This window comes from Bactrocera oleae, chromosome 5 (assembly GCF_042242935.1).
Source record: "Bactrocera oleae isolate idBacOlea1 chromosome 5, idBacOlea1, whole genome shotgun sequence".
In the NCBI taxonomy this organism is placed as follows: Eukaryota; Metazoa; Arthropoda; class Insecta; order Diptera; family Tephritidae; genus Bactrocera; species Bactrocera oleae.
Genome location: NC_091539.1, coordinates 42182094 through 42326272, shown reverse-complemented (window position 1 = coordinate 42326272; position 144179 = coordinate 42182094). Strand labels below are relative to the sequence as shown.

Below are 144179 nucleotides of genomic sequence, written 5' to 3'. Positions count from 1 at the left end.
GGCAGGTTGCCGGACAAAACTAAGTAGAATATCGTTTCTTTCTAGCTTCTGCTTTTGCTAATGCGCATAATCGAGTTGGAATTTCGGCAAAAATGTCGCTGTTGCTTTATGACAAGTAACTTTAACCCTGCGATGAGCAGGTAAAAAAATATACCGCTGAAATTTTATTTTGTAAGCAATTTGGCTTTTTTTGGAAGGAGTTTTGTTAACCAAAAAAAAATCACTTTTAAATGCTAAATAACTTGTCTCCAGAAAACCTAAAAAAAATTAACTAATTGCGACCCTTTATCCGTAATTCTGATGTTGGTTGTATCGCTTTAGCAGTTAATTAAGTATGGCGCATACTAAAAAGTCCGTAGTTACTTACACATAGACAACTAGATAATATAGCTGATCTGACTTTAAAAACTAAATTTGCAGTATGTTTTGGTAAAAAGTATTTTTAATAAGTAAATGTTTTATAATGACTAACACGTACCGATAAAGGTAGATTAGCCTTACATTTATTTCCATCAAAAGACGGAACCCTATTAAGGACAATGAGCAACACAACAGATTCAGAGAGCATTTTACGAAAATACTCAACTCTTTCAACACTGAAACGATCGACAAAGTTGCACCACAAATAGGTAAACTATGTCCACAAAACAGCATGAGCTCTGCAGCACCATCCCTGAAGGAAATCATATTAGCAATAAAAGTTGGGTAGAAGAAAAGATCCCCGGGACCTGGCTGTGGGGGTCGTTTTTTCAAAGAAGGGCGACATTTTTTAATATAAAACTATCGCGGAATTACGCTTCTCTTCATTATGTTCAAAGTACTGTCCAGTATTATTTTCAGCCGAATTAAATCAAAACTTGACTAAACTCTGAGAAAACAACAGGCTGGATTTCACCCAAATAGTTCGTACGTTGATCAGATTAACCTCCTATTTATCATAGCTGGATTAATAATCGAATAAAATTCGAGACAGGAAAATTATTTATTCAAGAGAGAATTGCGTCTAAAAGGGTTGGAATGTGAACCAAAATTTCGATTTCAAGACAAACTTTAACCACTTCCGAATAAGAGAGAAAGGACTCACTCACTATAAGCTATATACTTATATATCTGGCTCTTCTAGTGATGTCCGATATTTCCATATTTAAGTTTAATATTTAATAGCATAATTTCACTTGCAATACTCCTACGTACTTATATTGCACAAGGTCTACAGTGACTTCGAAAACCAATTTCCCAAAAAATATGCAATTAAACCGTGAACTTCTTTGTAGTTTACATTTTATGAAAATTATGATATTATTCTCAATCCGTAATATAATGACGAGTATTAAGCAAGAGGGTCTCGTGTTGTAAAGTGTATTTTTTTAATATTAAAGAAATCATAAGAGTACCGGGCTGTTTTTGAAAAATGCCTTATTAGGTGTATTGTATATGTAAATTAATCTTTAGGGATCTTAATGTTCGATATCAAATATATTGAGTTGGGACTTTTAAAGTGAGTTTATTGATTATCGCGGTATCCAAACCTGATTAATGGGGTCTGCTGTGAGAGATTACTTTTAAATAAGAAAATTTCGAAGCATTGGTCCATTGTGATTTGCGGACTATGTTTTAAATATACAAAGATTCCAGGATCTAGGTCAAGATCAAATACATTCTGCTAAGTTTACCAAATGGATTTTGGAGATCAGTTTATAGGTGAATGCGATTTCCAAACTTAATTTCAATAAAATTGCAATCTAGGTGCACAGAATTACATAAACTTCAATAACACTTTCAAAAATTTTGGAACCTTATATCAAGGTGGGAAACAATTTTAAAATAACTTTTGCTCATGCGCAAATCAAATACCTACTACCTTTAATATTCAACTGTTTCCTAAAGACATACATATACATATGTGTATGTGTATAAAACATTTAGAACTGATATCTATGTGCGTACATCTTACAATTTAGGAGTAAAAACGCACAAAAACCTGAAATGGAAGATAATTAAAAATTCAAGCGTAAAATTGGCTTAAGCGATTTTCAAAGAAATGCAACAAAAAGCACAAATTTTGAATTCAACAAAATTGGTAAATTTGTATGTATGGATATAGGTACATCATATACATAAGTACATGTGTGTATGTTTCTGTATTGGTACATACTTGTACGTATGTCTCGGATTGTTTTATGCTGCGGCACTTGTGAGAGGACACCGTTCAAAAATTATGTGCGAAACAACGAATTGCACATAAAATTTAAAATAAAACAAAACCAATAAAAAGCAAGACAATAAAATCGTTATGGAACAAGTTTTTCTACAGTTTGAATCATGTTACGTGCCATGAGTATGAGTAGTAGTGGCTCAGCCCGTGGTAGACTTAAGTAGGGTAGGCGTATTTTGGAGCTGCTCAGAGGCTCTGCATAACTTAACGTACTATATGTATGAATGTATATGTGTATGTGTGTATTGTGTAGCGTTTGTTGGGTACAGTAGCGGCTACGGCAACTTTTAGCATAAAAATGGACTTTACAAGCGCTTGTGGCTCCTTGGCGCTTTTTACACCATTTCAAACACAAGCGGTATTTGTTGTTATTGTTGTTGGACATTATCAGCAAACACTGAGATGCTACAGTGTTTTTGGACTGCTGTTTTGACGATTTTGTTGTTGTTCAAGTTGAATAATTTGTTGTTGTCATTGTTGTTGCAGACATTTTTTTTGTTGTTGTTGAAGAATTTGTTGCTGGCTTGTCGTCCGAAAAGGTTGTTTCCTTGCTGTGGTTATTGTTGTTGTTGTAGAAGAAGCTATTGTTGTTGTTGTTGTAGTCTTCTGAAAAGATTGCTTTCCTCTTCGTTTAACAATAAGTACAAAGCGACATACAAATGAAAGAAAAAAAATCAGCTCGGCAATGTTCACACAAAAACATAAAGTTTCTACGTTCGTATTCGAATATTCGCTTACTCACAGTCCAAAACAGCAATCATGCGCCGAGCAAGGGTATGGCCCAAGCAAACATTTAGAAACAAGCAAATAGTATGAGTAAAAGCAAAAAATTGTCCGAAAAAAAGTTGTTTTTTCTATTTTATTTTATACATTTTTTAGTTATGTAGACGAAGCAAAAATCATTTTAGGACCTTTTTTGTGCTGCCATCAAGTGGCGGTAGGTACTTCTGCGCTCGCGTATGCCGATGCCGTGGCTGTCATTCAGTTTGGTCGCAATCCAAGAGCATAAAATTCACACTCATGAGTAAATAAATTTTAATGACCATTTTGGCTTGTTTTTTTTTTCTTGTTTGATTTAGCAGTAAATTTGTTGTTGGCCGCCATTGATGCCATTAGCGTTCGTATCTTTGTAATATATGCAATTTCATTAAGGTTTTCGTAAGAAAACGTAAATCCCCTCAATGAAAATGTACGTAGATGAGGTTGGATTTTGTTTTTTTCCCCATTTTGTCAGTCAGTTTTAATGGTTATTAATTTTGTCAGGCAAATAATACCAGGAAACAGAGCTTAAGGCATTTAGAATTTGAAGGGTATGCTTACAAAAAAAGGTTGTGTGATCTCTTGGTATGATGTACTGTAGTATAAAGGATTGAATGAAGAATTTATTACGTGGATTGTCAAAGGTAATTAAGAATACAAGTTACATATGTACATGCTATATACAGATATATTTTCAAAAGGAGCTATAAGTAGTTGCCTATGATCGTCAGCATAAGGAAATGCTTATTTTAAACATAATTTTATATTTACGTATCTTGTCGATATTGTAGCGACAGATAAAATTCTTCAAATCAATTTGAGGATTGGTGTCGAGTTAACAGTTCTTGGCCATCTTACGTGGGTATCTTAATCAAAATTAACCATTATAGTATACTAACATTAAAAGCATATGTTATATATATAATATGATCGTATACTTGGAAAACATAATCGTCTATTTCTTTAGTACTCCTTCATCTAACTTGCCATGCTAAATTCTTTCTTTACATTTGATAAAATGGCGTCACTAGAATTTAAGCAAAATGTTTTGCAGATAGAATGAGGTCACTTGCCGCAATCATTGGAGTTCTTACTGAACATTGTCCAAAAAGCATACTCGCTGCTAGGCTAAAAATCGAGTCGGACGGACGCAAACTGCCAATATTGTAAGGAAGAAGGTGACGTCTGAACATCCGGACACTTTCTCCTTCATTGTACATGTTTTGCAAGACTGAGGTTGAAACAACTCGGCAGTCATAGCTTCAGTGAACTAGAAGACATAGCCGAAACTGGTATTGGCCGTCTAAGCGCCTCGTCGATTTATGAGAGTTTTTATAAAAAATATTACGGGAGTTCTAGGTGTCTCAAAGGTTATATGTACCACAACGATATAGGCTGTCCAAGGGAGATCACTGTTAGGATCAACTATTTTACCTAACCTTACCTATCCCTTTATTCTGTGCACTTGATAAATTAACAAAATATTGACATTTTATTAATATTTGTTATCAAGTAAAAATATTTTTGTTATTCTGTTGCAATCTTGATAAAATAAAAAGCTTCAGAACGCAGAGCTTCTCACCAAACATGTGAACTTGTTTATTGTTGCTTACACATTTTGCTATGAGCCGTGCCCAAAGAAGTTTAAAGCTGCCTAAACTCTTACAGTTTTTTGGTTATCTTTGGGGGCTAGTTCATCAATGATATGACGGCAAATTTCATTCAACTTTTGCATAAACGTATTACCACTCCGTGAATATGGAACACTAACATCTCGTAATTCCTATTTATCAAACATGAAATATGCACCAAAAGTAAAACACCCATTTGACATCTTGACAAATTATCAAGAAAAAAGCTTTTAAGTTATGACACAGAATGGAAAAAGCTTCATAAATTGTCAATATTGACAAATTAACAAGTTATTGAATTTATCAAGGGCACCAGCGAATTCCAATACCTTTGAAATATGTTTTTTATTAACGGTGTCATGTTATTGGTTTCAATAAAAGACTAGACATTAAAACCTCAAATACTAGTGCTTATTTTCCAAGAACCCTTAGGCCGCTATCAAAGCTACACTTTGCATTTCCAAAATAATAACCTATGCCATATTTTGCAACGAAAAATCTTTCCATATAGGCAATTGATTCCGATCGTAGATAACTTGAGTAAAAATTAAGATATCTTGAAGAAACTTGCTAAATATGTTCCTTGGCACCCAAGACTGGCCGGGATTGTAGACGGCTGTAATCGGACTACTGCCACGTCTACAAAACCAAACTTTCTGAAAAGAAGCACTGTGAAAATGGTTAACATAACATATTAACATAATAAACACGCCGGTTATGCTGAAAACTACAAAATGTGCGACAACTCACTGAATAAATGCGCCACAAATAATAAATTTCGCAATCAAGGTGATGGGGAAGAGTTTTATGGGGTAACCTCTCCTAACCCAACCATTCCTATTATACACTGTGAAAGTGGGTGAAATCGGTTCACAACAACGCCTACTTCCCATATAACCGAAGTTGAAATTTCATCTGACTCTTTTATTTCCAATATTCAAATCAACCCCAATGAATATAACGGGATAAAACTTTGCAAAAGTAGTGTCCTCAAAGTACTTAACATAATCTTGTGCCCAAAAATTGTCGAAATCGGTATATAACTTTTCAATTACTCAGATACCAAATATCTGGACCACAGTGCATCTGGCTAATTTTTTACCGAACATATCAGTATATCTGTGAGTTCTAGTATTGAAATTTGGGGAGAATATTTTTTTGATGGCAGAATGCTCTTGTGCCAAAAATGGGTAAAATCGGGTCAATACATCCCATATCCCCCCACATACCTATAGAGACATTAGCATTTTAAATTTCGATTTCAAATTAGTTTTTTCTATTTAATTGGCCTTGATTGATTAATGTGTTTTAAACTTTTCGTTGCTGTTTGGACAAATCTCGACACTTATTAATCATGGTTAACTAAACCAACGAATATTTGCATATCTCAAGCTCATTCATGGTTTCACTACAATCTTTAGATAACTCTTTGAGTTTGAATAGCAAATGATCCCCAGCTGCTGTAAATATTTATATAATTTGAACGAAGTTAGGTATTTTCAATGATATTGATAAATATATGTATGTATACATAAGTATAGCTGTCTTTGACTACCATGAATTAAATATTCGAATGATATCAGCTTAGATGTCTTAAATTTTTTGTCTCGCGTCTAATTCTTTTCTTAGGAAATAAATATTCAGAAGCGCATGCGTAGATCCGGTTTCACAAAATTGGCCGAACAAAAGCACCTGTCCCAAATTAAATAGTAAAAAAGATAACTATAAAAATAAATAAATAAAATGTTCTATAGGCATTGCTTTGGACTTGAATACTTATATACATACATACATACATACATACATGCATACAGGGAATGTTTTTGTACATGCGTATTCATCGTTTTGGCTGAAAAATCAATCGGCAATTCACTCCAACTTTATACGCATAATCCACACATTCGCTAATTTGTCATTCGCCAATACTTTGCCACTAATTTGCTTGATTTTAGCCGAACTCCATTGTGGGACTAATAGTACATGACTGCGAGACTTTCAATTTCCTTTTAGTTCCTCTTTTGGCGTCGTTCGACTTATGGAGCTGAGGCAAATTCAGCAAATTAGAAAGAAAGACCAAGCACACACATGCTGAAGGTAGTCTCAGCTGATGAAGATATACCTATACTTAAGTATGTATGTGTGTTTTTGTATACGAAGTTTGTTCAAAAAGTATCGCGAGTAGTAGTTCTTATGAAATTCGCGTTACTTTTTGAACAAATCTCGTATTTGGCCAAAAACAACACATTAAACGTGCCGCAGCCACCGTATTCCCTAGACTTGGCCCCTTATTACATTTTTTGTTCCCAAAACTGAAGAGGCCCATAAAAGGACAACGCTATGCTACGATTGAGGAGATAAAAACTGCATCGAAGAAGCAGCTGAACAGAATCACAAAAAATTAGGTTTTTAAGTGCTTTGGTGATTGGAAAAAACGCTTGCATAAGTTGAAGAGGACAAAATATATATTCATGAATAAAAAAACACTTTCTTAAGAAATACAACTTTATCTGTACTTTTTCAACAAACCTCGTATGTATGTATAAATGTATATGAGTTTGTATGCATGTATGTATGCTATTATAATTTGTAGCGCCCTGAAAGAGTATAATAGGTAAATCACGCATAAAGATGAGGCTGAAAACAAGATAAAACAATAACAAAGAACCGAAACCACAACTATGGGATGATGGCCCGTTCAGCAGCGCTTCTTTTAGCCAAGTTCTAAACGCTTCTGGAATTCTTAACTAAACCAAACTCATTTCGAAGCGGCGCTGATTGCGTTCGTATCTAGGTAAGCATGTATGTGTATGTGTGCGTAAATATATCTTAAAGTATGATAAAATTTAAATTGACTTGAATACACTATATATTTATATATTTTTTTTTTCAGTATATTCGCAGCTATCGAACTATTTAAGCCCAAACGCATATGTATGTATGTATGGATGTGTATGCGTGTTGGCCAAGTTGTATGGTAGTAGGGCTATAATAAAATGAAGCCAAAATTGGCCGTTACACAGCAGGTGAGTTCACCGACAAAGTGCGCACCGCGCTTCACAGTGTTCAAGTGTCCAATTGAATACACGCCTTCCCCCCCCCAAGCGTCGCACATATACATATAAACATACATACATATATACTATATCTAATAATCCATTCGTTTCAAATAGTTTGCATAAATATTTTATTGGCGGTTTTGTATTGACTTTTTCTTTGTTTACTTTTTTTTTGGTTGTGTTTTATTGGAATATTTAGTTGGTTATTGCTCTTAGAAAATGTGCGATTGTATGTGTGGCACTAATTTACAAAAATTTAAGTTCTGTATGTATGTATATGCAAATTTGTAAATTCAAGTTACAAGCAACTTTTCAGTTTTGTTGTTGTTTATTTTTAAAATTTTTTTAGTTTTTTTGTTAACGTAGTATTAGTTATAATTTAACTTAAGGTCCATGGTTTAACACATTTGACACGTGCATGAAATTCACGTCTCATCAATGATTTGGTCATAAATTACAAATCAAGCTTATCGTTTTTTACAGGTGATCGGTAGTCAAAACTCAATTACGCCTTCTCCATGTTAAAACTTGAACAAAGGGCATTTCGAACCACTTTATTACAGAAACATTTGGGAGAACATATAGTAATAATAGAGAAAAATATTTTACACCTCTAACTTTGAGGTAGGTTATTGTATTACAGAATTGTTATAACACACATATTTATATCGAAATTTCGAAGAACGAATTTAGTTGGAATAAATTACGATCTAAACGATCATGATTGGTAGCGCTTTCAAAGCAGTCGGGTCTATGTAACCGGAACAGACTTGGATTTACAGACGGCTGAGGACTGCGAATCCATCAACATTTTCTAAACTGTACTACTGACTAAACATCTTATTGTGATCATAACTCAATTAGTAGTTGGTTAGAGCTCACAGGGAACACAAAATTTTTGATATTTTTTCAACAGACCATCATCCGGTTGGCTAAACTTCCTAATCCCCTACTGAACCTCAAAATTAGTTAGAATTCAATAGCACCGTCTGTGTATATATAAGCGGAGTTGCAAACAGTTCAGCTCAAAAATTACCCAGCATCATAATTGAGATTTGGTAACTTTATGACATGCCAACACCGCTCAATGAACAATAAAAGAATGTCTCTTGATGTATTTTAAAAACTATCTATAAAACGATGTCTAATTGCTCTCAGTTAAGGAACACAGCGAAATTCTGTTCAAACATTGATCGTGCTTTACTCGATATCATCCCACCAGATACTTGCCTAAAAAGGAACTGCCTCTAAAGAGCATCAATAAGACTTTTCTGACATATACTGACGACATCACTTTGCATAATTACGCTCTGGATGTTATAGTAGGTTAAACTTTTGCCTCTCCAGACTTGACCTCGATACACTAACATCTTGCGCACTCAAACCAACACATTTAACAAACCGTATTTTCCGACGATATAGTCATAAACACTGGATGTCTTGAGTAATGCTCCCCCTCGACGAAATGACGAAAATTTGTTTTGGAAACACTGGTGTTGAAAATATGCGATTGAGAGGTTTCCGGAAGTATTGATGAAAGATATTTAAAACAGCATAAGTAACTTACAGATACGTAGCAAATTCGAAAAAGATATGAGAATAAAAACTAATGAACTATAGTTACAAAATGATATTGCTAGATGTTTCAGGATTACTTCCAAACGTTTCACTACTGAGGACCTTGAATTGTATGAAATGATCCTTACTATAGTTATTAGTTTGCTGTAACTTTCGAAATTAAGAAATTGTTAGTGCGTTGTTAAGGAATCCAAAAACATCCAAGACTGCAAGCACATAGTAAAACATAAAATGCTGTTAATATGAGTTTATTCAGGAATTTATACCCAGTAGTTGAACTGTTTTTGAAAATTAAACAAAATAAAAGGTAGCTTTTTGTTGCTTATCCTAAATTTTACGTATTTCGCTTAAACTAGAAGAATAAATGAAAACCATCTTTCAAAGTCTGCCTTATATATCACAATTTTTATCAATATTAGCAAAATTACTAAACATCAACTAATGAAACAAAATATTGTATCACAAATATCTCTTCACTAAAGCGACATTGCAGTTCTTCGAATAAATGACCTCTCTATGTATGTACAAGTACATAGTAAAATCGTTCTGCAAAAAGACGAACGGCTTAATTTTTTTATGGCTGCCAGAAGGAGTGCTGATTAGATTAATGTTCCTACTTACGTTTCTAAAACCTTGAAAATTCATTAAATAGTGGGTTCTGAGACTGAAGCTTTATTGATCTTCTAAGTTTTTAAACAAAGTATGAGTCGATGTCTCGACGGTTTAACAAGTCTTATTTGTTATATGTTATATGAAAATAACTTTCATTTAATTATTAATTGTGTTTTGGACAGTTTTCTGTAGTATATCTGTATACCTTGATCAAGAAGCTGTTCATTTCTCAGTACCACCGATATCGGACAACTATAACCCATAGCTGACAAATTGAACGATCAAAATCCTGTCCTTGTATGGAAAACTTTTTTATTTCACGCGATATCTTCACGATATTTGGCATGGATTATTGTCCAAAGCAACGGTACAATTTTCAAAGAAACTGTTTAGATTGGACTTGCTTGAGTTTGTATATAGTTGCCATACAAACTGACCAATCAAAATCAAATTCTTTTATGTAATCTTTTGTAATTGTGAAGGGTATCATAGTTACGGTACAACCGAAGTTAACGTCCTTTCTTGTTCCTTATTAGGAAACCTTATGTCGACTTGAAGATTTAAAACTTAGGAAATACGAGTGTATTCGAACAGCAGGTATTTTATGTTACCATACATAATTATATATATATACATATATATATGCTTTAACAATTCAAATAAATTTGGAAATCAACTGGTGAAAATACGCAAGCGTTTGCGAACATATGTTCGTATATTTTAATGTATGAGCATACATAGGTTTGTGTGTTTATACATCTTCATGCCTAAGTTGAAACGCAAAATTGCTTTTGTGCCCTTATGTGTGCAATATTAAACTAAAAAGTGCGTAGCAATTTATATGATAACTACATTTGTACGTGTTTTCACCGCCTTCAGCCTGGTAGCCTTGAGTCGGCTATGAACCGCAGCCAACGCAACACAAACCCCAAAATATTTTAAAGTAGAAACTTCAAAAGGAGCTTCACTTTTGCTTTCAGCTATGATTTCCACCATTATGTACGCAACCCATACAAACACCCATACATATTTAAGTAAAGATTGGGTATGCAAATAAAAATAATAATAAAAGCTACTACTCTGGCTTAGGCTAACGAGCCCCTTTCAGCCGTTAGCGAGCATGAATATGTATAAAAAAGGCAAAAATATGTATAAAAAATGTTTGAAAATTTAAAATATCGGAAAAAATACCAATTTCAAAAATGACTACTTTAAAAAATTTAAAAAAAAAATCAACAAGTAAGGAAGGGCTAAGTTAGGGTGTAACCGAACATTTTATACTCCTATAACTTGCTATGATCAAAGACGGGGAAATATCTTGAGGTGTTGGCAAAACTTTATATTCAAAAATGTAGTGAAAAGGGTCAACTTCATTGTTCGACGAAAGAGCGAATGGATTACAATTAAATTTTGTATCTATTAACTTAGACCTACAAAGGACTCACTTAGTTTTATTACTAGTATATTTTACCGTCTACGAAACTTATACTAAAATCATTGGAGGCATAGAAATGGAAGGGCTGATTGCATTAATTTTTGACAGTGCTCAGGTATACTTGATAACTGATTTTCAAGAAATTTTATAAATTTATAAATATATAAATATAAAAATATTAGGGTCTGAGGTCTACATTTCCCGTCGCTATGGGCGTGAATAGTTATAGTCCAATTTTAACAATTTTTAGACCTGAGAAGTATGCCGATATATTAATTAGTGCTAGATTTGTATACTGGAAAGTAAAAGAATCAAATGGAATTTGAAGTTGTGTTTTACGGGAAGTAGGCGCTTTTACTGACCGATTTTGCCCACTTACAAGGGTTGTCAAAATACTCTTATGTACCAAATTTGGTTGAAATTGATGGAGTAGGTTCGAAGATATGTGATTTCAGGGGAGGTCACGCCCACTTTTTAAAACTTTTCAACGACAGGTGATTTTCATTATTGCGATTCGTAGTACGAAATTACGGTTGTAAGGTCCGATTTCGCTCATCTACGGACTCCACACTTTTTTGCCAGTTTCCTTAAGGTATCTCATCTTTTACTTAAGTTATCGCTTGCACCGCCGGACAGACGGACGGACGGACAGGACAGACAGTCACTCGGATTTGAACTCGTCTCATCATCCTGATCATTTATATATACATAACCCTATATCTAACTCGATTATTTTTAGGTGATACAAACAACCGTTAGGTGTACAAAACTATTTTACTCTATAGCAACATGTTGCAAGAGTACAAAATTTATAATAATTAGTTGAAACTGCCTATAACAATCTGCACGCTTATTCGCTCGTGTTTGACAAACTTAACGCATGCAGAGCGACAACGACAACAAGTTAGAAATCGCCAATAATAATTGAAAAGCAAACTAACAATAAAGCTGTACAAAAACAAAAAGGCAAATAAATGATCAAACATTTTAGGATACGCAATGTTTTTGTTAGTTATGTGTTTTTTATTGCATAATTTGTTTTTTTTGCACACTGTTTAGTTGTTGCACCACTGCCTTGGCGCTTGAAAAGGTTAAGTTTTTTGTTGCTGTTCCAGTGATAAGCTCAAACGTTCGGCAAGTTAATGGCTGCTCTCGATTGCCACTAAAGCACTTACCAGCTTTTGAGGGTCGTCTTCGGCGTTTTGGCCTCGCCAAGCGCATTGTTGCTGTACCCGGGCCAAATTGATTGCCAAATCGCCAAGTTGCTGCTGCTGTTGTTGCTATTATTGAGTTTTTGGTGTAGCTGTTGTACGCATTACCAACTGATTACGTGGCTGCTTCCTACTGCGTAAGAAAAAACTTTTTGTGATTAGACAGTGTGTAGTGCTGACTGAGCGCAACAAAAATTTTAGCAAAAACGCTAGCGTTTCGACACATACATATGTACATATATACGCAAGTGCGTAGCAATAATAAAGCATTGCCGCTTGCTTTAAATCAGTTTTCCTTTCGAACGCTTTCAACGACAGCGTGTGAAAATTTTTAATTTATAGCTCACGCGACCCAGCGAACCGCAACGCTATGCGCGTTCGCCGCCGCTGTACGCACTAAACACATGCTCAAACATATGCACATACATGTGTATGTGTGTATATATATAGCCTTGCTGGGTGGCGTTCATGAATTTCTTTGCCTGAATAATCCGCTTCGCGCACTTTTTTCCCTGCTCCCATTACCATATTGCGTTCGATCTCATTAGCACGTTGTGCGTTAAACGGCTTTTATTTTGTTGCTATGCCAGCGACTCTTCTTTCCGCATCTTTGCTTTTGTATGTCATTTTGCGAAAACTATATTAAATATCGTAAATTAGCATTTTAATAATAATCGAGCTCAAGCTACCAGCGGGTCTTTCAGACAATTGAGCGGCATGTGTGACTTAATATTAACAGCTCGGTGTAAATATTTGTATGTCTGTATGATGTATGCATTCTTTTTAGACGCACTGTTCGTGTTTTATAATAAAACACCAATCAATCAAAGAATCTGTTGTATAACAATTAATCACTGCTAAATTAATATTTTTTGTTGCGGCAAAGCTTACTCACAAATATGCTGACAAGGTAGCACAATATTTCCAGGTAATTCAAACCATCTTGACTACTTAAAAAAATTGCGTTTAGTTAACAATTAGTTACTAATAATTAGCCTTCTATTTCTTGATGAGCGCAGTAGGCGCTAAAACAAATTTGGCCGAGTCCATCCGTGGCGCGGTTCTTGGTTTCGCAATGTGTCAGTATTTACAAAGGCCAAGTGAAGCGAAGTTCTTTACCAAGAAGCCTTTTCAACGCATTGGAGGCTTCCGACTATATAAATGGAAGAACATCACAAAGTATACCACAACTTTGTATTCCAAAGCAAAAATTTTGTCGATGGTTCCAAGTTTGACGGAATCAATAGTCTTATCGAAATATTTGGCTGTAAGTGGAGTTGTGAAAATCAAGCCGCAAGAGCGCAAACCACAGATGCCATAGATGGAAGCATTTCGTCATGTACCGAACGATGGATTTTCATTTACAGCAATACTTCTAACAATATAGCATAACTGCGATTTTAAAAACTTTTATAATGAAAATCACACGACAGAGAGTCTAGTCTAAAATCCCATACCACTATTTCTCCCTATTTTCGGACCGTGCTGGTAATATCACCCATTTAATCTCGTTTTCCTGTATAAGTCGCTACGTTTTCAGGAAATACCAAACTCGGACACTGCTTTATTTCTTACTGTCGAAAAGGGCTTTGAATTCAACAATTATGTTAGGAAAGATTAGTTAATACTGGTCGGCTCACGCCAGACATATGGTTCTGGACTACTGGTTCTTAGTAATGCCAGATGGAGGTTCAGTTAAATTTGAGCTGAAGTATTCGTAATATTCATAAAGAACGTTAACGCTATTTGCGAACATTAAGAGCGACTTGATACTTTATCTAGTCCATTAGGAGGTGTTCCAGCGTCTCTCTCATACCTACTTCCCTGCCCTTCCGCTTTGTACCGTCGTTACTTATAACCATCCGGCTTGCATGAGATGTCAAATGTTTCATGAGCGTGTGTGAAAAAGCATGCCTGTTTTTCTTCAGGCCTTTTGCCCATAATCTTGACGATTATGCATAACTTTAAGGCACTACATCTCACTCTGATCCGTCTGTCAACCCTTACGAAAATTTTATTTTGTATCGTATTTAGCGATTTACGTATTTTCTGTACTGGTTCGGTGCCAGACGGATTTCACTTTTGGCAATCTCATCAGCTATTTCGTTTCTTGGAATTCCTTTGTGCCCCGGAACCTAGTATATGTACACCCGGTTTCCGGCAGCCACTACATCTACTGCATCTAAAGATATTCTCTAACGTAATGCGATGTGTGATTATTGCCTTAATTGCCTCCTGACTATCGATGTATATATTGATGTTTATCTGCGTTGTTAGCTATCTCAGCCGCTTTCCTGACCACAAAGATTTCCGCCTGGAATACTGCAATATTCTGGAAGCTTGAAGGTTAGCCTAAGATCCAACACCGAGCACTAGACTCCGGCGCCCACTTTAATAGCCATTTTTGATCCGAATTATGTTAAAACTGTATATTTTTAGGTTATGCATGTTGAGCAACTGATAAAAATGAGTTGGAGGACAAACTCCTTACAGATAAGGCTATTTTCCGCATCGTAGCTTCCTTGAACGAAACGTTGCTGAGGGATATCTAAATACACAGCTAACCTCCTGGAGCATAACTAGCCAACAACCGGTCGCTCATTTTATATAGTCAACAGTCAAGTTATAGTTGAGCCCACCTGTGTCATGAGCTTTATTTGTCGGAACCGCTAGTATCACATACAAATAGAACGATCGACATTAAGTGCTTGTATGAAAAACTTTTTTATTTGACGAGATATCTTCACAAAATTTGGCATGTATTATTTCCAAAGGCAACTGTGCATTCTCCGAAGAAATTATTCAGATTCAATCACTATAGTTATATCTATATATATAGCGATTTAAAGCTGAAAATGAGAGATATCGGTTTAGATGTGGCTCTCGAATTTTTAGTGACAAAGTTCAATTATTTCATGAAAAGAGAAATGAATGAGATGGGATGTTTTCGTCTCAATTTAGTTCTTAAGTTCTTAATTTGTCAGATGTTATTCCTATTATTTAGAAAGTTTAGTAATATATATTATTACTTCATCAAAATATCGAAGTGATGAAGTTTTAGGGCCAGTTAAGTGTTGATTTATTGACGCGAACAATACCTTACTCAAAGAGTTATAAAAAATCAAGAATAGTACTCGACATTTTTGTCGGCCTTTGTACAACAAAAGGCTTATTAATTTCACATAACCACAATTCCACTTACAATGTTTGTCATGAATACGTATTTGCCAGTTTAAAACCTTGAATTTCCATATATCGATCGCATTATTCTAGAGCTCTCTAAATGTTCCTAGTGTTCGCTTTTTATGCGCAACAACACTATTCGGTCATCATCCTCTCACTCAACACGTTTTGATAATGAAAATGCTATAAAAAACGAATTCCAGTGCAAGCAATGAATGAACTTACATACCTTGCCATTCTACCATATAGCTATCATTTAGCCCATAAAACGTACAGAGATACTTGTAGCAAGGTATGAACCCCTCCGTACCGCGCGACCAGCCGACACAGACGGTCTACTAAGCAGGCATTTAATTGCCTATGCGCAGCAATGCTTTCGCAGCTAAATCAAGCTGGTGGCTGGTCGGTGCCACTGCCTCGCGTCGCCACTGAACTTGTAGCAATGCTGCGTGTACGCATGTCTTCACTGGAAGATTTGTGAATTTTTATGCTCGCCGCAGAACGTGTACGCAATATTAATTGGTGTTGAACGCATTCAAATTGCTAGCGAATCGCTATGAATACATAAATGCATATACCTATGCAAACTTATGTAGGTCCATACATGATAGTACATTAGTTAATGCCCTGCAGGGAAGGCTCTGAAACTAAGCTTAAAAATATATAGTTTAAATATTATTATTGTTACGAAATATCTAAGTCCAGGTATTTTTCCGTTTTTGGCAGGTATTCTTTACTTTATAGATTTCCAGTAATTCTGCAAAGTTGTGCTTTTTTGAATTATGATTGAGGTTTGATTGGAGAATTACGTCGGTTAAACTTCGAAGTTTCAACAAATTTTGTCTATCTCTGAACCGTTGCTCGGGCACTTCGTCTGAATGGATGCTAAGTTGCCAACATCTGGCAGTAATAAAGAGTACATGATTATCCATTGCATTTAAAAAGCGAAGTAGTGAAGAATTTTGATCGCCTAGGGTTTCAAATTAGCGGGAATCAAAGTGGTAATTATAACGTTATTGAATACTCTAAATCTCTTACAATTTAAATATCTTAGAAGGGTTTAGAGCCAATCAAGAAGAACAAAAATCGAAGTTCCAGCAATTAAAACAGCCAGATAAATACATGGGACGATTGGACTAGACATTGAAGCTGATATATAATTTGTTTCACAAATTCTAATTTATTTAAAATCGAAATAAGTTGTGACAAAGTGAAATGGCTGTGAATACAATTCTACTTCAGCTAGGCTCGGAAAGCTTAAAATTATGACCAGTATAGAGAATGGAATGAAATTAGTCCTTAAACATGAAAACACCTAGACTTCGGTTAGTCCGAAGCTAAAATAGTAGTCCGATATGAATAATTCCTTCGGAGATAATATCGCTGCTTTGGATAACAGTCCGATAGCTAAATTTCGTGAAGATATATCGTAAAATACCAGGACTTAATTTTGATCGTTCAAATAAGCAGTTTCTTGGAGAAAAGCACGAGAGCAAAGTTTCAGATCGGTATCTGAAAAATTCGTTAAATCGACTCAGCTCGTCAAACTGATCATTTATATGTTACAGAGTGTCCGGCGTTTTCTTCTGGGTGTTACAAACTTCATAAAAAACTTAATATACCCTATTCAGGGTATAAAATACTATATGTTTATTTGCAGATTTTATTTGCACCCCTATATAAGTATTATTTCCTAACGGGTGTGCAACTGCTTAATCGCGACTCGTCAATTGCTGTCACAACACTTTACACCTTTGTAAGTATGTTCGGTAGAAAAATGTTAATTTATTCATTCTGCTATAAATCTGGTGTCAACCTGTAATAACAAGCAAATGTTTAACAACAAATATCTTCGACAAATATAGCGATGGAATACATATAAATTACTTTGATGAATTCACAATTATATGATTATATATGTATGAGTAGGTTTACTGTGTTAATATGGAAGTATACTCTCATATAATGCAATGGAAAACCTCGTGAATTTCTATTTAATATTGGGTTTCGAAGCAACAGCGACAATTTAAACAAAAGATACTGATTTGAAATAAAAAATGAGAATTTAAACGTGGTGCATGCAACATAATCAACGCCCTTCAGAAAGGAAAATTAATTTCAAGCACAGACCTAAAAAAAAAAAGAAGAAGGGAAACGCGGGGTTGCTTTTATAATGTTGTAGAACTTTTCACTCACTATCATGGATACTCTTGAAGACGGGACCCTTCCTTGCTTGATACTCGAAATTGCTGATATGAGTAATATAAAACGTATTTATAACTACACTTACAGTTTTTTGTCACTTCAATCAACTTTCACAAGCAGTTGGACTATGCTTGTCAAACTAAGTGGTAACAATTGTTAGAAAATGTTGCGTCCCCTCGCTAGAAATGTGTCAATAAATTGCCAACAACACTTCCGGTCATGGAAATAAAAAAAAACATACAACCAAAAAAGAACCCTTCTACAAATTTTCACATTCATTCCTCAACTACAAGTATGTGTTAGAATCTTATCTAATTTGTTACCCACCACAAAGCGCCGATATCATTGACGTATTTTAGGTTTTGATTGACATTTGATTGCTTGTTTGAATCTTTGATTATTATGCATTGCGACAGACGGTAACTGTAAAAAAATATTTCTGTGCTATGTTCCGGGATAATAATAGCTGTCAGTTACGCAGCAGCAAAGGGTTGAGATCAACAAAATAATCAATGGCGTACATATATACGTTTTTTTGGTAGAATTATTTGGTAGCCTCAAATATTTGTTTACCCTTCTTCATATATGAAAAAAATATTATTTATTTCTTCAGATGTCAAATAACGATATATGTATGTACCCTATATAAACAGGTTTGTACCCCATTTTACGCTAATTATAGCTCGTCACGTGAATTGCTTAACAACTTTTAGGTATAGCGTTACAAATACATGCATTATAAACATGTGTATGTACATATGCATACCAAATCGCGTAATCAAACTAACAGTTATTAACACAATAGTAATTCCATATACTAAAGTCAATATTTTACCAAGGTTCCACTGATATGTCTCGTTGTTGCTAATATAAATAATCATAAACATATCAAATATGTTCCAAAATCTTTCTAGTGCTATGTTCCAAAATCTTCTAGTGCCCTATTCTTCGGAAACTGAGTGTGAAAAAAATATTCGATAAAAAACCAAAATATAAGCGTAATATGCAACGTTTCGTTCTATAATTCAATAATTATAATTCAAGGAAATTTTATAATGTTACAAGCATAGAAACAAAAACCAGACAGTTTATTTTGAAAACTTTCTCTTGAGGCGAAATGTTCCCCAACAAAATTGCAACAGTTACCAAAATTTCAACTTTTTTTGTCACTTGTAAGCTCATATCAAATTTTGTACTAAGGTTACTAAACAATAATATGTGAATGAAAAAAATTTGACACATCAAATATCCTTATGACATCAAATATATATTTTCTTAAAAGGTACAAACAGCAGCTACAATACATTTAGTGAAATTATTGCTTAATACGACAAAAAATACTTATGAGTGTCGTGAATAGTTGACTGTTGGAAGGTCTTTTTTATGTCACCAACCCTTGAAAGCGCTTGTCCATTAAGGAAATGTCCTGATGGAACGTCTCGCCAATGTTCCTCACTCAAAGCACCCAAATTTACCGGAAAAAAGTCCAAATGAGAGCCCAGCATATGTATTTTTAAGAATATATTACACCCTAAAGCTTTCTACTTGTATGTCATTATAAGTTTATTTATTAAGTTTTTGTGATTTTCCAATTTATGGTTTCCTCGAAAATTTTTAGTAACGTTCACAAAACATTTCCAGTTGAGTTTTTCTTGATCATTCAGTTTTTGATTTAGAAGGATTTAATGAAGTGTACTTTTTCAAAGAGTAATTTGCACTTTCTGAAAAGTTCACCACAGTTCTATGATTTTAAGTTCAACGTTTTGCCTTTTGGTTTGTATCAATTCGAGTCGACAATTTTTTTATACCAGCAAAGGACTTTGAAAAGTAATAATACATATTTTAGAAAAACTATTTGAATAAAAGTAGGAATTCAGTGGAAGTCTACACATATATGCGGCTAATAAACTGGCGCGCTTTCAAGAACTCGAAAAAAACTTATTTAACAGACTGTGGAGCCAATTAAGAAGCGGCAATATACGAACGTGCTCATAAATTTGCTCCCTAACTAAATTCCTCTAAACTTAGGTATTAATATATTACACAACCTTCAACAAATAATTCAATGAGACAGATAATGAGGGTTATGACAAGGCTATATATAGGCATTTTGCACATAGAAGGGCACTTCACCCCACCAAATGCTGAGAGCCAACATAAATTTCAAGAATTAGCGCATACTTCACCTTCAAAGAAACTACACAAACACACACATACACATGCACACTGATAACAATTATGAATATGAAGTCATTAAAGGTTGAAGATATTTTTTGTATTTCATTGCTCCTTTATTGCCGGGCATTTATACCCGTCAATGTAATAAAATACTCGCGTGCTACTGCGACATTTTGTTCTTTCGCTCTTTCGTTCCCTTGGACGGGCCCACAATCAAAAGGAAAAAATTAAATTAATAACTTATTACTATCGCGCAAATTATTATATTTACAGCCTGATTGTCGATTTTCAATAAAACAAAAACAAATGAGTAAAAAATAAACTAAAGCGCAAAAACAAAAACAACAATAAGCGAGTAACTGGCAACAATAACCGGCATTGTAACAAGAATAAAGCATAAAGGTGAAGCATTAAGCGACGGAGTCTACTAGTAGGTAGGTCTTACAGAGCTTTACAAGTGCAGCCGAGGCCAGAAAGAAATGCGGAGGGCGCGAGTGCGCATTGAAGTGCCGCTAAAAGGGCGCTAAAGAGTGCGGCAGAGGGGCGCTGCAGTGTGTGGCCAAGTTGAATGGCATGACTGGCCACCGATGGCGAGCAGAATGGCTGCGGCGCGACAGACGGCACATAGCACACCACACACGCATACACACACGGCTGTGCGGCATGCAGCATGCAACATTCCAACACTCGTAGCGTGACGAGGTGAAGGCGAACTCACTCGAGCAAGCCGCAAGTGTGCGGACAGCATTATTGCAAATTGCTGTTGTTGTTGCATGACGTGTTTGCTGCTGTTTTTGTTGTTATTTAATCGGCTATGTTGCGTTGGGTTTGCAGCTATTTCGTGACTTTGTGGCAGCGTGACGCGCTTTGCCTTTTATGCAAACTTACTTACCTTTCGTCAAACACACACACACACACATACACATACATATATGTATGTGTCTTAGCTACATTTATATACGTCCGCATACTCACTCGTGCCACTTTGCTTAAACGGCGCGTTGTCGCTTTGCTCTGTTGCAACTCACAACTTCAATTTGCATGACGTCGCGACCAACTCTGGGGATAACGAAGTAGCGCCCAAGTGCCAAAAGTGTACTATACACAGTGGAAATTTGCATTTGATGGGCTGAAGTCTAAATAGAGGATAAATATGCAAATAAAAAAATGTTTATGAATACTACTACACACGTAAGCAACCAACAATCATCCACAAATATACATATGTATGTATGTATGTTTCTAGCATCTAAAATGTGTTATAAAATTGTATTGTTAAATAGTGTGGCAAGGTGCTGCTCCAGCGTGACTCTTTTCACTTTTCACTTTAACATAGTTGTTGCTACCGCATTTTTATACTTCAGCGCAACATGCCGCAAAGAGTGTTTTTTCCAGGACTCGAGCTTCTAGTTGGCTGTTATAGACTACAGCCACATCCCCGAAAACGCATTATTTCAAAATATGTGGTAAGCTCTTGTTCTTCTTTCTAGGTTTAGAAACTGACCACGCAATTTAGCTAAATCTACTGTAGAGCCAAGTCGTGTTTTTACTATTTTACTATCTTTATTAGCTCCCATTCGAAACACCAAGCGAAGTCAAGTAATTTTTAGTCTGGTCATCCGAACATAAGAAGATCTCCTCTTACCAGCAACTAACCAAAGTTGGAAAATCTCGGTTCATTCTAGCTTCATAACTTAGCTGGAATAATTCCTGACTTTTAAATGGTGGCCAGTCTTACTGCACGTCGATCCAATTAAATCTATACTTCTACCAGTGTGTAAAGGTTCTAAGTCTTTCGGCGAATCTTCCGCTGAGAACATTACTCCATAATTGCCTACTCAAAACATTAGCTCTCTCTGCTCGTGTCAATCGTTTAATTTTTGACATAGTTTTTCTTCTCTTACATCGGGACGTAGAATCAAATTAAATGAATGTTTTGTAGAGTCTCACTTTTATGTGGACTGTGTGGAGACGTCAATTGATCGGGGTGAATGAGAGCACGGCGCTTTAGCTCAATCTCCTCATTTATTTCTCTCTTTATCGCGTCTTGCTTGGCGGCCACTGGGACTTTTGGGGTTAGGGTTAGCAATGGCTGCGATTTACCTGAAGCACTTCGAAGTCATCAGGAAACCCTAAAGATTTTAACACTCGTAAAAGTTTTAAACAAGAGGATCAGTTCTGCAAGTCGGAAAATGAGCCATACGTTAATTGGAACTCTGATGAGTTCATAGTGGTAGACTGGGTCTTTTTTTCTTACCATATTGACAGCTCGTTCTTCTACTCACTTCTGTTCTACCAAAATACATTTTAGAATTGGCAAAGTCGTGATGGATATATCGATCGATCGAATCTACTCCAACACTATCGCTAACATCTGGACGATACTGCATATGTAGAGGTATCAAGAGAAATAATTGAATTCGAGATCAGAAGTATCTACTCTTATTAGCATATTTTAGTGCATTTTAAAGCAAAAAAAAACACTATATCATTTAAAATAAGCAACTTACATACATATTTTAATCTGCCCAGAGTTTTAAAATCCCGGTTCTACTCGAACTCACCGCCTCCTTACATCGTACAATGCTTGTTGCGCATTTTGTGTGGCATGGAAGCTGGTGGCGACAGGAAGCGGAAGCTCAAACTTGTTGTTGCGCGTAATAGGAAGGCATGTACACGAGTACCGAAGTACGTGATTGCTACAAAATGAGGCAAAGTGCCGCAATTAGAGGACATAACAATTTACAAAATTTACTCCGTTTTATAGAAACAAACACTGACAGACTTGTTAGCAATGAAAGTTCTCTTTATTATTTCTCTTCATTGGCGCCTTTGCCACAAGTACCTCGGACTCAAATTAATTAGCCTTAGGGAATATATATATAAATATTTACGTGCATTACACAAGTTGTGGAGAAAATGGTCAAAAAAACTGCTTTGTTGAATAATGAGTTATATTTTTATGCGCACAAAAAGCATCCGACGTGTTTCCCAAATATTTGACAACTGGATTTGACTGATTTTGATATTGAGATGACCCATGAAATTTTAATTTTTACCATTTAATATCTCAGAACAGGAATCCTTCAAAGCGATAACAGGTAAATGAAGAAGTTAGCATTGATCGTTACCAAGTAGCAATCACTTGGTTTCAAGACCGGACTGTAAGGTGAGACACTCCTAACCAAGCGCGCGGAACTTTTAGATAACTATTGATATGTGCTTTTGTGTGATCACTTCCTTTAGACGATTCAATTGTTGAAAGTACAGGTTCGAATTAGAAGTTTGGTCGTAAGGGAAGAGCTCAACCAAACACATAGCAAGAACTTCCTGACTATCAATACTGGCTTGTTTACCATTTAACGCCAACTCATCCCGATTCGATCATTTTCGATTGGCGCTGTTGTAAGTGACTCGCTTTTCATAGCCCGTAACCATTTGCTTCAGAAACGGAGCGATTATGTTGACATTTTAAGCCCAATCTTACAAAATGTAATTTTTGTTCTTAATAAAAGGCTTGTTCTGAAATTATGAAACCAAGTCCAAAGTGAAAAAACGTATTGAAAGTAATACAAGCGATCCCTTGAAATTTGCAAGATGACCAGTACTAATAACAAGATGACTAAAAAGAGTTGAAACGGCACTGTAGCTTAAAAGTTTTAGCTTTTTTATGACATAGAAGTTACGCGGTTATATAATAATTAAGTTCGGCATAGCTGTAAATATAGTTTCCACAAGGTCAGAAAATTATATTATAACTGAAAGCTATAACACGAGTTTCGTGGTTACTAAACTAAAGTTTTTAAAATCTAAAATGATTCAGCAACTTCGTGAGAAACCTTACAATGATAATTGCTCTATTTATCTATGGAAACAGTAATTTATGACCCGAAAGCTACTCCTTATAATAAAAATAATTATTAAAGAAAGAGTATATTATAAATATTTGCCGGTCACATCAGTGGTAAATGTCCGACGATCTTTTCTAATGTTTTTTCATTTTATAGATTGGGTACTAAAGTATTTTAAGCCGCAACCAGAGATGGGTTTTTATGAGACAGTAAAAAACTATTTGCTTAATTTCGATCGAAACCAATATACCATGTAATGAGATGCTCTGGCATAGTGGCAGTTCAAGAATCTTTACTGTTTTCAACATCAAAGTAAAATAGCTATCCAACTAAAAACGCAACTGCTGTTGGACCACAGGCACCATGAGACTTAACTAGCTTCTAATTACCATACGGGTTATGCTTATGTTAATATAAAAATTTACAAAGCACTGTATTGATATTCAGTATACTTAAGTAAAAAGAAATTCTTGAAAAAAATGTTTTCAGTCATTCATCCTTCCATTCAATTTACAACACATTAAACTTGCATAAAAATATTTTAATAGAGCATTACAATAACAAAACCAACAATTGAAAGGTATCAAGTAACGCGATACGCGAATCCTTTCAAAAGTGTTGGCATAGCAACAACAAAACGTAAATAAAAATTGCTCACGTAAGAAAAGCTAAAAATTAGTACTGAAAGAAAAAAGACTTTAAAAATCTTGTCAAAAACTTAAATTCAGCTTGAACTTGTTTTGTATGAGTTTGCATTCAACCGAATTTGAGGAGTATTTTTATTGTTGGTTTGAGGGTAGAATTTAAAGTTTCCTGTTTTTGTGAGCATGTCCGCTTTATGTGCCTGTACCTCAAAGGCGGATGGCGTCGTTTTCCACAACAACACGTGTTTGCATTTAGCAAGGAGCTGACGGCGCTGTATTACAAACCCCAGATTTCATTCAAGTTGGAAGGAGAAGAGCTTGCAAACTTTTTATGCCTTTGTTTTTGCTTCTTTTCACATTCATAGTGTGTGTACAGAATACATTAACAAGCATTCAAAATAAGATAACTTGTGAGAGGAACGCATACGGCACCAACTGGAAGCTTTTGCCAACCCTGGCATGTCCTACAAAATTTAAATCATACAACCTGGTTCACACCGATTTTGAATATAAATTGCGTCATAAGTTTATGTGTAAATAAATAGAATCAATTACACACAATATGTGCCCCAAGCCTTGCTTGCCTTTGTTGTACCACAAAAAAAAAACTGTATGGAAGGGTACACAGTCGTTGTTGTTTTCTATGTCCCAAATAAATATCAGCGAGGGTTAATAAATACTGTACTCGTAGACAAGTCCGCTAAATGTTATTGAATAGAAAAGAAGCGTCAGCCCTTTTTATTTAGCGGCTGCTCAAATTGAATATCGTATTAGCTTTATTGTGTCTCTGAGGTTTAATGGCCAATTAAAAAAAAATTGTATGCGCACTTCAATTGACAATACATTAAGATTATACTCAGATTTGCTAAGGATCAGCCAGGAGCATCTCATATACCTACATGTACATATAAGGAATCACTTACATATGCGAGACCCGCGGCAGACGAGAGAGTTTGAAGGGAATAGTATTATTTTCTTTTTTAAATTGAGTCTTAATATTTCAAAAATATTGTGTAACAAGTAAGGAAGGGCTAAGTTCGGATGTAACCGAACATTTTATACTCTCGCAAAGTCAAATGGTATTTTCGTTTGAGATTTCTTTGTGGATTGGCTGATATTTTCGGTAGAAGGTCTACTATAGGCACTGGGGTCCACATATTTAGTACTTAGGGGCTTGAACAGTTTTGGTTCGATTTAGACAATTTCACAAGGTGGCATACATTAAACGTATTATTAACGCAAAGTTTTACCCCGATATAATCAATGTTGCTTTATATGCATAGTGGAAAGTGAAAAAGTCAGATGGAATTGAAAATGGTGTTATATGGGAAATAGGCGTAGTTGTAGTCCGATTTAGCCCATTTTCGCAATATAACATAGAAATATGAAAAGAACGTTATGCACCGAATTTGGTTAAAATCGGTTAAGCAGATCTCAAGATATGGGTTTTCACCTAAAAGTGGGCGGTGCCACGCCCACTGTCTGATTTTGAACACGGTTCCTATGAAGTCATCTCATACCATCCCAGAGATAAAATTTAATGTCTCTGGCGTGTTTAGTGCTTGATTTATCGCGCTTTTAGTAGTTTTTAACAGTACCGTTATATGGGGAGTGGGCGGAGTTGCCACCCGATTTCAACTATTTTCACACTGTAGGTAGAGGTTCTAAACTGTCTGTCCGTCCGTCCGTCTGTCCGTCCGTGCAAGCTCTAACTTGAGTAAAAATTGAGATATCTTTATGAAACTTGGTAGACATGTTTCTTGGTACCGTGAGACGGTTGGTATTGCAGATGGGCGTAATCGGACCACTGCCACGCCCACAAAACGCCATTAATCAAAAACAAATAACTTGCCATAACTAAGCTCCGCAATAAGATACAAGACCGTTATTTGGTACACAGGATCACATTAGGGAGGGGCATCTGCAGTTAAAACTTTTTTTTAAAAAGTGGGCGTGGTCCCGCCTCTAATAGGTTTAATGTGCATATCTCCTAAACCGCTAATGCTATAATAACAAAATTCACTAGAAGCAAATGCTTTTAGCACTTCTATTGACGGTGTGAAAATAGTTGAAATCGGGTGGCAACTCCGCCCACTCCCCATATAACGGTACTGTTAAAAACTACTAAAAGCGCGATAAATCAAGCACTAAACACGCCAGAGACATTAAATTTTATCTCTGAGATGGTATAAGATGACTTTAAAGGAACCGCGTTCAAAATTAGACAGTGGGCGTGGCACAGCCCACTTTTAGGTGAAAACCCATATCTTGAGATCTGCTTAACCGATTTCAACCAAATTCGGTGCGTAACGTTCTTTTCATGTTTCTATGTCATAGTGCGAAAATGGGCGAAATCGGACTACAACCACGCTTACTTCCCATGTAACACCATTTTCAATTCCATCTGATTCTTTCACTTTCCACTATGCAAATCAGGTAAAAATGATTATATCGGGGTAAAACTTTGCGTGAATAATGCAATTAAAGTATGCCACCTTGCGGCCAAAAATTGTCTAAATCGAACCAAAACTGTTCAAACCCCTAAGTACTAAATATGTGGACCCCAGTGCCTATAGTTGACCTTCTACCGAAAATATCAGTCAATCCACAAAGAAATCTCAAACGAGTATACCATTTGACTTTGCGAGAGTATAAAATGTTCGGTTATATCCGAACTTAGCCCTTCCTTACTTGTTTTAAAGTGTGTTTTTGAAAGTAGGGGTTTGATTACAGTACTGCTACGTTTGATGTCAGATATTTGAAGGTTGTCCCGTATGTTATTTAGAGATATATTTAATCGTTTTAAAATAAATGTTTAGCTTCTCTTAGACAATAGCTTTGTTCTCACTTTTAGATGTCACGTGATTCTTGTCTCTTCCTTGCTTGTCATCTACGTTTCCAATAATGGTCACACCACCTTTACATAAATCTACAACTCGTATTTGAATACTTTTCAGTTTTTTAAAAATCCATTTAAGACCATTAGAATGCTTCGTGAAAATGCCTGCTTCAAAACGTTTCTCATACGGGCACATTGTGTATATCGTGACACATTAATAATATAGAGAAATTTTTAATTAGCGTTAGTGATCGCAATTAAATATGTTAATTTGAAAAAAAAACTTTCCGCGAATTGATCGCGCAAAGGAAAAAGATATTTTTAGACTGCACTGTTTATTTCCCGTAGGAGTGCTTATGTTGTATTCTAAGCGCTGATGCAGTTTTTTTTCAAAACTTTGGCCATAACAAATGTGGGTCTGACTAAGAATAAAACTATTCTAAGTAATTGACTAGCGTCAAATCACTACAAATACTGCAGGCTGTTGTTAGTATAGATCAGTTACTTAAATAATTGGAGTCCCGTTCGGGTTACGTGAAATTTAACATAAGGCTTTTATTTTTGTTAAAACGGATGGAAAATGTTAATTAACACAAGGCCCCTATCAACCTAAGAAGAGATTATTTTAGATGCCCACCCTAAAGCTATAAATTTAACAAATACACACAAAATATGAAATGATGAAATCTTGATGATAACAGAAATCATGCTAAATCGCTTAATTTACAGACATATTGTACATACTTACTTATATATGTAGATCTGTACATACTTGTATAACGCACATAAATTTGTTTAAGATATAACTAACATATGTCTGTATGTATAAAGACCGTTTTTATCGGTTTGTTTTAAATTTCGGCATTATGTCATCCACAAGCGCTACCCTCTTATCAAATAAAATATGAATTTATGTTTATGTATTTATGAAATTTTTGTATCAAATTAAATTTCGTAAGTTGTCCTTCAAAACGTTTGTTGACTTTTAATGCTTAACCGGTAAAAATTTTCTGATATAATTTGTAGGCACACTAAACGTCTTTTATAGGGCCATATACAGCATATAAATATACATAAGTGTGTATATAGGCTTATAATATTATATTTCAATGTTTTGTTATAAAATCCGCAAATTTTTGTATCGGTTAATGAACTTTGTTATGAGCAAGTTTGTTTTCGAAATCAAAATTTAACTGTTTTATATGAAATTTGAACTTTGGAAGGAGCTTATATATACATATTTAGACAGTAGGGTTGATCGCGTTTTTCACAAAAAGAGAAAAACAAACAAGAAAGGAACTATTAGCCGATCGTTAGTGAGTCGGATATACTGTACGTTATAGAAACTGATCATATAACCAGATATGAGCTCTCATTTTGGCGGTTTTCCTTAAAAAATGTTGCGAAATGTGTTTATACGTCATAACAACAACTCTACTTTTGGCATCAGATAAGTTTATGCTATGGCTAGGATGCTAACCGATTTTCAGCAAGATATCGTCACGAATATCCGAATATTTATTTTAAAATCAAATGGAGTGTTAGAAATCAGTCTTAACGGTATATGAATCAAATGGATTGTTAGAAATCAGTCTTAACGGTATATGGATCGAGTTCATCCAATACAAGTGAAGAACATCAATATATCAAGCACCATATAAATACTTGGCCCAGAACAGTTATAAAGAGATACCTCTTAGAAATATATGTATAGTCACCTTAGTCTAATAAGATATCTGTTTCTGTTGATATTTACAGATTAAAGACAGCCAACGCGATGCACATCAATTTCTATATTTAGTATACGAATTCCAACAAAAAATGCGATCCGATTTCATGGTACCAAACCTATAAAATTGTGTTAATATATCTCTATCTATTTTGGTCCCTAAGTTTGCAGCATACTTATTAGAAAGAGATAGATTTGATATATATATTTGCATAGTCTTACCGAAAAGTAATTTTTACGTAGTCCACCTTTTAAATAGTTGATAAGCACACAACAAAAGTTTAATGTTTGGTTTTTACGAACAAATTCTTGGAAAACCCATATAATTGGCACCAAAATGGTGGTTGAGAGTTGATTTCATAGTTTTTTCGCCTTACTTGAAATTGTCTTTTGTTGAACTTAAACATGAGTCGTAGTTTTTGGTTCCTTTCTTACAACTTACTTTATTCACATAATTAACAATGTAACAATCTGATAAAGAGGCCATTCATAAGTAACAAGAAACTAACAAGCCAACATGACAAGGGTTAATTTCAATCATTGTGTGGAAAGTGAGCAACAGGGGCTACAATCTATCAATGAAGAGAAATAACTCTATGTATAAGTTTGTTTGCATTTAAAAATATTGTATGTTAAGGATCTTTTGTCTATTTCATGGTCCATGGCATCTAATTAAATGTATTCAATGTAAAATTCCATAGTAATTAACATTTTTGTATTTTAAAACACAGTGGGAACTCGATAACTAAATTTATTTATCAATATTTGAGAGAAATGACAATTCTTTTGCAAGGATCGTGCTAAAAACATTCATATCGGTCAGGTCCAGTAAACAAACTCGCCTTTTTCACACAAATGCCGTGTTAAAGCTTAAGCTCCTGCTATAGTGCTGTCCACAGCAAACTTTTTACCAAACACATTTTCTCTAACAACGAACGATATTACAATATTATCCAATACTGGTATAGAACCTCAGTCCCCAAAACTTTTTTCACAATATATATGTGTAAATAGCTTTCTAGTAGCTGTGGTTTTTTATTCCCTCTTAAATATCTTGGTAGGATATAAACCGTACGTTATTTGTAACGCTCTGAACATTTCTAGTTCTTCCATGAAATAGTTTACCATATTCATACTCATATTTTTATGGTTTTTTTCTCGACTACGGAGCAATGCTTAATCCGTACCATTATTTAACGTGAAAATTCAGATTTTTTCAAACCTTTCAGAAAGACTGCTTTCGTCCTTAAAATTTTTCCCGCTCAATACTAATAACTGATTAGAAAGTGTTTCTATTAGTTTTTCCAAGACTGTATATACAATATCGGAATAACAGGAGGGCATAAAATAAAGTGCTAAGATGCTTATCTCCATAAAATATTTGAATGAATACATTTGGTTAGTACTGGAGTATTCGTTAGGTCAAATGACAACATATTTCCTCTCCTCATTCTGAACATTTACAAGTATATATAGATACTACTCCTTCGATATACTTCAGTAATACTTGTTTTGGATATTGGTACAAACTCTCATAATGAAAATATTATATTCCATTTGCAATAATATTTTTTACATATTTGTGTTTTTCTTATCGTGAACTTCACATGAGAAAAGTCTAAAAAAATAAAACAAAATTTTCCGTTTCCTTTCGGGTTTTACGAACATCGTGCAAACTTAACATACTCTATTCAGGGTACAATTATTTAATATGTCTTTCTATAAAAAAAAAATCTCCATTTTATCGTCTGGTCACTTTGTACAATTTCATTTCGCAACTAAACACATGCTAAACAATAAGCTGGTCACCCTAATAAGCGCTGTGATACAAAGCGAACAGCTGATTGTTTGGTTAGCTTTGTTGTTCATGTGTTTGCTTTCACGTATTTTTATGTTGCTGGCACAGGTTTCATCGTTTTCTCGGTATTAATTTTTGGTGAAATTTTAGTGAAAACGTTATTTAATATCCAAAGTAGAAAAATACAGTGAATTATGTTACGCAAACTGCCACTAATTGTGATATTGGGCTCAACCGGTACTGGGAAAACAAAGTTGTCGCTGGAATTGGCAGAGCGATTCGGCGGCGAAATAATCAGCGCTGACTCAATGCAGGTATGTTAAACGCCAGTGCTTGTGCGACAGGGCTGTTATATTTAATATTATATTATTTACTCTTCTATAAGGTAGAGGATAACAATGGTTGGGAACTGTAAATTAAGATTCATATGATTTACGTTTAACGATCATAGTAGGTCAAATTTTATGAATGAAACTTACAATATTTAAACAATTTTTTTTAAGAATTTTCTTTGTTATTATATGTATTATACATTCTTCGAGTTTTAAGAACATACTGAATAAATTTAAGTTATTCATTTAATACGTTTTTTGTAGAATTGTAACTACTGTATCCGTAATAAGCACCTAAAATACAAGTTATTGAAAATTCTAGCACTTCCGAATTAATTTGAATATATTTAGTTTTAGGATATAAAATTTAAATGTATGATCCAATATCCAAAACGTGAAAATAGCCAAGAAAGTTTGTAACGTATGTTCATGTTGAATTGATACTTAGAACTGTCTCTTCTTGATATAACCTAGTTTCATAGGATATCACAACAAGCAGAATTAAACAGGGTATGGTCAGTTCCGTTCACAGTCGGGTCTACGTAACCGGAATGGACCCGGATTTTATCCGGCCTAGGACTGTCAACTCGGCAGAATTCTGACGCTACAACAACAACAACAGGGTATGGTCAGTTCGATTAACGATTAAAATATAGTGGGGATTTACACATTTTCGTATGTTTTTTAGTTCAAGGATTCGAAAATGAGAAAACCTTCTAGCAAGTTTACGAAAACGTTTCGTCCCAAACCAAAAATATAACTTTTAGTGTTGAAAAAGTTCCCGCTACCTATACATGTCGGTATTGATTTGTTAGCCAGCATGATTTCTTTGCCTGGGTACTATATTCTTATGCTCTATGTAATATGAAACTAACATAATATTTGATCACATTTACAATATTAATCACTTAATTGTACTGTGTTTATTTTCCTTCTACATTTTTCTTAAAGTTTTATCAATTTGTTTACCGGTATACCATTTATATTCGATTTTAAATTAAAATATACTACCATATATATAAACTACATATCTATTAAGCATATAGGCTAGTATAGAGCATTATGTAATTTTGAAGGAAGGAATCGAATTTAAATTTTTTAAGGCTTTATTTTAGTATATGGTATAAAATTTGTATTTGAGTATATGGTATAAAAGATTATATTGCAATATTTATATGAAATGGCGGGTTCTTAAAGAGGAACTCTTTGGGTAACGGTGATTCTAGGCACTTGTGGTATCAGAAACAAAAAAGACGGCAGAATCGTATTATATGTAGGGATATATGTAGGTGGTTTGTTTTCGTTACGGATCTAAAATTTTTAGCTCAGCAAATTAGTGGAAAAACAAAACGGGAATTCGAAAAAAATTCGGAATCCCTCTCGGATATTAACTAATGATTTTTAAATAGTTCAATCTTAGTGCGAAGTGCCCAAGAATAAATTGATATTTGGTCAAACAAATTGCTTTTTAACAAAGAGATGGGAATATCTAGTGACTTTCACATAGGGAGGTTACTTTTTTAACATACGTAGCAAGAATTTTAATTATAAATGCTGCAGCATCTCACAACCGATTCTACTAGTCCCTTTCGAAAAATTTGCAAATTCGCATACAATTTTATATAAAAAATTTAATTTATGCGCAACATTAAAACCGACATTGATTTCTCGGCCACTCGGCCTCTAAAGACATTTCGAATATGTATTCATTGCTAGGCCGATAAGCGACAAAAAGCTACTAGCCATCTAAGTGAAAAGGATTTAACAGTTGCAAAAATAATCTCGCCAATGATAATATACATACAATACATACATACTCGTATGTACATAAATAGATGTATTTATGTCTATATATACCATATACGCATGCAATGATCAAAGTGGACAAGCCAATTAAAATGGCTTCGAAACACGAGAAATTTATTAAAAAAATCTCTCGCTTTAATTTTTTATATTTTAATTGTACGCATATAGGTATGCATTTCTATTAGTAAGTTTGACGACCAGATAAAAGCGTTTTAAAAAGAAACGCAAAAAAGCGAAATTGAAGTTTAGCAAATATGTATAGACAATCAAAAATTTAGAGTAGTAAAACCGGCTTAAACTTGCCAGAATTTATGCTAATTTCGCCACTATAATTATGAACATTTTTACTTAATTAAACTCGAAGGAGTTTTGTGGAGCGCTAGTAACAGGTGGCATCAGGTTCTTTTCGGTTTTTATGTCCCATCAATATTTTAGAGGCATGTATGTGATATATGCTGTACATCTTGCTAGTACAACTTCATATACATATTTACCAATCTAAATCAACAAGTATTCGAAAGTAGTCAAAATGCAGCAACGATTAATTCATCGAAGATTATACATACATACATATGTCGCTCACTGCTGATTTGATCATCTTTGGTTGGGGCTAGTCCATGCAAACCATACACGAAAATAAGAAAGGTAAACTTGTTCTTCAAGTGCAAATATTTTGTAGGTAATGACTGTAATTTCGAAATAGCGAAGAAATTTTGTTCGATAATTGTTATAGATCTACGAATGATTACAGTTCTTTGTAAAAACAACTTGAAATACGAGTTGCAGAATAATTATTATTAACGAAATTCATATATCCGAAAAATGCGTCGAATAAGGTTTAAAAAAAAAATTCGATAAATAAATCGAAAATGTCCAAGGCTCATGTTTAGAACAATCGTATGTAAATTTGTACGCATGTCTAATATAATTTTTCAGTAATGTGTGCAGAATATGCCAGCTGGACAGTGCTTCTAATTGTCACCACATATGTATATACACATACATATGTACGTATACCCATGATATGACCAATGACATGATTTTTAAGTCAAATTATAAGACATTATTATTTCTTCGAAAACCTAGACAGCTCGTTTAATTTTTTTACATATTTCTTAAAAGTTTATAATAAGATATTATCGCTTTTAATTCAAAAAATATTATCTTCGTACTGACACTTTACATCTACTTCTGCAGATACGGATATCTTCGAATGAAATAAACATTTTTCGTGATAACTTCCCTTGAAAAGGAAAATTAAATATAAATAATAGAAATTTCATGCAGCAGAATTCAGAATTAAAAATCTTATGAAAAATTATTTTTACCTTTTTTAAGACTATATGATTAAGGTTAATGTCCTAATTGTTCTGTCAGAGCTCTGGAATTGAGCCTAATTGGAAAAATGCTTCGATAAGTTTCTCAGTAGTAGTCTCGCGCTGACGCAACAGTATCTTTTGACCACAACAAAAAAACTAACACAAAACTGAATCCTTGCTACCGGACTGGAAAAGTATCAGCGCTCCTTGTCAGATCTGTGAATAGAAGATTTGTGTTCCAGTTTTCTGATCGAAGGATCATTCGAATGATCATTTGACTTTTATCCATATTAGTAATAAGCATTGTACTTTATTTATTACACTTTCCGAATTAATAAATGCTACACCAGTATTTAATAGAGCTTTCAGGGGTTACATTGGTTTCGTCGAGCAAAAAACGCCATTTTTTCAATAATTTTTTATTTCATACAAAAAATTAAATATTTCATTCAAACTATTTATTAATCGAAGATACATATTTGATAAAGATTTTCTCAAATTTTGAAAGGAAAATATTCAAAACTCGGTCATTACGACGTCCCTCTAAAAAAAGGTGATTCCGCGTTCACAGCAAAACTTCTGACAGGAGCATCAATAGTAAAAAGAAAAAATTAAAGTTAAAATTGTAATTTTGACAAACGTTACAAAAACCGCAAATTTTGGTAAAATTTTCTAGACCTTTACGCGTTTAAAGTTTTAAGTGACTATATACCTGACCTCGAGCGCGAAACTTTTCAAAGCTGTACCTCCGAAACTATTACTGGAATCAACTTAAGACTTTGGGTCAACAATCTAGAGATGTTATAGAATTAAATAAGACAAAAAAAATTTTTTTTTTTTTTGCTTTTGAAGCCGTGAAATCTATGTAACCTCTTAAATCTCTTATTTAATTTACATATATTATAAATTATTTATATAAGTAGGAGCTTATACATATATATTTGTATGTATGTAGGTACATTTTAATTAAAATGTGCCTTTTGTTCTTATTTTCTTCTCATTTATGTGTGTGAATAACTGGTTTATCGTATAAATTCTTTTTATTAAAAATTTTCGCTTGCATTGGAATAAAAAAAAACTCGATTCAAACCAGAAGTTATTTGGGAATTTGCGAGGTTTTATCTTTGACTTGAAATGTTTATTCTAATTGTCACACAATCCAATAAAGAAATAAACTCAACAAACAAAAGCACTCAAACAGCAAACACGGAAGTGTTTTTTATGGAGATATTGTCTGAAGATCCAGTTAAACCTAAAATAAATTAAAGAAACACGCTTGCTGCATTTAGGTTTGTTTTTATAAGTATGTACTAGTTGAAGATGATCTTATTTGAGAATTTCGCAATTAAATTTTACTTTTATGCATACCAGATCAAGTTCCGCAATGGAATCGATCAAACTAGTCGAATTGATTGCATTTAACAACTTCAAACATGTCTTTATTAGTCTTAAATGCATATGTATACATACCTATATAAAGTTCGTATGTATAATGTATTTGAGCGTAATATGTCCAAATTATTTCAATAATGCTTGCGTATCAAATTCGATATGCTTTTAATTCATTAACGTCTTTTATGATAGACTACAAATCCAAACAATCCTTGAAAATGTTCGCCCAAACAAGTTTTGAAACGAAAAAATGTTTGCTGTGTATACATATAGATTAGTGTTCTTTCACTATTTTTTAAATTTACTACACCTTCAAACAAATTTACTTATAACTGAAATCATTTTTAACAGAGTTGCCATGTTGTAAAATTTGCATTTCAGTAAAATTGATAAGATAAAAGTTTAAAATAAAGATATTCCTGTTAAAGATTTTTTTGAGAAGAGTTGCCACCAACTTTCCTATTATGTGGTAGGTATATCCAATATATGCATTGCTAATCCTACAAGTATATTTTATTAAAACATCTTAGTTCGAAGACATCACTAAAAGCTTAACAAAAAATCAAACACTAGAAATAAAATACTAAAAAGAATTCAAAAATTTAAATGGAAGCCAAGAGAAAAGAGAAAACTACATGAAATTATTAGAGTGCAGCGCTTTAAAAAATCAACTAGTCCTCTAATGTCATAGTATTAATGAATATACCCCCTACTACCTGACGGCATTTATAGACGGTCGAAACGAACATGCAACCAGTATTCACAAAATGCATTGGAATATCTTTCAAAATGTTATATAATAGTTTAAATTATATTACTCTCTGTTTTATGTACAGCATTTTGAATTTCTTGTACCCTTCTAATAAATTTATGCAAGAAAAAAATTCAGCAAATTATTATGTAAAATAACAGATTTTCAGCAAAGCAACCTTTATTTACGCATATCTTTCTTAATTTATAGGTTTATGCCAATCTGGACATTGCTACCGCAAAGGCTACCAAAGAGGAACAGTCTCGAGCTAAGCATCATCTATTGGATGTAGCGACACCAAATGAACCGTTTACTGTGGTCAGTTTTCGTAATGCCGCTTTACCAATTGTATCCTTTTCATACTAAACTAATATCTATATTGAGTATTCTCCTATGTATCAAAGAGTAAGTACGAGAAGTTATAAACATGATATTGCAATTAAAATTCCTAAATAATTATATTCGACGAACTTGAACGTAGATAAATTGTGTATATATTTTTATATTAGTATCATAAGAGTAAATATTGTAAATTTTAATTATTTTATAATTTTTGAAATGTCGACAGTGAGCAAAAATATTGTAGGAGTAAGGACTTGGTAAAATATATGTGGCATCGATTGTTAAGGATACATATGTACATATATCACAGAAAATATTATATTTCTTCAATATTTTGCTATTGTTTTAATGAAATTTTAGAGTATATATATGAATAAGTTCGAAAGTTGTGATTACTGTCATTTGGTTGAATGACATATTTTACTATGTCGATGCCAAATTTTAATCATTTTGTTTCTGCTTTCGTATCCAGAACTAAATTGAATTAATCCGATTGAAATAGGTGAAAGCGACTAAAGCTTTATCGATAGCTAAATCGATAGCAAACTTGCTGATTTTGAATTCTGTCAGTGTTTGTTGGTAGAATATTCTTTTCGATATAAATATATTGATGTCTGATGTAATATCGTCGATACATATTCTAAGCAACACTAAAAAAGTTTTTAGGTTAATCTTTTGACGTATTCAATAAGATGAGACGCTAAGACTTCGATGATACAAAATTATTTGGATCTGAGAGTATATGGTAGTTCGATTAAATATAAAATTTTAACATAATTTTACTCATTTTCTTTTGAATCTGAAGGTACATGGCTTTGGGGAATTCAAGAGGCGAGCACGAAAGCTACGAAATAGGCGAAGGGCATATTAAGATTGTCACGAAGTTGGAAACCATATAAAATATACTCGTAAATGATGAGTGTGATTTAGCCATGTCCGTCAGTCCGTTTGTCTTCCCCCTGCGGGTAGAGTAAGAATTTACCCGCGGTAAGGCATGCCTGTCGTAAGAGGCGACTAAAAGCCAATATGCACTATGACTGTTATTATATACCTTGTCAGTAATATCAGCATAGTATGTCAGAAATAGTGCTATAATACTCAGCTTGAACTGATATTATAGACTTTAAATGGAAAAGCAAATAAAAAGACATTTGAAGTTCAAGCGACAAATGTTACCAGTCATTGAGTAATGGGTTGCTCAACTGGCAGTAGTTTCGGCTACACAGTCTTACCGGAGACTTTCTTGTACCACGGGGAGTAGAAAGCCCTTAGACTTCGGTCCAATCTACTCATTGGGTTATGGTCCCTTTGTGGAGATTCGTGGTGGCTGTGGTTGAAACCTAAATGCAGGAAGAACTGAAAATTCAGCCTAACTGTTTTTTCAGTTCTAAAAAGAAGTTGCAAAAAGCAACTGGGTTCCATACCCGAAAACGGAAGAGGTTTTAGGTCGGCCTCGAATCTTACCAAGATGGTTGTGTGGACCCAGACACACTGCCACTGGTATTCAAATAAATACTTGCAAATAGCTCGTATTGTTTGGGGCGCTTATCAACGCATTGTATTGATACGTTGTGTTTTGGAACACCGTGAGGTAAGGCCGTCGCCGGCAGGTACTCATGTAAATCTAGAACGAACGTCCGTTTGTCTGTCTGTATATATGTGAACTAGTCCCTCAGTTTTTGAAAGATCTATATGTAATTTTGCACATGACCTTTTTCTCCTAGCTGTTCATTTGTCGGAACCGCCGATATCGGACCACTGTAGCATATGTGTACATAGTTGCCATACAAACTGAACGATCGGAATCAAGTCTTGTATGGAAAACTTTTTCATTTGAATAGATATCTTCACAAAATTTGACATATTGTAGAATATTGTCTACGGCAAAGGTGTAATCTCCGAATAAATTATTCAGATCGGACAACTGTAGCATATAGCTTCCATACAAACTGATCGATCGAAGTCAAGTTCCTGTAAGAAATCTTTTTTTTATGTGAAGGGTATTATAGCTTCGGTGCAACCGAAGTTGACGTTTTTTTTGTTCTTGTTTATTTAACAAATTTTCTTCGCGAAATTTGCCAGGGGCATTATCCAAGGCAACCTATTTAGCATATTGCTGCCACTCAAACTGACCGATTATAATCGAAATAAAGATTTGTTTATACCCTTTTATGCTAAAAGAAATGTACCTGTGAAGGGTTATAGCTTCGATGCAGCTGAAGTATGTTAAACATTTTCTCTTTTTTTTGCGATTTTCTTCGGAAGGGATATGTATATTCTTTTCGAAAATTAAATCTTTTTATTAATATACAATTTTTTTTTAAAGTTATTTCCATATTTCGCCATTTTTAATAGACATACATAATTTAATTATAATCTAAAGAAAAATAAATCCTTGAATTTTGTATGAAATTTCCTAAAAACATTTATTTATTAAAAAAAATCATAAGTATGTGGGTTTGTACATTCGCCTATAAATTCCGAAATATTTGATTACCGTTACAACTTTTCAATTGAAAACATTGAAATATTTATTTTAATGGAATCGCAAAATTAAAGCACTTAAAGATCACTACAAGTACGGAATATGGATATTTAAAAATCATAAAAATTATTTTAAAATGCTATTAGAATGCTACATATCAAGAACGTGTTTTTTTCAAACCCTGTCATTCTGGTCTGGCTAGCAATTTTTTCGTAATCTCTGCGGAATTCGTTGTCCCAGTTTTCCCAACAAGTAAGCAGTGTATTTAAATCTTCAAGCATTAATCTACACGTAACAAGAACAACTTTTGCTGTTGGAAAATCTAAAAATAATGGGTTGCCACAGTTGAAAATTATTAATGTCACACACTAATCCACGCACATCAAGACAACGATGAAACGGTGAAGTTGTACGACGTAGCGACAGACAGCAGCAGTCATGCTATTCCCATCGTGTGACAAATGTTGTCATGTGTGAATATAAATAAACAAAAAAAAAAATTGCCACCAGAAGATCTGCCGGATTGTCACAATATTATACAAGTATATGTATGCTTTGGGTGTCCTCACATCAAGTTGCCGGAGATGACAATCATACTTATTTACATACATGTACGTATAAGGTGGTCCAATCTTACGAATGGCTTCGTTATTATTAACTTTAAGGGCCTGACTTTTCAAAGGATTTTTTGCATTGTCTTTCCATGAAAAATCTAATGATCTCGTAGGTATAGTTTCCAAATGACCAATAATTATGATCGAGATGACGATTAGTGTATTTTGCGCGCCATCCAACTGAAACAAAAGCTTCTCTTCCTCAAACGAAAAATCGTAGCTTATGGCTCTATAACGCCTACTGTCTACTGAAATGGCGTGTAAGAGGCAAATCTAGTATGACAGCCTAAAAATGGTGATGGGAATAAAAGAAATATTACTCCATCAATTAATTTTTAGAGTATATTTATATACAGCAACATTTTTAAAGAAAAAAATTTAATATTTTTCGATTTATACGCAATCACCGACAGCACTAAAAAAGGGTCCCCCACTGCTTCAGTGATTCCGGCCCTTCTTTAGATAAAAGCTATAATTGAAAGAAAATAGAAAATTTAAAAATGGCGGAGTTTAAAAAAAGTTGGATTTTACCCAAAATGTTGGTCTTTTTTAATTTGCCAAAATTCGATTTTTGATCAGATTGCATGACTTGTAGGTCATAGCATGGATATATAATATATACAGAACAGAACAAACTTTATAGTAATCGAATCAAACCATCAAAAAAAAACTGTCGGTTTTTGAGGTTCCCCAGATGCTTTTTAATATACTCGTAGATCTTTTCCACACAAATAATGCCTGAGCTATGTATATCTGGAACTTTGGTTTTAGAAATCATTTTTAACTATTTTCTGATATTTCATTTTTTCTATGAAAAAGTACATTCAGTGAAAGATTTTAGCGGGAAAAAACTGTCAAAATTAAATTAAAAAATATATGCAATATGTGGACCACCCCTTATGTACCTCATCAACCTAATATTTAGGATATTATGGCGCTGACTTTGTCAGCAGATATTTAGTAAGCAATATTTTATTCTTAAATATTTATAAAAAATACAACAACAGTTATGAGCTAAAGCTGTTGATATTAGGATCAAATCAAAGCAGTTTTTTAAGAAAGCCAAAAAAGCAAAAAAAACATGCATACATTAAGAATTCTTTGCGGCAATTAAAAGAGACGCTGACTAGATGGACGCCAGAATAGGCGATGTTGCTGGCGACTGCATTTTTAATGTGGGCGTTGCGGAGCTGCTTTGTATACGATATTACACATATGTATGTATGAGTATATTTCTATATTTTAGCCTATATTGGCTTTGGAAAAATTATTTCCGATTTTACATGAATTTTTATACTCTCGCAACTTGTTGCTACAGAGTATAATAGTTTTGTTCACCTAACGGTTGTTTGTATCACCTAAAACTAATCGAGTCAGATATAGGGTTATATATACATATATACAAGTAAATGATCAGGATGAGGAGACGAGTTGAAATCCGGGGTACTGTCTGTCCGTCCGTCTGTCCGTCCGTCCGTGCAAGTTTAAAATTGAGACGGTTGGTATTGCAGATGGGCGTAATGGACCACTGCCACGCCCACAAAACGCCATTAATCAAAAACAAATGAATTGCCATAACTAAGCTCCGCAATAAGATACAAGACTGTTATTTGGTACAAAAGATCACATTAGGGAGAGGCATCTGCAGTTAAATTTTTTTTAAAAAGTGAGCGTGGTCCCGCTCCTAATAAGTTTAATGTGCATATCTCCTAAACCGCTAAAGCTATAATAACCAAATTCACTGTGGGCAAATTTTTTTAGCACCTCTATTGACGGTGTGAAAATGGGTGAAGTCGGGTGACAAGCCCGCCCACTCCACATATAACGGTACTGTTAAAAAATACTAAAAGCGCGATAAACCAAGCACTAAACACGCCAGAGACATTAAATTTTAGCTCTAGGATGGTATGAGATAACTTTATAGGCACCGCGTTCAAAATTAGTCAGTGGGCGTGGCACCGCCCACTTTTAGCTGAAAACATCTTGGGATCTGCTTAATCGATTTTAACCAAATTCGGTGCAATTTGGTGATTTCAACCAAATGGGCGAAATCGGTCTACAACCACGCCTATTTCCCATATAATACCATTTTCAACTCCATATGATTCTTTCACTTTCCACTATGCATATCAAGCAACAATGATTATATCGTGGTAAAACTTTGCGTGAATAATACGTTTAAAGTATGCCACCTTGTGACCAAAAATTGTCTAAATCGAACCAAAACTGTTCAAGCCCCTAAGTACTAAATATGTGGACCCCAGTGCCTATAGTTAACCTTCTACCGAAAATATTAGTCAATCCACAAAGAAATCTGAAACGAGTATACCATTTGACTTTGCGAGAGTATAAAATGTTCGGTTACATCCGAACTTAGCCCTTCCTTACTTGTTTGTAATAATTTTCTTGTAGAACGAGGGTATTGACCTAGGTGTATGTTCTAAAATAGAAAAAAGTAATCGTGGAATAGTAACAATAAAATATAAATTTATATAATATAAATCTTGAGAATTTATTAGTGAAAAATCGCGGCATGTGCCGTTAGTGTTGGCAGCAGAATATTTATAAAAGTTTAAAGTATTATAATTAAAGGTATGCGAAACATTTCGAAATTTTTCAAAAGGTACTTTAACTTCTTTGGTTATACCGAAGCTAGAATACCCATCACAAATAAAGAATTTTCCATACAAGAACTTGATTTTTAGCGTAATTTCATATCGATATCTCAAAAACTGAGGGGCTAGTTTACGTATATACAAACAGGCATGGCTTAATCAACTCATTTTGTTACGCTGATAATACAATATATATATTACAAACTTTGTGGCAAACGCTGTTCAGGGTATAAAAATGTCGATTGCACTTGTCAAATTCCCTGTCCATATGTCGGGTATAAGCTGGTGATATATATTTCTCAATATATTAAATATATGCAGGCTTGAAGGCTATGCCACAAACTCACGATGCGGTCACCAAAAGTTGCCTTCAATAAATTGATTGTTTCGTCGGCTATATGGCATGTAGCCGCCGTTTTGTTGCAAAGATCATCCACAACAACATACTCCAATTCAGGCATAAAAGTCATTAATCATGACTCTATAGCGTTTCCAATTGACTTTAACATTATGGCCGGCTTTATTTTTGAAGAAATATGGACAAATGCACATTAACGGCGCCGCAACAATGGCATGTGGATTATCATCACTCCACAGGAGACCATTTTGTTTATTAGCTTCGTTGCTGAACAAAATTTTCTTGTGAAAATCGGAATCGGTGGCCATCTCGTTGTGGGCACATTCACCGAACGTGCGACGCACTTGATGGTCAAACTAAGATCCTTCCGCAAAATCTTTCATACAGTGGATGGGCACAGATCCAATTGTTGCGCATGATGACGGATGAACTCATTCGGGGTCTTCTTCTACACTCAACTCCACAGCAGCACTAACGTCTTCGGTGCGTACTGACCGGCGTCTCTGAGGATGCGCATTATCAACTAGAGTAAACATGGTGCGAAACTGATCAATGGTTGCTCGAATTCCCGACACTGCTGGACGATTATGCGCCGCACGCACATTGAACCATTATTTTGGTACAAAATATGCACGATTTGCAAACGTTATTCCGGAGAAAGTCGGTTTATTATGAAATGGCAAGCCAAACTGAGTATAAATCAAGTAACAGTTGTCAAAAAGACCAACTCCGTAAATAATATTGCCTCATTGAAAATCACATGTCTAAAAAAGAACATCCGTTATAAAGTATACACAAATATTAGGAACTAGGGACAGATATATGTAGTTATATTTCATAAAGTTTGGAAGGGTTGATATCAGTGTACCTACAGGTTAAGATGTGGATATTATATTGTTTATTTTTAAGTTATCTAAGCTCAAGCATCATTCAAAATATAAAGTGGTCGGGATGTAAACTATGTAAATGAGGGTAATATCTCTTTTTCGAGCAAATTTTGTATTGCTCTAGCCGTTTGGAAGGAATGCAAAATTTTCGAGCATACTTCTGCTAAATAGAAACTTTTTATAAAATTTTCAAGCTTTCCAGAATCGGCCTAAAATATGAAGGTCCCAATTCTTAATTTATTAATAAAAATTTATTAAGGAAAATCAAGGTGAGCTCGAGTAATGGGTGTACAAACTCGGACTATATCTCCCAGAAATTTAAGCGTCAATTATATACTTATACAAGATTGCAAGATAAAAGCTTATTTTGTTACCTTATTTTGATTATTATAACCTTTAATCAATACACTCAAGTTGTAGACTCACGCGTTAGTCGACTTATAACAGTCGACACTCAAAAGACAATCTGAAAATATTCAAATATTTCTGACATTTAAAAATATACTTTAAAAGCGCGCATCATAAATAAATCACTTCCAAAAAAGCAAAGAACTACGCGAACACTCTACCCCACCACTTCCGCTCGTTTTGACCAACTGCAGCGTTTTCTTAATTTCACCATAGTCTGCTGTTAAATATACGAGTATTGCCTTCGGCTAAGCATATACCACGAACGCTTACTTAATATTTGCAGCACACTTCAATAGTGTCCAACAGCAACGGAAATGTCTGTTTAACAATTTGTGATTCATTAAAGAAGCTACACTTCTTTCCCGCATTTCGAAACTCGCATTCCGAAAACTTGATTGACAGCGAGAAAAACAACAAAAATATATTTCACAAATACATATGAACATAATGCCATACATATTATATCAAATGTGTGTATGGACTCGAAACTAAGTTTTTGAGTACAGTTATGCTTTCTGCCGCATTTCGGGCAATTTGAGAAAAGCGTTCATTGAGCGATGGTTATTCATACCTAATATTTTGTATGAATGAATTTAAAAAAACCAATATTGTGAACGAGGTCATATACTGGGATTCATATAGCCCAGTTTCACAAGTTATCTCTATATCTCTGATGCAATTTTAAACAGATTCTCTTACTCGAAATTTACTTATAAATACATTGGCATGAGCTCTTGCAACTGAAAACCATAGTTCTGTGGTAAATTACGCGCGTAACCATAGGGTTTGTGGAAGATTTTCCGGAACGATCTTGGTTTGCGGGCTTAAGAGATCCAAATCGTGCAAGAATTGAAACCGAACGAACATCAAGCGAGTCGCATGTTCGAGATAGCCATCGATCCTGATTTTCACATGAAAAGTTTGTTCAGTGATGAAGCTTACTGTTGGTTTCATGGGTACGTTAATAAACACAATTGTCGCATTTGGAGTGATGACAACCCATAAGCCATTGTTTAGACGCCGTTACATCCTCAAAAACTGGGTGTTTAGCGTGCTCTATGTGCTATGATGTTACAGTCAATGGGGAATGCAATAGAGCCATGATTAATGACTTATTCGTGCCTAAATTGAGGGATGTTGATGTGGACGACCTTTGGTTCCAACAAGACAGCCATACAGCCAACGAAACAATCAATTTATTGAAGGAAACATTTGGTGAGTGACATTCGTTGCCAATTGCTGCAATAAGTGGACGAAAATTGGGGCTCTCGTCGGAAATTTATTCAAGCAATATGTGGTGGTCACTTGACATAAAACATTTCTAAAACATAATGGCTAAGGGTTTGGAAAGGGGTTATAACAAAGCTAAATTATTATGTAAACCAGATGTCTAAGAAAACACTTTCGCAATCATTCTTATAGGACGAGAGCTTTCACAGAACGAGTATAAAATATAAATTATTTTTACAATACAATGAAAAAATGTCTAAATATAGGTGGATATTAGACTAAACTTTCCAAAGAGTAATAATGCAATAACAATTCTTATAACGTATTCGACGTCACCAAAGTAAATTCATTCGAAGATCTTTTCAACTACCAACATTTATAAACACAGAATTACACTAATCAACGAAAATCGTAAAGTTTCAAAAAATGTAAAGACGGAGAGCTCATAAAATCAATTGATAAATTGAAAGTGAATTCATTAAAGAACTGATTCAAATATTCAAATTAACGCACACGTAAGTGGAATGCAAAAGGTACAATCTTCATTTGTCATAACCGACAAATGTGTTCCAGGAATGGAGAAACTCGAAAAGGTGAAAGATTGTATCCTAAAACGTGTGTCCCGCTCGAGATGGACGCAGAGACGCAGAGAATGTCCGTTTATGGCATCCGTGTACTTTGTTGTTGTTGCTGTATAACGTCCGGCTCAAAGCTCATAAAGTCATCACACCATAAATAAGAGGCGTTTCGAAAACAAAATCTCTCATGAAACAATGAAGGCTAAATGATGGGCTTTTAAGATGTTGTCACTTTCAGCGCTTTCGAGTGGATGGCCCCCATGATGATTTCGGCAAATCGCTAATGAAATGCAATCGAGAGTTAACATATCAACTAATTAAGATTTAAGTAGAGGTCGAAATGACGCGGTTCAAGTTGAAAGGCACTATAACAAAGAGTCAAAGAAATATATACAAAGTCATTGTCATCAGCAACTTAAAGTGGGTACCTACGGGTTACGGCCCCCCGCAATATACTTAAACTTACTTTTTGAATCCAACGGTCAAATAAAAAACAGCAACAAACGCCATGAATTGCAGGCAAATCGACGCAATGCGCTGAAAAAAGCGTATCTGAAGAATATGTAAACAAAAATCTGGCGGGTAAAAAGTGCATAAACAAAGCAATAAAACAAAACAAAACAAAGCAAGAAACGCGAAGACGTCAAAGTGGAGAGAAGAAACAACAAAACCGAAAATTCACAGCTTTTTAGCGTCTTGCGGCGAAGCGTCTGTCAGTCAGTCAACCGGCCGGCCGGTCGACCAGCCAGGTAGCCAGTCAAGCCCAGGCAGGCAGATCGCGACTGCGCGCAAACCTTGTGCAAGTTCAAAAACCTGTATGAATGAGTCAATCGGTAAACAAAACGAAACCCAGACACAGTCGCAGTCAGCGCGCCAACGATGTGTGTTGCATTAGGCGATGCGCCGCAGACGTCTTGAAAACAAAGAAAAATGAAGAACAGAAAAATAAATAAATAAAAGAAGATGAAGAATTGCACGAAAAACAAAACCGCCGCAGTGCCGGTTGGACGCCGGGTCTGGCTGAGTAGACAGACGCGGCACGCCGATCCGGCCGGCTTTTTGGCCGTGGTTCCACTTAAACAATTCGCTTTTAATAAACAAACCGCATTGCATGCGCACTCAAAGTTCAAGCATACGGACGGACGAATGGATGGAGGGCGGAAGAGATAAGCCAACAGCCGCACAGACGCATCAGCGAATTTGCTAACAATAAACGCACACACGTGTATGGCGCATATGTATAGTATGCAAGCACAGATGTGAGAAGAACATTTGCAACGTCCAGTTTATTTGTTAGTTATGGGATCACGCCAATGTTGAAGAAGCTCTCATATTGACATAATAGCATGCACGACTTGCATCTAACTAGTAAATGCCTCTCCGCAGTCAGCCGCTCTCCCCATTGAACTGTCAAAAATGCCTTTACCTTGCATATGCACTTTTCATCTCTACAGCAAATCGCCAACAAGCATAAATCAAACTAAACCGAAGAATGTCTTGATCCGATATCGTATGGGGGTGTCTAGAACTCCGTTCGCATTTAGGTGGTACTGAGTGGTTTACGTTCTATTATACTTAAATAATATTATATTAATAATATCTTAGAGATGAGCACTCGATGGGCTTGGGTCTGAGCCCCAAATACGATCGCCATACAGCAGGTTATGCAAGGTCTTTCTAATGCCGCTACATATATTCTTAACGCCACCCATAATACTCTGTCTGAGTTATTATAAGCCTAGCGTTTGTAAGTCTTCATTTCCTTCAGAAAAGATCTTCGTTATAACCTTAATATTATAATGATGGATAACACATGTAAATTTCTATACCAAATCAACGAACGACCAATCCTTGGGCTATAAGCAATCAGTTATTAAACTCACCCAATTCCTATATCTCAATCAAACTCCGACGGGTTGAGGTTGGTTTAATTAGTAAACAACAAAAAAAAACTGATTTAGGGGCCGTTTCAACATTATTGGTAATAAGGCACTTCGTACTTCAACCGCGTCGCTGTGTCTGTGCTGCCATTATTTTTTTCGCAGCTGCAAATACTTGTAGAACATACGCCGATCGGCTAGTCATGCTACCAAACACTAAAGTGTTATTGGTATGCATCATATAACTACACACACACAAATACATGCAATATTTTTGTTTGAGTACGTATGTATGTGTGTGCATGTGTATGTGTTGCAGGCGCAGAGCAAACATTTATTAATGTTTTCATTTTGTAGCAGCCATTGTTGTTGTGGCTGTCGGTTTTCGCTTTGTTTGTTCCTTGTTTTTGCTTGCATTACGCTGCTTAAACGCTTAACAGCAGCAACGTCATTGCAAACAGACGCGAAAGGAAACACACAAAACATGCGAAAATCATATTTTAACACTATCTGAAAACAAATAACCAAAAAATATAAAAAGAAGTAAAAACGTTAACTTTGGTTGCACCGAAGCTAGAATACCCTTCACAGGTACATTTCACATAGCATAAAAGGGTATAACAAAATAGTTTTCTTGATTCTGATCGTTCAGTTTGTATGGTGCGATAGTTTTGATTCCGAAAAATGAGCAGCTTATTGGAGTGGAAAGGACGTGTGCAAAGTTTCAGATCTATATCTTATAAATCGGAAGATTAGTTTACGTATATACAGGCAGACGGACATGATAAGATCGACTCAGCTTGTCACGCTGATCATTTATATAACATATACATACATACATATATATTATAGAGTCGCCAACGTTTCCTTCGGGCTGTTACAAACTTCGTGCAAACTTAATAGCATATATTCTGTTCAGGGTATAAAAATTGAAAATATGAAAAATTAATTCGCATTTATTTGTTTATGTACAAACATTGCAAAATATTACTGACTTACTCTTGACCGATAAAGCAATGTCTATAAACAAATGCATAACTTGAATGTTAATATTTTATTATCTACTTTTGAACGAAGGTGGTCTAACTTCTTACAACTGCCTCTTAAAATACTTGCCTATGACACAAATAAATCGGTTTCGTATACATAAGCATTCCTTTCCAAATCGTTAACTTATCCTTTCCAAGGCCAATTTTCGAGATCTAGGCGTTGTTGTTGTTCATGTCTGTCCCCGACATCATGAACTGACATCTAGTGTGGCTCGGAACCCAGTCGTTTAGAGCTTTATATGTTCAGTAGCAACTAAAGGCGACAATTAAACGGAGATTTAAAAAATATTATGTATTTGGATGAAGCTAGATTGATCATTGTAATTCGGACCATCTGTAAACTCAGGGTACTACTCTATTAATAACACCAGAAATCGACAAAACTAAAAAATGGTGAATTTTAGTTGACTTACCAAAAAAATACTGGAATATTATATGATATAATATATATTATTGCATTATTTTTGCACAAGCATTAGTTAAAAGCAGGAATACTTTATATGTGATGCTGAGTCGGTCCCTTTTTTTTCAGAAAAATCACTGATTTCTGTAGATCCTTCGCTTGATCTACCAAGTTGAAAGAGATCGAAGTTTGTAAGCTGGTGCCTTCCTCACTGCATCTAAAAAGTTTCCACTGTTTATACTTTCGTGGCAGGATAGCTTTTATTTCACCCAGATACTGCCGGAAAGTTCCTTAAAATTAGTTGCGTTAAAGTTTATCCAAACATGATGCACTCTAGTGTAGCGTTGACATCAGAATAGACCTAGGTATGTATGTAACCAGTTTCTTGAGATAACAAAATACGATCATTAGCGATTCTGTAACGAAAATTAAATACGTTTGTATGATCTAATTTCTAGGCCTGGTGATCGAAGGAAGTAGAGAATCCCTATATTTATAGTTTCCACTTCATCAACTGAATAATCCATAGGCCAGTCCACCTTCTTCAATGTTTTAATTTGGTTTATTCCTGACCACACATTATCGTGTTTTCTTTATTATAAACCCCTAGTAAATTATCTTCTTTGATATCCTCGTGTGTTAGTTAAAGCGTAAATGTGAAATGATTTCAGAATATATGTTACCTTAAATGGTCCTGAAATAAAGCTTCGAAAACGAATAAAGGAAATGCAGCTGAGGTAAGGAAGGCTTTCTTTAGGTTTATGCCATCTCTTTAGCTTACTGAATATGTATCATTTTACTTTTAAGAATAATTACATGAATTTACACTCGTAACCGCAACCTTTGCCACTTGTAAAATTCCGGGGGCAAAAATTACAAATATTTTTTCATGAAATTCAATAAAATCTTCGAAAACGGAAAATTATTAGCACAAGATAGCGGATTCTATGTGATTATAATAACTGAAATTACTATGGTCATCTAAAAAACTCGAAAGCTTTTCCTAATAACAATCTTGAAATATTCCTACAAGAATACATCTGTGCTTCGAAACAGCACTGAACTTGTAGCATCTACAAATGATCGTCCAGACTTCTTTACCACTTTATAAAACTCAAAATGTCCATTTCGAAATTAGATTTATGTATTTTCCGCAAATTATTAATAATTATCTCATGAAATGGTCTGTTTACATGCATTTTTCCGCTACAACATTCATTCAGTGTTCAGATCCAGCTCATTGCTTCATCCACTCTGGCTTTCCAGTGATTGCGTAATTGGCGAGGAATGTAAACACTGCATAACCGGTAAGTACAGTGTTCTCGAGTGAGCCCTCCCAGTAGCTGTCCAACAGTATGGCACCATATTTGGTCAAGAAGGCCGTAAGAGCCATGCTCACATATACGTAGTTGCTCTCATTGACAGCCAAGAATGTCAGCGACATGATATTGCCCAAAATCGTTAAATCTTTCAGCGTATTTGTGTTGCTATCATCGCCTTCCTCTGTGAAGAGTTTTGCAATTAAATCAAAAGCGAGTGGTATAACGAATAGTCCATGGCCCAATGCCAAAGCGCTTGTTTCCGATGATGCCAAATATAGTTCAATATTTATAAGTGGCAAATGCACGATCTCCATAACACTGTCAGATATCTGACGTATCTTATTACAACTATCACTCTCGTCGCCCTGCTTGTAGGCATGTATGATGCCCAACAGGCCATGGCAGAGTCCAAAGGCACAAGCGGAGAAGGCATAGGGATGTTCGGCCGGCTGTATTGAGGCCAAAGCAAATCCTGAGGCACCTACCAAAAGGCCATTGAATACCATGGAAAGCCCGGCCATCCTGCCGTTTATCGTCTTCGCTGATCCGTTGCTAGACTATTGACCTCTGTGTACGCGACGGTATAACGGCACGGTTTTGTTTCAGTTGCGTAAAACTCGGCCGCTAACCCAATATTGAAAAGTACTCCTCCGAGATTCCGCCAACAATTTTATTCTCGCGGAGAATTTAGTGTAAGCTTCCTATAATGACTGTTAATTTTGAAATATTTTGCTTTCGCTAACAAACAATAAATAGTTTAAAACAATTTTAGTTATAATAGTAAAAAAAAAATATTTATAGAGAATTTTGTTTGAAAACCGAACTTTGAAACGAAAAATTTGTGATGTTTTTCACCATGTAGTTTACGAAATACTAATTTCGGAAGGATGAAGTGCTATGAAATTAGGTTGTAAGTAGCTACTGAATAACATTAACTAGTTTACCATAAAGACATATTATTATGGTGTTTTAATCGAACTCCTATGCTCCTGTTCACTGCTGTCTTGCAGATGGCGGGCTCTATTCCCGTTTTTGAGAGGTAGCAAGCAGTAGTGATCGTACAATTAAAAAAATTACCGTGAAATCTATCATCTATTTAAAGACGAGTACAAAGGAGGAAGCCGTAAAACGGCCAAGTGAGTTATAATATCCTCGACTTCTCAGTTCGAACCGTGACTATATGACTTTTCTAGCTTGGCTTCCTGGATTTCGTCATAAAGCCCACTACATACATATATTGTACTTTCACCGTTTCTAATTTTTGTAGTCGCATCGTGTGTTACCAATGCATTTAAAAGATTTCCGGAATAGGTATGCATAATAGCGACAATTTTTTATACGATAAACTGGGAGAATATTGGCTCTATGCACTTAATGCTGATAAGTCATCATTTGAAGTCTCTTATTATCGTTCCTCACGCAAAGATTTCTAAATCGTCTCCACATAAATATTTACAGTATGAATGGGATCGCCGAGATAACACCGTTGGCTGCTTTAAAATTTTAATGCTTTGGAAATCTATGCTGTTGGTTATTTCTAAGAGGCTTCTAGATTATATATTTGCCGAATAATTCATGGTAGTCAACGGTTTTGCAAGTCAAAATCATCCTTAACTGTTAAATATATCTAGATCGAAAATCTTTTAGCACAAAACAAGTGTCCTATTATAGTCGGCGGCACCAACTACTACATCGAATCGTTACTCTGGGATATACTTGTTAGCCCGAAGGATCCCACCGAGTTGGATGGTATAGACAATCAGTTTGACATATCTACCTCAGTTGGGACTACAAGCAAAGAAGAGGCTGATGTTGGTTCTGTGAAGAATGTAAGTATTATTTGAGCAAATTTTTGTATCGAAAGAAATCATTCAAACGCCTGTAATGCGTCTTCCAAACACTGTGCGTTAAAATATTTAATTTCATTTTCTTATTTTGCCTTATTTTCGGTATCATTACTTATTTATATCTTATGCTTTTAGCCTTTATATGTACCTCAGTCTGAAATGTCAGCAATGTCATCTGAGTTGTTGCATAACCATTTAAGGAAGATCGATCCGGACTCGGCAAATCGCATACATCCGAACAATAAAAGAAAAATTATGCGGTAAGTTGATTAAGAAATATTTAAAAAATGCAATGAAAATATTTTTAGCGTTATATGTAGTCGAGCATAAGTGTTAAAAACTCATATTATATATACAATAGCGAATCGTTTGTATTGGAAAAAAGTGGCAGAAGAATAAAAAGAATCACATCCAAAGCTATTTTAGGTTGACTAAATTTTGTTCTCAAGTATATAATTATACTTGTACATATGTTTTAAATACCTTTAAGTACTTAGATAATGTTGATTCCGAAATCGGTATCCAAAGTGTGAAGTTTCATAAAAAAAATGTATGTCTTGCAGCGTTAATAAATTGTTGTGTTCTTTGAAGAAATAATGGGCGATCAGTGTAAGAAATTCGTTACTAACTCAGCTTTAGTCAGTAAGGCTTTGCAATATTTCCCTGGTATTTCAACACGTTTCGCTATACTAGAAATTAAATATAATTAAATATAATATTAATCTTGAAAAGATAAAGTGAAGAAGACTTTGACTTTATGTGGTATTTCGAGCTACAGATCCCTATTCAACTAAATGGTGATTTGGCTTTATACGATTTTGTGACGAACTTTTCTTCCAATTTATGATTCTATTAATAAAGTTTTGGACTTTAAAGCGAAGACCCTTCATTTAAGTAATGTAATAAGGTATTAGTCAGTGTTGTACTACGAACTCATTGATAAAATTTTAAATCCTTGCAAGTACTATCGGTCACCAGTACCCACGAGTAGTTTGCAATTGTTATGGATTTGCTATGTTTCAAATTCATTAAAAATATTATTTATTCTAATACATAAACTACCATATTTATGAAGGCAGACATTAGGCATTCATATCCATTAAAATTTTCTCGCTTCGAGGCGCACGAAAGTGCCATTTGGTAATAAAAAACCTAAACTTTTGCCCAGAACTCACCCTGCATCACATACATACACATATATAAGAATTAAACCATTGAATTATCTCTTTTTTTTAATTGTATCCAAATAGAGTCGAATAATTTAATCGTTAGGCCTGCCGCACGTGCCTTAATTGGATTTATATTTCTGCGCGCACACACGCTTACACCCAAAGTAAATACTTAAAGCCCATTGGCTTGGCCCTTAGTGAAGACTTCATTAATTAATATGTACTCACGTTTGTTATAAAAATATATCACTTTAAAAGCAAATTCGTTAATCTTAACACCCCAACACCAGCAATTTTAATTCTTTTTCGTAATATTTGCAGTCTTGAATTATTTTTATCATCGTTATGCTTGCAAACGTCCAAAGGTATGTGGAAGTTGGCGTAAAAAATTGTGAGCGTGATTAAATTACATAAACACTGTAGTGTTCAATTTATTGTCTGCAAAGCATTTTAGGGTTCAAACATTCCGGCGATCATTCAACTAGCCAGGAAGCCAGTCAGTCGGCCGATTCAGCTGTAATGGCCGAACAGACAGGTAGTGAACGCGTAGACAATGCCTGCGTTGCAACTTCAGATCACCAATTCGCGCATGTTATGCAAGTGGGGTGTTCAACAAATATTGACGGTGTGACAAGAAATTAACTCTTGTTGGGTAATTGGTGTCTTTAAGACTTTCTTTTATGATAAGTGCATTGGAAGCTACATAGATCAACGAAAGGTTAGGTTCTAGTTTACTTTGGCTTCCAGAAAGATACAGCCGTTTTTATACCGTATATTTGATCTTCATTTTACTCTTTCGCGATGATATCCATTCCCAAACAAATTATATATATGAACTCTAATAATAATTTGCACTATTAACTCCTATAACAAGCAACTAACTACAGATCTACAATCAACAGGATCGTGACTCTGGCAGCATATCAGATTTATCGGCCCCTTCTTTAACATTATTTAAAATGAACTTTTTGAAAACACGCGTTATTGCTGCTTTGGAAGCACATATAACTCCTTAATTACGTCTGATAAATATATTATTCATATCTCCATATCAAACAATGAGATATGAGCTGCAATGCCACATATATTATATGTAGATGCAAAATACATCATCGAACTATAAAAATTCAAAAAGAGGGAGTCTCAGACGAATTTAACGACAACTTTATACTGGCCGACTATAATATATAGCAGCCGTTCCTAGGCGTTAAGTGTGTATCCATGTGTGATTAGAAATGTGTCTGCAGAGTGGTTCATTATACATATTGTGTCTTAATTGCTGCTAAGCACCGGTTTTTCACTGCATTTAGACCGCCCTTTTCAGTGTTTACTCAGTTTTATTTCATTCATTTTTCTTGCAACATTAACAATAATTAAATTGTCTTTTAATATGCACATGTTATTGTTAAGAACCATAAGTATCTAATTACATTGCTTTGCTAAATACGAGTACACATATACACATGGATACCTACAGTGGGCCCCGTTCTTATATTAGAAAATAATTAGAGAATTTTATTACAATTAATCGATATTTCTATATAAAGTTAATTAAAGGTATTGTTCAATTAAAGAAGCTTATGCTTTATTTCATGTAGAAACAGGTCGTTTAGTTGAAGAAAATAAAATATAAAATTGATTCGAGTTTTTGTTTAGTTTTATTATTGCATGTTAATATGAGAACTATTAAGAGTTAAATTTGTTGAAATATCTTTAATTGTGCGATTTACAATACATTAAAATTATTTTTATACTCTCGCAGCATGTTGCTACAGAGCAGGGTTGCAAATTTTGCATAAAAAGATAATTGAATTAACATTTTTATTTTGTAATCCCAAATACGAGATTAATAAAAAACAATGTTTAACCCCACATACCGGATTTCAAAAAAAATTTTTAAACCCAAACACCGGTTTAAAAAAATTGTTTATTAGGCAAACCAAACCATTGCCACTCCCACAAAACGCCATTAATCAAAAACCTATAAAGTTTCATAACTAAACCCCCCAATAAGGATTAATTATTTTTGGTACAACAAATCGCATTTAAAACGGGCAACTGTGGTTTAATAATATTCAAAAAGCGGGCGTGGCACCACCCTATAATAGGCTTAATGTACATACATACATATCTCTCATACCACTTTAGCAAAACCAATTACAATTCTTTTCGACAACGTTTTCGACAGTGTCAAAATGGGTGAAATCGGGCCCACTATAACTCATATACTGGTTATGTTGAAAACCACTAAAAGTGCGATAACTCAATAAAAAAAATGCGTCGGAAACATTAGAATTAAGTTTGGCGCCGGAGATGATACAAACGGGCTTTAAACTATATAATTGGACAATGGGCGTAGCACTGCCCGTCTTTAGATGAAAACTGACATCTCAGCACCTTCCCGACCAATTTCAACCAAATTCGTTAAGTAACCTGACATTCCTGTATAACGGTGTGAAGATTAGCGAAATAGAGCAGCAATCACGCCTACTTACATATAACACAATGTCAAATTCCAGCTGATTCTTTCACTGTTTATTATACAAATCAAGCACCAATGAATGTATCGGTATAAAACACAAATAATGCCTCTGAGGTATGCCATCTCAAGTCCAAAAATTGTCTCCCCATATACCGAAGATATCGGTCAGTGTGTGAGATATATTATTGAACTTCAGAGGGAATCTTTTTCTGATAATACTATACTCTTCTGTCAAAAATCGATAAAATCGGGTCCATACTTCCCCAAGCGCCCTATACCTTATATGGAAAAACTACCGGTTTCCTTTATACCATATATCAGTCAATTTGTAAGATATCTTAGCAGAAATTTTAAGTTTAAGGTCGAAAATGTGTGAAATCGGTTCTCGAATTACCCCAGCTACCATATACTACGTACATATAATAATTTTCGTTATTCTAGCAGACTTTATGCCACATAGTTTGTGTTACCTCTTTATAAAATTGCACGGAATACATCTTATATAGTTATTTCCGATTTTCTAGCGGACCTTAATCCGGTTATGTTGACCAATAAATGTGAAATTTTAAGGTTTTCATAAATATAATGATATGGATGAAATTGGTCTAGAGCGTGAACTAAGTCTAATAAGCATACAATTTTTATGATTTCCCTTTCACTGGTTGATTTTTTCCTCATATTCCCAATATATTAAATTTAGCCTCTTTTGTTGAGTTTATATCACTTATATATAATTTGAGTTAACTAGGTTCATTTTAATACCAATATCTGGGATATGAAGCAAAATATAGTAATGGGACTAAGTGAGTCCACGACTTTTAAAAAAGGTTAATAAGATATCAAATGTGATTGTAATCCTTTTACCCTTTTGTCGAATGGGGCAAAATTGACGTCAAAGCGATTTGACGAAGCTTAATTAAAAATCTCTACTGAATTAAGTTTTAAATGCACTCAATTAATTTGGTAATTTATTAATTATATAACTATTGGGCTATTTTTTAAATATCGTGTAAGTTAAGAATAGTTAATTACTGATTATGTAAATAGCTACTTTTCTCGTAATACTTGTATGTTAAATTGAGAACGAATCAAAGCTAAATTGCCGAAATTCTCTTAATGGTGCAATTAATGTTCATATTCATTAAGCGCGAACAATTTGTCTAAATCAATTTGTTGCCAATTAAACACTAATTGAACAATTAGTTAATTGTTTAATTATATGATAAATTGAGAACAGTTAGAAGTTAATTGTTGATATTTTCTTAATTCTAAGGAATTCCGTACCATTTCTTCTCTTGATCTTTTAGTATAAATTTCTTGTAATTCATATGCGCTATTATTTTGATTATTAAACGGATCCTACTGTACTTTAGTAAGCTTCTGTGTCGGTATAAATGTGGTACATGTATGAAATTTATTTAAGGTAGCATATGAATGCCTATGACTACTTTTGCACTTGTCTTTTGTTGGTACATTTGATTTGGACTTCATTTGTGGATCATGGATAGCGGTGCATTGAAGCAAGAATTTTGAACACGCCACAACTAATAACAGATGTTGGCAGGCTGGACTTAGAGTAATCGTCATGTATAAGCACATTTACACTTTGCATAATAATATACTAGCATACTTTAGGTAAGGACCCACACAGTTAGAAACGAACTGTAGCTTAAATGCGTGGAAATTAGTTTTGCAGATAAATTTGTGGATAAAATGTCTTCATTTATATTAATAGTACTTTTAATATGTATGTATATATATTGTTATAAAACAATTCCGCTTTAAAATCAACCAATGAAAAATTCTTTTGCATTAACAAATATTTGTATGAAACTAATTCATCACTGTTGTTGTCGTGGAGCTCCAATTCTCAATTTTTTGGTCAACCCTGTTGAAAATAAATACCTACATACATATGTTCAAATGTTATGTGATAGATTTTGCTACAAGTATTCATATTTTTGAAAATTAACGAAAAATCAAAAAATGCTAAATATCAGCAAAAATATTTATTTTTTATGTAGTTATTTACTTTTTTATAACTGACCTTCTCTCATTCTCACGAATCCGCGCCCCTGTGTAGCTTTCGTATTAACAGTTATTAAATAGGCATCACGTTTTTCTGCCGCAACAATTTTGTGCTGTAATTAAATATTAATATAAATATTCAATTAGACCATCAAAATAATGAAAGCCATCAACTACTATATTATAACGATGATTAAATACTCATGTAGTAAAATATACATACATATGTGCTATCAAGCACATACATATATCAGTAGTGCACATACACAATGTATGAATAAATAACTTGACTTCAAAGAGGAGAAAAAAAACCTCTTGGTAGAACTAAAATAAAAGAGAGAAAGTAAATGGTCGTAGTGGCCTTCTGACATTAAAAAATGTCCGATGCGCTTATTAAGATAATAAAAGTTCGCTTCAATTAATAAAATATATTATATTATCACATAAAGGTATTTAGCCTTGAACTTGCCTGTTTCCTTCTGACCTTGACGATATTTCGAGTATCTACAATAATGATTCTAAATCGCTTCCTCAATTGTAAATGTAATACGAAGTCAGTTCGATATGTATATGTAGACGAGTTTCTAATAGGAGGAAGTGCTCAGATAGTATTTTTGTTCCCAAGAACTCTACATAGCATATAATAAAATTGAACCCATCTTTTCATGGATGAAATTGCAAATGTTTTTCATGTTCCTTATAATTCGGTGAATTTTAACCAATAAGAACAAATGAAGAGTCTACATAATCCAACGGCTGTCTCCTATTCGCCAAGCGTTACTCTCCAGTGAATCGAACAAACTATACCAGATGCTCAATCAAACGGACAGCACTTGTGGTGCAACCCTACGCTAACATGCCTTTTTAATGTTATGATTATTTCTTAGTACAGAAATTATTTTTTTAACCATTTATTTTTGTTTTCTATAAATTACAATAATTGATTTTAAACAAGGATCGTAAATTATGATTATTTTTGTGATGAAAAAATACAAAAGAACAGATAACGTCATATTAATCCTTTTTCGACGATCTCAGCATTCCGGTGATGATTTTTATATCCTGAACAGCATGATGAGCTGACTTCATTTAGCCATGTTCGTTTGTCTGTCCGTCCCTCTGTATATATACAAACTAGTCCCTCAGTTTTTAAGCAATCGATCTGAAAAATTGCACCTGTCCTTTTCTGACAAAGAAGCTCCTCATTTGTCGGGACGGCCGATATCGGACGACTATAGCATATAGCTGCCATACTAATTGAATGATCGGAATCAAGTTCTTGTAAAGAGCCTTTGTATTTGTGAAGGGTATTATAGCTTCGGTGCAACCGAAGGTAATTTTTTTTCTTGTTTTGCTTAAAAATAATGATTATTTACGACTTATTATAATATTAATCAAAATTAATCATTATCGATGAAGATAATCGTAAATCTAAATATGTATTCATTATTACGTGATTTTTAAAATAAAACTTATAATAATTAATTTTTAGCCTTTAGTTTTAAAAATACAACAAAAAAATAAATAAATTACAATCATTTGTCATTTGAACCACTTACAATAGAAAAACTGATCTAAAATATGCAAAACAAAATTTGGTATCAATTAAGATAGCGGCTATACTACTTTTATGAGGTACCTGCATACTCATTAAACAAATTCAACTAGATAACTTTGTTATTGCTTGTCCCATGAATAGCATTAATGAAGATAACAGCTTACTCAGAAATCATGGACTTCAGTCTAAACAACTCTCGGTTCGCGGTTATTACCGCAATATCAAGATTTGTTAAAAAAAAAATATGAAGCTGTTGAGCTTTCTTCTTTTCCCATCCAAATTTGTATTTATTTCAATGGTTTGTAGATATTAGATATCCGGTGATTCTTAAAATATAAAGATATTTATGTTAAAGAGTTTGCACCCCCTTAGTCTTAATCGGTTTACATGCTTCCGTTTTTTTAGTTCAACTTAATTTTAGCGATTTCCAGCTATTTTGAAAACCAGGATATAAAATATGACTTCTTAGCCCGAACTTCTTATATTTTTCTATATGTTAGAATTCTAACCTAACACTTAACAGTTTAGATTGAAATTTACTGTGCTTTGGAATCTAAAAGATCTCTAGGTTATCCAACATTCCTGGTATTATTCGTTTTAGCTCCGATTATTCAGGTTGCCTTTCAACTACTATTTCATGACATTAAAGAACAGATATTTTTCTGTCCGAACATATACATATGTACAAGTTCAATGGAATATACTATATTTTAGATAATATTTCTGCTAACTTTTACTATCAAATTCTCTATATAAGCAAAACTGTAAAATATTCAATAATATTTATTACGTAGTATTTTTATGGGTATCAACTTTCATAACAAAGAAGTTATCCATTTCATTTTCAAGCATAATACTACACTCAAGCGTTTACACAACAATTGTCCGCGGCTTTGACGAGTGTGTCCAAAATTTTCGCTAACCTTGAAAGGCCGTCAAACTAATAAATCAAATAAATTTTAATATTGTTATAGAAATACACATACACACACCGCAAATTAGTAGAATAGAGGCAAAAAAAAAAACACTTTCCATTACATATTTGCATTTCAGCAGAATTTCCTAAACGAGTCGTGTGAATCGTGCGACCGACTGGCGGCAGCAAAAACGCTTTAGCGCTCAACAACAAAGCAAGCGAAGCCACTTGATACAATTTGGCAAGTAATTGTCGACGCTTAATTTTGATCAGTAGTGTGGAATTTCTGGAATCAGCATATAAAACTGTTCATAAATACGTAACGAGGAAATAACTGGGCGTATGTACTCGTACATATATAAATTACATATGTAGAATAATTTAAAAATAACCATAAAATCGAAAAAAGTACCATGGTCTTCCATTGTTGAAAGTATGAAGTGAATGACTTTGACCTAGAATTCAATCGAACTATCTGTTCAAAGAAAATTAATGAAAACAAATGTAATTAAATGCATTCAACATAATTTTACCTTTAACTGTGTAACTTTCCTGATCCATAAGTTCGGGCACTTTCGGTGACTCTTTCTGCAAAAATCTGACGCGACTCGTTCTGAATCCGTTAGGAACTTTGCTGCAATTATTCTCAGCGTGTTTTCTCTATGGTGAAAGCAGCTTAAGGTGTTATCCTTTTTTGTGAATGTTTTTCGAGAAACATTTTATTTAATAAATAAATAAAAATAATGCAAAGTTAGAGTATATACAGTTCTTTAATAATCGGTGATTCATTTAAAAACAAATTGAATTCCCTTGGTCCCGTAGCCGATCTCCAGCAGGATCTCCGAAAAAATGTGTTTGGTGATGAAAAGGGGTTTTAGGCTTAAAAGTATCTGAATTCCAAAAACCAACAAAAAAAAAATGACTATAATATTTAATAAATACAGGTAATGATCGAAGGACTAGTCAAAATTTTGTTTGACAAAATGGCGGCTTCCTAAACAAACAAGTCGTTTATTGTGAAATTTACACTTCGGAGTGGTTTAAAAAATCGAAGTTGTTATCAAAAATCTTATTCCCTCGATCGTTACCTGAAAAATATATCTAAGAAGGTCGTGTGAAAATTTTAAATCGATCGGTCCAGCCGTTTCGAAAAAATTTTCTTCTTGGACTCTGAAAACAGTGATTCGTGAAAAATACGTTAACAATTTTGGGAACCGATTACACTAAGCTAAAAAAATATATCCGAATTTTCAAATAAATGTATAATAATTTTTTGAAATTACAATGGTTATAATACCTCTTAATTAAGCCGAGGAATGATCGTTATTTAAAAAAAACTTTTGATGTTAGTATGGAGCTGGTATCGACCACTGCCATAAAAATATTTGTCACATCTGATGCTTCTCAACCAAAGTCAACAAACTTGACAATTTATAAAGATTTTTTGCATTCTGTCGCCCGTCTACCTTTCCACTCCCAACCGTTCCCTCATTCTCCCTTGTCAAAGGAATACTTGAAACAATATAACCTTATAGTAGCTGCTGTCAGTGCAACAGTTGCTCGTAGCTGTCAAGTTGTTGATGTCGCTTTGTTTGTTTTACTGTATGCATTGTCAATTTTTTTTATTATTTTTTGTTTATATTTCATTGCTCATTTGTCCATTGCGACCGAATGCCGGACCCTCAAATTCATTTAACGACTTAAATTTTAAAAGCGCTGCGTCCCATATGTGCAACAGGCAACCACTTCGGGGGAGCTCAGTAATTTTTGAATGTAAAAGTGCGTTTTTATTTATTAGGGTGTTAGTAAACTGCTAAGTTTTTCCATTAATTGCCTCGGAACATTTTTAAATATACATAAGTATGTCTACCTCAATAAATGCTTCGGCGATACTAAATTAGTTTCTTATACTACATGGGGTTTTGAACCAAATGACAAGCTTTTAGAGGAGCCCAAGTTTTGAAAATTATATTTAGATAAACCAGTATGACAGAAGAAATTTGTCTTTTCTTAGAAAGCTTCCTATGTATATTTTGAGAATATGTCACTATTAACTAAATTAAAATAAGTAAACAAGTTAGAGCACCATATACAATTTTAGTTAGACTTTATTATTTACTCAACAAATTTTGCTGCTTAAAAAACACCCTAATAGATTATTGTATTTGAATGTGTGTGAGTGATTTTTGGTGCAAAATAAAATGATATCCAAAATTTAAATGTACCCACGCTTGTCATCAATGTATTTGCGAATGCTTGATCGCGTCCAGGCGTAATGGATTGCATACCAATTAAAAACCAATAAAAGGAGCGTCTTTGTTTGTTTACGACTGCGCTTCACAGTGTTTTATTGCTCACTTTTAGTGTAATTGCAAAAGTTTGTCACCAAATTGAAAGAGGCAACGACTTAGCCGACCATATGTTTTTAAGCCCAGCAGTGAATCTGAGGATTCTCATGAATTTCAGTGCACCTGCTGATAAATTAAAATATGGTACAGTAAAATGAAATATTTGTAGAAGATTTAGTTATACCGCGGGACAGTTATTTCCCGTATGAACATTAACCATTGCGTTCCATTGGATTTTCTTTCGACGCACCACAAAATGCTTTACCATAACTACATACTTATGTATGTACATAAGTACCTCATAAGCTGTTAAGTTAAAAAATTTTTTTTTTCGCCAAAAATTACGAATTCTTTAATGAAAATCATCGAGCAATCTAAGCATTACTTATCCACCATATCTTTGTATAGATCTTAAGAACTTGAGTTCTTTAAATGGTATTTTCAATCCTTTAAAGGGAATTAATTTCAAAAACTTGCTGGATCGATCGATTTGAAATTTGGACACGACTTTCAAAATTATTTGTCAGATATTGATCGAGGGAATAAGATTTTTATAATAATAATTTCCATATATTAAGACACGCGAAAGTGTAATTTTTTTTTTGACAAAACACGCCTTTTTTCTGGGACGCTGCCGTTTGGTCAAAACTTAAAATTTTGACAAGTCCTTCGATTATGACGTGTATTCATCTATTGTTATAATACTTTTTTTGTTGGTTTTTGAATGTAAGATAATTTTAAGCCACAATCTTCCTCACCGCCAGACACTTTTTTAGAGTTCATCCTGAAAGTCGGCTACGGGGTGAAGGGAATCCACAATTTGTCAAAATTAATCACTGATTACACCGGTCAACACGATTTTTGGATCTTATTTCTGCGTGTTAAATTTCAGTTTCTCCTACACCAAAAATATGGCAGAAAACATTTTTTGAGTGAAGTTTGCTTTTATATAAACAAGAGTAATTTTTTCACTTTTTCGACTGAATATTTGATTTTCATATTTATACCCTGAACAGGGTATATTAAGTTTGCTACGAAGTTTGTAACACCCAGAAGGAAACGTCGATGAACCTTTAAAATATATACCATATACAATTTACCATAAATGATCAGCGTGTCGAGCTGAGTTTTTCTAGCCGTCTGTCTGTCTGTATATACGCGGACTATTCTCTCAGTTTATGAGATATCGCTCTGAAGTTTAATTGTCAGAACTACTGATATCAAACTACTATAGCATATAGCTGTCATATAAACTGACCGATCAAAATTAAGTTCTTGTATGGAAAACTTTTTTAATTAACAAATTATCTTCAAAAGAAATTCAACATAGAGCATTGCCCAAGACAACGCCACAATATCCGAAGACATTTTTCAGATCGGACTACTATATGATATAGCTGCCATACAAACTGAATCATCAAAATCAAGTTCTTGCATGGAAACTTTTTTATTTGAGAAGGGTATTCTAGCTTCGTTGCAACCTATTTGTTTTTATTTATTAAATGCAATGCCACTTCATATAACTCCTTAAGTGAAAAACAAATTACTAACAATTGGCGGATTTTCGCGTAAAAAGTGCATACTTTAATCTTGCAACTACAATTACCAAAAGCACTGCATTACAAAATTTATAAAAAAGAATATGCTTAACTGCTTAGAATCAAAGTGCTTTCACCCTCACAGAATTTAATTACTTTATTGAAGTTTTGAAGTAGTTCGCAGATGCCGAGGCGTGCCACCAACGCCTCATTTATCTCGAGTGAAATATCCTTTTCTGCTGGCAGCGCTGGAAAAACAAATAATATACGCAGACCTCTTCACTTGGCAGCGTTCGAAGCATTTTCTACACCCAATTAGCGATGAGTGTCATAAAGTCAGCGCGGCACCAAGAATACACACACACACACATGCAAACCCAGAGAGGCACACATAAATAAAAACAAAAAAATGCATTTTTCGCTCGTAGTTTTGGTGTAATCTTTTGACAGGAAGAGCAATGCAACCCTGAAAATGTGTGTCACCGAGTCAAGGAACGCAACAAAAATAACAACAACAGCACATGCATGCATATTTGTTGCAGCGCAGTCCGCGCACAACAAAAACAGCCAGCAACTATAAATGACAGCGACAAATGGCTCGACAACAAATACCGTTACAATGATTTTTGCGAAAAGCGCACAAGGAAGTGATTACTAATGCATGCGTGCATATGTGTGTGTGTGTGTGTGATTGCATGAGCGTATATACATATATAATACCAAGGCTTTCATGCTTCCAAGGAAGGCAAACGCTGAAGAAGTCAACAGCGCGTTGACAATGCCATGACAATTTGGAAAATTGTGTTTCTATTTTGAAACTTGCAACTCGTTTGATCTTTTTTTATTCTTCCTATTCCTCTTCTTCTTTTTCTTCTTCTTTATTTCTCGCTTAAGTGCTTGTAAATAGTTCGACCCACTTCTGCCAATCGCACGCTTTGCACGAGTGATTTACGCGCACACATACACAGTCATATAATATTATATATATGTGTGTAAGAGAATATATAAATGTGTATATACCTATGTATATGCATAGGTATGCATGTTGGTTTGCATGTGTATATGTCTACTTGCGTGTGCATTTTCAAAATCAAATTTTCTTAAGTTTTTTTTTTTAATTTTTGTTTCCTAAGTCACTAAGTACGTACTTACAATAGCTCGAATTATAATTTTAATGGCATCCACCATTACCGCTTCAGCCGCCGACGCGATATCACGTTGCAGACAAGTGCCACCAGACACACGCAGCAAAATGCTCGCAACGCCCTCAACCCTTTGCCCAAACGTTGTCAAAGCAACAAAAAAAAATAAAAATCAAAAAAAAAAAGAAAGAGAAATTTAAAACGGAAATCTTGACATCAATTTGCACTAAATACGCATAGTTAGCCAAGTGTCTTTTTAAATAGATATTAAGAGATTATTCTAAGGCGGTGATGCGCAGGTGCTGCATTGCCGTTGCGACAGTGAAACTGACACTAAATTTACACTTTTCGCCTTTTGCAATTTTTTTCTTTTGGTTTTTGCCATTTTATTTCTAGTGTTTGTTGTTGTTGTTCTTATTTTCGTTCTTGACAAATTTTGTGCGATAATTTTGCGTCGCATTTTTTCTGTGTCACACGCGTCTGCACGGGATTTTAGGATTTTTGCCAAGCAATTTTTAAATAGGTGCCGGCTATAAGTAAATATATATTTTTGTCTGTGCGCAGCGCAACAAAGTGACATCACACTACTAGAAATTATAATTTTCGCCAAAATTTTACTTTGAATAGCAATAAATCGTCGAAAGGACAAGTAAGAACGTAAGTGGCTGCGTCTAAATCGAAAGCATTAGAGTTTTTTCAAGGTGAGGGAGAATAAATTATATTTTTAAATAAATTTCGAAAATGCTAGTCATCAGCCATTCACCCGATTATAATCATATACAAATGTTTATAGCGCAACGACTTATTTATTATATTTACTATTTGCCGCCACGTCTTTATCCTTCAAAAGAAAGCAATGGCTTCTCTGAAGGCCATTTTGATTAGCACTTACTCTTTTGTTGTAAAAAAAACGCACTATGAAGCTTAACCAGATCAGAAACAATAAATTTTTCCGATATCCGATAAGTTTAGAATTGCTACTAGAGTATAGCAAAGTTTGCACCTTTCTGATGATTGTACGTTATATTCCAATACCATCAGCTCCATTACTATTGAAATTTATTATACCCTGAACGGGGTATATGAAGTTTGCCACGAAGTTTGTAATAAGAAACATCTGATACCCTATCAAGTATATGTATACTCGTACTCAGCGTGACGAGCTGAATTGATTTAGACATGTCCGTCTGTCTGTCTATTTATACTCAAATACTCTTAAGCTAGCTTCTAAGAAGCTCTTTGTTTGTCGGAACCGCCGCCAATATCGGACTACTATAGCATATAGCATACAAACTGAACAATCAAAATTAAGTTCTTTTATGGAAATCTTTTTCATTTGACAAGATATTTTCTCGAAATTCGACATAGTTTATGGCAATATCCGAAGAAATTTTTCAGATCTGAGCAAAGAGAGGTTATATCACTTTGAATAGTTATCGTCGTACTCTCTCATAGTCAAATTAACTTCATAAATTGTTGTTATAGTCACGGCTAAATTTATAAACATGAGATCAGAGCACAAACATATTCTCGAACTCTCAGAAATAGCGTGCGAAGAAGTGGCGAATCGGAAACAACTATGAAATTAACCAAATGGCAATATTTCTTATAAATCCTTAGTTTTCATCTTATCAGGGGGAGGAAAAGTAATTTTTAATTAATGTTAACCAAGATCAAATTTTGTAAACGGTGCATGGTAAAACAGTTAGTTTGAAATTTAATATCTATTTCCTATTACCTATTCTATTTTCAATAGAACGGCGATATTGGTGTTGAGCTCGCAAACTGTGTGCCTAAAGTTAGTCGAGGAGTTTCTGTCCTCACTAAAAATAGCATCAAGCTACTTCGTCGTCGCTGGAAACTGCAAAGCCGATGAGCTAGCAAGAGAGGGCACCCGTACTCCACACACATCGGAGTGGGAACGAATTGGATCTCCGTTGTCATCTTGCATTCTGTCATAGGTCCTATGAACCTTGCGTGCCCTTAGGAGGCGTTGGTCGACGACCAGCTCCTGTGCGACAACCTTTTGCTGAACTGTTTTGCCTTAGCAAAGCTCATCTTTGCGCAATCGTAGGAGTAATTGGACTCATTGTCCATTGTTTTCCTTAAAAAAATGTACAAATTAGGTGATTTCTCTACGAGATTTTAGTGTGAACCTTTAAGAAGTAAATAGAGTTGTTAAATATTGTACCTATTGCATGTCATAAAGTTAACGAATTATTTCTACTCTGGAGCTGTACTTTTGTTTTATACTTTTTTTGAATAACATTTATAATGAAATCTTATTCTTAACAAGCACTAATCCTTTACTGACATATTTTTTTTAGTATCGATAAAGTAGTGCGAACATATATACATACATACATACATATGTATATGTAGATCACATCAGCTCGCGTCCAGCACATTTCAGCACTCAAACAAATCTATCCCGTTCATTTCCATGTACGAAAAATATAAATTTACGTCTTCACATAAAAGAATATAAATTTAGAATTTGATGCAGTAGTTGACATACATTTCAAATATAATGAATGTCGCAGAGTCACTCCTACGCAGTGCACCTTTTGTTGGTTCCGCAGGCTATAAAAACTTAGAAAAATGTTTAAATTATTGGCTACATTGAATATAAGGACGCCTTCAAGTGATTTTCTTTCTGTGAAACGCACGATTGGCAATCGAATTTAGCATAAAATTTCGCAAAAAAGTTTGCGGTGTTTTATGTTTCAGTTCAAACATTTTTGCGGTGCTCAACATTTCGCCTTTTCTCATCTAAACTGTTGACAGTTTTCTTCATGAAACATACATATATACCCTTAATAAAAGGCGCCATAAATTTAACTAAATGCATGTATTTTCTACACATTTCTGCAACAAAAAATCTAATTTTTAGAAAACTGCTTCATTATGCAAAAATCAACTTGACAACAAATGATAAAACGATCTTTGATCACACACTGGACGAGTGAATATCAAGGCCAGTGCGAATTAAATGTTTAAACAAATGATTGTGTGTGTGTGTGTGGCTGTGTGTATGCAGCTAAAAAATTTTAATTTCAAAAACTAATTTTTGTATCAAGTTTTTTTGATTTAGTTTTTTGCTTAAATAATTTATAACGTCAATCAAACAAACACAAGTGAAACCACAAAATTTTCCAAAGCAGACGAGATATACTACACACGAGTTAAGGCAACTGAAAGCGCTGCAAAATACTTGAGAATCGTATGAAATATTAATTTAGTTTTTACAAAGAGAACTGTACAAGCGCGGTGCTTACTCTTACATTACGACAGAGTTTATGTTGCATTTTATTGCTTTTACAAGGCTGGTCGAACCCCGACGAACGCGAAAGGCGCGCGTGTTTATATTTCCCCACTTTATACGGTTGTTTATGTAAAGTACCATATAACATAAATGTATGGTATGTAACTGGGTGTATTACAGTCTTGCAAGTGTATAAGTGTGTATGTTTGCTCCGGTCTCATATTGAAACATTGTTTGAAAACATTTATATATTTAAATCAAGGCTTGTTTTCCATAGACACAGAATTCGTCTCGAATTTAAATGTAAATTGTAAAAAGCAACAACAATTTCATATGTAAATATATGATTTACAATATTTGTTTTCATAAAAATTTATTTAGTTGTTTTTTATTTTATTATCACTTTCGTTTAATAAATCTTTAAGTCATTAATGACGTTATTAGTTTTAGAGCGTTGCAGTTTCTACTTTAGTAAAACTGCATGCCATTTTAAGAGGTTCTAATGCACTTCATTTAATGACTTCTGATGTATTAAAAAAGGAAGCGCAGAGAATAGGGCAGCTTTAAACTGCATTTTATTTAACAAAGATAAACATGTATCTAGACTTATGTTGGAAACCTTAATGCAATGCCACACACTTTTCAACCATTTCAAACCAAAATAGCAGCTCTTGTTGTTGTTGTTGTAGCGGCAGAATTTTGTCGAGTTGACAGTCCTTGGCCGGAAAAAGTCCGGGTCCGTTCCGGTTACGTAGACCCGACTGTTATGGAAACGGAAATAGCAGCTCTTCTGTTAACACGGCATACATACCGTCGGATCTATTTCACACCGTTTTAAACATGCGAGAGGTATTGATTCGTTGTATTTATTGTCAAAAAATGCGAAAATAACATCAGTTTCTGGAAAAACTTCAGATTTTATTCTCCCCTTTGCCACGAAGTTTGTTACCCCTTTAATTAACTACAAAATAAATATATAAATGATCAGCATGATGTGCTGAGTCGATTTAGCCATGTTTGTCTGTATGTATATACGCGGACTAGTCTCTCAGTTGTGGAGACATCGTTGTGAAATTTTGCACAGGTCTTTTGCACTACCAGGTTTACCGGTATGAAATGCTTTTAAGAAAATTAAATACTAATTTTGAATGCGAAAGTAAAGAAAATTTGTTTAAAGTATTGCCCATTGCCCATTGGAAACCATGCTTCCACCTTTGAATCAAAACAATCAGACACCCAATTTTCGACTTCTGCGTAGGAATTGAAGTGCTATGATTGTATCCTGAACCGATTTTGCTTTGTGTGTAGGTGCATTGTCGTTAAACTCATTACTTTGCCGTGTCTTCTGGCCCATTCTGGTCGTTTTTCGATCAATGCATAGTTCAAATTGATCATTAGTTGTCTGTAGCGATTAGTATTAACAGTTTTACCAGTATTAGAAGCTCATTATATACCACACTCTACTGATCCCATCAAACACAAAGCATTGCTTTTTACCGAATCGATCTGTACTTGCAATCGATGTTGATGGTTGTCCCGCATTTTCCATGATTTTCTTCGTTTAGGATTCTTAAAATAAATCCATTTGTCATCGCCAGTTACAACTCGAAGCAAAACTAATTTTCTTTCGTGTCGTTCGTGGTTTTTCATTTTTCCATTTGTCTTTCATTCAATTCATGTGGCACCTATTTTACACACTTTTGGGTCTTTCCCATAGCTTTCAAACAGTCTGAAATTGTTTGTTGTGCAATATTTAGCATGACCGGCATTTGCTTTTGACTCACAGTTTAATTTTCACAATCAATATTCCTGCATGAAAAATTAACCTATATTGTCGAAAGTATGCTCAATAATGTCCGAATAAAATTACTCAATCCTTATTTAAGAAAAAAACCTCCAAAAAAAATCTTTTTTTTTTACCTTGAAACCCCAACCCCCCTTCATGCCCGTAAACTATCGGAATCAAGGGCTTGTATAAAAAGCTTCGTCATATGATGAGATATCTTCAATTTGGCATGGGTTGTTGTCTAAGACAATGGTGCAATCGAAGAAATTGTTCAGACCCAAGTTAACGTTGTTTTGTAGAGTCATTTAGACAGCAAAAGGTATTTCACCAACCCTTGATTTATTGACGAGCTAAAGATAGACAAGTGCACCAAATTAACACTACAACACACACGAAATGGCTCAATTTTCTGTGGCTAATAAAAGTGGCCACTTAATAGTTCATGTATGCAAAAAATAGTCAAAGACCCACCCTGAATTTATTTCCATTCAAGAGGTTGGTGAAATCACTGTTTTAAAATTTTCATCCTAGCAATATTACGGTACATAATAATCATCACATAAACGATATGATCGAATGGCTTGGCCCCAAAAGTATAAAACTTATACTAGTTCATAGACAGCGCGTGCGACCTTCGAGTCACAGATGCCAAAGTACCATTTCAATGTTTTCACGCATTTTAATAGGCACTAAAACCAAAGGAAAATCATAACCGAACAAAAAACCATAAAATTTACAAAAATTCCATGGGTATGCTGATACACTTATCATAAAAATTCGGTTACATGTGTACATACACACATACACTGGTCTTGTTTTTGCTTTACGTGTTGCAAGGCAATGTGGCACACTGGCAGTTCCGAAAAACTATGGGAGTTCTATTACACGCACATTAAGATACATATACATATGTAAATAGTGCAATTTTTTTTTTATAAAACATTTTGTTAGGCGTTTTTATTTGAAAATTGTAATTGCGCTCTTGAGGCTTGCACGTACTCGCACTGGCAAAAAATATTCTCCAATTATTACTCGTTATTTTCTAAACGGCGAGTTTAGCATTGTCACATCATCCACCTACAAAAGCGCTCATATGCATTCAAGTCATTGCTAGATATACATACAGACATACAGATACTTAGATATGTACAAGTATATACATGTGTCTGGGCTTCGCGTTAATTTGGTCAGACGGTGACTTCAGCTGTCTACTATTCTGGTTTGCAATTTTATGACGGCATGGCGGTGGGTGTCTTGATTTTCCATTCGAACTAATGAAATGCGAGCACTTAAATTCTTTTATATTTGTCCGCCGTAAATGTGTTTCACACGCCTAAATGAAAGTGTCAGAGACTCGGAAACATAAAATGCTTAGCCAAATAGAGACTGATGTGCGCGTATGCCGCTTGTACACACACATTTTCTTACATACATATGTACAAACATACATATGTACATTAAGAAAAACGTATTTAGTGCGGTTTGTGCCGTGCGTGCGACGCGACAAAACCCTCAATTTAGAAACACTTAAAAATAATTTTCTTGTAATAGCGTTTTTGGCATTTTGTTAGCTGTTACCCACCGATGGGCATGTGTGACTCTATTATTATACAGTCTGTATATATGCGTATGTATTTATAAGCTCCTACAAAATTAGATATTAGTTGGGTATGCTTATATAAATCGGTATAAATTTGCATTTGGATTTTAAACGGCGCTTTATATAGATAATGTAAATATGAAAAAATACTGTTATTGGTACGAAATATATTTTTTGTATTCAATCTAATCTCCCTTAACCTCAATACACTTATTCCAATGATTCTCCAATAATTTTATGTCATCCCTATAATGACTTTCCGGAAGCTCGGCGAAATACCCGTCTACGGCTGTAATAGCTTCTTCATTCGACGAAAAACGTTTTCCATGAAAGAATTGTTTCTGGTTTCTGAAGAGGTAGTAGTCGCTAGGAGCCAAACCTGGTGAACACGGTGGATGCTCAAGCAATTCGTACTTTAATTCGTTGAATTTTGTCCTTTTTTAAACACCTTTGTGGGCAGGTGCATTGCCTTGATCAATGATGTTATTGTGCTGCAAACCAGGCCTTTTCTCACGAATTTTTTCATCCAGCTGATCCAAAATTTTTGTGAAATTTTTCATATGTAATTCTCCATGTAAAAAATGAAGTACTCGTTCGTCTGAGATGCCTATGGCATTAGCAATTTCACGCTTAGTCACCCTTGGATCTTAACTAACAATATTATGAACTTGCTCAATGATTTCTGGCGTGGTTGCGGTTTCTGGTCGTTCTTCGCGTAGATCGTCTTCAAGCCTAGTACGACCACGTTTTAATTTATCATCCCAAAATTCAACGGTGCGTTTTGAAAGTGAGGACACCTTATACACTTCTAACAATTATTCATAAATTTCCTTTACTTTTAAAGTTTTCGAAACAAAGAGTCTAATCATTGACACGGTATTCAATGTTTTCCATATTAAATAAATACTCTCGTCAATACGTCAACTTCAAAAGGCTTGTAAACAAAGAATTAAATGACAGAATGACTTGTAACTTTCCATGTGTTCTCAGAACAGATGTACCAACTTGAGCTTGAAGCTAGTAGTTCTAATTCTGGGTGAGACCAACCATCTTTACAACCAACCTGTATATTCAAAAAGCATTTTGATTCAATTTCGAGTTGATATCAGTTTTCGAATTGAAAACTCAACTCACTTAAATTTAGAGCTAACATTTGAGAAACTGACCTAACAGAATGCCTATAATTTTAATGACACTTGATCAGCATTCTCACCTAACTGATAAAAATTGGAAATTATGCAAAGTGGAAATCAAGATATTTTACAATGCTTTCAAGATATCAATCAAAGTAGTTTAGCAGACGCTTTTTATGCCCTTGAGAAGCTAGAATGTGGCTGAGTATTATCTTTAAAATTCATACACGTAAGCGTTTAACCATCCTCACACTTTTGCTATAATATATGTAATGTTAAAGTCCGGCAAGTGGGGCGGTCAAAGTAGTTAATGTCCTCCAAATTAAATATTTTTTTATCCAAAAGGTCTACTCGCAGCCACTCAAGTCATTGTATATTTCCACCGAAACTCCTAAAACCAAGCAATATAGTTAAATTTCACTGAATGAACAAAACATGTATTTAAAAATCATTTGTTTCAGATAGAGGTGTCTATATTCTGTAAAAAAGATATATATATTCTGTAAAAAAAAAATATCTACAAAATTTACCATAGCGAACCAATTGTTTAAATCGGCTTACTAAAACAAGAAAAGGATCTTTTTTTATCCGTTTATACATATTACTCATGTAGGTACATTAACCTCATACTAAGTGTTATCCTTGGAGGTAATCTTGTACGTCTGCAAAAATATTGCTTTAGAGCAACACAAGTCAATGATTAGATAACATAATCAACTTCGTTGTTCGACGAAATTGTGAATGTATTAAATCACATTTGTAGATATATAAATTTATTTTGAAGGTCATAGACTCACTTAGTTTTATTACTATATTTTACTTTCCGCCAGCGAAACTTATACCAAAATCAATGGGGGTATAGAAATGGAAGGGCTGATTGCATTAATTTTTTTATTTTATAAATATCAGTTATATTAGGCCTAAGGCAAGTTTTCGCCCAATTTTATCCATTTTAGGCACATAGATATACTGTTGTTAGAAAAACACGCTCTCTAAATTTCACTAAAATAACTAGCACATTGTATATATGGTGGCTAAGGGAAGTTTTGTCCAATCAAAAAAACTTTTTTCCCTAATTTCAATTATATAATATATCTCACAGATTGACCGATATTTTCGGTAAAAAGTCAGTCATACGCACTGGGGCCCACATAGTCGGTGTCTGGGTCCTTAAAATGTTAAAGTCCGATTTCGACTATTTTTGAGTGTAAGATGAAATACCTTGATCGACCATCGATTGGTTCTGTATTTATATAATGGAAAGTGAAAGAATAAGGACGTTTAGTGCTTAGTTATGGCATTTTATATGTAGGTTTTCGATTAATTGCGTTTTGTGGGCGTGGTAGTTTTCCGATTACGCCCATCTACGAACTAATCCTCACTTTTTTGCCGAGGAATACGCGTACAGAGCTTCATTAAGATATCCCAATTTTTATTCGAGTTACAGATTGCACAGACGGCCAGTTGGACGGACGGACATATACTCAGACATCCCTATTTCAATTCGATTCAAATCATCCTGATCATTTGTATATAACTCCTTATCGAACTCGATTAGTTTTAGGTGAACAAAACTATTATACTCTGTAGCAATATGTTGCAAGGGTATAGAAACTGAAAAACTGAAATAAGTCACACACACAATATCCCGCTTTGAGCTAATAGCTCGCATGCATATGTGCGTGGATCGCGATCATGGCGACACGTTCCTACACGGCTGCCAAGAGCTATGCGCACAAAATTGGTAAATTTATCACATGAAAAAAAGCAAAAAAAGGAAAATTTCTATTTGAATTCCTGTATTATTATAATATTAATATTTTCGTTTTGTTTTTATACTCCTGCAACATGTTGCTACAGAGTATAATAATTTTGTACACCTAACGGTTGTTTCTATCACCTAAAAATAATCGAGCTAAATATAGGGTTATATAAATATAAATGATCAGGATGATGAGATGAGTTGAAATTCGAATGACTGTTTGTCTGTCCGTATATCCGTCCGTCCGTCCGTTCATGCAAGCGATAACTTGAGTAAAAATTGGAATATCTTAATGAAACTTAGTACACGTGTTCCTTGACAAAAAAGTGAGGACGAGTTCGTAGATGGGCGTAATCGGACCACTGTCACTGTCAATTGTATACATCTCCCAAACTATCTAAGCTATAGCTCCCAAATTTGCACACGACATATCATTTCGACACCTCTTGCGACGGCATGAGAAGATGTGTAATCAAATAATAACCACGCCCACTCCCATATAACGGTTTTGGTAAAAACTATTAAAACTACCATAAAACAGTAACGAAGACCAGAGACATTAAATATTACATCTGAGATGACACAAAAAGGCTTTATAGGCCCACATTTAGGTGAAATTACATATCTCCGTACCAACTCTATCAATTTCAACCAAATTTGGTACACACGATTATTTAGACATTCGCATGCCACAGATACCGGAAATGTGGACCCCATGTGAGTAAAGTTCGGAAAAGATGTTATTTTGATAATAATAAACTTTTGCGTCCAATAAGAGTTGAATCGGATCAATACTCCCCTTGGCCCCATATTCCTAATATAAAGGTTTTCCAACTTCCAGTTGACTTTAAACCACCTATATCGGCCAATGTGCTTCAAAATAAGTTAATATGATACCAAATTTGATTGGAATCCATTCACCATTTCGTCGAACAATGCAGTTGAACCTTTTTGCTACATTATTTAATATAAAGATATTTCCCCGCCTGCAGGTAGTTTCCCGGCTTTGACCCTTGCAAGTTGCAAAAGTATAAAATGTTCGGTTACACGCGAACTTAGGCCTTTCTTACCTGTTTTTTTTTTTTAGTTGAAGTAGCAAATCTAAAATAGCTAACATTTCTAATGGCTCGTTCACAGTATTGGTTGTCTACAAGCGTGCGGAAAGGCGTGTAACCGTGCGAGCTGCTGGGGAAATGTCGGGCCTGTCCATTGCTGTGGCGGCGGTGGGTTACCGGAAAATCGCGTGCTAATGGGCTCTGACAGTGTGTATATATATGCGCATATATGTGTTTAACACACCTCCTTGTTGGTATTTATATATAAACGAATAAATGTATGTTTGAAAGTATACTGTTACGTGTGTGCATATATATATGGTTGAAAGTATGCTTGTATGTATCTCTCAATTTGCGTTCAAATGTGCTACCTTCCTGCACCGTCACCTTCTAGCCACAAGAACATTTAAGTGTCTCAGCATTTCACCAGCGTCGCTTGCGTTCGCTTTTGTGCGCCTGGCCGATTTTATCTTGTTGTATTCTGCTTTCTTTTCGACTAAGGTGTATATATTTAGTGATACCGCTCTAAATTTCTATGGGTGTTTGCGTATGTTTGTGTGGTGAATGCGACAAATTTAGTTTCGAGTACACAATTTTAATGCTAAATAAATGTGTAAGCACACTTTCGCACACCAATACACATGAACACACATATACATGCATCCTCATAAGTATTTATTTCTGCAAATATTTGTTCGGTTAATGAGAAGCGTTGTACTAGTTGCTGATAAAAGTTTTAATTTTACTTTTATTTCATTTCTTATTGTTGTTATTGTTGCAGTTGTTGCCACTTAAAATGTTGCTTACTCTAAAATACTGAATTTCTGGGTAATTTTCTATTGGTTACTAGTACAAGGGATTGTTGCAAATTAAAGGTAAAAAATACACACATACATACATATATGCAGACGGACAGACAGATAGACATTCAGACATACGTACAAACACGCACTATACGCACTATACATGCTCACAAACATACACACATATAACACTACATACATACATATGTACTTGTTGTAGTTGTAGTTGTAGTTGTTGCCACATTAAACGCTTTTGTTTATTGGCAGACGCCTGTGGGTCATTGTACTCTTCCAAGCAGCAGCTGTGTGTACAATATGTGAAAAGTGAAATGCACTATTGAGTTGTTGCTGCTTTACTCTGCTGTTAGCATCTAAGTTTAATTTTATTCTTGTTGTTCTTCAAGTAGCATTGTAGAAGTTGTACTTTGTCGATGGATTTACCAAATGTTTAAGCGTCTAAGTGTTGCCTTTGACAGTTTTAAATTTTGGAAATTTTTTAAATGTTGCGACGCAAAAGGGAATCGATATTAAGCAAATTGTAGATTACTCATACGCACTGTTGAGTCGCTCTGTCAATATCATGCTGCGCGTTAATAATGGTTGCGAGTAGCGCAAATTTCGCGAAAAGAAAATACTTAAATGTGCGCGTTTTAACATCAAAAGGCTTGAATGGTTTTTAAAGAACCAAATAATGGAGTCATTCATTGCTTTTGTAATATAGTATATCCACATATGTATATATGCAAGTGTACATATGTATGCATGTACAATGTGCGAAGAATATTTTTATGTTTTCTTAAGTACACATTGTAACATGTGTGTGAAATATTTTACCATATTTATTTTAACATATTATTTTAGTAAAAAATCGTTTTAAAAAATAACAAATAAATAAAAAATTTCAATTTTTAATTTTTAATGAACGAAATAAATATTCATTCCTATAAATAAATAAAATTGTTCAACATATTTTAAATATATGATGTAATGAGAAAATTAATTTAATTTTTCTGATATACTGGAAAGAAATGGAATGAATGTATAAGAATCGCTCACCGTCGTTAAATTATACAAGAAACGAGAAAAATAGGTTAACGTGCAGACGAAGCACCAGAGCTAAAATACTCTTCACAGGTGTAAAAAATATGTTTTCTGATTTTGATCGGTCAGTTTATGTGGCAGGTATGGTCTAATCAGAACAATATGATATCTTTGAATAATAATCTATGTCAAATTTCGTAAAGATAGCTTGTCATATAAAAAATTGTCCACATAAGGAATTGAGTTTGATCGGTCAGTTGAGTCGCTTCTTGGTGAAAAAAGGAAGTGCGCATCAATTCAAAAACTGGGGTACTAGTTCGCGTATGTAGAGACGGACATGGTGTCGGCTCGTCACGCTGATCATTTATATATATATGTACTTTAAAGGGTCTCCGACGTTTTGATTTGGGTGTTACATCGTGACAAGCTTGATCTATAAATTTGAGTCTTGATGTATTCGAGATCTAGTTCAATACTAACAGTTGAGATGTTACGCAATATATTTATTTTGATCAATGCAAAAGCCGCGTTAGAAAAAAGAAAAGAGCGACATCTAAAAAATTACCTAACTTTGGCAATTTATTCTAGGAGTAAGGAAATGTGTGTTCCTTACATTTTTTTTCTTTTGTGAGAAAAGTATTTGATTAAAAAACCAGTAAGGAATGGCTTTGTTCGGGTGTAACCGAACATTTCATACTCTTGCAACTTGCAAGAATCAAATCCCCTCAGTTGCTGGCAAAACTTCATATTAAAAATGTTGCGAAAGAATTAAGCATGCATTATTCGAAAAAATCATAAAAAATTAAAATCAAATTTGGTATCTTCTTGACTTATATTGAAGATCATTAATTTAGACTTATTTTAACTGTTATTATTATTTCGCCGATTTATGCGGTACGAAAATATGTCCGTTAGGTATATGGGGCTAAGGGAAATATTGACCCGATTCGCTCTATTTTTGACACACTATTAACAGGAAAGGATCCTCTCTGAATTTTAATTATATATATCACACATTGACCGATATTTTTGGTAAAAAGTCAGCCATAGGCTCTGGGACTCACATATTTGGTGTCTGGGTACTCGAAAAGTTATAGTCCGATTTTGACAATTTTTAGACCCGATATGGCATTCCTTAAAGGAAAGATTCGTGCAAGTTTGTATCTCCATATATTAATTGGTGCTGGATTTGTATACTGTAAAGTGAAATAATCAGATGGAAGCTAAAGTTGTGTTATATGGAAGTGGGAATACGTGTATCAAGTTTCATCGCGTTACGAGCATATCAATTTTTCTCAAATTACAGCTTGCGCAGACGGACGGACAGACAGTCACCCGGATTTCAATTCGTCTATAGCATATAGCTGCCATACAAACTGAACGATCGAAATCATGTCCATCGATGGAAAGCTTTTTTGTGACGAGATATCTTACCGAAATTTGGTAAGGATTATTGTTTAAAACAACGGTGTAATCTCCTAAGATTTGTTCAGATCGCACCTCTATTGCATATAGCTGCTATGTATACTGATCGGCCAAAATTTAGTTCATGTATGGAATATTTTGCACCACCCTTATTTTGTAAAGGGAATTTTAGCTCCGGTTCAATCGAAGTTAACATTTTTCTTCTTATGTTATAAAAGAATGCACCTGTAAGGGGTATTATGGTATATCTTCGGTGCAGCTGAACTTAACGTTTTATTTTTGTTAAAAAAAAACTTGTTTCCCGCATAACAAACCAAACGTATACAAAGTTTTAGAATAGAGCATAATTATAAGTACATTTTAATATGTGTACACATATGTAAGTATGTGTCTGAAGGACATTGCGATAACGTAATGGAATGCGTAGCGTCTTGACTTCCAACTACATGTATTATATAATTACATACATACATGTGTATATAATATTTGTGGTCGTGAGTATAAAATGAATATTCACACGCAACACTATCGTCGCTTTACTACATTTGAAAGCTTCTGCGTCGCTCGATTGTTGTTTTGCAATTTGTTTTTTTTTTTCTTCTTTAGAAACTGATAACCTGCAATGCGCTTATTTTTTTGCAAATAAACAAATACTAAGCGTGCAATAGTAATTAGCGAACAATTACTAGTAATATAACATATGTGCATATCACTCGCCGGGCCTCGACAGTTGACACCCCCCACCCCGCTGCAGCGTGACACGTCACTGCGCTTCTAATTCAGCCTGCATTCTGCTGAGAGTCGCCTCGCCTTATCGCCCGCACTTGTGGTTGAAAGGTTACTTATATTGTGCTTATAAATAATTTGCTTTTGTTGCTGTGTAATGAATGCAATTGGTTTTAAATGCAATCGCTTTGCCATTCGCTTCTGTGTACTTTGCGCTTTTGTCGTTCCTTCGCGAGAAATCGTTCTGTAATTTGTAGTTATTTATAGCGGAAAGTGTCTAGTTTCGCGAGTAAATCACAATGTGTTTATTATGAAAAGGTTTATTTACATATATTATATAGATGTATATATTAATGTCCATTCATTTGCATATTATGTCGTTTATTTTGATTCATTTTCCGCGAATTAAGTATGATTTGTGAGATGTGGTTTTTACAATTTTCTGGAAGTAATTATTATATTTTTTTTTTACTCCACTTTTAATCGTGTGCCTCTTTGTGATCGATTGCGAAAAGAATACTAAACTAGTTTATAATTTCAGTTAAGCAACACTCTCTTCAATGGATATATATATATATCATAGCTGCAGCTGATTGAACGCCTGGAAGTGGCGATTTGTATACAGAACAGTTTGTAGAACAAGGTCTGTCGGATGCCAAACAGAAATTTGGAGAGTCTCAAAAAATCTTTTGCTCGAACAGCGTCGTCAATCGATCATATAATATATGGATAACTAATTAAAATTTCTTTAATTAAAAATATATTATAGTTCCATTGTTATGACGACCTGAACTTGTTACAGAACGTATGCCAGGACTAAGCATGTTGATAGTTGCCGGACAATTATTTTAAACGATAAAGCATTTTACTAACTTAAGTTTTGATATTTTTGAAAATATTGACAAAAAAAAATATCATGTTATATGAAACACTATTTTTGGATACAAAAAAAATGTCGTCCAAAAGAGCCTCATTCGGACGAAATCATAAAAAATCCACAAAATGGTTTCGTTTTCCCAGTTTTCAAAAGAGTATTTGTCAGAAATAAAATACTTACAATAAAAATGTTAATTATCACTGAGACTATCAGACTGAGGCCAATTTTGCAGTAAAAGGTATACCACAAAATTGGTTTTAAAAAATTGGAAACTTACTAAATTGGTGTAACGAGCTGCTTTCAAGATTATGTTGAAAAAAAAAATAAATTTAGTAAAATAAATGCTTTTTCTAAAACGGAACGTAATAAGTTTCCCCTGCCTAATGTGCCTTGATACATTTTCAGCTTATTTATTCTAAACTTAAATAAGTTGGCGAACAGATTTCGAGATAAAAAACTCAAAAACGAAATTTCAATATTTAACCAGATCAATACCACATCCTATTGTAGCTTTCTTATATTAATATTTGATGCTTCTAGTATTATTCTAATGACAGCGAATACACTTTCTGTAGTAAAGAAAATGCGTTATTTGGAAGGTGGACTTGGCGAATACCCGATTTTCTCCCCCTTATACAGTAGCATGTAATGATTTGTGATGACTGAGTTAGGAAAATGTATATTATTTTCTATTGACAATGTATTGCATGGCAGTGAACCGATTTTGGATACCAATCTCATCAGAATGGCCTGGAACACGTATTTTGTAAATATTTCTCATCTATACCGCTTGCACGAGCAGACAACTAGACATAACACCGTAAATAAATTTGCCTCAAGATCCTGATCCCTATATAAACCTAGATCAATTAGGTGACTAAAATTGTAAAAATATTTAGGAGATTATAAATATATAATGAAAAGAATTCAAGCTATAGTGCTAAATAGTTTAAACACAAGACTTCCGCTCGAAATATTTGCCCTGCTTATTTACAAATCTCATTACTATAATAATATAAAAAGAAATATTTCAAGTTCCTCCACTTGAAATCCAACTATTTTAAGCTATTAAAGACGCCGGCGGCAGCACGCGCCTACTTAATATGTGAAATATTAAAAGCCGCGCCGATTAAACCCACTTAGTTATACGACTAGTAAGAGATTCCTTCAGGTTTCTTAAATATAATTTACATAGGTACCAATAAACTCCCTCCTTAAAATCGCTACACTTTCGGCGCTTTGAAAGTGGATTTCACAAAATTAGTTGACTTTGACCGCACATACTTGCAAACCATTTATCAATATGAATAATCAGAGTAATCACGCTAATTAACGAATCAGACGTTTTTGTTTGCTTGGAGTGTGCGATAATTTATGCCTTAAGTAAATACCGGGTATCAAGTAACTGACTTCCTCAAGTACTACAAAATTTGGTTATGCGTATGTACCCAAAAGTGTATACATACCTATGCTTGTGTGTGTTCTGATAATGAAAGTGAAATAATCGGCGCCAGCGAACGATTGAAGCCACACACTGAGCTTATCTGATCGTTTCCGCCTTCTGCAAAGAAGTGCTGTGTACATAAGTACCACTATTTACTCGTGTAGATGTGTATGGTATGTGCGGTGCAAATATTTGTGTATTTGCACAAGTACATACATATATACATATCTACGTACAAAAGTAAGCATTGCTCGTTTGATACGTGTCACGCTTATTTCAAAGTTCTGCCAGAATGGCAAACATATTTACTTTTCCACTAACTTTTATGAGGAAAGCAAATAAAAGCAATGGAGAGCACATATGCCATAGAAGGAGGGTATAAATTTCACAGTAATGCATAAAACCTATAAATTCCATCTCGTCTCTGTTATTATTATACCCTGAACAGGATACTCGTATATTAAGCTAGCCACGAAATGTATAACATCCAGAATGTTATCCAAAGCTACAATCTCCGAACATATTGTTCAGATCGGACGACTGTAGCTTATAGCTGCCAATCAAACTGACCGATCACAATCATAATAAAAATTGTGTATTCTCTTAATTGAAAACAAATGCACCTGTGAAGGGAATTATAACTTCGTTATAACCAAAGGCGTAACCGAAGCTAACGTGTTTTTTTATGTTTTGCTTTTATTTGCGTTTACACCCATTTGTTCTTAGCCTTTCCTAATCAGTATACACTTCTTCCTCTAAAATATCACGAGAAGTCCAACTAAATAGTTGCTATATGGCAACACTAATGCGGTTGTGTCAAATCTGACGTTTTATGTGAAAGTTTGACAGGTTATTGCTAACAATTTCGGCAAAGTTTTTGGCAGGTAACACCGTTAGCAACTAGTTTTTTTGGTTTGAATAAATTATAACGAATCTCCACTTTGGCTGATCTACATCTGATATAACGCGAAATCGAGCCGAGTTTTAGTTTAGAGGGAGAGAGAGAGAGAGAGTTTAGAGTAAAAAACAGTAAACATATATTTTACATCTGAAGGCCTTTTCAGAACTTGCGACTCACACCTATATTTGGTTAATATCCTCGGAAGAAGAAAATAAATAATAAATAAATAAAATATGAATTAAACTATTTCACCACAATTATATAAGTTTACCATGCATAAGAACACCCTTCAAAAGTGTGATCGAACTATCTATACCAATCTGTGTTAACCTTAAATTAAACTAGCAATAAGCTCCAAAGTCAACAATTAAACAATCTTACTTAAAATATCTTTAGTGTCACCTATGCTTAGTACCAGAATGTATGCATTAGCATTAAATGTTTGCGAATTTCTTACCAACCTTCGATATCGTCCTCTTATCGCATAACACGATATTGAAGCTTTTTTGACGTTTGGTTTTATATGAAGATCGTATCATTGAAATCTATACTAATAAGTGGCACCCCTTTCATTTCACTTAGTCACTTAATGTGTACATACAGAAGAATGTTTGAATTTCACCTGCCGCCTCATTGCCATTTCTCAAAAGCACCGTCATTATACAATCAATAGCGATTCACATCACCAACCGTCAGCAACAGTATGTATGTTTTATATATTGCCATTAAATATACTACTTTCTAAACGAAATGGCATTTAAAGCTCCCAACACTTTGGCGTCTATATTCTTATCAAAGTCGAAACACGTGTTTAAATATGACAACAATGTGACTTTTTAATCAGCAAAAAGAAAGTAAATACCCATTTGAAATAGTTTTGAATGTACAAGTATGATATGCCAACGTTTATATTTGTATATCGTATATATTTGCACATATGTGAGTTTTGACGGTAATCCGATAGAAAATTTTGTTGAGTTTAGACTGTTAACAAGCCTGTTGTGGTTTTATGTGGTTTCTTGTTGAGGTATATATTCTCCCTAAATATTGTAGTAAAAATAATAATATATATATTTATATGTCATAGACATAATAATGATGCTACGCTTACACGAAGCTTCTGATATTGCTATAACGTGAAATTAATCAGAAGCTGTTAAAGAGTTTTTTATTTCAAAGTAGTTGATTTTTTTTTGAAGCTACATGGCATTCCTTCAAATTTGAGCCGGATAGTTACAAATATTAAATTTTTAATAACAATATTTATCAATGATTTCAAAATAGGCTCGTTCTGAATGAATAATTACGTACGAATGTCAGCACCTAATTTTCGTACTGCTATTATAGCCCGGAATGGCCTTCACAGCAAAAATTAGTTTATGACGTTCTCTAAAGAGATCTTTTGAGTTGGAAAAGTCATTAAGAGTCAAATCTGGGGAACAACGGGACTGAAAGAGTTATTTTTTTGTGTAAACTTCTTACTACTCTTACTATTTTTGCCACCTCTTACTACACTTTTTCGAGTAAAAAGCTAAACATCAATGAAAAGTTGATGGTTCCACAAGAAATCTGCTAATTACACAGCACAATTTCTTGAATATTATTTCCATTTGTTTTATTAACAGATATAGATGCACGATTTGAATATTTCACTCATATTTCTTCGATCCCCGCACCCCTCATTGATTGCTTCACGTCACCTAAACATCAGCGTTCTTGATAATGTAATCTTTCGAAATACCTCCACTGTGTGATACAGTGTGAGCAGTAAAATCAATTAAATTTTCTTTGATATAACTCGTTGGATCAAATTTGATTCGATACTACATATATGTCTATATGATTATTCAAAAATCTGCACGACACAAATTGTCGCTCTAATTTTGTTTGATCAGATTTAATATGCTTGTCCATGCTAGGCATAGAATCTGACCAAATTTTATGATTTATGTATGTATATATCTATAAGTCTCAGACATTTAATCGATCAAATTATACTTTATTAACCTGGGTTAATGTACTCAATTAGGCTTTCGAGGAGAACCAGTGGTTTTGTGGTCCTTCTTCGAAAAATATGAATCTTACAGGTGTTTCAGACTGCTCGTTAACTGAGTCAATTAATAAATTATCATAGTATTTATTATTGTCTAAAAAACAAGCGCATCTGCATTTTTTTTAAATAAGACAAATATAAATTTGGTTTAAATTTTAACTGTGTAAATAAATTCGTACAAAATTGTCTTTCGCGAATTTATAACTGAATCTGAATTTAATGTTGAAAACTGTATCGAAACGATTTATAAAGATATAAGTGATATATACTTGTACTATAGTCACACTTTATATTGTAGGTATATCTACTATATATTACAAGCATTTCAGATAACTACTTAATTGTGTCAATTAGAAAATTTTTTGAATACGCCTAATTGACTATATTAAAAGGCAGCGCGAAACGCCCCTTTATAGTTAGTAATGTAATATAATGCGAAGTTTCTGCTCCAATAACAACAAATTTAGATATGATTTTGGGAGCCTTCGAACGTCTGAAAGCGAAGCAAAAGTAATAAATTCATACAAGTTTATCGAAAACAATAAATAATAAAATTAACAACTATTGAAAACCAAGTATTTTTTTCTTTTTGAAAATTGCAAATTAATTATTTTTGCAGACTTTACCGAATTCTGTCTAACAAATACAACAAATTTTTATACGCAGGTATAACCAAAATTATTAAAATAATGAAGTGTGTTCGTACATAGCAACAAATTTGTGTAGTTTTGCTATTTCATTACGCATTGCAAATTGAGAGAAAACGCACATACAAACTGCTATTGCACATGATCTTACTTACAACAAACACAAGTGTTTGAAGTGCTATTATTTATACATACGTTTTCTTGGTTAGTATTCATACAAATATGTTTATACATATATAAGCGTACACTTTGCACAATCAATATTATAGTTTTCTTATCAATTTGATATCTAATCAGCAACTACTTTGAAAGAGCACTCACTCCGCTTCTATTTTTGAGTGTGCTGCTACAAAAAGATTTTAATAATCACTTTTGATTGATTTAAACTCAAATGACTACAGTTATTTGTACATATACGTACAACACTTGCATACCTACATGCAATGTATAGTGTACACGGAGCACACGAATTCGTATGTATATGGCGCCAGCGTTGCGTATGAGTAACATTCAATTCGCTTCACAGTTTACACTACAGTTTAACGGCTATTATCGCCTGTTATGTACGTACACATAAGCACAGTATGAGGCAATAACATTAAAATCTATATGCATACTCGTACATATGATTAGCTATACGTATATGTATGTATGTGTATGCGTGTGTAATTTTGAAATTTAGAATGACAGCTGATAGCGTCTCGGTGCAAATTAGAAAATAAATTAGGGGAGATTATGAATGGCATGTTGGTACCTTTTCTGTCTAAATCAAATTCGCACACACACATATGTATAAACATACAATAGAAATGTGAAATACGAAATGCCAACTAACCGTATATTCATATCCCTGATGTGCTGATAATTCCAGCTGCCAACAGACGTTCCAAGGCAACGCAAGATTTAGAGTGTTCACTTTAATTGCTGATAATGTTTCAGTTTTATTTAAATATATATACATATGTACATATGTATGTAGCTTTAGTTTATACACAGTTGTAACATATGTGTGTTTAATCAACTGATGTGAAAAACAGCGGTATAATGAAGAAAAAACTGAATTTCATTAGCCTATATTAAGACAGAACTTAACACTTAATGTGTAAATTTATGCAGCTCACATTTTTTAAACCCTTCAATAGGTGTATGAAAATGCGTAGTTTATTAATGCATAACAAACTTAATTAGAAAAAAGGTAATATTCAAGCTCTACCAGCCAATCACTCTTAATATAATATAATATTATAATGCAAACAGTATAAATCTAGTTAACTTTAGGTTGATGGTCATTCGGCTTCATTTCATTCGGATTTTGGATTCATTCAGATATTTTTTGATATACTGCTTCACAGCAGCAATAGAGTAAACATGGTGCGAAACCGATTCATATTTGCTCAAATCACCGACTCTGCTAAAAATCTAATGCTACTGATAAGATCGTCATTCTACTATATTAGGTTGTTGGCACCAAGCCTCACAATGAAAGGAAATTTCGCGATTGCATTTGAGGCGGTCTCATTTTGTACTTAGGAGTAGTGCTGACCTTTATTTACTCCATATGAAAACGTTTTTTCATATATCGGCTAGGTTACGTGACAAGCGTGTAGCTTCAAGGTCCTGTTATTTTATTATTATTTTTTTCAAATACTTCAGTGAAATTAATATAAATTGAAAATGTTACTTAGTGTTTTTGTGGTATGTTGTATAACGGAAGCGACAATACCTTGTACTATCGCATAATAAACCGCAGCTTCAAGTCACTTCCTTTTGCAGTAATCAACTATGGTTGATTATATAAAGTAGCAACAAATTTAATTTCAACTCAAAATTGCAACAAGTATTCTAATCAGTGCTTAATTTTGCATACATACAAACACACACACACAAACTGTCTACAATACAACACAACGCTGTGAAAAAGCTGAAATCAAATGTCAAAGTTCCAACTCATTTGGCGCTTGATTAGCACTGTTAAATTGGCCAGCGAAGGCACAATTGTGTTGCGAATAATTGAAGGCAACAGTAACTATGCGGCGATATGTGCTTATGTATTGTAAGTATGTACATATGTGTGTATGTATGACAATAAATTTCGGCGAGAGAACTTTAATCAGCGCTCGAGCTTTATTTGATTGAATTGGCGTTTAATTGACGCATGAAATAAGCCCTGCAAGCTGTGCGATAAGTATTGTATGTACAAGTATGTACATATGTATGTATGTAAATATGTAGGTACATACATACATATGTATGCATTACTTATGAATGGTTCATGTTTGTATGTACTTTCAGCATTGAATTTTTCAATTTTGCGCTTATCAGCGACACTCTGGCATTGAAAGTGAACGCTTTTTCTAAAACAATAGATTTAAATTTAATTAATGGTATACCGCTTGACATCCCATAAAGCTGTACTAAATCATTGCTGATTTATATGAATATATTCTAAAGCCAAGCGTACAGCTAAAATAATATAATTAATACATATTTTAAGCGAGATTTCCAATTACAGTCTAGATCGCTCTCTACTTTTACTTTTTTTGAGTCTCATTACTTTCAAATCAGTTTTAATGTCTATATAACATATACATAAGAAGTTTTCGCACATATATACCTTTATATACATATGTATTTCTGCGCTTGCTGTTCGCTGACAACTTTGTTCTAATTTGTTATTACGATAAGGTGATTGCAGTGCTTAAGTTTCGATTGCTGTACTGTGACTGTTTTTCCACGTTCGTTAGTCACACGCGTGCAACGGTCTGTTCCCGCTTATCAAAATTAGGTCAAACCAACCTATCACTTTACGAAACTAATTCCCAATTTTCGTTTTCTTGGCTAAAGATACATTTGCTAGCAGCGATAGCTTTTCTTATCACGAAATCGGGAAAGCATGCGCGCTTAAGTACTTTTATTGTTGTATTTTTTACTCATGCCATATTTTTTGTTACGTGTGCATTTTGATTGAAGGGATTATAGACAAAAATGTGTACACAATGCAACTCTGTTGCACTTTGTTGCAATACTTTTTGACCAATGGAAATTGTAATGCGCAATTGAACTATTTATATTTTAGAGGTTTATAACTAATCATTACAATAGTACTGTTACATGTATTTTTCCATATTAATTTCAGCATATAATGTCTAATTTAAAATTTCAGGTCGATATCTCAAAAACTGAGGGATTAGTTTGCGTATATACAGACAGACGGACATGTCTAGATCGACTCAGCTCGTCACGCTGACCATTTAAATATAAATATATATACTTTATAGGGTTTCTTTTTGGGAATTATAAACGTCGTGGAAAAATTAATATACCCTGTTCAGGGTATAATAAATGTATTATTATAGAATAATTGTATTGTACAAAATTATATACTTACATACATATTAGAGTAGATAAGATATATCAAGTGGGCCTGATGTAATATGGAAAGAAAGTTCCCAGTTATCAGATATCAGCCACACTAGAGTGCTATCTACCTCAATTCATAGTACTTAAGTTTAAGTACCGCTATAACTGAGTAAGAAAATGTGATTGGAATCAACTTCATTATCTTCAATATTTAAACCGCAATGAGGACTAACAAGGTTTATTTCAACATCTCATAAGGTAAATGAGCCATATTTCTTTGAATATTATACGTCTATTGAGAGTAGTGGTTGTGCTAACACAAGCAGTTCGGCTCCTTAAATACATTTATACTCTTTCTGAGAGCGAATAATTTGTTATTATTGTGATTAAAAGTTTAAGTTCCTCGGTAAACTTTCCTGTTTCAAAGGTTATTTTGGTTAACTTAGCAATTATTTTTGAAAAATTAAAGAGGAAAATTATTTGGAAACTATCGAGCAAAACGGCGACAATTATGTATACTACTATTGCTGTATATGATGTATAATCGGAAAGAGCTTCAAATCGCTTTCCAACACAAGAAAGGGCAAGTAATAACGACATTTAAGCCGTTAACCATTACTATTTACATACACACCTAATCACATAGGAAAACATATACATAAAGACACATGTTTATATTAAAGACATGTGCTTCTTTCACGAACTTACCAAGCAGGAGTGCTTCATAAGGCTGTAGTGTTTACTTCCTGTATGTGAGCTAAGAGCAATAAATTAAATAAACAGAAATCGTTTAGAGCGCCGATTTTCTTCGTTACCTTACTATGGTAAACAATTAACAGCTTTGTTTATCATGCCAATTTGAAATTCAGTGAATATTTTTTACGACCTTACGACATTTATAATATGTTATATAATCACTACATTATTATACTTGTGTTCACTATTATTGACATGCCCATAGTCTTAATTACATGCACATAAAAAGCAAATTTACGCAAGTTTCGAATTGATACCCCTACTTTTGCGTGCTAAATTGTGACGTCACAAGAATTTTATCTCTATACGAATTATAATGTTTACAATAGTTTTGTGACCCTCCCAAGCTTTCTGAAATTATTAAAAATGAACAAATAAAGATATGTATTCAGAACAGGTATATGGCTGCCCGTTCAATTTTCACATAAAATAAAACAAATTACTTTAAAAGACATTTATCTTATCTTCGTTAATCCTGGAAACATCTCCTCACGAAATGCTTAAGTTGTTGAACGAGAGACAAAAACATTGATCATTGATTGAGGGAGCTATATCCACTTGCAAATCATTTACAGACTTTGATATTCTTTATAATCGGTGATTACTTTTGAAAAAGTTTGGATTCTCTTGATCCCGTAACCAAACACGTGATCAAGTAGTACCATTGCCCAAGCTTTTTGTCACCCACTCAATCTCACATTTGATGAGCTCAAACGGTAATCCATCGGCTGCTTTAACCTCCTTTGTTCAAATTAAACTTTCTCATGGCTATTAAACATTCGTTCAATGCTCGAATTGTAGGGCTATCTCATCATCTTATTCATTCAGCTTATAGAAGAATTGTTAGCCTTACGGAATGGCCTACGTAAACGAAAAATACCAGAATTTATAACCGGTCAAAACTTGTTAGCTGGGAGGAGAAGGTAAGATAAAAAAAGAAGGAAGATCTCAACTCAGGGCTAGTGTACTTTTATAACCCACTTTTAAACTCATCCTCTGATATACAGATGCCCACCAGCTGCATTTATCAGCCTCCAGTAAGCTCGCGACCGAAATACGTCACAATAGCTGATCTAAATGTCCCCCTTCCGTCCCAATGTGCAAGCGCGAGCACTAGCTTTAAGATTGTGATATAACTGTAATTACATACCTAGAATATACATATATCTACATAGATACAAATCCGAGAAATACTTATTTACGTAAAAAGTCATGAACGACAAAATCTATAATTAAAAGTGAGATTATTCACCACCTGGAAAATTGTCCGTTAAGATTTCGCATTCATGAATCATTAGACAGGAAAATCATTTACAAGCTTTTAAAACCGGTTGCACAGTTGACTGCAAACAAATTGAAAAGTGTGAATGAGGCAAAACCGCTTAGTCATCGGCGTGTTGGGGTCGCGTCTCTACAACGATGGCGCCTAATTTCTCATCAATTGCGTGGCCTAAGAAGTTATTTACATGCGAATACTCATAACCGGCGATCAGGCGTCCGAAACGTGAATTCGAATTCCGAAAAGTTTGCACTTGATTGTGCAATCTGTGTACACATGCACACGCTTGTGTGGGAGTGTGAATACTTGTATATTAAGCAATATTATAGAATATTTGCAAACGAATGCAAATCAACAACAATTCTATAAATATTTCTGTGAAATATAAATCGCAAAAAAGCCATTTCCCTTCCACTCGCGCGACGTACATTATGTGGACTTTATACATGTGGTTGTGTGTGTGTGTCACAATGCGCAGCCGTTTTGTATTTGCAAAAATTCTTGTGGTTTTTATTATTAATATATAGCGTCAATAAATACATGAGTCTGAAAAAAGAAAAAAATACCAACGAAATTTGTTTTTGTATTTGCCTTTTATTCTTTCGTTTGCGTTCGTGCACTGTATATGAATGAATTAATAGCCAGTTGCATGTGGATTAGTGAGCTGCATATGCAAACATCAATGTACATATGTGTGTGTAAATATTCCCGCGTAATTGTTTAGCTATTTCAGCTTGGCGTTGGTTCAAATGCACTCGGCAACCGACGTCAATTGTTGTGATTCCTGGAAGCGTATCTAATTTTTGCGACAAATATTGTGATCTTGTTTGCATATGGATATTTTTTTTGCGTTTGTGTTGTGTATTGACGAGTATACAGTGATTTCATAAACAAGACCACTCATTCATGCCGATCTTCAAGTGTATATGATTAAGCTTCGCGGAAAACACTTTAAAAATGTCAGTTGTAAATTCAAACTCACTACTATGTATATAGGAATGTTTACGATTGATTTCGGCTGTGTATGGATTGTGATATGTGTGTTTCTTTAGTAATTACGGCAAATAATCATATAACGAGTTTAATTTAAAAATATTAACAATTTCAATTGTTATCTCTTCGTATGTTTCACAAGGTGACTACCTGATAATACAAGGGTTTTAATGCCCACATATTACAAAAATAATGTGATTTCTTCAGTGGTAAGAAACCCTAGTTACGAAATTCATTCCCCTTCCCACAACAGGCGGGTTAGCGTAGCCGGAACAGACCCGGAATTTTATCCATCTAATTACTGTCAACTCGGCAGCATTCCTTCAAATTATTTTAAGGTTGTTTTCTGCCGCTACAACAACGAAATCCATTCTGTTAAATAAGAGGCCGTTCAAAACTATTTATTAATTTTTACCTTAGAGAATTCCCAATGGGATTTGAGGTTAAATCTTCCTCCGTATAATTATAAGTCCGTAAGCTTATAAATCTACCCAGTATTAGTAGGGAAATGCCAAGTATAATGTTCTTAGAAAAACTTCTAAATGTATCAGTTTGCAGTTAATTTCTCTGAGGTTGACTTCAACTTTTTATGCTGGAACTTGCTTATTAAGCCTGCCAGGGTATACTATATAATGTAACTCTAAATTTCGTATGTTTCAATTTTTTGTTTCTGTAGTACGGGGGCGGTTCGATAAATATTTCGCCTAAACAGTGAAACACAATTTTTGAATAAATTACTACTTATATATATGTTCCCCAATATAGTCTCCTTTTAGCTCAACACACTTGACACAGTCATCTCCTCAGTCCGCCTGAAAAATACGTTTTGTACAGGTCTGAAAGGTAGAGTAGTAGTACAGCCTTGTGACCATTTTACCCTATTCTAGAAAACTCTGACTATCATCTTTTCGACATATAGACAGTCTTCGCCTTGTTCACAGCAGGTGAACTGATAAACTTCTTAATTTTGCATTTAAACAGTCCCACACCCATTTTTTTATGCAGGATATGACCTGCGCGGTCTTTTGAGATGCCTACTCTCGCACACATTCAATGTGGTGTACCAATACGATATTGTGGTAACTGGTTACACCTATTTCTGACGGTCGCCATCGAAGTAGAAGCATAACCATATTCATATGCATCCAATCATTATTTGATTTCAATCCGCAATTTCAGTTACAAAAACAGAAATCAGATCATCGACCGATATTGATCGTTTCCGTTTGTTCTAAAATCCGCTAAAACACCTGCTTGCACACGCAGCCACAACAAAACTATGAGTACCGTCCGGATAATTTTGAATTTTGGCAATTGCGTTTACGGGAATGTACCACACAATAGTAAATTTCTTTTCCGATAGTGATACGTCAGGCGATAATCCGAAATATGTATTATACCACCCTTGTAGATCTCGAAGCTTAAAAACTCTCTTGCCATTCAGAACGCGGCAAAAAGCTGTTAAATGCGGTTTGCGTCCTTTCCATTGTTTGGGCTTTGTGGGTTTTATATTTTAAAGATTGCTAACGTTAATCTTCTTCTTAAATTTCCTACATCTTATTTCATATTGTTTTGATTCTGATTCAAATATTACAAATAACGTGAAGTTACTCGGCCTAGTCTATAATAACATATCTGTCGAATTAATTTCCTCGTAGGGGGCCGTCCATAAATTACGTCATCGATTTTTCCAGATTTTAGACCCCCCCCCCCCCCCCCCCCTATAATCATCCTATCGTCATTTCTTAAAGACACCCTCTTTACCGACTTTGACTTTACCGTCATCCGCAGACCAAAACTTTCAAATAGATCTCTTCTCTTTTTGACAGCGCTGGTGCTGCTACTCAATAGCGTATAAATATCGCTAAAATATCAATGAAGGCCAATATGCATCTGTTATATCCTTTCCATGATTTTATGTATGGAAATATATGACCAATTGAAGGCTTCCCAGGCCTAACGTTGTACTAAGGTCCAAATAGTTCATTGACGGTGGACTTTAAACGTTAACACAACTCGATGGAACTTTGTTTGCAATATTTAATATGTATTTAAATAGGTGTTAAACAATTTATTGTATTTGCAAAAATTGGAATTCGAAAGTATATGTACATACTCTACTATTTAAATATGTACATACAAGTATATACATATGTATTTTTTTGTGCTAATAAGTGCTAATGAATAGCATGTGATTTACTTGCCTATTTCTACAGATAATAAATGAATATATGCATGTGCGATATATGATTGTTCATAGTATTCGCCAGTTGTGAAATTAAATTTTTTATGGCAATACGCATATGTATGCTTATATCTAAGTATACCCTACATAGAATTTCGTTTGGCTCAGCCATCGAATATTTTGAACTCGCTAAACTATTCAGCAAATTTTTGAGCGACAAATACCTTTATAATTAACATTGATTGGCCCAAAGGTGTTTTCTTGTAAAATATAACGAAAAAATTATCAAATAATAATTTTTTTTGTGAAATTCTCTTCGCTGCCTACGCAATAGCACTTATTTTTGAGTTTTCCAATATCTTAATGTCTATTTCTAGCACTATCAAGCGCATGGGTGTAGCAATCTTTGTCTTAGCGGCCTATTAGGGTGGTGAACAAACTACTATTTGTCTACTGATTCCATGGTTTTCACAAAATATCGATTATAGCATAAGCTCTGCGGCATGTCGCATAAATCTACTCAGAACTCTTCCAAGTTCATGCCTACAGTTTGGGGTCGGGTGTTGTCCGAAAAGGCGTTTCAAACTGCTTTTTAAATAAAAAATAAAGCTAAAGTTGTCATCGATTCGAAATCAACACCAAACTTTCAGTCTCTCTAAAATATTTTGACTACCTCCAAATAAGTGCGGATATTTTGGATCTTCGTATGCAACCAACTTTTTCAAATAATAACAAAGTGATCAAAATGGACTAAGTCATAAGGTATGGCTTGAAATTTAGGCCTAAGGTGTGTATAATTTTTCTTTTATTGGCATCTGTAATCAATGTATGAAGATGTAGATGGTATATATCAAAATTGTATAATTTCTTCAACCAGAAAATAAAAAATTTACAAATTTAATGTAGGTATATTGTTATATAAATATATAAGCATTTGCATAGATATGTACGTATTTTTATGCCTATTGACACAAAAGATTATTTCTTTACTCATTCCCGAACTTTGTACTCGTGCATCAGTAACAGTAGACACTTCAAAGATGATAAAGAATGCTGCATGAAAGATTTATTCATCATTTTTCTTGTGAACATAATTTTTGTTTACTTTGCAAAAAAATAGTACTGAAATAATAATTTCAGTACATCTCTCAAATATGTACATGCATATGTGGGCATATTCTGCTGCCGCCAGTGCAATTATTTTTATCTCGTAGGTGACTAAGCTTTTTTGCAATCTGGGTGAACTATTCCGGTCCAACAATTCACTCTTACATTTTTTTTTATAAAAACCAGGCTTCAAATGAATAATATAGCATTATGTTTACATACGAATGAATAGCAACTAGTTAACTTGATGAGAAGGCTACACTAAACTTAGCTTAGAGAGAATCGATGCAAATTTGAACACTGTTACAACTACTTTAAAATACTTGCTTAAATCTCTAACTGCGATTTCAAAACAATTAAGCTATTGTTGCAGCTACTTTTTCAACAAGGTGTAAAGCATTTAAATGAATGACTAACTGCCACTGGCAGTCTTTCACTTGTAGCCCAGCTATGCAGAATAGACCCATTCTTGCTTGATTTGTATCTGTTACATATATACGTTCGTATACACACAAATACATTTATATACATATATATATTACGGTGGAGCGAAAAAAACATTTTTTTGGTTAGCCTGAGGGTAAAATTTGTAGATTATAATAAAGAAAATTTTTGGTAAAAAAAATGTTTAACATCTAAAGGCGGTCGATTCACTTTTAAAGGAAATTTCGAGTTAAAATTTTTTTTGGTTAAACTCTTCACATTTATATAAAAATTACCGCATAATTTACGCTTAGGGAAAGCATGTTGTCGTTTAAGACTTTTTTTAAAACTCCAATAATGACCACAAAATTTTTTTTTATGTTGATAACTTTTAATTGGCCAGAAATAGAACTATCCACAGCTTCTAGAACACTTATCAAAAATTGTTTACGGAATAAAAATTTTAACTCAACACTTTACTTTAAAAGTGAGTGGGCCGCTTCTAGATGTTAAAAAAAAATGTTTTCCAAAACTTCTCTTTTTTTATAAAAGACCTTTTTATAAGGGTAAAATTTGTACCTCAGGCTAACCAAAAAATTTTTTTTTTTCGCTCCACCCTAATATACATATGTATATGTATATATATTTGACTGTCTTTTTCGTTTTCGCGTTCTGTTCATTCACACTTTGCTCTTTGAAAATAAAAGCATTATTTACTAGTCATTCACTTCGAACCATTAACAAATTACTAGACGTTTTTTGGAAAAATACAACAACACATACAGAACTACATGTGCGTTTAAATTTGTACACACCAGCTAATTGTTGGTCCGGCCAAAGTTACCATTGTTAATTACAGCTGCAATTGTGCTAACGAAAACACTCACAAGTTTCTAGCTAGCAATCATCGCCGCCTCAAAGCTCAGCTTAACTGTGTTTAATTTCACCTTATCGGCTATATCAAGTGAAGCGTTTATTATTTGTGCTAATTTCATTAATAGCAGAAAATCCATAGGGTTCACTAAACCTCACAGCCCAGAAATATGCTCGCGCACTCGATTTAGAGTGGAATTTTTCCAATGTTGGCATTAATTAGTACATAAGTATGTACATATGTAATTTTCCATTCCATAACTTTTGTAGCTCGTCTAGAACAGAACTTTATGGTTCAATGTTGACTCTTATGCCCTGCGCTTGAGAGTGACTTGTAACTTATTAATCTGGACGAGCGTGCGTGCGCGAAGACGTGCCTTTGAGTGATCATCAATGATCAACATGTCTGGTGTAATGCTTACGGCATTTCTATACGCACATAGTATGTAGGTGTAAGTGTGTGTTTGAGGAAATACTTAGCTATATGATCAATGATCGCCGGTTTTAAATTTTTTTACCAGTTTAAGCACAAACAAATTATTTCATGACTTTTATGTATTTTTTATGAATATTTACGCACACTCTGCCCATATTATGGCGTATTAAACACTTGATAAGCGAACATTGGCATTCCATACAGATGTGTACACATGTATGTATGTCTAATTTTTTCTTTCAATTAAAAAAAAAAAATTTTAAAAAAACTAGAAAAAATATTAACTTTGTCTGCATAAGATATAATACCCTTGACTTCTTATAGCACTACAAGTATATGCGTAACTAAATCTGAAAACATAATTGGCCAACTGCTTGCATTCAGAAGCTTGCATGGCTAAATCGGTATAAACATATATACTCCATATCCGCAAACTTATTATAGCCTGTTCAGGATATAAAAAAAATGTTTGATTAATACAGACTTATGTGCGTCGCACACATAAGCAAGTAAAACTTTATGAGTGGCCCAATTTGTTTAGTTTTACATCTAAAATGGACTAAAAAAACAGGACAGTAGCTGAGTGTGCTTATTGTATTTTCAAATTAAGGCCAATCCGTTAGCGACTTCCTATTTAAAAATGCCAAAACCCCGAGCGAATGAGCGGTTATTTATAGACTACGAGCACAGTCCGATAAGCACTTAAGCTCAGCGAACAAGGATGTCATTATTGCAAGGGAAAACTTTCAGCCCAATAGAACTTGTAGTTTTGCTGTGACCGTGTTTGGAAGTAGATGTGTTTGGGGATTTTATAAAAATTAAATTATCGGTTGGTGAATCGATTCTTGTTTTTGGAAGCGACATCGATCAGTGAATTTAAAAAACTCTTGAATGCTGTATATAGTGACTATTCAAAAATTGATTTAAAAAAGGAAAATAGGTGTGATACAGTTCCCCTTTGCTATGTATGCATAATAATATCTTTATACTCCTATGTTCCACTGTAAAAATTGATAGTCGGACCACAACCACGCCTACTACCCAATTTCCCAATTTTTAACTTCACAGGGTCTTACACTTTACGTTTATAAATCAAGCACCATTAAAGATATCGGAATAAAACTATGCACAAATAGTGACTATGAGGTACGTTATCGTACGTTGTCGTATCCCATTGTCAAAATCGGATCACAACTGTCCAAGCCCCTAGAAACCGAACCACAGCGTCCATAGCTAATTTTTTACCGAAAATATAGGTGAATCTGTGAGGTATATTCTTGAAATTGAGATAAAATCATTTCCTAATAATAGGCTGTTAACTTTCTAAAATTGGAAACATGTTCGTCAGTATAGTCAATCTATCCAGTCCTTCCACTAGCCTAAATATGTCCGGTATAATGATAATGGGAAAATAATGAGAGCAATCCTTTCCGCGATCAATTCGCAGAAAACTGTTTTAATTTTTTTGCAAACTAACATATGTTCAGTTGCGATCCCTAAAGCGTACAATTAGTTCAGTTTTTCTCGAATTCAAAAATTGCAAAGTATTTAAAGGCATGTTGTATATTTGCGAAGAATGGTCTAATGACATCTAAAAGTGGAGACAAAGCTATTGTTCTTATTTTTGAGAAAAAACCACTGCTCATCCCTAAATATAATACGGGAGAGCCTTCAAGAATCTGTTAGTTCCCTCAGTTTTTAAGCTATCAATCTGGAATTTTGCACCTGTCCTTCCTCACAAAGAAGCTGCTCACTTGTCGAAACGGCCGATATCGGACCACTATAGCATATAGCTGCCACACAAACTGAACAATCGGAATCGGAATTGTATGGGAAACTTTTTGATTTGACATAATATCTTCACGAAATTTGGCATGAGTTGTTGTCTAAGGGAACAATGTAATCTTTGAAGAAAAAGGAACCTTTGTATTTGTGAAGGGCATTATAGCTTCGATTCAACCGAAGTTAATGTTTTTTCTTATTTTCTATAATTACAACATTTTCCCCAAAAAACGCTATCCACCCTTTGAAAAATGCAAACGTTACTTTTTGTACGGACTGTAAATAATAGATAATATATCTCAAAGAAATTCATATTAATTTAATAACATTTAATTGCTATGTGAGTAAATAGTTAATTGCCCAACGTTACTTAAAGGTTGAATTGCGGAAACTCATATAATTTGCATTTAGAAGTCTGTTTGGATATGGTATTAAGCCTTGCCTATAACCTTTACTTGACAATAATAATACATACGTATGTACGTAAAATTCCCTATTATAGAAAATGATAAGAATTAAATCACCTTATTTGCAAAAACTATATACCAACATATAAAAGGTATAAAGATTATATGGTATATAGTATACATTTTTATAGACATTTCTTAATCTATTATAAGTGATCTCTTTTAGCACCTTCTACAAAAAAAATCACATTACGCACGAAATTACAAAGCAAAAAATTAACGCATTTTTTTATACACTCTCAAAGAGTTGTACGCGTGTAAGATATTTAAGTGCTTATATTTATAGGTACATACATATATACAATAAACACGGTATGTACATGCATATGTTAGAGCAGGTTCGTACTTTTTTTTATTAATTGTGGGTGTGATTTTGATTAAACACTCAATTACGAAGGAATGTATGAAGTAATGACATGTGATAAATATGAAGAGATATATAAGTACATACCCATTTATATGCTATTACATGTATAATAAAAATAAGAGCAAAAAAGAAATACAATAATAATAAAACGACAGAATGTTAGAAAAAATTTAAACTAAGATACATACATACATTTATTAATTTGTTGGAGGCATAAGAGTATTAAAATAATGGCAAAATTGAAAGCGTCGTGCTCTGAATCATTCATATTATTATTGTCGGCATTATTGCATATAAATTCATATAAATTTTTATTTAAAATTTCTAATTGATTTTCTGGCGTTTTGTGATTCATACTAGGCTAAACTTTTATGGGTGGACTGGCTACAAAAAATTATTATGAAACGACTGTTCTTCTTCTTTCTAAAATTTTTTGTATCTGCAATATTTATAATAAAATGCTCTTTGCAAAAGAATTGTTGGAGAATAATCGAAAAATTCTTCGCAAATAAACTTAGTCATCATTTTCCACCACCCAAGCAGTAAACGTGGTCCGAATCCTTTTTGTTTCGTTTCGAAATATTTGAGGTAATACTTGCGAGTTTATGCTTCACTGACAACCTATGTAGTTGTGAGAGTTTTGCCTACTACTTGTAGATACTTTATGGTTCTCTGATACCTTTGAATTGCAGCAAGGTCTAATCCTAACATGCTAAGTTTTGCCTAGTTATAACCATTTTAGGGAGTTTTTGTCCAACATTTCCAAAAAACAACCACCTAATCAGACCTTTCGAAAGTACTAATTATTCATATTCACTTTTAAATATTTCATGTATCATTCACGCCGAATTTGATACTCCCTCGGTTAGGGGGGTCTTCTAGTTCGTTCAGAACACAACTAAACCTTTTTATCTAGCAAATAAAATACTTAACTGTTTTTAGCGACCTACAACAATAGAAGTTTTGTTCACCTAACGGTTATATATAACACTAAAAATTGATCAAAGACGTAAGGGCGAAGAACAGTTAGGTCTATGATATAACTATATAAGACGGTTATATATAACACTAAAAATTGATCAAAGACGTAAGGGCGAAGAACAGTTAGGTCTATGGTATAACTATATTCGGTTGGTTTGCCAACAGATGGCGTAATTGTTCCAATATTCCGAAAATGCTTTGGAAATCTACTGATCGTAGATTTCGTATATTTGAAGTGTAAATATGTCGAACTTGGTAGTGAAAACATGTGTTTTGTGAAGAGTTCTTTTTCATTACTTTATTATCACTGTAACGCTCGGACTCATGTTGCAAGACCGGTTAAAAACTATTTGGAATACAACGCCTAGAAAGTTTTGTCTCCTCCACCTTATAGCCCAAACCTTGCCTTTTCTGACTACGGTTCACATTAAAACCGAGTACAAATATTCGCTTGATTCATTCTTGGCTGTCAAGCCAGTGCAGTCCTTTTAGGATAGGGTTTAAGAAATATTATAGCATCAGCTGGGCAATACTTTGACGTTTAAATCTTGAAAAAAGGCACGAATAAAGCTGTAACGCCAATATATAGTACTCGGATACAGGTCCACCGAATTGAAATGGTTCCGAAAATTTGTCGAACGTCGTTTACACTTACCGTTAGCCCCGAGGTATTGATCATGATGGCCTACGTAAATAAATACTATTCATTCTCAAAATGTGGTTTAGTGCCAAAAATTCAAAAGAAATCTGTTTGGCATTTGACTGGCCGAATTTTCCAGTTCCTTACTGTTTTGTAGATTATATAAATACAAATACACACACAAATATAACATCGGTTTAGCTAAAGCAACTTTTAAAGCAGATGTCACGCACTGCAATTGAGAAATTATTTTTATCTATTTAATTATAATAGTGATTATGTCACATAAAATAAAAAATAGAAAAAAAAACTAAAACACTTACGCATAAAAATTTTGATTTATGACCTTTTTTGCAAATAAATCTCATTGCGTACTTTATGACCACACACACACAAGCACATGCACACATCAGTATCTAAATATAATGACAAATCATGCTTCAGATTTCGAAGATATATATATGGTACATACATGCCTCCAAGGCTAAAATGTTTTCATAAATTTATAAATTTATATCAGTTAATAATTGGCCTTGGCAACAGCGAATTTCGTTTAAAGATGCTAAAATGGCAAGCCCAAGCCGAATTCCCCGCGCTAATGAGCACTTACTTCTTTAGAATTTGTTTAGTCATTTTGAACTTGATGTATAAGATGATATGGTGTTATCTGCTTCATATTCTGGAAATACGAAAAAATACGCTAACTGTTTTAGATAGATGCTGTAAAAATTTCTTTTGTATACTCTTGCAGCATGTTGCTACAAAGCATAAAGGTTTGTAACTAACGGCTGCTTGTATCAGCGAAAACTATCGAGATAGACAAGACGAGTTAAAATCCGGATGTCTGTCTGTACGACGTATGACGTCTGTTCATGCGGTAACTTGAGTAAAAATTGAGGACGAGTTGTAGGACCGTTGCTACTAAGTTAAAATATAAAACTGTAATTTAACACGGGAGATCGCAGCAGCAAGGCGCAACTGTAGACTAAAAATTAAATCAAAAATGGGCGCGGCTCCGCCCTCAAAGATGTTTTATGTACATATCTCCTAAACCACTTAAGATAGAATAATTAAATTAGCTCAGGACAAATCCCTTAAGCCCCCTATCGACACCGTAAACATGGATGAAATCGGATGATAACCCCGCCCGTTCCCCTTACAACGGTTCTATTAAAAACTACTAAAAGCACGATAAATTAATACGTTAAATTTAAAAACCGAAATAGTACGAGATGGCTTTATAGGAGTCGGGATCGATATAAGACGATGGGCGTGGCACTGCCCACATTTAGGGGAAAACCCATATCTCAGGACCTACTAGAGCAATGTCGATCATATTTGGTATGTAATATTGCAATCAAGCAACAATAAATGTGTTGGAATAAAACTTTACCCGCATAGTGCGCTTAAAATAGGCTAACTTATGACCAAAAATTGTCAAAATCGGAACACAACTGTTCAGGCCCCCAGGTACCGAATATGTGGATCCCAGTTCCTACAGCGAACATTTTATTTCGATTTTGGAACTTCCGGTTTTCTTTATACCCATATATTGGCCAATATGTTAGTTATCTCAGTGAAAACAAGAGAGCTAATAACAATATACCTTTGTGCCTAAAATTGATAAAAATCGGTTGAAAACTTGCCCTAGCCCCCATATAACATCTGACTGATTTTACTCCATATACATCCCATATATCTTAATGAAACTCAGGGGGCATATTATTAGTATGTGGTATTTATAAAATGGTGTCAATACATCCTTCAATGGGGCCTAACCTAATGTACAATTTACAAACTTCCCGTTGGCCTTATACCATATATATAATTACCACCACTCCCATATACTACATTAAGTGATTTTCGTTTTTCTAACAAGCCTATGTTTCAAGTATCCCCAATATGGCATATACAATGATTTCCGCCTTTCCGTCTGACTTTAAAGCGTACAGGTAGGCCAAAATGTGTGATATTATAATGAAATTTAATGGACAAGTTTCCTTGAAAATTATTAAGATATAAAATCCAGTTCCTCATTTCAAGCAATGACTGAACTAAAGAATACCAAAGTTTGGGCGATTTAGAGGCCTTGAGGCACTTTTAATAAGTATTTTAGTATTATTATTCTTATTTGACTCCAAATTTTTGGACCTTCGATGTTTTTATGTTCAAGTTTTTTCTCCTTATTAGAGCGGGTCGGCCTTTCCGTCGACTGCCATGTGGATTCCAGTCGTCTCAAAACATGCCCGAGCCAGCTCAACTCTCTTTTAAACATTTGACCCCAGGAGTGTTTGGTTTGTGCGTGACCATAAGTCCGTGTTAGAAACGGTGACCGGCCAGAAAAGGCGGCAAATATTGCGAAGACATACATGTACATACATACATATGTAAGTAGGTTTTTAAAAACTACCGCATATGGCGGCATAATAGCATTATTTCGTATGAAGGCACGGGCCATTTTGACAGCCAGCGCTTACATCCGCAAAACCAAAATATAAAACACAATAAATATACATACATAAGTATGTACTTACATATACATATATAAATACAAATTCTTATGGCTGCTGAAAATTTACTTTTAATTTCATTGGCGGCGTTTAAATAATTTTTATTACACTCATATCATTAGCTTTTTCCACATAATTCCACTTATGTTCTTCCGCCGCGATATTTAACGGTTGCAATTCTTAAGGCGATAGTTTTACTTCCATACAGGAAGTTTTAAATCTTGCGCATATGGACACATATGTACATATTTGTAAATATGTATGTATTTGTATGAGCATAGCACTGTGCTCTATAATTGCATATGTATGTACATATGTTAGTAAAGCATTTAGCATGTTTGTTTGTTTGTATCTCCACAGCTAATAAAAAATTCATTCATATATTTTGCGCGTCCATTCTTCATGGTATATAAAATAAGGAATTGCAACAACAAATGGCGATCACAAAGAATTAATATGCACAATGATACTTTTAATATGACAACTACGTAAAAATATACCCATGAACATTTCTACATCTGTCCTTTTATATTTCTGTATGTACATAAGTATGTGTTAAGCAAGCATAAGTATTTCTCATTTTTTGCATTTATGTTTGCAAATGCTGAAGAATAACTTCTACTAAATACAGCTTTTGGCAACTAATTAGAGACAATCGGTAAAAAAATATGCATATATGATTTTTTTTCGCAATTTTAAGTGTTTTTCTTTCTTCGATCTACAAAACTTTATAAAATTTTATGGGCCGAACTCTTTTTTAAACCACTGCGGAAGATTTTGAAAATGGTAAAAAGTGAAAGAAATTCAGAATAGTTTAAAACCCATTGAAAACGAACGATAAATATCAAAAAATAAAGAAAAATAATTTACGGGCGATCTCAGGTCGGAAGAAAAAACGGGGCGTGGTTGAATTAATTAAATTAAGAGTTAAAAACGGCTTAACTCAATTTCCGGCAAAACTACGAGTCGTGTAGAAAAAAGAAATGAGACAAAGTTGTTGGTAATAAAATGATACCTACTTTTTCACATAACCTCAAAATTAATGTGAAAAATTCAAATATTCAAGTTATTAGGTTTTTTATTTTTATCTCGTACATAAACAAAATTTTTTTAACGAAATTTGGAGTACCAAATACACTGTATTTTTATTTAAATTTAAAATATTAAGGAAACCTAATTTCGACTTCAAATCGAAAAAACCCTTATTATCAATCAAAAATTCTCACGTAAAAATTTTAGATTTTTTCAAAAAGTCGGTATCTTCACTTTCTAATGATATAAAAAATATGTACATATGTACATATGTCCTGTAGTAATTTTAATCAGAAAATGCAAACAGAAACCCCAGTAAACGAAAGCCCAAGAATTATCTACCCTGGGCTGTTGGCAAAGTTTTGTTTTAAAAAATAATTCCGGAACATTTTTTATGATATTTTTTTTTTCTCTCCAGTTTAAATTTGGCTTCATTCGGATATTGGCGAGTGAGTGAATACCCCCATTTGACAAATTAAGTCCAGTTAAAGACTTCAAGTGTCCGAGGTATATCATGAGCCCGTTATGGTTGCGTATGTTTCCTTGATAATTTATAGTCCACTTTTAGTTGCTTCAAAAAATTCCCATGAATGCATGTACGAGTAAATATACATATGTAAGTATGTATTGTAGGTGCGATAAGAACGCGTATTATAAGTAATATTTGAGAATTTATCGGTCTTTTGTGCTGTAAACATTTACATTTCATCATTAAAATACAAACATACATATGTATGTATGTACCTACATATTACAGACTAGTCTTAAAATTACTGGTACATACATATGTATGTATTTGCGTGAAGGTCTTTAAAAATTCTTTGCTGATACCCCAAAAAAATCTGAGGTTTGGAAATTTTAGTTTGGTAATCTATATTAAAAATTTAAACCGCATTTAAAAAAAAAAGTTTCTTTTTTCTTTGTATAACATAATTTAAAATACATACATATGTTTGGTGGATACGGGGATCTATAATCGGTACAATCGAGATCGGCACTGAATATTTAGTCTCGCACCAAACTCTAGCAACAGTAGCCATACACATTAACACAGACAAATTGCAAGTGAATATGTGTATGGCGATAATCCGAAGCGCTGCTGAGCTCATAAGGCGCGAAAAGTTTATCAATTTGCTGACCTTAAATCAGTCTAATGTACAAATATCTTTTTTTGACAAATGTACATACATATGTATGTAAGCGAATACATACATATATACTTACATATGTATACCCATATTGAGGTGTCTGGATGTGGATGATTAAAGTCACAGTTGCTGCAGGTCCGTTAAAGCGCGTACAGAAGGCTGAGAATGTATAATGACTCTGGCTCCAAAGAAAAAAGTAACAGAATTATAAACAATTAGAAGATAATTAAAATAAAATTGCGATTTCTTTGTGAAAGCTCACAACTCTACTAAATTTAAAATTGACCTTTCTTAAAGATATGTTAACTTGAAAAGCTCCGTGCTAAACTTGGTTCTAATCGGATTTGACGTTTCTCTAGATGCCCCTTCGACTATTGGTTTTAATACTTAAAGTCTCAAAATATTTTCATTACTTTAAGTAAGCTTCACAGATCGTTGGCCGAACCACACATACATTTTCCTTATTTTATTTATTTTGATTTAAAATATTATCACATCCGCTCTGTCCAATTGATAGAAACGGTCATACTTAATCTGCAGGAAATAAAGGAAGTATCGATTTAGAGCTAAAATTCGGAAATTCAAGTAAAGGCAAGCGCACAAAAATTAGTGGGAAAATTAAGTTGATTATTTCGGACCATCCGAGGGTTTATTCAAGCCTGTTACTTTGTTTCTGACCTGAAAATCTTATCATGTTCCATATTATTGGAGCAAGAGGTCAACTGGACACCTGCTATAAAGTAAAAAATAGCTTTTCTGCGAAGTATGCCGGTCTGTATCTATGTATTTATATAGGTATGTATGTATCTATGTGTGTATGTATATAGACATACACTCAAATCTATTTACAGATGTGCATGACTATTCACACAAAAAACGCCGCTGACTCATCCTTTGTCAATATTTTTGGTTTTCGTAAAAGCCCCCATAATTGTCTTTCCCATCCTGCCCTTCGCCCTCAACATTATACATACATACATATGTACATATGTACATTAGAGCGGGTCGTTTTTTTTCCTCTAAAAAATCGCGTATGAGGCAAATTTTTTACGGATCATTCTGAATATCTTTGCCTAAGAGAATATGGGTCTAAAACCGGTTCCGAGCTAGCGATTTTTTAAGTGAAGTTTTTTCGGTTATATAAAAATTTCTTCGGACGTTTTTGAGATAACCGAATGAAATTTAATGCATAGGTGGATTTAAGGCAGGCAGCCGGAAAGTAAAATAACTGAAATATCGGTTGTACAAGTATGAGAGAGTTGTGATATAGTTGTACGATCTGGCCGATTCCGTCAAATGATCAATAGAATCTCAAAATGCACCTATATATCAAATTTCATTCGGGTTTCTCAAAAACTGACGAAGAAATTTTTATAATCCCGAAAAAAAACTCCGTTTAAAAATCACTGGCTCGAAACCGGTTTTAAAACAATATTCTCTGAGGCAAAGATGTTCAGAATGATCCGTAAAACATTTCCCGCATACGCGATTTTTCCTCCCTGTAAATCAAGCCGCTCTAATGTACATAAATACATAACCTTGACAGTCGTTGCTTAAAAAGAGCAGGGCACCTCCACTCCAATTGTGTCAAACACTCCGACATTTTTGTGATTGTTGGTCTGCTGACAACATTTAAGACCCCTACAAACCAAACAAATAACAAAGCATTCGGCAAAAACTGTATCTACATACTACATATGTACATACATATATTAACAGATATACATAAATATATGGTACATACATATGTACAGATGTATGTACATAGGTACATTGCCGTACACATGCCACCACGGCCAGCCACCCTCATATTCCAATTCGAAATGTTGCCGACAAGCTTTTGTCCTTGACTGGGAGATGGTGTCATTGCACGCGTCGTGTCTGCCGAAAATTGTGGCCACTACACTCAAACATAAATATGCGTATATTAAAAACATGCATACCTTCACAACCGTCCCCTCAGCACCGTCAAACACCTTCACCCATTCTGCATTCCCTTATCACTTGACATTGCGTTTCGGAGCACAAGCATACCTATTTATCCTGACGACCACCGACCCGTAACCACTCCTTGTTACGTGCTGCGTACTAACGCACTCAGCAACCCAACCACTGTTGTCGGCTTGTTTCGTGCCCTTCCACAAGCGAAAATGCCTGGTCCCACCCAGTACCCAGTTAGTGTCGGCAATGGTATGTTGGCGCCGGCAACAACCCGGCTCTCTTGCCGCACCTGAAAACATTTCTACATATCCTTTCAAAATCCCTCTGGTACCACGTCTGACGCCCCCTGACCATATTTAGCTAACTACAACCCTGCCTGTTTCGCTTCGCGCCAAATTTATCCATTTCTCGTTTTCTCACAAATGAATACGACCGGCGCAAGAGACGCACAGTTATCGTAGTCGCCACAGCAACAACGCTTTTCGTTTACTTCAGCACTTATGTACATATGTGCTTTGCTTGCGCATTTCTTTTTTCTGTTTTGCTTATTCGATTTCTGGAATTGCTATTCCGCCTCGCCTTCGTATTCGCATATGCTTTACATTGTTTTTGTAACTGTACCTTTTTGCGCTTTTGCAAACAATTGCGAAGCTTCTAGCGCCGCTACTCACGCTCGTTCGGTGCCTCTCTCTCTCAGAATTACCTACACATACGCACATTTATTTACTATGAAATAATTTGTGCTTTTTTATTCCTCTGAGAATTGGGCGTTTTCCAGTGTTGATGTCATGCAAATTTACTTGCTCTCAGCGGTTCTCTGTTTAGTTTAATATAAAATAAAATAATAACAATATTTTGCCTCAAAGTAAAAAAAAAAGTCAGCTCACTCTTTTGCAGCAAAACTCAATTTGAGTGCTTTTGATTTGAGCTTTTACTGAACGTACTCTTATACCAAAGAGAGTGTACTTTATATAATTGTAGCTATTTAAGAGCAAATTTAGGTTTACCTGCGAGTCAAAAGGGTTGTCGTGGTGAAAATTGAAATTTAATTAATTTTGAGCAGCATTAGTTTTGCACGAACGAAAAAGTATCGAACTTACTGCGAATAAAGTTGTTGACAGTTTCTTCATGGCATACAAAATAATTTCGATTTCCAAAAGCTACTTTCGCCAATATCATTCATTTGAAACCAAGTAACCAACGCAGCGATATTTGAATAAAAAAATAAAAATATATTGGTGGTATTGTTTAAAAATCGCGTTATTCTAGACTAGGCCTTATCCCACAGAAATCGAGAGTGTTAACAACGGCGAATAAGAACAAAAACTTATGTTCTTTATTAAAAATGAATAAAATAAAATTCATACCTTTAGTTTAATAAATAACTTCGGTTGATAACTTTTCTTGATTCTTTTAAAGAATTCTGAACATTGCAGATTCATTAGCTTTAAAACTTTCGAAAGCGGTGAATGTTGTATTTGCTACTGGCCATATTCTATAAAAAGTTTTGATCGAAAACTATGGAGTTCAAGAAACTCCTACACCCATTATATATGTTGTTTAATTTCCATATTTTGAGATCCGAGAAACGTGAGTTATCAACAAAAGCAAATTTTCTACAAGGTAGTTGCTTATATTCATCATTTGGATCGAAGTTGGCTTCATAATTCAAGATGAAAAAGTCCTGAACAGAGTTAAACTGAGAATTTTTTTTACAAAAATACTGGGTCAATTCAGAAATTTGACTTATTACTTCTGTATCAACAATCAACAGTCAACATTTCATTTAATATTTTATGGATTTTGAATGGTTTAAATACCGAAAGTCGTAGATAATGGGCTAGATCGACTGACCGACTAACTTAAAAAAGATTTTCTAATAGTCGTATAGAAATGAACCGAATTTTCTAACGTATTTCTGTCACATAAAATTGTTCACAAATCCATTAGTCGTTCGAACTCTGATTAAAGTTTATAAACCGGACTGAATAAAAGTTTTAAACAAAATTATCTTCTATTTTTCATTATAAAAGTTCCTACAAAGTGGGTTTCTATTACCAATATTTACTACCATACCGATAGTGGCACGCCAGGAGCTCAGGGGGCTTAGTTCGGAGATTCTTATGCATCTTATGAGAAAATCTTTATTTTTCGTCGTGATAGGAGTATAATTTTGCATAGTCAAGAGTGATTCCATGTAGGATTTCCAGGTTTTTAGTAATGCCATAGTTGTCTATGGGAGATCGCAGTTTAAATGGAATATTATATTTATACTTGTATGTAAATATTTTGTAGTTAGACCTTAAAGACACGGGTATTATTTCTAAGCTATCGGACAATCGCCTCATAAGATGAAGTATTACAAAAAATTGTTAAAAACGTATTTTCGGGTGCTGGTTTTTTTAAATAAATTTTTCTTATAATAAATACTGCTGACACGAAAAACTGGTTTGATCAGCGTTATCCAGACTCGAAACAGGTAAAGCAACCATTATTTAGCGGTTTTCTTAATCAGGTTTAAACGACCGATTCAGATTGGCTTCAAATTGCTTATGCATCCACCGTATTTTTGGGAGCTAGGGCCTAGCGATTTTTTTGGTTCCTAGGCCACAAGGTAATGGTACCTTAAAGGAACCCGTTGAGACTATTTTGAAATCTATGATCAACTGTTTTGAAAAACTAACACGATATAAACTTTTCAGTCTGGCCGGTATATATAGATATTTATATGCATATTTTCGTACTTAAGGACATCTAGTACTACCACATAATAGTTTTACATACATCATTCAGAGATCAGTAGTCTCCAGTTATTTTTGGCGACCACAACTCATCGAGCCACTAAACGCCCACGATACGTGAATTGCCACAAAAATTGAAATTGCCGACAAAAAAGCAATAATTTGAGAAAACAGAAAAAGGGATTAAGCTTCTGGCTGCCCTAGAAAACCACTTCAAGCGTGTACACACACAGACACACACATACCCACAGCAATTTACGCAAACATTGTCGGCATGTTGTACATATTTAGGAATTCTCGAACTGGTTACGCGCTCAAGTGCCCGTGTATTAATCAAACAGCCGACAGACTAGCGGACACAAATGAACAGCGACACACCGTAAACTTCAACACCGTCGCAACCAACAAAAAAAAAGTTGAAATAAGCAAAAATGAAAATAAACCGAAAACTTGGCATTGGAAAAATGGTTACTGCATAGTAACTACCCGCCTCACCGACACAGATCGCAGCAAAAGCTTCAATGAATAACTGCTGAGATCACGAGCGCAAACTGCCCACATTACATGTGTGCGTGCGTGTGTGTTTGGGCGCATGCGCAAAAGTATGAAGTATGTTGAATACCTGCGAGTTGAATGGAGCCGCGGATCAGAGCTAACAGCAGCCAGCAAACAATTCACAGAACTCAATAATTACATTCACACATATACATGCGCACATACATGCATAGATGAGTAGTGACAAAGGCAAAATCATCGCGAAGTTGTGAAGCTGTGAAACAGCGAAACCGCGCATGCGCCACCACTTACCACATTTGGTTGCCGGCTTAAGCGCTACACGCTTGAATGCTGCCACGGTAGGCGCTTCCCCCCGGCTCGCATTTAAGTTTTATTGAATGAATACGTGCAACAAAATTCGAAGATCACGTTTTGCCCTTACAAAAAAATGTTTGTGTGTATGTATGAATGTTTTTGGCTTGTTTTTTTACCCTCGTTTTCACGTGTGTTTTACTTTTATTTGTTGCTTGTTCATTTCATTGGAAATCGCATCCAGCAGCGAACCACTAAGTACATTCATAAGTGTATGTATGTGTGTGTGTGTTTTTGTGTGTACAAAAATACCGCCATCCTTGCTGGTGTGCCTGCTTTGATTTTAAATGTTAACATTTTTTTGTGTGGGAAGTTGCTCCGCTTAGTTATTAAGTGCGGCGAGTCTGTTTGCCTTCCTTGTGGAATTTTTGCCCATGCGCCATATTTAGTTTGATAAAGGGTTAATAAAAAAAATATATAATCGAAGAATTGAAAGTTATCAGTTTCGTTCTCAATTAAGGCAAATATGTTCAATAAAAAATCATATCTAAGCATCGAGAAACTCTACCGGTGCAGTACTGAAGATGAAATATATACAAGCATTCATGCGTAGGTTCACAAATTGTAGGTAGGTAACAACTAGAAAGTATTAAATAGTTCCATATAATTTACCAATTTTTGTTTTCAAATACAATCTGTGAACAGTGAGCTCCGGTTATAGTGGTCATCATTGCTTTTCGATATAATAAACCCATACGTTTTGACCATTTCCTAAATTAACCTCACTTTTACCATAAAAATTATGATATTAGCTGTGGTTAGGTGAGGCCCCAGTGGGTATAGACCGCTGTTGACCATTTTTCTACACACGCAACATTTTACACATAGTTATTCTTCCAGTTGCTGTCTGAATTTGCAAAAACTTTGAGAGTAGTAAATCGAACAAACAATTGGTATAAATCATAAATATATGCTAGCGAGAACGTTCCAAAAAGTAAAGGAGTTTAATAACGTGTTGTACATTCTCGTAGGGAGCTATTGTCAAAACGTTAGCCAAATCGGCATGTGAATGAGGGCGAGTTCGCGAAAAACGGAAAAAAACTTGTCAGTGGTTCAATTGTTGTTTTTGTAAGAAAGATTGCATTGTGAAATCAAATGGACGCACGTCGGTCTTTGGTCAGCCACGCCCAGAATGATAGCATGACAAAAGTCCACGATTTTACGTATTGACATCTCAAAGGATTGCGTGGGTTATATCCTTCATGAATTATTGGCACGAGAACGCCCGGTTCGAACGTGCACGTTGACGTTTTTTAAACACAATTTGAAGGAGTTTCAGCGTCGATTCGTGACTGTCGTCGAAGCATGGATCTCTTGGTACACACCACAGATCAAGCCAAGTAGATGTTGTTGTTGTTGTTATAGCAGTTATCTAATCTCTGCTTGATTGGCAAGGTTCGGGTTGGTTGTCATTGAAGTCATCTAAAGGTAAAAACAGGAAACATGCTGTTTCGACGGGGTCGGCTCATAGGGAGAAGAGTGGGATTCGTTGGGCATGCAAAGAGATGGTTAGTGGTATGCGCCTTGTTACATGCTGGACATATATTTGGTAAGTCGGGGTCGATTCTGGATAAGTAGGAGTTTAACCTGCTACAGTATCCAGAACGAAGTTGCGCAAGGGCCATTCTAGATTCTCATGGCAACTTGAACTCTTCGTCTGCTATGGGTGGTAATTTAACTCCAAGTAAGCCATCCACTGGGAGGGAGTCGGTCGTTTAATGCCTCCACTGTGAATGGCGGTCAGGGCGTGTCTAAAGTTAGTTGCGCCCGTAGCCTGGTCGGCAAATTGTTGAATGTCGTCGACATAATCAAGGAATGACCCGTTTATGCTTTTAGGCCGGGACTCCGGTTCAAGCAGACGACTGCATGGATGATTTCTACGAAAACGTCCCAGCAGAAACTGCTTGGTGAGAAGTGCAATGTGTTTTTTTTAAACCAGGAGAATTCATGCGTCACCATTTTTGGCGGAAGCTATCAGGAGGAGGCATCCTATTATTGTACGGAGTGCGGTGTTCACACATGGCTGAAGCTTCTTTGTCTACATTTCACTACATCCAGGCGACCATATTGATGCTGCATAGTTAATGACCAGTCGGCCGATTGCCTTGTATGTCGCCAACAACGTTTATTTGTGTGTCCCAGGTGCTGCCAGCGACTTGAGGATTTTGTTGTGGCTCTCTAGTTTGCCAATAATTGCAATCATATGCGAAGTGAAAGAGTATAGACTGTCAAGTGCAACGCCTAAAATCTTAGGGTTATTGATAGTCGGAATTTCAATGCCATCGATTGTGATATTACGATCCAGTCTGTACTCCTTCGTTCAGTTCGTGAATATGGTCGCTGTGGATTTAGTACGGGAGAGTGTTAGGCCCCTTACAGAGAAGAAGCGAGAACAATCGGTGAGATAGCTATTTACTTTACTGCCTTTGTATTTGCAATAAAAAGGGTCAACCTATTAATTTTAAAAAATGTGACCAAATAGAAAATTATGATTTCGATAATTCGATGAAAATAGTAGTGTAAATTCCAAGCTTACAGATACATATTAATTAGTGCTTGATTCGTATATTGGAAGTAAAAAAATCAGTGGAATTTTAAATTGTGTTATATGGAAAGTAGACGTTTCATCCATTTTCGCACTGTTACACAGAAACGTTAAAATAATCTTATACACAAAATTTGGTTGAAATTTGCTGGAGTAGGTTCGGAAATATGTGATTTCACCTAAATGTGGTCGATGCCACGCCCATTGTAAATTTGTGACATCTGCTTCCATAAAGTCCTCATCATCTCGAATGTAAAATTTAATGTCTCTGACGCTATACATTACTGATTTGTCGCAGTTTTAGTAGTTTTTCCTAAAACCGGTATATGAAAGGTGGGCGTAGTTATCATCCGATTTCATGATGTCGGAAGAGGTGTCGATATGATGTGTCCTGTGCAAATTTGGGTGATATAGCTTGAATAGTTTAGAAAATATATACATTACACCTATAAAGAGCAAGGCCACGCCCACTTTAAAAAATTTTTCAAACCACAGGTTCCTCTTATTATTGCGATTCGTTATACCAAATTACGATTTTGTATCTTAATTTGTGGCTTAGTTATGGCAATTTGTAAGTTTTCGATTAATAGCGTTTTGTGGGCGTGGCAGTGATCCGATTACGCCCACCTACGAGCTCGTCCTCACTTTTTTCCAAAGAACACGAGTACCAAGCTTCATTAACATACTCAATGTAAGTGAAGCACAGACGGACGGACGGACGGACAGATGGAGAGACAGACAGTCACTATTAAACTCGATTATTTTTAGGTGATACAAACAACCGTTAGATAAACAAAAATATTATACTTTATAGCAACATGTTGCAAGAGTATAATAAATTTACCTCCCGTAATGCGTATATGAACATTTTGTAGTTTTATGCTAATACGCATTTTTCTGTCTTCCGGTAATTGGTGGTGTACACGGGCTGTATATATTATTAAATTGATGCAAATTTCACAAAACCACTTATCTCAACTTAGTACTTTCAACCGCTAAATCTGTATGTAACTTCAGCCAATTAACTATGCAAATCTGTAATTTAAGGCACCTACTTCCTTAAAATCATTTCAATATATTCTGGTTATCTATAAAATGTCACATTAAATAAAAATAAAAAAATACACATTTGCTTGAATTAATACTCTTTTTTTTAATTGCCGTTCCTTTCAAATTGCTATCATCAAGCCACTCTTATTCCAACATAAAGGAACTTTCTGCGTAAATGAAAATAAATAAATGAAGAGTCCAATAGCAAGTGCCAGCGCGACTTCAACGGCGCCGTTGCTGCCAGTCAATTTAAATCATACGTGACTCTCGCTATGATTGTGCTGTCTCCAAGTGGTGGCTACATTGTCTGCTGACACAGATCTTAGTATTCGCCACAAACACTAATTCAAAATTCATTGATCGAATTTGAGGTTTTAATATAACTTTTTAATCTTTATTTAATATTTTTTAATTTTTGTATTTTTTTAATATTTTTTTTTATAAGTTTTTGTTTTTATTTTTTAATATTGAATTGGGTTATGCCTTTTTAATTGCTGCCCAAGTGTGGGAGCAGCGTCAAAATTATGTGCAAATTCGCCGATTTGCGCTCATAAAAAAGTTCGAACCAAAGGTAAATCCATACCCACACAACTCATTAAAGTGTAACGCCGCGGAAAGAAAAGTTAAATAATTTGGCGCCAATAGTAAAAAGCGTACAATAAAGAAGGTATCACATAAAAGCTTCACTTTGCGCTCTTTGTTTTGTGCCTCACCTTCGGCGTCGCAAATTTGTGTGTATCTGCTTAATTGGCGTCATTTGTTTACTACATAGTATACAAGTATGTGCACATATGGGTAATTGCAGCTATCAGCACACCACCTATTTGCACTTCGTCGTGTCTATTTGTCTTCCCTTTTTATTGGTCTTTTAGTTTTTTACAAACGCTTCTATTTACCTTTCGATTTTGTTTACGGAAAATTACATGCTCGCTGCACAACCTACCCAAAGCGACCAGCAACCTACTTCCACATATGCAAATAAGAGTGGAAAAAATTTCTTAAAAAAAAAAGAAATAAATAAGAAATAACTCATACGCCCCTCAAAACTAGTTCAATGAACAGCTGCTCCATTAACATTTGCATTGGGTGAAGGGTGAACGGTTGGCGGCAGTTTTATTGCAGCAGAGGCTTGTTGTTTGTGCGTTCCGATTATAATGTAATGATGTGCGACAATTGCAATTGCAACAACAAAAACTAAGTGAAACCCGGCAAACACAATTGGACAAGTACGCACGGGAGTGAGGAATGGGCATACGGTGACGCTACACTTAACATGCACAAGTAAGAAAATATTTTTTGCTTAGTAATCTGAAAAATCGGTTGTTAGACACCACTACGAAAATCTCTCCAAGTATGAGCTCTTAATTGTAACGGCAAGGTCCTCCGCCTTACAGTTTTCTATTTTTCCTGTTATCAGATGGAAAATGTTATATAATATATCGCTTCCAACTACTTGGAAAAATATCCCGTTTCTAAGATTTAGGTAGGAGTTTAGATGCTCTACAAAATGGTCTCTTACGATTTTTTATAAACCTAATGGTTTAAAATATATTAACGATTGAAGTTTGATCATTGTAAGGAATTTTTTTTCTTATGAATTTTAAAGCTCCATTAAAAAAATCATCTTAAATTGCAAAATTCAAAGTTTTGTGGAAAGTTTGCTGCAAGTAGTTATCGTCTTACTTTCATATTCTTTTACGAAATTTATATATTGATACATATACATACATATGTATGTTTGCCGGCATTTACTTTTACCACTCGGCTTTCCTCAATGAAAGCTGCGCCTACCGGCGAATATCAGACGAAAACGTCAAAAGCATTAAAATTCATTGAGCTTTTCTCGCATGGCGCTGAACTTATACCTATTAAGTATGTTTCTATGTATGAGTGTATGTATGTACTTCATTTGCGTGTCTGCGGCCTTATTAATAGTTTACGCTTGAATCTATTTAATTATTGTGGGCTTGTTGTCTGTAATTAGACTTAAAACGCCAACAGTCAACAGTTCGTGCCCACATACATATGTATACACATATATACAAACATACATATGTATATACCAACACCGAAATTTGAAATGCCTCATTGCTCAATTAAATCAAACAATGTGTTTATTTATCTGTCTGTGTTCCGCCATATTTACACGCACATACTGTCATATCTAATTACACGCACAATAATCAATTAAACAATCACGTGAAAGAAGAAGGTGTGTCATATGAAATCTGGATTGAGGAAAATTAATGAAAACTCTTTGCTGCTCTTCTAAAAAGTGAAAGATTATTACTTTCTTCTTCAAAGCTTAGCTATGAATATCATGTCCAAGTTTATTTCACATATCGGATTTAGGCACGATGACAAAATCGGTCAAATGTTAGATAAATGTGATGGGTAACAAAACTCTGTACAGAGACTAAAACGGTTTTTCGTATTATTTCTTTTTGCATTATTTGATCTCAGTTAAAAATAAGAGAGATTTGATAAATAGACGAGTTAAAAGAAAAAAGTTCAACTCTAGCCACCTGATTGAAATTTTAAAGTGTAAAAATATTGTGATTTATTGTCACCACAAACTGAAGAAATTTAAGAAAGCTTACAGGGAAAATATTTTTTGAAAAAGCTCGATAAATGTTTGAAAATAGCATGTCAAACAAAATTTAAATATGAAGTAACATTGCAGCTGCAATGCTTTAGCTGAATAGCTTACAACTAAAAACACTATATTACAAGCATTGTCCCCTGTTTAAGGGTTAATTCAATAAAATTAAGCAGATAAAAAAACTATTACAAATTCCTAGTAATATAAAGTGGTTTAAGGATGCTTATAGTTGAAATTATTTTTATGTAGGAAATCTATTAAAAAATATTAAAAAATTGAAATCTATTAAAAATGCTCACTAGAGGATATTGTCCGTACAATGGCTACAGTCGAAAAAAATCAACAATTGATAAAATGGTGACATTTGCATTTTAATAAATTTGCATACATGCGTACTGATGAGCACCTGATGGTTCCTCAAGGGATCATTTAAGTTTTATTTTATAAAACCTTCCGAGTGTTGCAAACTTCGTAGTAAACTTAATACACCCTATTCAGGGTTCAAAGATGTAGAATAAAAACGCTTGACGTGGGGGTTGACGTTAGAATGTCATTTTAAATATACAGTTTACACATAACCGCAACACAAATGAAACGTACACACATATGTACATACTATATATAGGTATAGCACATGCATAGCAGTCTGATAGTCGATAGACAACATTTATCTAGCCATTCGTCCGGTTAATTTATTATCTTTTTTTTTTTGTTTTGCTTTTGTTTACGAATGTGCTGCACGCGACAAAAACAAAAATCACATTTTATGAATGAAATTCAATTTTCTTGCATCAATGCTGGCATTGACTGTATACCTCTATCATTGTTGTTGCTATTGGTTTGCTGTTGTTTGGTTGGCGGCTGTTGCTGACAGCAAACTGCAATGTGCAACAAACTGTGACGGCTCTTAGAAGCTAAAACAACAACTCAAATCCATTGTTGTTGCCGCTGACAGCAGTGCTTATTGTTGTTGCGACACCTTCGTAGCTTTATGCATATTCGGTATTTTCGTTTTGTTCATACGCGATTACCCGAATACTTATGTGTTTAATATGTGTGTATGTGTGTGAATTTTTCTACGAACCCATATGTGCTAATCGCCAGGAATCTGTGATTTAATTGCGGGTTTCCAATGATTTCTATCAATGGAATTACGTGTATTGACTCTCACACATCGACATTTGTTCGTGTATGCGCTGTAATTGCATTCGTAAATTGTTGTAGCCACAATAGTAATCGGCATTCGAGTTATTTTGTTGCTATTAAATGCAATTTTGTTGTTGTAAGCGCAATTTTATAATTTACTTACGAATCGGAATTCTATCAGTATTCGATTTAAAAATATTGTTTTTGTAAATAGACCACACGAATGTTGGGAGTTTTTAACAGAATTTACTCAATTATATGCATATAGGGTATTTTTTTTGGGGTATGGCATTTGTATACTTACATATAAAATTAAGCAGAGCAATATGAATAAAGTGGCCAATATTTATTGGTTAGCAATTAGTTTTTAGATTGAAAATTTTTAGAAAAAGAAATTCAGTAAAAATTTCGCACTTAAATGTCGAGCACATGTGTTTACTTAGAAAACTGTTTTGACAGTTATCCCTCTAGGCGATTGTTTACCTCTAAAATTTACATCTTACATTTGATGAAATTTTCCTCGGACTGGCAAAAAAGATATATTTTTAGCTTGCCAACAAAAATTTTTTTTTCGGGTTCGGCCCATTTTTGGATTGCGATTCCCTAGATTGTTGGACAGTTTCGAGGTCATATTCACAAAACCACGTCTCGTCACCAGTAATGATGATGCTTTTGATGTATGTAGGGTTCTCAGCTATGTGGTCAAGACACAGGTTTTGAGACCTCTACTCGACATCGTTTTTGCAAAAGATGCAGTTGTTGAGATCTTCTGTCTGTCTGTCAATGCCAACACGATGATTTTCAAGCACTGTCTTTAATTTTTTTCGAAGCTATTGTTATTTAACAGAGGTGGATTGACGACTCGCTTGAGACATGTTTTCGATGACTTCACGACTCGTTGTTCAATCTTTTTTTCATGGAAAAAATCGCCAGACAAATTTTCGCGTCGTAAATAAACAACTGCCAACACACACAATAATTGACATATGAAGATCAAACTTCACAACAACATTAAAAAAGGTCGTGCGAATCTAAGAAAAATTGTTTATCGAGTCGGTTTGCGCACGCATATTAAATGGACCAGTCCTGGTCAAAATTGATCAGCTTTTACATATATTAGAAATTTTTTTTTTAAATCAATCAGTTTAAATCAAAGCTTAAAATTAACTTATTATTTTTAGAAATTGAATCCGTTATTTTGTTTCACAATTTCACACAAACTTGAAATACCTTTTTAACTAAAGTTCTTCTTCATTCCGTGGATGTCAGTGCTAAGACTCACATATGTGAGTAATGAAATTAGTATTCCAACTTCCTTTATGACACCTTGGCGTTAGTACCCTGATTCAAGACTCTATAAATGAGAAGTAACAATAGAGAACAAGATGACCATTAGTATAAAAACAAATTTAAAAATGACTTTAAAATAATATTGACAGTGAAAGAATCAAACAAAAAATTGTTTGGTGAAGCGATAGAATGCAGGAAAATGAAACTCCGATTTTACCCGACTGAAGTGGAATATCTTCTATAGAATATCAAAAGTTTCGTTATACGAAAACTCGAATTTAGCGATTTGCTGAAAAGTATTTTGTTGAGATTTTTTGGAGAACACCATTAGCTTGACGAGTTTAATTTGGTCATGCTTCTTAGCGACCAGCTGAACAAAGTACTAATGAAGTATTTAGTTTAATGTGACATAAAAATAAGATTCTCTAGTTTAAGCTAGTCTCTTTTAGGCCAACAAGGATACATCTTATATAAAACAAATTTCAATTCAAAACCATTGATGATTTTCATTCTAGTTCTGAAAGAATTGAATATTGGATTCTGCCTCTAGTAGCTGCACAAATATAATAACTTTTTAAGCTGCTGAAAGCGTCTTTCAAGTAGACTAAAAAAATTTCATTCAAATTGTCAATTCAATTGAATCTTAAAAAAGCATATATTTGTGTTTGTGGTTTGAAAGAACTTTTCACAGACTTCATTATATTTCTGAGCGTCAGTAAGCTTATCCAATTACTTTACTTTCCACATTCAGACCACTTCAAACATTTCCGTTATAAGCTTATCTTAGTCTCCTACGCGCTTACACAGTTATTTTCTAGCTCAGTCATGCCTTTTCGTTGAAAAACCGAAGCTAAATAAGACATTACAACTGAGAAGCATCTCGTATCGAAACAAAATAGTAAATATAAACGCAAGCTTGCTCGTTGTCTACAAATACTAGGCTTAACGATCGATAGCCGTGTGCACAAATGGTGCAGCAGAAGACGAAAACGAGATGAAAATTATAAATGAAAAAGAAAAAACTGGAAAGACGACTTCGAAACGGAAATGCAATTGCAACAACTCCAATCGATTTCAGGCCGACCGTTCAGAAAAAATCACTGTTAACAAAGAGTGGCGGCTAAAATATTGAAGTTGAATACGTAATAACCGTATGGACTCGTTGCTGTTTCAACATTTTAACAGCGCCAGTTGTGATTGTGCAGTAAAATAATAGCCAATTAGCTATTAGTATGGTGCATATGTATTTAGGAGCAGACATATAGCCATACATCGTTACAGGAATCATTCCATAGTTGCTTACATAAGTTTATGTGAGTAGTGCTCGCATATGAAGGTGAATACCTTTATATACTTCAGTCAGACGACCAATTGGCCGATTGACCCACATTTAGGCCTGTCTCATCGGCATTCGCTTTCTGACTCACGCTGTAGCGGCTGGAGACTCAGAACGTGCAGAGGGCAGTGATTGCTTAGACTTACATAGGTACTTATATGACCAAATATTGTACATACTACATATATGCACATGCATGCTTAAACAATGCAAGATTTTGAACTACATATGATACAGTTATGTATACCGAGCTATTGTGATGCTCTTTCAATAATCGAATTGCAGACACAGTTGCTTTTCTATTGGAATTTAATTAACACACGCTACTGATATTTCTACTCACTCACATACACTCTTATGAATGATGGGCTGGACATACATATATACAATTAACTTTACCTGTGTGCGGTTATTAAGAGAAAAGCAAGAAATCGAAAAGCGTGCAGAAAAAAGCGACAACCGAAACGTGACTTCCGGAAAATAGGTAACGACAGATATTTATAAAATTTTCCAAGTCAAAGGAAATTCACTGAAAGAAAAACAACTGAAGCTAAAGTGGGCGCGATTGGCAAAGGCAAGCATACATAATACTGCCAGACTTACGAGGACGGTGCAATAAGTAGTTCGCCACACCGCACGTGGGCACCACAGCAGACAGCCACTACCAAAAACTCAGTAAATCAGATTCTTAGTTTTGCTTTTGATTTTAGAAAAAGAGAAAAATACCGATATCTGTTGTGGATTTAGGTTTCCTTTTGGAAAAAGACTCTTCCTCATCAATGACGACTATCATGATTTGGTTTAATGAGTTTCAATGTGGTAGCACACAGACGACCAGAAGACGGCTACCAAGGAGGATTACGTCACAAAAGTTACGATCTTCTTACTGGCAGATCGCCGATATAAAGTGCGAGAGTTATCTGAAGCAGTCTGTTTTCTCCATGATATATTGAGCATAAGAAAGTTGTCGTCGTGATGAGTGCCGCATTTGATCTCTCCGTACAGCAGGCGCAGCTCTAAAGCTAATTCGTAATTTGAAAGAGGTTATTAGTCGTTTCGAAGCGAATGCTCACGGCCGATGAAGTGATGAGCATAGTTGTCTGGGGTCACAAGGTATATTCTACAATAATACATATGTATCGACATCGAATTGCAGAAGAAACGGTCCCATTTGGGAAAGAGAAAAGTGTTCCTCCACCATCAAAACCCATCGACTCACGCCGCCGCTGTCGCCACGACCAAAGATAAAATAAACTGCTGCCCTATCCACACTTATTCAGATTTGGCTCTGTACGACTTCTTCTTGTTTGAAAAATTTACTCACTGGATAGAAATTTAAGTCGAATGAGGTGGTTAAATGATGGTCCAGTGTATGGAGCTAAAAGGGGACTATGTGAGAAAATAATCGCCATTTTTTACAAATTTTTCATTTTTCTTTATATATATTCTTTATAATATTATATAAAAAACGAAATGTGACCATCATTAATGGTTTCCCTTAAACAGAAGCAGAACAATTTCAGAAAATTAAATATTAAAGTGTGTTTTGCGACTTTTTTGCGTTTCATATGATAAATATGTATTTACACTTTCTAAGTAAAATGTAAATAGGCCTAGTTGTGATTGACAGGTGCCGACAACAAATGTTTCCGCTGGCATTCAGACCATTTAACAACTTGTCAAGAGATTTCAAGCATCTGTTGATTTACATGTGTTGATTTTGACAAAATACACAGTGATTGAAGATGATTTTGAACCGCCAATGATTTTGAAACTTTTTTAAGGTGTAAACTATGTTAATTTGTAAAATTTGACAGCACACTATGGTGCAAACAATAAAACTACAATATTAAGGCGAAATATATACAGATATAGTCAAAATATAAAAATTTGTCTGTTAAATCTGCCATTGAAAATTAGCATTTCTTCGCTTTTAGATAGCAGTCCAAGGTATCAAATTATGATGAAGTAAGCTTCAGGTTGGCATCTTAACATATATAAAACGTTCAGAGATGGAGTATTCGCGTTATTCCATTAGACATGATCTAGTTCTAGTTAGTATCTGATTTCTTTAGATGCATCTTGGTGGTTTATGTTTCTGACAATATATTATAGATTTTATTCCGTAGTTCAGAATTAATCGCCATCTCTATTTGCAACAAAATATGCTTCTCGTATAAGGTGTTCAAAAAGATGGGGAAATTGCGCTCAAAAATCGTGATACTATTGAAAAGATAAGAAAGGCTTTAAACATCCCCAATTGATTGATTCAATACAGTTTTTTGCTCATTTTTTTAAATAACCATATCGGTTCCAAGAGTTGCTTGTAGATTTAATACCCTGTAATATTTTCTTCTTCCCAAAACTCAAGTTACCTTGTAGTAAATATATTGAGGAGATCAAGGACATAGAGAGAATCCTTCAATCAGGTTATTTTAACAGTAAAGGTTAGATTTTAATATACATATATATTTCAATGAAAGCAATTGACTTTAATTTTCTTTAAGGGGCACACCTACTGTGAGTTGTTTGAAATTTTCAAAATGTATTCATACATGTTTCAAGAATACAAGTGAAATTTTTTAACAAAAAGAGTTAAATAATTTTTGAACTATACGAGATCTCTGACCGCGCTAAAAAAAGGCACCTCTGCAGTGATTCTGGCCTTCTCAGTGGATAAAACCTAAAAACCCGTTAAACTAGAAGATATTCTCTGTACAATGATCTACGATCAAAACAAACAAGAATCAAAAATTGACAAAATGGCGGCGTTTTTAAAAAAAAGTTGAATTTTACCACAAATTTTGGTCGTTTTGGGCCTGCCAAAATTCGATTTTTGATCAGATCAAAAACCGATAGTTCATTGTATGAGAATTATATAAAGAACAGGCAGAAAAAAATTTCATGATGATCGGATCGATAGTTCATTGTATGAGAATTATATGAAGAACAGGCAGAAAAAAATTTCATGATGATCGGATCATTTGTCTTCCAGTTAACACTGCAGCAACTTTTAAGAAAAACTAATTTCACACTAGGTGTGTCCCATAAATATAAAATATTTTCCAAAGACAGACAAGCACCACAAGCTTTTCTTTTGACATTTGTCATCTTCCTTTTCTCTCTTTAGCGCCATAGAAGTATATCAGCAAACCGGGCAGACCCTAACAGTTAAGTTACAGGCGCAACGGCAACAACCAGGCGGCAATCGGCTGGGTGGTCCACTACGTTATCCTCATACTATATTGTTTTGGCTGCGTTGTAAACAGGTACGTAGAAAAATTTAATTAATTGTGGGTTTTAATCCATTCTACTGCAATTAAATATAACCAAAAATAATAATGAACTCAAACAATTCCATGGTATCATAAAAACATGGCAGATCCATGAAAACTAAAAACTGTATTTTCCCACTGTTTTGACTAAAAACTATTTTGCAGTCACTACTGCTTCCACAAATGTGGCGATTATTTCGAAAGTGGGAAACAAAAATATGTGCAATAAATGTTTTAAAATAGCAATTGGGTTGACAAATCTCAGATGTATGCGCCTTTGTACCGGCTGCAGATATAACATTGCTGTTGAATGATGTGTCAGTTGTTCGTCTGGACGCCGGTGTGCTTGCTCTAAATCGTCCACAAGCAAATGCTTAGCATATTTCATTCACCTTCTGGCTATGGGAATGTCACTTAAATTTCCATTGTTGGTATTATGTAAGGGGCGTAGTCAAAAAGGGTATTTTTAGGGGTTTGAATTGCCTTCCATAATGTTAGCAAAATTAATTAAATAAAATAATGCCAAAACTTTTCACAATTGGCTCATATTGCACGTTTTAATAGTAAGTTGCATTATGACAGATGAATTCAATTCTAAGAAGAACATATTTAATGCATTGCGACTTTAAGTGGGTCGTTATTTGCCAATATTTAGAATTTCGGTTATTGGTTAACTTTTGTAGAAAACAACTTAACGTTCAGATTTGATCGTAATAGCTTACGCGATTATAATCTCAAACTGTAACATTAGGACAAGTTCAGGACAACACGTATAGCACTAATATAGCTAGATAGTTTATCTGTTCATTCTCTGATTCTTCCTGATATTAAACGATTAAGGATAAGGACTTGTATAAGAGCCATTGTTTCTGATTAGTGCTTACGAAAATTTAATATTGGGAGCAAAGTAGTTACGCCTAATTAGTGATTCAAGTTACCGAGTGATTGTAAGGCATTATCCTACTATGTAAGATTGACAAATGGCCCCTCGTCGTTAAAGTATAGCTCTCCCCTTCAAAGCTGCTTGATTTAATTTTAGTGACGTCACGTTAAAATCAGAATATACATCATGATTACAAAAAAAAAAGGTCTGAAAATAAGTATGTAGTATAAGTATGAGAACTATAATATTTTGCTAATAAAATACTAATTAACAGAAGAAAGGCAAGAAAACACCAATAACGTATATTTGCCAAAAATTAAGTAATTGTCTGATATTTTAGTTTCATTTTCATTTCATTTCGTTATATTTCATTTTTTTATATTTCCTAATGTATGAATATATGCTACTTAAATTACATAGATTTGTAATAAGATTTTTCAATACATCCGATACTATGTATGGTTTGTAATAAGAACAAAGCCAAAAACTTATTTGTAAGAAGGTAATACTGTTATCTGCAATATACTCTAGTTTCTACTTCATAAAACTTATATATGTAAACTGAATAGGGTATATTAGCCACGAAGTTTGTAACACCCCAAAGGAAAAGTCGGAGACCCTATAATATATGTATGATCAGCATGATGAACTCAGTCGATTTAGCTAGGTCCGTCTGTCTGTTTGAATATACGCAAACTAGCCCCTTAGTTTTTGAGATATCGAACTGAAATTTTGCAGACGTTCTTTATTCCCAAAGAAGCTGCTCATTTATTAGAACCGCCGATATCGAAGCTCTTTAGCAAATAGCTGCCATACAAACTAAACGATCGGAATTAAGTTATTGTATAGAAAACGTTTGCATTTGACAAGATATATTTAACAAATTTGGCATGGGGTATTAGCCAAAGCAACGCTGCAATCTCCGAAGAAATTGTTCAGATCGGATCATAAGAGCATACAGCTCCCATATAAATTAACCGATCAAAATCAAGTTTCTGTAAGGAATATTTAGTATTTCTGAAGGATATTATAGTGCCGGTAAACCGAGGTGAACGTTTTTTCTTGTTTAAAATTTTTTTGTCTTTGCAAAACAAACATGAAATATGACAAAAAATTATACTTTTTAATTTTTCAATTACTTGGAGAAGATAGTCTTGACATGTAAGTTGGAAGTCGGCATAATGATTATAGCCACTATCTGGAAATAATTCAAAACATATTGTATAAACGTACAATAATAAAGTAATTAAGCAAGCGTATGAAATAAAGACTTAATCAGCACCCTCCATTAAAAAGTGTGCGCCGCCGGAAGACACTATGTGATGTTGCATTTTGCTTGCAACTGTCTATCTTTTATATACCATAGACGCTATCGTTGTGTGTGGAAGGAGACACTTTTGTCACCTTTACAACATTCTATTTATGTTCGTTGAAGTGTTGAGCTGACGCTTCTTCACAATTATAAATTTAATGCGACATGTAGCAAACCATGTTGTTGTATTGTTCTCCCATTTTCTTGATTTTTTTTTTAATTTTAGTCAAATTTTCCATCACCAAAATAGCATTAGTTCTAATTTTCTCGATATTTTGTAGTAAGCTAACGGCGCTTGCATACTCCTGCACAAGTCTTTCGATTTATGATAAAGAAATAAACAAAGCGGATAAATAAAATGTCAGGAGTTGAGAACCAAAAATAATTAGAAAAGAGACAATTCTGAAAAATTCCTGTTCGTTTTAAGTTTCTTCGGGGATAGGCAGACAACAGCTGATTGCTGATGGTGCAGTGTCAGCCTGATGCAACACACAAACCAACTGCGGGAACAAGCGCTGCAACCGATGCCCACATCAGCTGATACATCTATTTAAAATTTTCAATAGCTGCCGTTTTAATTTTAATTTTTTTCCAATCTCTAGCGTACGTTTTGTCACTCATATATACAATATATGTATATATATACGAGTATATACCATGAAATGCATTTTTGTCTAAGCCGTTTCTATTTCGAATGCTTATTCCACCACCTTTAAATTATCGAAATTTATGCATTTCATCTTTATCCATCTGTATAATTTTTGCTTGAATGAACTCAAAGGTGAAATTAAATTAAACAGTGAACATTTAAAAATTGTAACTTAATTGTATTAAATACATTTCCTTAATGAACTTTGATTTTATGAAATCAGAAGCAAAGTTTAAATACTTGATATTCAGAAACCTGTTGAAAAATCCTATGGTTCTTTTACTGTTCGTTACTAGAAGATAAAAGCTCTAACGAAATATGGAATTGTTCACTCAAGATATATAATATTTCAAAGTCACTTAGGATGATTAATACATCGGTCGGACTTGTTCTTTTCAACTATGTAATAATTTTTTGGAATTTTCTGCAGCATTTAAATGTATGCTTTGTTATTTATTAGGTATTTACCGTTTTTTGGCCAAAGCGAGACACTACCGTATATATCTTGTACGAGAGCATACAGTGATTGGTGGGCCGTGCCTAGTAGAGACAAAGGTACAATATTACTTATTAATTTTTGATAGGAAATAATAAAAATAGGAGAGACAATTTTTACTTCATTAATGTTTTCGTCTATTGTTCACGTGCTCGAGTGTCCGGCACGCTCTTTGTCGTTCATCTTCTCGACCCTCTGAGAATATTTTGTACCACCGATAAACGTTGCCTTTGTCCAAGGTAGATTCAACATATGCCACAATCAACATTCGGAATGCGTCCGCACTTTTACCATAAATTTATTTTTCACACAAAATTTTATAAAAATTGTTTGATCCATTTTTTTTAGAATAAGCAAAATTCGAAGACGAACCAAAACACGACCAAGCAAAACAGCTGTCAAAAATTAACTAAATCTTCAAAATGGCCGACCTTGTGAGCAAGTAAGGGATATATAACGCAACAAAACGATCGAAAATCAAATACACGTAGCCATGCGAAAATTCAAAATTTGCGATACTTTTTGAACAAACCTCGTATGTACAGGTTATTTTCTTCATTTGTATTACAAAAATTCAGTAAAATCTGCTTTACAGAAAGCGCTTTTTCAGGTTTAGGTAATGCCATGATGCATTGGCTGTAATACTGATCTCATGTTGGAAGAGAAATAAGCGAGCTCTATATACATATTTTAATTTGTCTTTGATCTTCTTATTTAACAACGAAAAATAAAATGTCTCTGTAGTACTGAACCTTTTGCTCAGGTTTCAACAATTAAAAAAATTACACTTAGCATTCTTAGATATTTATTATATACCCTATATATGTATGTATGTATTATATATAATGTTAAGTATTTAAATACATTTTACATGTTGCTGACATTGTGTTGCTTTACAGAGTTTTATATGTATAGTTATATATACGAGCAAGCATATACGAGTGCTATGTATGTCAGTTACGGCGAATTTCCACCTCTTCATACACGCACACTCACAAATCTACAATAATCAGTGCATTTTACGCATAACAACAACATTTGCAGCTTAGCGGCACACATCTGTGTACATAAGTCACTTCACACGTCCGTACATTTTGTTGGCCTCACGTCTTTAAGATGCCACCAACGTTCTTTGCCAATTCTTTTCGCAATTTTTTACGCAAATTTATGGTATTCAAATCTTCCTTGCGTCTCTACCGGATTATCGGTTAACCCCTTATGCGATTATAATTCTTCATTTCCCTCCGCCACCGCACCGCTCTACCGCTGTACCCTCCCTCTTTACATTTTATCGCTGCAATCGTGTTGTGTCACGCATACACCCATACAAAGTTAAAGCTTTAAAGCCGATTCTTTGAGCTCACGATGGAAAAGAACCTGTAAAACTCCTTTCACTTTACATTCCTATCCATTCGACATTCTTCTTCAATTACGACTCGCATTCTAACGCGCCCCGCTGGCCGCACGCAATCTACCGTTCACTTGTTCCTATGCCAATCTTTCACTTCCAGCTGTTGGGCGCATTGGGTTTACATTTGCGTGTGTTTGTATGTGTGTATGTGCGTCGTCGCTCAGCGAAATTGTTTGTTCTGGCATCGTAAAAGCGCCTACTCGGAGTCATTTTGGCCAAAAGCCAAATGAGTCGTAAACCACTGTTCAAGCCAACTCGATATCGCCAAAGCGACAAAGAAGTCAAAGAACGTCTTCGACTTCTTGTTACAACTATCGATGTGTTTTTGTTATTGTTGCAGCTTGTTTGGTGAATTTAGCGTGCCGGCTGGTTACCGCATCTGCATGCTAATTTCACATTTGACGCAATCGCGTATTTCATTGTAATGCGTCGCCATCATTAGGTGTAGTGAATGTCGAGGAATGCACACAGACATATCTGGTTGCAAACACACACACATACATACATACATATATTTATATATAAATACATACATATACACATAAATATGATCACACACATTTATTGCTGGACATTTGTAAGTTTTTCTCTAAGTGCATTAACTTCGGCTTAACAATTAAACTGGTTGTGCAGTTGCATTACAGTTAAAGAAAAAAACAACAAAAATAAAAATAAATAACAAAAACAACTTACTTTAGGTCACTGCAGCGCAGAATGTCGCGGAATTTTAATTTTCATATCAATAAATAATTGAGACGATTCAGTGGAAATAATAAGAAAAACCGCTAACTTGAGCTACATATGGTATATGTAAACTTACATACATATATACTTGTATATATATGCATGCGTGATTGCAGCCCTGTTATGCCTAAAGTGATGATTCAGCAATGGAAAATAAATTAAAATGTTTTTTCTTTTTGTTTCTTCGAGTGATAAGCAATAAATTTAAGTAATATAAAGACAATAACATAACAAACAAGTAAGAAAGGGCTAAATTGGAGTGTAACTGAACATTCTATACTTTCAGTAGCTGGAACGTTCAAATCCAGGAAAATCCTTTCAGGTGGAGCAGAACTTCATATTGAACAAAAAAAAGCGTTAACTTTCGGTTTTTTATTAATTTTTCAAAAGATGATAACTTTAAGTACTTTTGTCCAATTTTAGTCAAATATGCGTTTTTTTGTTCGTAAACTTGTTGCCAACGAGATGCCATCTTCATTATACCCCTCTCGTAGAAGGCTGCGTCCCTACTGGCAAAAACTCGGAGAGCCAATTTTCACAGGCCTCTTTTGAGGCCAACTTCTCACCATTAATCGCGTTCGCCATGGGTAGGAAAAGATGGTAATCACTTGGTGCCAGGTCCGGACTATAAGGTCGGTGCGTTAGGACCTGCCATCCGAGCTCCCGGAGCTTCTGGCGTGTCACCAAAGACGTGTGTGGCCTATCGTTGTCCTGATGGAACACAATTCGGCCTCTGTTGATCAAAGGTGGCCTTTTCTGGTTGAGTGCTGCCTTCAAGCAGTTGTTGGCAGTAGAAGGCCGAATTGAGCGTTTGGTCATAGGGGAGCAGCTTGTAGTAGATGATTTCTTGCCAATCCCACCAAACACACAGCAAAACCTTCCTGGCTGTCCATCCGATCTTGGCCACCGTCTGGGCCGCATCCCCGAGCTTTGTCCACGACCGTTTGCGCTCGATGTTCTCGTAAGTGACCCATTTTTCATCGCCAGTCACAATCCGCTTCAGAAACGGGTCGATTTTGTTGCGATTCAGTAGCGATTTGCAGATGGAAATTCGGTCCATCATGTTTTTTTGCGTTAGTTCGTGTGGCACCCAAACATCGAGCTTCTTTTTGAATCCAAGGTTATGCAAATGGTTCCAAACGGTTTTCTGGCTTATCTTTAGTTCTTCAGTCATTAAATAAGTGCTCACGTGACGGTCTGTTTGAACTAATATTTCCATGATTTTATCGCAATTTTCGACGACCGGCCTCCCGACGCGTGGTGCATCTTTGACATCGAAATTACCGGAACGGAACCTAGCAAACCAATTTTGTGCTACACGTTCGTTTACAGTATCGGGCCCATAAACTAAATTAATGTTTTCATCCGCTTTGGCTGCTTTTTCGCCTTGATCGTCCATCTTTGACGAGCGCTCACAGCGTACTGAGTCAATCAATCGAAAAACTTTTGGCGCGAATAAACACGTTTTCAGCGCCGTATAATTTGACATGAGTGTCGCATCATATAATACTCGTACTATGGACAATAACGCCATCTCTTAGAAAAAAAAAGAACGAACTTTTTACTTGACCAATATTAGGTTTATGGGGGTTAGAAGAAGCTTTGGTCCGATTTTTATTATTTTTGACACAAGTGCAACTTATTATCAGGAAAAGATGCTCTTTGAATTTCATTAATGTATCCCACAAAATAAACGATATTTTCAGAAAAAAAGTTAGCCACAGACGGTGCCATCCACATTTTTGGTATTAGCGTGCTTTAAAATTATGGTTCGATTATTTTTTGATGTGAGACGATATTTAAATGTACTAGTTTTGCTAACTTTTATTCAATACCACCATTGCTGCTTGATTTGTATACTGGAAAGTGAAAGAATCAGATGGAAATTGTATTGTATGGGTTGTAAGCGTGGTTTTAGTTCGATTTCGCCCATTTTCACAATGTGACATTAGAATCATCATGGTTATGTGATGAGCCAAATTGGTGGAGTAATTCCTGGGATATGGGACTTAACCTGGTCGGTGCATTGTCCACTTCTTATGCAAACCATCCCTACCTTAAATTTATTCATAAGCCAAGTGCACACTTTAAACACCTTTAAACAGAGGAAGAGAGATATAAGAGTAAATAGCGTTCTCTAACAGACTGAAGGTGCACAATTTTAGCCGAACTGGTTGAACTTTAATAAAACTGTCAAGCCATCTTGTTATAAACCATTTAAAACATCAAAGTTTTAATTTCTAAACAAATCACATCTTCGCTCTGAATATCGGCGGGGGTTACTTCAACAGCAGGTACAAAAAAAAAATTTTGGTAAACTTAAACTAAAAAAGAACGATAATATTCCCCATTATTGCTGTACACTCTCAAAAATAATTCGAGTAATATGTTGTAGTGGGGTGTTTGGACCTAAGTGGGGAGTTACAATGTTTGTTTTCTACTAGAATGTTTCTGGAGTTTAAACAAGCCAAAGTGCTTTAAAATGGTTGTAAACTTATCTAAGAAATTCAAAATCACTATATTACTTATTGATTGAAAAAGTTCACAAATATCTGCACGAACCTTAGTGATACATAAAAGACATTGTTTTTGATCGGCCAAACCTTAAAGAGTAGAGAATCGAACAAACAGTTGGTATAAATCTCATAAATTGGTATCCATTTCAAAAAAACGCCTAGAACAGAAACACGTTGTGCCACTTTAATGACAACCCAAAGCATGTATATGTTAGAAGTGGCGAATCGAAGACGCCTTTTAGTAAGAACGAGCTAGTGGTACTGGCATAAATCTAAGAAAGATGCCAAGAATCGGAAGAGGTTGCACCCCTTTAATGAGGTATCCATATGCTCCGCTGTAGTGAAATGAGCTGCATAGTTTTTGTTGCTGTTTGCAGAAGAAAAGCAGTTCAAACATGCGTGTAGAGCAGTGCGAATCGAAGACGGCTAGTCCAACTATTCTCACTCAGTGTTTAAGCTGTAATGATCGCTCCCTATAAATACTTATAGATCATTGTAATTCATAAAAAATACGCACGCAATCTGAGAGAAGTGTGATAAAAATAATTGGCTTTCTCTATTTACTTTGTATAAGAAAAGTTGAAAAAAAGTAAATAAGAAAGAAATCAATGGTTTTATTATATTTAACACAAACTATGAGACATATTTACAGCCATGCTAACGCAGATAAAAACATTCATAAAATGCAATAAATAAGTATTTATTTACATATGTATGCTTGAGATACCTTGCGTATGTAGTGAAAAATTCAATCGAATCTAATTGTGGCTGGTGAGTTGGTGGCGTACATGGAGAAATGTACGGCACATGCTTGATTTTAAATTTAGATACGAAAATTAGAACAAACTGATAAGATATTTGTTGGCGGCTTGATGGCAAGCTTTCATTAGCATTAGCAGCGGCAAGGAATTCAACAAATGCAAAGGTGATGGCATTGCTCGGTTGTCAAGTTGTAAACAAAAGCCTTCCAAGCACTTGGGCCCTTATCAACTTAATATCAACCAAAAAAAACCAAAATAAAAAATAAAAAACTAAAAATAAAATAAAAATGGCAAGAACTTTGATGCCAATGACCAACAGAATTGACGAACAATTTATTAAACCTCTTTTTTTTTTGTTTATTTATTATTATTATTATTTTTTGTTTGTTAATGCATACATATCTATCTTTTCTTTTTATTATACGAGTAGTTAACTTAAACAAATATACTAAAAAATAAGTAAGGAAGGGCTAAGTTCGGATGTAACCGAACATTTTATACTCTCGCAAAGTCAAATGGTATACTCGTTTGAGATTTCTTTGTGGATTGGCTGATATTTTCGGTAGAAGGTCAACTATAGGCCCTGGGGCCCACATATTTAGTACTTAGGGGCTTGAACAGTTTTGGTTCGATTTAGACAATTTTTGGTCACAAGGTGGCATACTTTAAACGTATTATTCACTCAAAGTTTTACCCCGATATAATCATTGTTGCTTGATATGCATAGTGGAAAGTGAAAGAATCAGGTGGAATTGAAAATGGTGTTATATGGGAAATAGGCGTGGTTGTAGTCCGATTTAGCCCATTTTCGCAATATAACATAGAAATATGAAGGGAACGTTATGCACCGAAGTTGGTTGAAATCGGTTAAGCAGATCTCAAGATATGGGTTTTCAACTAAAAGTGGGCTGTGCCACGCCCACTGTAAAATTTTGAACGCGGTTCCTATAAAGTCATCTCATACCATCCCAGAGATATAATTTAATTTCTCTGGCGTGTTTAGTGCTTGATTTATCCCGCTTTTAGTATTTTTTAACAGTACCGTTATATGGGAGTGGGCGGGCAAGTCACTCGATTTCACCCATTTTCACACCGTCAATAGAGGTTCTAAAAACATTTGCTTCCAGTGAATTTTGTTATTATAGCATTAGCGGTTTAGGAGATATGCACATTAAACCTATTAGGGGCGGTACCACCCACTGCAGATGCCCCTCCCTAATGTGATCCTGTGTACTAACTAACAATCTTGTATCTTATTGCGGAGCTTAGTTATGGCAATTTATTTGTTTTTGATTAATGGCGTTTTGTGGGCGTGGCAGTGGTCCGATTACGCCCATCTGCAATACCAACCGTCTCACGGTACCAAGAAACATGTCTACCAAGTTTCATAAAGATATCTCAATTTTTACTCAAGTTAGAGCTTGCACGGACGGAGGGACAGACAGTCACCCGGATTTCAACTCGTCTCTTCATCCTAATCATTTATATATATATAACCAACCCTATATCTAACTCGATTAGTTATAGGTGATACAAACAACCGTTAGGTGAAAAAAAAATTTATACTCTGTAGCAACAGGTTGCGAGAGTATAAAAAAACGATTGCTGGGATTTTAAATAGAAAAAGTAGGTCAAATGTGTATGTATTTACTGGTGATATAACATGTTATCTATAATCGTTGACCAAGCTACGCACTTCATAGTACCTAAATATGCTTAATATACCGTACACTTAAATGAAGGCAGATTTAAGAGATATTTACACTCAGGCTGTCACCGTGGGTTGAACTCATCAGTTAATAAATTTTTGCGCTATGAAGTAGATATCTTCTCGCAGAAGCCAATTTTACGACTGCCGAAAATTTACAGATTTTTTTTTATGTGAAACCTGGTTAGCACGCTACGTTAGTATAGTTATTTAATTGCAACGAAATTGTGTTACCTAACAAAATATCGTCACTTTCGTAGTATGCTTAACGCCGATTTGCTTAACTGCTCTGGGTAATAAACGGGCGGTTTTAAACTAAAACAAGAAAAAACGTTAACATGGTTGCACCGAAACTATAATACCCCATGCAGCAAATATTCTCTTCTAAGCACTCAGAATAGCTCTCTAATGTTATTGAATAATAGGTATTATTGTATACATACCATATATAAACATATAAAAATTTTGTTTAAAAAATACTATTCTAATTTATGTTATTGACAAAGTCAATTTTTTTGTCCCAGCTACGAGTTCTAATAGGCCTTCATGTGTGGAACCCCATAGGAATTGGTGTTTACTTCATTTGAAAATAAACAATTAACTTTTTTCAACAAGCGGGGAATTTCGAAAGAATTAATATAGAATGACTCCTTAAAAGTTTGACGATTGTTGTATGATTTCTTTAAATGTGTTTATATGACTTCGTAACAGCGAAAAAGTCATAGTACTAAAAGACTGTGTTCATTAGAAGGTAGTTTAGTTAAGAACCTCAAGAATCGCTATTATGAACTTCAATAAAATTAAATAAAAAAGTTCTTAATTGAAACTCATTTTAATACTCTATTTTCCAATACGTACAATATTTCGTTCTACGCTGATAAACAAATTATGTTCTTGAAATCAATATATATTGCTTCTAACAACAATGCCATGGTGCATTTATTTACATTCCATTTCTGTCTTCTAAAAAGTACTGTAAAGGTCCCGGCAGTCAAGTTTTTTTTTATTAATATACATATATTTAGTTGAAACAACCGAAGTTTAAGATTAACTGCGAAATGTTAGTTTATTAGCCGAAAACTCGAGCAAGTAGACGATGTTTCGATTTTGATTTTTATTGAAAAGCTCCTGAAGAGACATAATAATAATTTGTATATATGTACATATTTCGTATATATATACTCGAATAAATATGTATTTACGTATGTTGATATAATTTTTGGTAAAATCATACACTATACTATTTCTTCCAGCCAATTTTTATAATTATAATTAATATAAATATTTGTAGAAAACTAATTAGCTACCCGTGTTTCGTAATTCATCGGTAATGTTGAAGATTTTTTATATCTCTGCAGGGTATGCGCCGCAACTGGCATGTATATATAGAATATATTAAAATATACTTATGCTTATGTTTATACGAGGTTAGTTCGACAAAAAAAAAATTTATACAAAAAAAATAAAGAGAATTTCGGTTAATCATTGAAGCTCAGTAAAAGAGTGGCCATCAATTTCATTTATCAATAATTCTATTTTATTGTATCTAAAAATTTATAAGATCTGCACGGTTTAATCTAATATTGCTGAATTGACAATACTTGCCTGTGTATGAATCCATGCCATTCTGGCAAAAGTAAAGGCAACTGATCTGGATGCTTTTGTTTCCAACAAGCCGCCGTGTTTTCTAATGGCGGTACTGCGTACTTTTATCGTGGTTCTGACAAAACGTTTAAACGTTTGATAATCATATCGGCACCAAAAACATTCCACTTTAAAAGTATTTTAAATCACAATAAGAACAGATACAGAGCAATTTTGGATAGTTTGCTGATAAGGCCGATGCCCGGTATTTAACATCTCTAAGTAATGAAATGTATGTAAATACAATATAATAATATGTCTACATAGATTTTACGGCTGCGGACTTAAATCAAGCTTATCATATACATATGTATATAGGAATACTTTAAAAATTAAAAGCCAGCCCTGGCAGAGGGAAAATGTTTTCTATCTGAGCTCACATTCCGGCAATGGTGAATGCCCCCCTATTTTGTTATATTTAGAGTAAAACTGTTGTTTCTCTTACAAATGCCTACAACATTCCATTCATTTCCGACGGTCTGTTGTATATGGAAGCACCGAGTTCTCCATTTCCTAGCGTACACAGTACTCATATCCTTCACACTAAAAAGTTGGAGACTACAACTAGTTAGGCAAGTTGAAAGCTATGTTCCCAATTCCTCTCAGAGCTCGTTTCGTTTAAGACATTGCTGGTGATATTCTTGGTCTCTATCCTATTTCGTATTCTTACATTACAACAAAGACCATACGATGATTGATATGAGCTTGACGACTGGGGTTTTGGTGCAATTGATCATCCTTAATTAGTAGAATGATATCGGCGACTGCTTTTTAACCTTACGCAGATTTTGTTATCGGATAGAAACTGTATTGCCTAAGAAACATCATATTTTTTGGTCTTGTATAAAAAAAATTTAAAACAAAACGAACTATAACATATTAACTTAATATCGAGCCGCCCACATACATACATCAATTACTGTGCTCAAAGCAATTGTGCTCCAAAAAGGGGCTTTAGGAAATTTCGGTGGAAGTTTATTTATGTTAATGTATATCAGTTATCGATCAGTGCTCATTAATTGCTGAAGTTTTCAAGTGGTATTTAAAAGTTTACTTGGCAGACACGCCTGCCAAAATCAATACCCAATAGATACATTTTTCAAAATACCACAAGCTTAATGCTGAAAGCACTGGCATTTAGAGCTAATGATCTACAGGAAGTTGTAATGTTGGTAATTACAGCTAATATGGTGTTATAATTTAGATCATGGTGTTAACAAATAAGCATATAATTGTTACATACGTAGTTTCGGTTACTTATCATGGTTGGCAGGCACGGCCTATAATATTAATTTTAATAAGTCACTCAATATAATTTTCATTTTACCACATTATCAATTAAATTGTAAGTATAAAAAAACTCACTCTCGCTCTCCCATTCAGGATGTACTCAACGCACGTTTGGACAAGCGAGTCGACGCTATGCTCGAACAGGGTCTCTTGGCTGAGATACGTGCATTTCACAACGAACACAAAGGTGATAAAAGGTAAACAAACGCTATAGAATAGAATACAGATGTATAAAACCCGGAGATATCTAAATATACTATATGTGTATAGCTTAGAGTCCACTTTTGCGCTTGATTAGGAAAGATAATTATATATACATATCTCGCATATCTACCTACATACATCTCTCTCATATGTATTTGTATAAAAGGTCTACCAACAAGAACGACGTGATGTTAAAATTAAATAAAACACAAAATTTGATCAAAATGAGTTCTGTTTTTTTTGTTATGCAGATAATTTTATGCAATTTATGATTTGAACAAGATGTCAGCTAAATGGCCACCACGGCTCTGTTCGCATATCACAACCCATTAAAATCGTGTTATAACGCCCGCTATCGATGGTAAAGGTATTTTCTAAGTCATTTCGAAAAAAAAGGCCCAATAATGCCGTCGTACCCCAATCGGTCAGTTTTTGGGGAAGCAATTTCGTTTCCTGAACCACACGAGAACTTGACTCTTGATTTTTCGATAAACTGGAATTTGTGACAATTTTCAAGCGTTGTAATAAAATGAAACGCGACGTGATGAAGTGGCAAACCTTACTGAACACACTGATACAATTTTACACAAATCCGTAAACAAACGTGGCCGTCATCCCTATTGGTAGACGCTTTATATTATATCACTTGTAGACATACCATATACATACATATGTACATATAGACATACAAGTATATATCAACTGAGCACAGCAAATAAGCGCCGAAAAACCATTAATCATTTTAATCTTTCGATAATCTCTGCATAACTTTCCTACAAAGTGTCGAAGAAGTTTGGCTAGCTTTTTTGTTATAAATATGTACGTAGTTCTATGTTTTGTTATACAATTTTTTATTTACATTTGTACATTTATTTTATTAGCAAGTACATATGTACTCATTATGTTCTCTATGCTTCAGCCAAACCGACAATTCCGCAGCGTACACCCGTGGCGTACTTCAAACAATAGGCTTCAAAGAATTTATACCCTACTTGGAGCAGTTTAATGCGGCAAATGATCAGAAAATTGAAGAGTACTTACGCTTGAATGCGTATAAAATGCCAACGGAAGGTAATTGTATACAATAATCTCGTTCTTTTTTCCCTACTACTTAATGCCACTTAATTTTTGGCATTTTTGATTCGGTTCAGTGTTGACACTGAAAAAAATTATTTGTTAATTTTAAGATATATGGAGGATTTTCTTAAATTGATCAAGTATGAACAAGAACCATCATAGCGTAGTAACTTAAAGTTATTTGAACCTAGGTTTTTAATATGTTTGAAAGAGATCATATCAATAAGTACTTAGTCTACGAATAAAAACCGAAATGTTTGAAAAAATCGAAATTTATTTATCAACATAGGTCCTTTTTATTTCGATACACTTGGCCCAGCGATTCTATAACTTCTTTAATCCTGATGCAAAGCAGGAGTCCATAATGGTAATAACCACTTCATATCACTGAAATTTCTGTCCGGCGATATGGGGAATACGGCAATTGGGTAGAAGTAGCTTTGTTCTATCAATTTGGATGTGTCGACGGTGATGGTGTAATCCGAAGCATTATCATGGTGGAAGAGTATTTTCATATTCGGCATATACTACCATTTTTTTTTGTACAAATCGGCGTTGAATCATCTCAAGATGTCTTATGTAATAAAAACAAGATTGCTACTCCTCTGACAGCCAATGTTATTCATAAAGTCGCATTCCGGCTGAGTGAATTTCTAATATGGAAACTGTTATGAGAAAGTTTTGTCAACCGGATAAGTTAGGAGTTAGTTTTAAACATCTTCAGATCTTACCGGTCAAGGAACGAAATTGTTTTGCCGACTCTAAGAAATGTAGTGAACTACCAGTGAATGAACAGTGTGTAATTCGTTAGACTTCAAGTTCATTTCTGAAATATAAGATCAAAACCTTTCTGAGTAAGTTCCTGTTATCTTCTACTGTGCTCTTATATCTATGAAAATGTAAGTTGGAACTTGAGAAGTTGCCTTAAAAGCATTTGTCGTATGAAGCTCAATGTGCAGATTAATAGTACCAAACTCTTAATCAACTCTAGTTTCAATCTTCCACATTATTTCGGTGTTTTACTTTCGATACGTATAACTAAATTCCTACTACTAGGACTATTAGTCAGTACTATTTTACCGAAGCAAAATCAACATGGACATAGCACGAAGAAACATTGTAGTATTTTGCCTAACTTATGAGGTATGAGGAAATGGCAAATAGCACCTACTTTTCGGAATCTTATAAACTGGGAAAGTAAGATACACGGAGGTTGGGTTCTTTTCAGAGTAGTTTTTGGCGCAGTAGTTTGGTCGTGGACTTTCTCTCACTTAGACATTCTCAAGGCATAAAACATAGATTATTTATCGGTAATTACTAAAGTTTAGCTAATCTGCTCCTTCTTTCCTTTGCCCAACAGGCCGGAAAATAGTTCCTTTCATAGATATTTGAGAATCGTTTTCATATAATTATTGTTATCTTAGGTTTGATGTTTCATTAGGGGGGAAGTGAAATAAGTGACATAACTTAAATGTTCTTTTTAAACAAACTTTTACCATTTTATGTTTAGATCTCAGTTATTTACCATGTAGACACTCACAAATATAGAATTTTTATGTCTATCTGTACCTACATACATCTTCAACAAAAAAATTACCAATTTGAGTCTACTTTTAGACAGATTTCTTTGCAATTCCAAAATCTAAGACATCTAATTTTCCCACACACTCGCATAATAGAGTCGATAAGAAACCAACACCTTTTCTTTCTTTACTCTTATTATATTTTATGTTCACATTTGAATGACTATAATTTTTTTATTGTACAATAACTTATATCATTTGCATGCAGAGCACTTCAAAGCACAAAAGCCGAGTTCAATAAACGTAACACCAGTTCAGAAGCACAAACAAAAACAACAAAAGCAGCACGACATTGATAGAGAAATTGAATTAGAATTGGAGGCAGCGGCAGATTCCGATACAACAACTACAAGTCCACCTTTGCCCCCGGGCCTCGAGGTGCTAAACGCGTGTTTGAATGAACTAAAACTAGTCACACAACGCTACTCCAAGAAGCAAATCAGGTGGATAAATAATCGTTTTTTGGCCAGTAAGGACCGTCAAGTGCCCGATTTGTATGAACTCGATACGAGTGATGTTAACTTGTGGCAAGCAGAAGTGTATAAGCGCGCTGCGACGGTCATCGAAAGTTATCGCAGAGCTGAGGTGTGCGAGATACAGCCAATGACGCGTCGTCAACATCCGGGTGCGGGACTCAATGAGGAGGTAAGTTGCCAGAGATAAGGAATTGCACTCACATTTATAGGTACATCATTGCCACATAGTACAATAAGACATTCAATTGTCAGGCGTATATTTGATGGTATAGCTCTTTTTAGCTTTATAGCAACCGAAGAAGACATAACCTCTTGAGAAAGATACGAGTACATACATTTTATTGTGTAGCGAATATCTAAACCCTGTCTTCTATCGTCCATTCGAAACAGACGTTAGAGTTAACTTTAGGTCTCCTTAGAGAGCTTTTTAATATAAAGCAGTATCTGTACAACAACTAGTACCCGAGTCATGCAAGACAACTCTTAACCCATTATTGGTGAATGTTTGAATCCCTCAGAAGCCTGTTTATAAGATAGCTTATCCGAAGAGAAAGTTCTGAGAAGATGGTACCTATTCCAGTCATAGCCAACCAAGTCAAAGCCAAACTAGCAAACAATATGACGTACAATTGACAATGTAGTATTATACATTGGCCTTTCGAAAAAGTGTTGCCAACTAGGGATTTGAGAATTTTATTACGGTTCAGTATTTTTTTGACGAAAATGGGCGATTATGGAGTAAAGCAGAACAAAAGTCAAAAATAATGTCGATTATTTTATCGTTTATTATGATAAATCTTATATAATCTGGTTTAATATTACTTTAGAATCTATCTCTTTTAGTTGGTAAAAGGAGTTTCAATATCGTTAGTGATGGAAGTCGGTAAGGAGATTAGAAAGTTACGGAAAAGCAGCGAGATCAGTCGGTTGGGTAACCTGCGAATAAAAATCTAAATACCGAACGACAAGATTGTGCAGCCATATCATAAAGGGTTTTGTTTTATTTATCGAATAAAACATTGCGATATCCGAACAACATCGTAAGATTCAGAACCTTTTCGATGGCCTTAGAACTGACACTACAATATAAAGCTTTTGAAATTAAAATGTGGTTGTTAACACATGTTTATGGTATCGGCATATTCACTTTTAATCGATGCGCGAAAAACAAATTCGCATTGGCAGCGGTTTAGAAAATTGTACATATTAAATAAATTACAAAAGTATTTTTTTATTAAAAATATTTTTCAATGTAATTGATTTACTTTTAGACCAGCAACTTCTGTGAGATCTGTCAACGGCATTTCATAGGCGAATATCAGTGGCATTTACATCTGCAGTCCAATAAGCATAAAAAACGAAAGGAGTCAATTGCAAAGAAGGAAAAAACAAAAGAGATTTCCGTGGAAGCCAAAACGGAAGATACAAATGACAAATTTCTTTGATTAAAAAAAAAGAAAAGAATAAATAAACAAAGATTTGAAAAACGAAACTTTAATTTTTAATTCCAATGACGTATTTGATCACCCTTAAATGACATTTTAATCCGACCTTTTCCATTCTGCTTCACTGAGAGTATTGAAACTTCTTTGTTGTTGTTGAGATCAAATTGGTACAATCTTACTGTCTAGAGGTCTAGATGATTATAACTGATAGTTTCATTTAATATATCTAGATGTTTAGTAACTGACACTCTTAAAATAAATTATTGTGAGCTGAACCGGAGGGAGACATCTTTTATTATGAAAGTGACCACGGTTTGTTTTGCTTCTGAAAAAGTAATGAGTTCAAGATATCTTCTTGTAAAAACTCGGTTCAATCTATTCGTAGTTGACTCCCAAAATTTGGTCATACTTTTTTTGTCAAAATATTTATGTAAAAGCCAAAACAAAATATTCTTCTTTAATTTTTAATTAATATCCCAAAATAAATTCACGAAAGCATTCAACATTCAATATTCGACGAAATCTTGAATGGCTTTCAATAAAATTTGGTATTTTATTAAATTATGTTCAAGGTCATATACCAACTTAGTTTTATTCGCATCAA

The 144179-nt window shown here is 34.4% G+C and overlaps 2 protein-coding genes across 3 annotated transcripts; one reads left to right on the top strand and one right to left on the bottom strand.

Moving 5' to 3' along the window:
- The first annotated feature begins 30955 nt into the window (after positions 1-30955).
- On the top strand, positions 30956-143622 carry LOC106627894 (tRNA dimethylallyltransferase). 2 transcript variants are annotated; one of them, XM_070109695.1, is made up of 9 exons: positions 30956-31238; positions 36735-36872; positions 52330-52527; positions 52681-52805; positions 125232-125370; positions 138884-138987; positions 139914-140065; positions 141863-142299; positions 142974-143323. In XM_070109695.1, the coding sequence occupies exons 1-9, from the start codon at positions 31119-31121 to the stop codon at positions 143082-143084; spliced, it is 1524 nt and encodes a 507-aa protein (XP_069965796.1). In that variant the 5' UTR covers positions 30956-31118; the 3' UTR covers positions 143085-143323. The 2 variants fall into 2 exon arrangements, with proteins under 2 accessions (XP_069965796.1, XP_069965795.1); XM_070109694.1 differs by lacking the exon at positions 142974-143323 and adding an exon at positions 143402-143622 and having other exon boundaries at positions 30959-31238.
- Positions 50499-51553, bottom strand: LOC106627899 (uncharacterized). The gene has a single exon (XM_014248216.3). The coding sequence runs from the start codon at positions 51217-51219 to the stop codon at positions 50614-50616; it is 606 nt and encodes a 201-aa protein (XP_014103691.1). The 5' UTR covers positions 51220-51553; the 3' UTR covers positions 50499-50613.
- Positions 143623-144179: the final 557 nt, after the last annotated feature.

Excerpts from the sequence above, each read along its gene's own strand:
- LOC106627899 (XM_014248216.3), bottom strand. The coding sequence starts at position 51,219 with ATGGCCGGGCTTTCCATGGTATTCAATGGCCTTTTGGTAGGTGCCTCA.
- LOC106627894 (XM_070109694.1), top strand. The coding sequence starts at position 31,119 with ATGTTACGCAAACTGCCACTAATTGTGATATTGGGCTCAACCGGTACT. Across the intron at positions 138,988-139,913 it reads GAACACAAAGGTGATAAAAG|CCAAACCGACAATTCCGCAG; the intron begins GTAAACAAACGC and ends TCTATGCTTCAG. Across the intron at positions 142,300-143,401 it reads GTGCGGGACTCAATGAGGAG|ACCAGCAACTTCTGTGAGAT; the intron begins GTAAGTTGCCAG and ends ATTTACTTTTAG.